Here is a 144,179-nt window from a genome sequence, read left to right as displayed (position 1 = left end):
TTAGATTATGGAAGGAGATAGAAAATGGGTCACAAAGATAAAAATAAAGAGATTGTGAATAGTAGTTTGGAATGAGTCATGAATATTGATATGTTGTGATTGTAAGTATTTATGAATGACATTTAGAACATGGGATAAGCATTATATGTGAGAGAACGCAATAGTGAACTATGACCATGATTATGGAAGAATTGAAGTGAAATTATGAGATGTGGATAATGTAGATGAATGATGATTGTTGCTTATAATATTGTGAATGTTGTTATGGATGTTTGGGAGTTGATATGTGATATGAGGAAAGTTGTATAAACAAAGGAAATGCTGCCCAATTTTCTCTAGCTTTAGTAAGCACGTTCTTATAATCGTTTAGCTAATGTTAATACGAACTCCCTTGAAGGTAAAGACGTGAGCATTGAAGGAGAACGATCAAGCGGTAGAATAGCTAAAGGAAAAAGTATATGAGGCTAGTCCTTTATTTCTAAGGCATGAATCTTATGGCTTGAATTTCCCTCCTTCTCCATGAATTTCCTACATTCCGGAAAACTAAGAGTCTATGTTCATAAATAGCCATATGAGTTAAAGATAAGAGATATTATGAACACGATGATGATGAGCTTAAGTCCAAAGATTCTAGAGTTCACGATATGATGTTTCCACAAAGCTAATGATGTTAACTACGATCTATTGATGTTGTTTATTGTATACACTCACCTTATATGCTAGTTCCTTCAAGGTGATGCAGAATGCTTATGAATGCTCTATAATGGAATCGGGGGTTCACGACCTTATGTCACCCCGTAAAGTATAGTTGGCTTTGAGTTCTATGCATGCATTATGATGAGTACATGATGATGAAATTACACCGCGCCTATATGGCCGGGCAGACACCGCTAAGGCGGGCAGCATATACACCATGTCTAGATGGCATGGGCAGACACCACTAGTGGGCGGCATGAGATGGTTACCCCGGACGCGGGAGGCCTGGATGCGGGCTAATGATTATCACACCGTACCTATATGGTTGGGAAGTTTATGCATATATGCATACATGATATGATGATGATTATGGAGTAAGCCAGCATGCATTATTTATTTTATAATTGATAGTCAGTTACAGGTTGCTTCTCATTTGATGCTTCCTTATTTCATTGATGTACTATTATTGTTGATGCCTTACATACTCAGTGCAATGTTCGTACTGACGTCCGTTTTCTTTGGACGCTGTGTTCATGCCCATAGGTAGACAGGGAGGTGATCCAGACTCGTATGAGCTATTAGCTGACTTGAGAGCACTCCATTGTACCTGAGGTGCCATTGATTTATTTTTTTGTGTATATATATGTTTTAGGGATGACGGGGTCCTGTCCCGTCCATATGTCTAGTACTCTAGTAGAGGCTCGAAGATGCGTATGTGTGGGTAGTATGGTCTCACGATGTCTTTATTGTATGTACATTATTTTGATAGCCGAAGGGATTATGTATATAAAGGTAACTATGTCTCGAAGTGAAAAATGGTTTTTCTAATGACTTGAGTATAAGATTAATGAATGAACGTTTGATAAGTACAATGGGTAATGGTATGAGCAGTGCTCGGTGTTTAGCCCCAGGTACCCGTCATGGTCCCTAGTCGGGTCGTGACAAAAGTTGTCACGACCCAACCTAGGGCCATGACGAGTGACCGAGCTTAACCTGCCCGATAACCCAACTTATATTACCTGTACTCAAACATGACATTCAATAGGGTTTATTTAACTAAGTCTGAAAGCTGTAAATAGAATACCAAAGTCGACCTGTAACTCAAAACCTCCCAAAACATATTTATATATACATAACATATGACAAGGCAAGCCAACGAGGCTACCGATACTTCTATACAACAAAAAAATGGCCGACAAGGCCAAACAGTAACCATGACACCCACGCTGTTCGCAGACTACTAGAAGAGTATGACCGTGCATAGGTGACGGGACAGGGCCCCGTCGTGCCCACAATATATACACAAAATTATACCAAAACAAGAACAGTCTCCGAAGCAAGTGGAGTTGTCTTACTCTCAGTACTGACTCCTCCTAGGTGGCTGGATTATCGAACCGCGTCCCTGAACCAGCGGGCATGAAACGCAGCCCCCCCCCCCCCCGAAGTAAGGGGGTCAGTACGGAATATGTATTGAATATGTAAAGCAGTGCTGAATCATAAACAAGGAAAACACAGCAGTAAACAAATTTAGGAATGAAACCGGGAGTAACCTGGAACAGCATTTTGAACCATGTCATGTGGTCCCTTACACAAATTCTAGCATACACAATATAAATATAGAATATCCTACTCATAGCCGCTTCCGGCTAATAACACAATAGTCCTTTCGGACGGCCGCTTCTGGCATAATAATGATGGCCCCTTCGGGCAGCCGCTTCCGGCTTAATAACGATGGCCCCTTCGGGTAGCCGCTTCCGGCTTAATATCACAACCATGTCAACACAACTTAATCCACAAATACCCATACAAAGAGATGATGCTATGGAATGTAAACATAAATCGTAAATGAAACGAAATAGTAAAATCTCGCACTCCCTTCGGAGTGGTTTTGAAAATCAAACTTTATGTTTCCTTTAGTATAAAACTAATTTCCTCGAAATCATTAGTAAAACCATATACACAACTCAACTGGCACCTCATGGGTGTTCCCTTCGGAACAGAATAGAAGCTTATATATATCGACTATTATCCATCGTATAGGAAACTGAAGAGGGAAGCTCAATCACTTGAGAGTTCTAACATCAAGAAGTGAATAAGAATCACGAATCACACTCAAGACTTATGAATAGGATTACCCCAAAGCTCATATCATTCATCACTTAAATCTAATACATGCCAAATGAAAGAAGGGACAGTTTTACATACCTGTTAGCGACTATTCGTGAATCCTTTTGCCTCGTCGCGCTTTTAACCTATCTAATATAAGAGTAACGTTATCGTTAGTAACAATATTTCCTAATTCAAAAATCTATCGCCCATTTCTTATAGAATCTATGTTCAGCTTGTATATTCTCGTTTAGGGTTTTCTATTAGCTAATGACTTAATGAAAATTAGGCAGCACTTCCCCTATATATTCGCCTATCCCGAATTTCCAATTGCTCCCCTGTTGACACAGAAATACCAACAACAGCATATGGACATAATCATATTTTCAATTCCTTCAATTCCATAAGGATAACAACATGTTCATATCAACACAACTTCAACCTTAACTTTCTAATTCTTTTCATTCCTTCACCATATAATCCATGACAACAACAACAACTATAATGCAACTTAAAATTACTTTACCATGTCTAATTAAATCAGCCCCCTACACGGCTAAATTTACATTTTAACATCATTATCTACTACTTCTCACATTCATCACAATTTACCAATTTATACAAGTTTAATCCCCTCCAAAACGTGCTAAAAAAAGATTAAATCATACCTTAACAAACTTGGCTCCTTAATATTGTTAATTAATTGGATGCTACAATAATTCCACACCTCCAATTCTCTTTTTTCTCTACCTCTCCCTCGGCTAAAAGCCTTCCATGGCCGAGCCTCACTTTCTCTTTTTTTTGTTCTTGATTGATTTTTTTTTTCAAATGAACACAATGACTTATGAGTCATTTTAGCCATATGTATATGGCTTGCCTAGGCCTTACACGTGCCTCCCCCATGTGTCATCCATTGGTGTCTTTTGTGGCCCACTAGCATAATTAACTTTAATTAATTTAATTAATTACTAATTCCCACTTAATAATCTAATCACAATTAATTAATTTCTAATCTCCAATAATAATATTTTTACACTAAATAAATTTATAAATAATTAGTTCTAATTTAGAAATTAAAAATTAAGGGTTTCTATTACGTGTCCGAGAAGGGTTCCGTCTTTAACTCGCGTCGATTCTTTTGCGAATAACTCGACGTATAAAAATACGGGGTATCACATCCTCCCCCCCTTTGGAACATTCGTCCTCGAATGTTGAATTGGTGCCGTAAGGTTCTATCAAAGGTAGTCTTCTATTCGTTTACCCTAGTTCGGATTTATAGCTATGGTCTTGCTATGCTATGGTCACTCCCCCCCCCCCCCCCCCCCCCCCTTTAAGGTTTCAACTAAGTGTTTCACGAAGTCTTTTGTCTCGATTTACCCTGTTAACCGCTATGCTCGTATTCTAACTTATGTTGTGATACATCATGTCATAGTGATAAGGGACAGTTCGTATATAGCTTAAATCCATCAATAAATTATAGGGTATACCTGATGGTGCATCCTGCGGTGTCTCTAGACCCTGTCTCCCACCTAGAGCGTAGATACGATGCGGCCCAGTACTAGAGCAAGATGCTCTACCTCCGCCCCTACCTCGGCCGGAAGAAGTCCGGAGTCCTATCTCTTGGGCTCTCACTGAGGGTGACGACGCTGCTACCGAATTCTCAGGAACAATATTACCCACTCCTTGTGGGAAATCTCTAGCATAGTGCCCCGGATCACCACAAGTATAGCATACACCCTGACGACATCGCCCTACATGACGTTTTCCGCAAGTCGCACATCGAGGAGGGGGCATCACCTCCTGCCCTGACCCCACTTGCTGCTGAGAACCCGATGCATAAGAAGAACTCTGTCTCTGCCTAAGGGAAGTCTCCCTACCCCGCTGAGATCCTCGAAACTGCAGAGGTGCACCATACTGAGGCTTGCTCTCGCTAGTGGAACCTCTATACTGACCCTCCGACCTAGCCCTCTTGGGCTGACTACTACTCTGCTCCGAAATAGCCTCTCGCTGGCGCCTACGATCCTCTGACCCTTGAGCATAAGCCTGAATACGAGTTATATCCATACCTGGCTGCATCGCTACTGCCATACAAGCCTCCTACAACCCTGGCTCTAATCCCATCACGTATCGGTGAACTCTATCTTCCATTTCCTGCACAATAGAAGGGGCATATCTGGCCAAAGAATCAAACTCCACACTATACTCTCTAACAGACATGCTACCCTGCTGCAGGTTAAGGAACCTGTCAACCCTTGCCCGCCTCAACTCGGGTGGCATATAATGGCGCAAGAAGGCATCTGAGAATTCCTGCCAAGTCGGCGGAAGAGCATCCCTACCCCTCGATAATCTCCATGAATGAAACTAATTAATTGCTATACCCTGCAATCTATAAGCAGCTAACTCAACAGATTCTGTAGTTGACGCCTTCATCACATTTAAGGTACGCTGCATACTATCTATGAACTCATGAGGATCAGCATTAGGGTCCGTGCCCTTAAACTCTGGGGGATCTAATGTAAGAAAATCTCGGGCCCTGGCACTAGCAGCCCGATCCGGATACTCATGACTCCTATCCTGTCGTCCAGCCTGGGTAGCAAGTATCTGAGTCAACAAACGTATAGCATCTCTCATCTCTCTTATCTCCTGACCCTGAGCATTCGGTTGAGGGACTGGAGGTACTGGTACTGGTGCTGGGGCTGGGGCTGGATCGGATGCCCCTCTAAGCTCCTCCAAAGGTGGGGAAGTAGGAGAACTCTGGGACTGAATGTGTATCCCAGTATAAGTCTGAGCCCTGGTAAACCTGGGGGCTTGGCTAACTGCCTCACCCTCAACTGATTTGCCCTTCTGGGCTGTTGTCGCTTTACTCTTCCTAGTCATCGCTGAAATCATACAAAATTATTAGATTAAGGACTTCACTTATGACACAGCTCTATTCGCACGATCTCCAACATGAAAGAAGGAATGACACCCTATTAATGTCTCGTAGCCTCCTGTTTATAGATGTGGTGCACAACACACCGATAAACAAGACTCTACTAGACACCGTCTGCGAACATGCCGAGGACTGAACTGCTTTGATACCACTTTTGTCATGACCAAACCTAGGGCCATGACGAGTGACCGAGCTTAACCTGCCCGATAACCCAACTTATGTTACCTGTACTCAAACATGGCATTCAATAGGGTTTATTTAACTAAGTCTGAAAGCTGTAAATAGAATACCAAAGTCGACCTGTAACTCAAAACATCCCAAAACATATTTATATATACATAACATATGACAAGGCAAGACAATGAGGCTACCAATACTTTTGTACAACAAAACAATGGCCGACAAGGCAAAACAGTAACCATGACACCCACGCTGTTCATAGACTACTAGTAGAGTATGACCGTGCATAGGTAACGGGACAGGGCCCCGTCGTGCCCGCAATATATACACAAAATTATACCAAAATAGGAACAGTCTCCGAAGCAAGTGGAGTTGTCTGACTCTCAGTGCTGAGTCCTCTTAGGTGGCTGGATTGTCGAACCGCGTCCCTGAACCTGCGGGCATGAAACGCAGCCCCCCCCCCCCTGAAGAAAGGGGGTCAGTACGGTATATGTACTGAATATGTAAAGCAGTGCTGAATCATAAACAAGGAAAACACATCAGTAAACAAGATTAGGAATCAAACCGGGAGTAACCTGGAACAGCATTTTGAACCATGTCATGTGGTCCCTTACACAAATTCTAGCATACACAATATAAATATAGAATATCCTACTCGTAGCCGCTTCCGGCTAATAACACAATAGTCCCATCGGATGGCCGCTTCCGGCATAATAATGATGGCCCCTTCGGGCAGCCGCTTCCGGCTTAATAACGATGGCCCCTTCGGGCAGCCGCTTCCGGCTTAATATCACAACCATGTCAACACAACTTAATCCACAAATACCCATACAAAGAGATGATGCTATGAAATGTAAACATAAATCGTAAATGAAACGAAATAGTAAAATCTCGCACTCCCTTCGGAGTGGTTTTGAAAATCAAACTTTATGTTTCCTTTAGTATAAAACTAATTTCCTTGAAATCATTAGTAAAACCATATACACAACTCAACTGGCACCTTATGGGTGTTCCCTTCGGAACAGAATAGAAGCTTATATATATCGACTATTATCCATTGTATAGGAAACTGAAGAGGGAAGCTCAATCACTTGAGAGTTCTAACATCAAGAAGTGAATAAGAATCACGAATCACACTCAAGACTTATGAATAGGATTACCCCAAAGCTCATATCATTCATCACTTAAATCTAAGACATGCCAAAAGAAAGAAGGGACAGCTTTACATACCAGTTAGCGACTATTCGTGAATCATTTTGCCTCGTCGTGCTTTTAGCCTATTTAATATAAGAGTAACATTATCGTTAGTAACAATATTTCCTAATTCACAAATCTATCACCCATTTCTTATAGAATCTATGTTCAGCTTATATATTCTCGTTTAGGGTTTTCTATTAGCTAATGACTTAATGAAAATCGGGCAGCACTTCCCCTATTTATTCGCCTATCCCGAATTTCCAATTGCTCCCCTGTTGACACAGAAATACCAACAACAGCATATGGACATAATCATATTTTCAATTCCATAAGGATAACAACATGTTCATATCAACACAACTTCAACCTTAACTTTCTAATTATTTTCATTCCTTCACCATATAATCCATGACGACAACAACAACTATAATGAAACTTAAAATTACTTTACCATGTCTAATTAAACCAGCCCTCTACACGTCTAAATTTACATTTTAACATCAACATCTACAACTTCTCACATTCATCACAATTTACCAATTTATACAAGTTTAATCACCTCCAAAACGTGCTAAAAAAAATATTAAATCATACCTTAACAAACTTGGCTCCTTAATATTGTTAATTACTTTGATGCTACAATAATTCCACACCTCCAAGTCTCTCTTTTCTCTACCTCTCCCTCGGCTAAAAGTCTTGCATGGCCGAGCCTCACTTTCTCTTTTTTTTTATTCTTGATTGATTTTTTTTTTCAAATGAACACAATGAATGATGAGTCATTTTATCCATATGTATATGGCTTGCCTAGGCCTTACACGTGCCTCCCCCATGTGTCATCCATTGGTGTCTTTTGTATTTTTTTTTAATTTAAAAATCGGGTGGGGCCCACTAGCATAATTAACTTTAATTAATACTAATTCCCACTTAATAATCTAATCACAATTAATTAATTTCTAATCTCCAATAATAATATTTTTACACTAAATAAATTTATAAACAATTAGTTCTAATTTAGAAATTAAAAATTAAGGGTTTCTATTACGTGTCCGAGAAGGGTTCCGTCTTTAACTCGCGTCGATTCTTTTGCGAATAACACGACGCATAAAAATACGGGGTATAACAAAAGTAGTATCAGAGCAGTTCAGTCCTAGGAAGTGTCTACGAGCCGTGTCTAGTAGAGTCTTGTTTATGGTGTACTGCGCGCCACACTAATAAACAGGAGGCTATAGGGCATTTTGGAAAAATGACCATCTTTCATCTTAAGAGATCGTGCGATAGAGCTGCGTTATAATATTATCTCCTCCCTAATAGTGTGCTATGATTTTAGAAATGCCGCAAAAGGGAAAAGCTACAGCCGCCCAGAAGAGCAAGATTATGATGAAAAAGCGGGTAGAAAGAGAGCCACCAATGAATGTAGAAGAGGGAAAATCACATAATGAGGCCCCATCTAATACTTCTCCTACTCCGCCTATTATAGAAGAACAAGAGGGAGCTTCAGCTCCAGCTCCTATGCCTCCAATTCCTCCATTGGCTACTTCGGGTCAACAAGTGACCGAGGATATTCATCTATTGACGCAGTTAATTGCCGCCCAGGCACAGCGGCAGAATGTGGGTCCAAGTGATTGGGCATCTAGTACCAAAGCCCGTGATTTCATGAGTTTGAATCCTCCGGAGTTTTTCGGGTCAAAGCCGGATGAAGATCCGCGAGGCTTTATTGATGAAATGTTGATGACATTGAAGATTATTCATGCCTCCAAAACTGAATCTGTAGAGTTGGCATCTTATAGACTCTGAGATGTGGCGGTATTATGGTACAATAATTGGATATCATGAAGAAAAGAGAACGTGCCTCCTTCCGTTTGGCAAGAATTTGTAGATGCCTTCATCCGCCATTATTTGCCACCCGAGGTCCGCCGAGCTAGAGAGGATAGGTTCTTAAACTTATAACAAGGAAATATGAGTACCCGGGAGTATAGCCTTCGGTTTAATTCATTGGCTAGATATGCCCCGACTATGGTGGCCGACATGGGAGATAGGGTACACAGGTTTGTGAGTGGCTTAGGGCCACATTTATTTAAGGATTGTTTGATGAATTCATTACAAGATGGGATGGATATTTCCCGCATTCAAGCCCATGCCTAGAATTTCGAAGGACAACAACATCCGCAGAAGGGTGATCATGATATTGATAGAGGGCAAAGCAAGAGGGCCAGATCTGTGGGGGCAGGTAGTGATTATAGAGGGGGATCAAGGCAGGCATATTCTAGACACTCAGGCCAGTCGGCAACTAGTACGCCTCCATGATTTGCAGGTAGGAGATTTGATCGCTCCTTTCCTTCAGGACAGGGTCAAAGTTCGAGAGCTTCAGGTTCTCGGTTTGGGGGAGATTATAGCCAGAGGAGACTCCCAGTACCGCGATGCAGCCAGTGCGGTAGATTATATTCCGGACAGTGTCGCCAAGGTTCAGATGCTTGCTATTCCTGTGGCCAGGTTGGGCACATGATGCGAGATTACCCGTCGATGAGTGGTAGAGTTGGGGTTCAGCCCACAGGATCAGCAGCTGGTTCCTCTTCAGCGTGCCCGGTAGGGCACACTCCCCAGATCCCAGAAGGTCGCGGTAGAGGCAGAAGGGGAGCATCTACTTCAGGTTCCACTCAGCACTGTATGTATGCTTTAGCCGGACGATAGGATCTTGAGTCCTCCCCAGATGTGGTTACAGGTATATTATCCATATTTTCCCATGATGTGTATGCATTGATAGATCCGAGTTCTACCCTATCTTATATTACTCCGTATGTTTCTGGTCGTATTGGGGTGAAACTCGAGCAAATTAAACCTTTGGAGGTATCTACTCCAGTTGGTGATCCCGTGATAGCTAGACAAGTGTATAAAATTGTGTAATTGTGATATGCGACCACCAGACTAAAGCTGATTTAGTGGAGCTGGAAATGCTAGATTTTATGTGATTATAGGTATGGATTGGTTGGCCTCATGTTATGCTAATGTTGATTGCAGAATGAAAGTAATTTGATTTCAATTTTCGGGAGAGCCCATGCTTGAATGGAAGGGTAACACAGCATCTCCCAGGGGTAGGTTTATTTCCTACCTTAAGGCAAGAAAGATGATAGCTAAGGGATATATTTATCACCTAGTCCGAGTTCATGATACCGAAGCAAAGTCGCCAACTTTCCAATCCGTTCCGGTAATGAATGAATTCCTGGATGTATTTCCAGATGAACTTCCAGGTCTTCCACCGGAAAGAGAGATTGATTTTTCCATTGATGTGTTGCCGGATACCAAGCCTATTTCTATTCCTCCTTACCGAATGGCTCCGGCAGAATTGAAAGAGCTAAAGGCACAGTTGAAAGATTTCCTTGAGAAGGCGTTTATTAGACCCAGTTCATCACCATGGGAAGCACCTGTCCTATTTTTAAGAAAGAAAGATGGATCCCTACGAATGTGTATCGATTATAAGCAGTTGAATAAGGTGACGATAAAGAACAAATATCCTTTTCCGAGAATTGATAATTTATTTGACCAATTACAGGGTGCCAAGTGGTTTTCCAAAATAGACTTGAGGTCAGGATATCATCAAGTAAGAGTTAAAGAAGAAGATATTCCCAAAACAGCTTTCAGAACGAGATATGGCCATTATGAATTTCGGGTGATGTCATTTGGGTTAACTAATGCTCCGGCAGTGTTCATGAATTTGATGAATAATGTATTCAGGCCTCTCTTGGATTTATTCGTAATAGTATTCATTGACGATATTCTGGTATACTTTCGCATAGAATCAGAACATGCAGACCATTTACGTACTGTTCTTGGAATTCTTCGAACTCGAGAATTGTATTAAAAATTTTCAAAGTGCGAGTTTTGGCTAAATTTGGTGATATTTTTGGGTCATGTTATTTCAGATGATGGCATTCGAGTTGATACTCAGAAAATTGAAGCTGTGAAGGCTTGGCCAAGGCCTACCATGCTTATAGAAGTCCATAGTTTTTTAGAATTAGTAGGTTACTATAGAAGGTTCGTAGAAGGATTTTCCTCTATTTCTACCCCATTGACGAAGCTAACCCAGAAGTCAGCTAAATTTCAGTGGAATGATGCTTCCGAGTGTAGCTTTCAGGAATTGAAAGATAGGTTGACTTCATCTCCAGTCTTAACACTCCCAGCAGGGCCAGATGGTTATGTTGTATATTGTGATGCTTCCGGTGTTGGGTTAGGATGTGTGTTAATGCAGCACGGTAAAGTTATCGCTTATGCTTCGAGACAGCTGCGGAAACATGAAAAGAACTACCTGACTCATGATCTCGAATTGGCTGCAGTTATTCATGCATTAAAGATGTGGAGACATTACTTGTATGGTGTGCATGTTGATATCTATACAGATCATAAGAGTCTTCAATATATTTTCAAACAGAAGGAGTTGAATCTGCGGCAGAGGCGGTGGTTAGAATTATTGAAAGATTATGATGTGAGTATTTTATACCACCCCAGAAAGGCAAATGTAGTAGCTGATGCGCTTAGCCGCCGATCAATGGGCAACCTATGTGAAGTTCCTCCAGAGAAGAAAGAATTAATTCATGAGCTCCACCAACTAGCTAATCTTAGAGTACGTCTAGTTAATTCAGGTAGTGCAGGAATTGGTATTAATAATCCCACAGTTTTGTCCTTGAATATGGAAGTGAAAGAGTGTCAATATGAATATCCTCAGTTGAGCCATTATAAAGACGCATTTCATGAAAAAGAGAAGTCTCCATTTGAAACTTCTATAGATGGGATTCTTAGATACCGAGGCAGTCTATGTGTTCTGAATGTCGCAGAATTACGTCGCCGAATTCTAGAAGAAGCTCATTATTCTCGGTATTCTATTCATCCAGGAACGACAAATATGCATCATGATCTCAAGTTAATTTATTGGTGGGATGGAATGAAGAAAGATATAGCAGAATTTGTAGCTCAATGTCCAAATTTCCAGCAAGTGAAAATCGAACATCAAAAGCCAGGAGGATTATTGCAAGCAATGGAAATCCCTACTTGAAAATGGGAAGTGATCAATATGGAATTTTATTGTGGGATTACCTCGTTCCCGAAGCAAGTATGATTCTATATGGGTGATTGTGGATAGATTGACGAAAGCAGCTCATTTTCTTCCAGCCAGAACCACATACTCAGCAGAAGATTATGCAAGGTTGTATCTCAAGGAGATTGTGCGACTCCATGGTATTCTGATGTCTATTATCACAGATAAAAGAGCACAATTTACAGCTAAGTTCTGGAAATCTTTCCAAGAAGGCTTAGGTGCTCAAGTAAAGCTCAGCACAGTATTCCATCCACAAACTGATGGGCAAGTCGAACGTACCATTCAGACCTTGGAGGATATGCTAAGGGCATGTGTTCTAGATTTTGGTGGTAGTTGGGATGACCACTTACCCCTGATTGAGTTTGCATAGAACAATAGCTATCATTCCAGTATCCAAATGGCTCCATATGAAGCTTTATATGGAAGGAAGTGTAGATCCCCAATTAGACGGTTTGAAATAGGAGAAGTACAGCTAATAGGCCCTGAGTTGATTCAACAAGCAGTAGAAAAAGTCAAGGTGATCCGAGATCGATTATGGACAGCCCAAAGTCGCAAAAAATCTTATGCGGACAGCCGCCGGCGAGACTTGGAATTTCAAGTTGATAACTGGGTATTCTTAAAGGTGTCACCAATGAAAGGAGTGATGAGATTTGGTAAGAAAGTAAAGTTAAGTCCTCGTACATTGGACCCTATAAGATTATCCGTAAGGTAGGTCAAGTAGCTTATGAATTGGACTTGCCTCCAGAACTTGAATTAGTCCATCCAGTCTTCCATGTCTCAATGATTCACAACTGTGTTGGAGATCCTACGAGGATTGTTCCAGTAGATGATATTCAAGTGACAAAAAGGCCAGTCTATGAAGAAGTGCCCATTGCCATATTAGACAAGCAAGTACGGAGACTTCGAAATAAGGAAGTAGCCTCAGTTAAAGTCTTATGGTGAAATAACAATTGAGAAGAAATTGTCACGACCCAACCCCGTGGGCCGTGACTGGTGCCCGAGCTGGGCACCCGTACTTACCTGTTTACCAATCAACATAGTCATATCTCATTCTTGTTTAACCTATAACGATTAACACAGATTTTTTTTTCTTTTTCCGAAACAGTCGCATATATCATACACATCAGACCAAAGCATAAGCTGTCGGAGCAAACCGCATACGTAACCGGACAACAAGGACCCACGACCCACATATATGTCTACAGGCCTCTAACAGACATAACATAATCATATGACGGGACAGGGCCCCGCCGTACCCCTGAATATACACATACATGTACATGGCAGAAAGGTATGTACCAAAAGATGGGCTCCGGGACAAGGGAGCACTCCGGAATAGCAGAACAGGTAACCTAGACCGCCAGATCTCTTACACGAGCGTCTGTACCTGCGGGCATGAAACGCAGCCCCCCGAAGAAAGGGGGTCAGTACGGAATATGTACTGAGTATGTAAGGCATAAAATACGGAAAATAGAACGTAACCGGAACAACGGTGCAAGAGAGTAAGTGCAATAGTCAGAATACCAAGATGCTTATCTTCCGAACGTACATCATACTTACCGGTGCCATATGTTGAAAAAGTACCAAAAATGAATAAATTATCTAGAATACCGAAATGATTACTTCCCAAACACAAACCTTATGTGCTGACGTCCTATGTCTCCATATACATATTCATACAACCAATCCGTATATATATACATATCATACACTGCCGTGGAACGTACGGCCCAATCCATATATACATACCATATTGCCGTGGAACGTACGGCCCGATCCATATATACATACCATATTGCCGTGGAACGTATGGCCCGATCCATAATATAGAATACTCTGCCGAGGAACGTTCGGCCCGATCCATAATATAACATTTACTGCCGTGGAACGTACGGCCCGATCCATAATATCATACACACTGCCGAGGAACGTTCGGCCCGATCCATAAATAATATAACATATTGCTGCGGAACGTGCAGCCTGATCCATACATATCATACATATACCGTCATATCATCTCATATCATATATTATCATATCATATCATATCATATCATATCTTCAAACGTGCTATCATACTTACAGACTTCTTTTAGAACATTTTCCATGAAGGTTAGGGACATTAAGACTTACCGAATTCTTTTAGAAACATAATTCTCTTACTTATCTCGTTACTTAATCATATCATAGGCTCGACCATGTCAGACATATTTGTATCAAATTACTTGTACCGGAATACCGGTGTCATTACTTAATCATGAAACGTTTACAAGGTTCGATGAAATGGTCGGACATACTATTACCTGGAAAGCGAGACATCGAAGGGTACAAAGGATACTCCCAACGGATTATCTGTATCCGGAGATTCAACTCAGAATATTCGTATCAGAGTTTCTAGATACTTGTTTCAGAGGGTGTATGCGAATCACAGCAACTTGGGATAATAGCCAAACGTTTTCCTTAATTATTGTATGGAAATGAGTCAATGGATTAGTTAAAATAACTGTTGTTTAGTAGTCGGGATGATAACCAAAAGTTTCCTTTAGTTATAGTGCGGGAATAAGTCAAATGGAACAATAGGAGAGAATTCGGGGGTAGCGGACCCACCTCGAGTCGACAGAGGTGGCGTACACAAATCACGTACATTAGACCCTACGGGGTCATCCATGAAAGTTTCAGAGTGATCAGACTACATTTGTGAAAGTTACGGATACTTAATCATTTTCCCAACAAAACGTACCTTTTGTAGTTCAATTGCATTGAATGAATAGTACCAAAAATCAAACTCGAATTCCTATGAACAGAATTGTCCCCGAGGCTCAAATCTCAACCTAGTATATCTAGGACATGCCAAAAGAAGGAAAAGTGAAGCCTTACATACCTTGCCCGCTTTCTAGGCTACGCTTATTTGCCCAAGCTTGCAAGTCTACATTTAGGAGGATTTACACAAACATTAGCCTCTTCATCGCACATTCATACCATATTTCAAATTATAATACTTTTATTTTCTGCCGAAAATCGGGCAGCACCTCTCCTGTTTATATGCCTAGCCCGAATTCTTAATTCAGCAACCAACAACAACAACAACAATACCAACATCAATTATAATATTTTCAGTCCCAAAATATCTCATAAAACAGCCCACATGCTATTTTCCAACTTTCATAACTAATTAACTCACTATAGAATTATTTAATCGCGTCTTCTTCATAAATAAACTGATATTAACACAAATAGGAAGAGATTCATACCTTTCTCCCTTTAATATTGCTTAATCTCCATTTTTCCATGCTAATTTTTTGCCACCACACGCCCGCTATATGATTCTGCAGCAAAAACTATACGCTATCCGGACTGAAATTCAGAAATTATACCTGGTTTGGGCAAAATTTTTGTTGGGGAGTTGGGGAGAACTCTCCAGATTTTTGGAGAGTATTTTGGGTGTTTTTTCGTGTGTGTTGATCTGAAAAATGGGGGATAACCCCCTTTTTATAAGCTTCTGGATTCTGCCCAGAACCGACATCAAATGCTTCTGCGCGATCGCGCCCACTTTTGGTGCGTTCGCGCAGAGTTAGATTTCCTGACTGTAAAGTGTTCAGCGCGTTCGCGCTGGACTTTTTCTGCCTGGACCTTCGTTCAGTAAAACGGTCATAACTCTTAATCCCGATATCGTATGAGGGCACACGACCTATGGTTGGAAAGCTAATTCAATTATCTACAACTCTTATTTCTGGGGGTTTTCCCAAATTCCAAACTTATAATGCCGTTGTTTCCCCTAGAAGTCAAATCATCCGAAAATATTTCCTTAAATTGTCCTTTTAGAGGGCTTATGCCCATTTTTGGCTTATGGGTCCTTCTTATGACTTGCTCAACTTTCCATGTGCTATGCGTATGTATCTTCATATGTCCTTTTTTAAAACTCCGACATGTGGGCCCCACTTAGCTTGCAGCCACGAGGGCTTTTCGTCAATTAACATATGAACTAATTTACACCATATGGTCTCCAAATGTCATATATATGCTATTATTACCTTCTTACAACACAAACTTCATTCCAAACTTGATTCTCGAATTTTTGTTCAGCGCGTTTGCGCTGTATTGGCCCCTTTGGCCCATAGTAAGCCGTCTACAGTTTTTGGTAACGCAAATTTTTTCCAGGGTGTAACAGAAATGACTTGAGAAGCAGAAGAGAGTGTGAAATCCAAATACCCGAACCTATTTCCGCCCCCAGAAGAGATCCACCATGAAACATCGGGATTATGAGGTATGTATGTTTTCTTTTTATGTATATGGGTCGTATGGCGCCAACTTATATTGCTATTGTGTAGTAACCCTATGAGGCAATGTTATTGTGGGCTGTTGTGACAGGATGGTAATGCCATATTACAAGGGAAACTGTGGCAAAATTTTTGTAGAATTCCTGAGTGCTTAACATTCGAGGACGAATGTTCCAAAAGGGGGGGGGGGGGGGGGGGGGGAGAATGTTACACCTCGAAAATTTCCCGTTAACGTACACTGAATAGACTAACTAAGGGAACGACGTATACGATGTTTTGATAAGTAAGAAATAGCATTTGATGATCCTAATCGAGATTTCAAAGACATTTGAGGTAAGGGAAGAAAGTTGTTAAGGAAAGCAAGGGATATGTTGTGTGTCGGGCAAGATTTACGAGTACCAAATTAATGATGGCTTAATGATGTTTTAGAGAAGAGTTATAATGTCCCTTAGATTGTTAATGAAGTGTTAAACAAGTGTCAAGAAGGTTCCATAAGGATTGGAGGTCAAACGAGTCGACGAGAACGAACTTCGGAAAGCTGGCATTATACGGCCCAACATACTGGCCGTATAAAACATACTGGCCGTATGTTGTGCCCAGAATGCAGCCTTCACTGGACCAAATCTATGGCCAGACATACGGCCAGTATAATTTATACGGACCGTATGTTGGTCCGTAGAATTTGGTCGGGACAGTTTCTAAATTAAATATAAAGGACCAACCCCATTTCATTTATTTCATCTCCTCACTTCACACCTCAAGAACCCTCTAGAGAACTCTCCACTCTCCACCCACAAGAACTCAAGAGAGATTGGTGATCAACTTCATCAAACCAAAAAAAATCAAGTATAAGAAACTTATTGAAGTTCATCTAAGCTAAGAAATCCCAATGGAAGTGAACTAGGGTTTTGGTGCAAGAAGAGTATTTCTACTCAAGGCTTATTCCTACACTATCTAAAGTAAGTTTTATGATCTCTTCATGTTTTTTAAGGTAATGAGAGGTTGAAAGACTTAGATTATTAAAGGAGATAGAAAATGGGTCACAAAGATAGAAATAAAGAGATTGTGAATAGTAGTTTAGAAATAATGCAGCTGATGATAGTTTTATGAATAAATTTTACTTACGAGTGACCAACACACTTGACAGGCTAACTACGCACAATCAGGCCTGGCACTCAAACAATGCTAATGTGGTACCTTATGGTAGTGTCATGATCCAGAATATGCTAAAGGAGAATCAAGATACCCAACAAACATTGGCTGAGCTTTTAACGAATATTTCCTTGCTAACCAAGAAGTTTGATGTGACCCAGATTAAGAAGGTAAATTTTTGTGAGGATGAGACAGTTATGCCGAAAGGGATGTACCAGAACCAAGAGGGTCCATTTCACTAGGGACCTCCTATGCAGATAAAAGATGCTAACTATGTGAATAATTTTCAAGGGGGTTATCAAAGACAGAACTACAAAGGTGGGTACAAGAATCAGAATCAATGGAGACCTCAGTAGGGTCAGGGTGCTTACAACAATAACAACTTTGGGTACTACAATAATAATTATGGTGGTACGAACCAAGGCGGCTACAACAACAGCGACAATTTTGAGAACAAGAGTTTCAATCCTTATATACCATCGAAGGGGCAATCAACAGAACAAGGTAGTTCGAGGGTTTAAGAAATGCTTGAGAAGGTTCTGGCAAATCAATCAAATTCTGAGAGGACTTTGTTTGGGCTAACAAAGATAGTGGGTTCCCATACAGCAGCTATTCAGAAGCTCGAGTCACAGATGCATGATATTTTTAGAGAGCAGTACTCTTATAAAAAGGGAGGACTTCCTAGTGACACTGTTCCAAATCCGAAGAATGGGGGAGGCAGTGTAGACCGGATGTTCGCTATCAGTACTAGGAGTGGTAAAATACTCCAAAGTACTGATAAGAAGGTTGTTGAGCTTGAAAATATAGATGAAGAAGAGGATGTGCAATCTGAAGCACCAATTATTGTTGATGAGAATCTGACTGGTGAGAAGGTTGCTGATATTCCACAGATTATGAAGGAGGCTGATGACACGACAAAAAAACTGTGAAAAGGGCTCTTCGCACTTTGACTCGGCTTTTCAAGTCTAAACCTCCTTTTCCTCACAGGTTGGTAAAGAAAAAGGAAGATGCTAAGTTCAAGAAATTTTATGATCAGCTGAAGCAGTTATCTCTGAATTTTCCCTTCTTGGAAACGGTCAAGGAGATGCCCGGTTTTGCTAAATATTTGAAGGACCAGTTGACCAAGAACAAAATGATGGAACATGAAATCGTGAGTTTGACTTACACTGTGAGTCTATCATTTCAACAACTACTATTCAGAAAAAAGGAGATCATGGGGCGTTCACCGTTCCTTGTTCTGTTGGGCACCATGACTTTGCTCGTGCTTTGTGTGATAATGGGGTGAATATTAATTTGATACCACTTTCTATATACGAACAATCACTTTGGGGATGCCAAGGCCAACTACTATGAGGTTACAGATGGTTGATAGGTCTATTAAGAGGCCTGTTGGAGTGGTTGATGCGGTTCTTGTGCGGGTTGGTGAATTTATGTTGCCCGCTGATTTTGTGATTCTAGACTGTGTTGTTGATCGGGACATCCCTATTATTCTGGGGAGACCCTTCCTTGCTATAGGGAGAGCTCTGATGGATTTGGAGAAAAATGAAATCAGGTTCTGAGTCAACGATGAGGAAGTTACTTTTCAGGCTAGCAAGAGGATGAAGTTACCAAGTGCTTACGAGAGCATTTCAGTAATTGATTATTTTGATATTATAGATGAAGCAGTAGAGTTCAAGATAGAAGAAAAAAGTTTGGGTGAAGCTCTAGCCGGTATTCTTTTGAACTTCGATGTTGAAGACATAGAGGGTTATGTGGAGACAATTAATTTGCTTGTTGGGTTGGGTTCATATTCTTACCACCCAAAGAAGCCAAATATTGATCTGAGAAATAGAACAACTCCTCCAGCAAAGCCTTCGATCATTAAGCCACCTAAGTTGGAGCTCAAGCAGCTCCCATCACATCTAAAGTATGAGTTCCTTGGTCCGAACAATACATTGCCAGCGATTGTTTCAACCCTACTGACTGAGGAGCAGATTATGCAGCTTTTGGAGATATTGCGTGATTATAGGCGTGCCATTGGTTGGACCATAGCAGACATTTGGGGAATTCCTTCTGGGATATGTGAACATAAAATCCAGTTGGAGGAGGATAGCAACCCGAGTGTGGATCATCAAAGGAGACTGAATGAGAATATGCAAGAAGTAGTCAGGAAAGAGATCATCAAATGGTTAATTATCGGGGTAGTGTATCCGATTGCAGACAGCAAGTGGGTGAGTCTTGTTTAATGTTTTCCCAAGAAAGGAGGTATCACTGTGGTGCCTAATGCAAAGAATGAGCTGATTTCCACTCATACAGTTACTGGATGGCATGTGTACATGGATTATAGGAAGCTCAATACTGCCACTTGTAAAGACCACTTTCCCATGTTGTTCATATATCAGGTGTTGGATAGGCTGGCTGGGAGGTCTTACTATTGCTTCTTAGATAGATACTCTGGCTACAATCAGATCAAAATTGCCTTAGAAGATCAAGAGAAGACGACTTTTACTTGTCCCCATGGGACGTTTGCGTTCAGCCGAATGCCCTTTGGGCTGTGTAATGCACCAACCCCTTTTCAGAGGTGTATGGTGTCGATCTTTTCTGACATGGTAGAAGACTTCTTGGAAGTGTTCATGGATGATTTCTCTATTGTGGGCGATTCATTTGATGATTGTCTTGGCCATCTGGGTCAAGTGCTGAAAAAATGTGAGGGGACAAATCTCGTGCTAAACTGGGAGAAGTTCCACTTTATGGTGAAGGAAGGGATCTTCCTCGGTCACAAAATCTCTAAAAAGGGAATTGAGGTTGATCAAGTGAAGATAGATGTGATTGCAAAACTTCCTTCACCTATCTCAGTCAAAGGTGTCTGAAGTTTCTTGGGACATGTTGGGTTCTACAAGCACTTCATCAACTATTTCTCCAAAATTTCTAACCCAATGTGAAAGCTTGTTGAAAAAGAGGCTAAGTTTGTGTTTGATAACAAGTGCCAAAAGGCGTTTGATGAATTGAAGGAGCGCCTCACTACTGCTTCTATTATTGTTACTCCTGATTGGTCCTTGCCCTTTGAATTGATGTATGATGCTAGTGGTTTCGCGATAGGTGTTGTGCTTGGATAGAGGCACAATAAAATTATGCACCCGATCTATTATGCAAGCAGAACACTGAATGTTTTCCAGATGAATTACACAGTGACAGAGCAAGAACTGCTTGCAATAGTTTTTGCTTTTGAGAAGTTCCGAGCCTATTTATTGGGGTCCAAGGTCGTGGTATACACTGATCATGCAGCATTAAGATACTTTATGGTAAAGAAGGAAGCAAATCCATGACTGATCCAATGGGTGTTATTGCTGCAAGAGTTTGACTTTGAGGTGAAAACTGTGAATCAGGTTGCTAACCATCTCTATCGGCTTGAAGAAGCTGGGAGACCTTCTGATAAGCTAGATATAGATGATGCATTTCCAGATGAGTGGGTGTTAGATGTGTCAATAGAGGTAGCACCGTGGTATGCTGACATTGCCAATTATTTAGTAACAGGCATAGTTCCAGAAGAGATCAAAGTTTACCAAAAGAAAAAGTTCTTGCGAGATTCTCGTCAATACTATTGGGATGAGCCTTATTTGTTCAAAACTTGCGCTGACAACATCATTCGGTGTTGTGTTCCCGAAAGTCAAGTGATGGTGATTCTAAAGGCATGCCATGACTCTTCTGTTGGGGGTCATCACAATGGTAACCAAACTGCTGCGAAGGTTCTTGAATGCGGTTATTACTGGCCGACTATCTTTCATGATGCAAATCTATTGGTACGGTCTTGTGATCAATATCAAAGGAAAGGGAATATAGGCCGAAGGCAAGAGATGCTTATGAATTTTGTGATGGAGAAAGAAGTGTTCGATGTCCGGGGTATTGACTTTATGGGACCTTTTGTGAGTTCTGGTAGCATGAAATATATCTTGGTTGTTGTTGACTATGTGTCGGAATGGGTAGAAGTGGTGGCTTTACCTAACAATGAGGCCAAGAGTGTGATGGGATTCCTCAAGGAGAACATATTTACTCGATTTGGTACTCCGAGGGCTATAATCAGCGATGGTGGTTCCCACTTTTGCAATAGATCTTTCACGGGATTGATGGAGAAATATGACGTAAAATTAGGGTGGCAACACCTTATCATCCTCAGAAAAGTGGGCAAGTTGAAGTATCCAATTGGGAGATCAAGAGTATTCTAGATAAAACGGTGAATGCAAATATGACTGATTGGGCCCGCAAGCTCGATGATGCTCTATGGGCAGACCGGACTGCTTTTAAGACTCCGATTGGGACTTCACCCTTCAAGCTTATTTTTGGAAAAGCTTGTCACTTGTCGGTTGGACTTGAACATAAGGCGATGTGGGCGTTGAAGAAATTAATTATGGATTGGGAAATGGCAACCAAGCTAAGGTTGTTTCAACTCAATGAGATGGATGAATTTCAGTACTAGGCATATGAGAGTGCAGTACTTTATAAAGAGAGGATGAAGCAGTATCATGACAAGAAAATCCTGAAGCGAGAATTCTACAAGGGTGATCTGGTCTTGCTGTTTAACTCTGGATTGAAGTTGCTACCGGACAAGCTAAAATCAAGGTGGTCTGGTCCATTTGAGGTGGTAGGTGTTTCACCCCATGGGGTGATTGAACTGAAGTCCGGAGATGGAATGATATTTGGCACAAATATCATGTTTTGTGTCGTATTACAACTTCTTCTCATGACTTTTATCGCTTAATTCATGAGGTAACCGTCGTATTTGAACTTATGTCGTTGCATTTCATGTCTATAGGTACGATGACAACAAACGATGGAAAATGTGCTTAAAATGATTGAAAGTCGTAGCAGATGTTGATCGACTGAGGTGACAAGTCGATTACCGCAAAGGATGAACTAACGGAAGAGTAATCATCTACAGAACCTCGCTTTCCTTCCGCATCGCGGAAGGATCGCGCGAAGCTTCAGAACTTCAGGCCATCAACCCGCATCGCGTGAAGAAAGCGGAACAACCAAACTCAGTCATCAGACTCCGCGATCGACTCGCATCGCGGGGAAAAAGTGAATAGCTGCAGAACCTTGCGCGCATTTGCAGTAAACTTTCTAATATCGCGTTACCCAGAACGCGAACCATTCGGAATAAAATACATTAAACTGTACATAGATGACTGTGTATATCTGTCTACGAGCCTCTAGACATAGTACATTTATACAGAGAAAGTGCCGAGTACTGTCGCGCCCGAAAATACATACACAAAATAGTACCGATAATATAAGGCTCCGGAACGACTGGAGCGCTGTACGATGCTGCAGATAGAGCCCTAGAAACCCAGTCCGTATACCTGCTGACCTGCGCGGCATGAACGCAGCGTCCACAAGAAGGGACATCAGTACGAATAATGTACCGAGTATGTCAGGCATGGAAAACAATGCAAGCAGTAACATAAAGTACGATCAATAATAATATCACGGAGCCATAGGGCGTATAACGAGGCAAGAACGTAACCTGTACATAGGAAGGCCCCTCTTTAGGCCGGCTGTCATGTAGGCTTGTCTTTTCATCTTTGAAACGTTTCTTTTCATAGGCATAGGAATCAACATTTTTATATTACTTATTCTCGTGTACAGAAAACAGTACATTTCAGTAACGGTATCTTTTGCTCACATTTACAGACGCCGAATACAATCGGCTCTCCCAACCCCCCTCGGTGTCCCTTATTCATGTATACAGAAAACAATACAATTCAGTAGACAGTATCTTTCATTTACACTTACAGACGCCGAATACAATCGGCTCTCCCAACCCCCTCCCCAACGATGACCCAACATATTACATCACATATGCATCACACATTATATATATATATATATATATATATATATATATATATATATATATATATATATATATATATATATATATATATATATATATACAGACGCCGCGTACGGCTCATCCCATATCCCGCATCCGGGCATCCCGCGTCCAGGATGGAATCCCGCTGAATCAGGTGGTGATATAACAGTGGCCCTTCCCTTTTTCCCCACATACACATACATATACATTTACTCATCTTTTATGCATATACATATCTTATATACAATTACTTTATCTTATATATATATACATATCCATACACGTATACCCGTTTTATATACATATATCATATAGGCACACAAGAGAGCCAAGGAAAATCATATATCCATCGGAGTGACATAAGGTCGGAGATCTCCGATTACTTTACGAAATGCTAGTGATAGCTTTGTCTCACCTTGAAGGAACAAGTATTTTAAGGTGAGACTATCAACGGAGAGTAATGTTACAGTAACCAAAAATGAAATCGTAGGCATTTTAGATGGCAGTCATAGGTTTTGGGAGTCTTAGAAAATAAAGTTATAACTAGGAAATATAAATACGATTTAGAAATTAGTTTATCAATTTCATATAACATTAGATCCTTAGCTTAGAGATTTCGGTCGTAGGATCATTCCGGTCGTACTTATCATAGCTACCTTCTCTTATCTGACATTGCCGTTATCACTATCGTCATAGAAACACTCTCGTTGGAGCAACCATAGTACTTATCACTTGGTGACGAAATCGGGATCAGAGGCCCCCTTTGGATTCACTTCAAGTACGTCAACCAAGGCTATAGAAAGATTCGAGAGTAACGGGCCCACCTCGGGCCGGATGAGGTAGCGTATACAATTTACCCATATTACGTGTCATAACGTTACTTGTATGAGTCTTAGGGTAATCGGGTCCCATTTAGGCAAGTTATAAGGGTCTAGAAGGTCTTTTTATCATTTTGCACACTTTCTACTTCAATTCAATTGAACGAAAAGTTGAAAACTTTAGGTGCAGGTTCCGGGGAACCAAGTTGTCCCCGAGGCTCGCGCCCGACTTATTACAACCAAGACATGCCATAGAAAGAAGGGTGAAGCCTTACATACCTCTTTCCGCTCCTTTAGCTACTCCAAATTCGAGTCACAATCTCGTCAAAATCTGCGATTTGGTCATTTTTACCAAAACTCTCATTAGCATACTTAGAGTTAACACCTTAAGGAAACAATTTTGCTACCGAAATTTCGGCAGCATTTCCTCTGTAAATATACCATCCTCGACATTCAATTTAGCCAAATTCTCATCAAACACAATCCGGGAATTCAAACCCGGCCAAACTATTATCATAGCTCAATAATCACACTAGTGATTCACACATTTAATTCAAGACACATGATATCAATTTTCTACTTTCCTCAAAACTTTCCAACTTCAATAAACACGATAGCAACCTTGTAATATATATTTCCTCAACATCATACTAATACCATTACTTACTATCCATGCAAGAACATTGTCCTCCAATATACATAATCTCCCACTTACCAATACTTCACCAAGGTCACCAACCTTTATTTGCGATATGAAATCTACGACACAACAACTACAACATTGAATATAACTTGCTCATTATTCTTCATTCTTCAACACATATACATTGCCATACATACAATATACACGGCCATGTACACATAATAAAATTAATATACCTCACGGCCATACACAACATCAATATTCTCCAACCCATTCAACTTTCATTTTCTACATATCATTTACAAACATAACAACCAAATACTAGTTAAAACAATTGAAGCATGGCTTCTACACATACATATAGGTACACGGCCACATATCATATTTCTCTCCTTCATGAATTTCATCCATTTTTTGCATACTACAACACATATAAACCATGTATAACACATAAAACAAGGTTAGAGTTTTACCTTTATTCTTCAACTTCTCACTTGCTTATCTCTTGGAAACTTATATGATTTTGAATCTTTCTTGCTCCAACAACAACTCTACCTTGATAAGCACCCTTTGCTTGGTAGGAAATTATTTTTGGAAAATTTTTATCAATTTTTCCTTGGAATTTCTACTATGGCCGAATGGCCTTGGGGTTTTTCCCTTCTTTCTTTTGTTCTTGCTTCTCCTTGAATTCTCTAGAAGTTAATAAGATAAAGATGACTAAGTCATCTTATTTATTGACCAAGTTGAATTCCTTATGGGCTTGGACCCTATATGGTCGGTTGGGCCCTTAATTTTTGTCCAAAAAGGACTTTCAAGCCCACTTATATTTTTGGCTAGTTTATGTAATTCATGAAATATTTTTCCAACTTCCAAATTTGCCCTTCGTCTCCCTCCATATTTCCATGAGTCATATTGCGAATTTCCTTTTATGCCCTTGACCTTTCTCATTATTTTCACTTCTAAATTTTTATAAACAACTTGTACACCAAACAAAATCAAAATTATAATCTTGCTCTTAATCTCCCGCAATTACCTTAAATTATCCGAATGCGAAAAAATGCGGGATATAACATATTCTCAGAGATGCAGAAAGCCAAACAATCAAGTAGTGATACTAACCATATAAGCAAGTCATTAGAATTCAAATCAGAGGTACAAAACAATTCAAGAAGGGACACAGCAGGCAAGTTTCCACTTTGAGCATTGCACTGATTCATTTAAGAGAAGAGCCTTGGAAGAGTTTTGTATCTTAAGGCATACATATAGACTTAATGGCTTAGCTCAAATTTCTGTTTAAAAATCCCAGCATATAAATATCATATTTACTAACTATAACCTATGCCAATCCGTACATAAATTGTTACACCTTGGAAAAAATTTCGTTGATGCACAGTGAATAGACTAACGAAGAGCACAAAGTATATGGTATTTCAATAAGTAAGGAATGACATTTGATGACCCTAATTAAGATTTCAAAGACATTCGAGGTAGGGGGAGAAAGTTTTCCAAGAGAAGGCAAGGCATACGATATGTATCGGAAAGGATTTACGAGTAACATGTTAATGATGATTTAATGATGCTTTGGAGAAGAGTTATAATGTCCCTTAGATCATTAATGAGGTGATAAAAAAGTGTCAAGAAGGTTCCATAAGGATTGGAGATCAAACGAGTCGACAAGAATGAGTTCGGAAGGACTAGGCATTATATGGCCCAACATACTGGCCGTATAAATTATACTGGTCGTATGTTTGGACGTATAATCAGCCCAGATTAGCACCCCTCACTGGACCAAAAGTACGACCAAACATACAGTCGGTAGAATTTATACGGACCGTATGCTGGTCCGTGAAATCCAAGCGGGACATATTTTGTATTATTAATAAGGGGTCCAAGTTTATTTCATTTCATTTCCCCTTCACTCCCCTTCTCTCTAGAACATTTCTCTAAACTTCTCCCATAATAATTCAAGGGATATTAGTGAACAAATTCATCAAACCAAGAGAATCAAGTGTAAGAAACCTATTAAAGTTCATCCAAGACAAGAAATCCAAGTGAAGGTGAAACTAGAGTTTTGCTCAAGTGAAGTGTTTCCACCCAAGGTTCATTCCTACACCATCTAAGGTAAGTTTTATGGTATTTCCATGTTGTTTAAGGTATTGAGAATTCGAAACACTTGGATTGTAGAAGGATATAGAAAATGGGTCATGAATGTGGGAATAGTGTCATTTTTTAGTAATAGCTTGGATTGAGTCATGATTCTTGATGTGTTGTGATTATGGTTATGTTATAAATGATGTTAAGAACATGGGATAGACATTGTATATGAATGAATGTAATCGTGTGCGATGACCATGGATATGGATGATTGGAAGTGAATTGAGAAGTAAGGATAATGTATGTGAATAAAGAGTATTGTTATGATATTGTGAATGTTATTATTGATGTTTGGGAGTTGATATATGATATGGAGGAAGTCGTATAAATAAAGGAGATGCTTTCCAATTTTTTCTAGCTTTAGTCATGTATGCTAAGCTATCGATTTTCTAATGATAGTATAACTCTAATGAAGGTAGAAACGTGAGCATTGAATGAGAACGTGCAAGTGATAGAATAATTAAACGGAAAGGTATGTAAAGCTAACCCTTTTTTCATAAGGCATGGTTCTTTGGCCAAATATCTAATCTTCTATGATCCTATGATATCCTCCAAATGATGCTATCTTTAAAATCTACTAAGCTCATGATTCTCGATATAGTAATGATGCTAAAGATGCTTATCAGCTTTTATGTATATGTGTCTATGTAAGACTATTATGAAACATCGAGCTTATATGGCCGGGTAGAATATATATCTATTGCGCGCGCGCCACTGCAGTTGGGTACGGATAACCATGAGCCTTGGATAAAATAGGATAAATTATTTGCTAATTAGACTTTTCCCTGACTTAACAATAAAAATAAATAATTATTCAAAACTCCTTTACTTTTGATTAATTCTACTAAAATATTCCATAAATGTCATAAAATATCAATTAATTTCTAAATAATTTATATTGTCATGAAAATATTATTTATTAATTTAAAAGAGTAAAACATTGACCTGAAGAATTTTATAAAAATCTATTTAGGCCCTTTAAGGTGCACAACTTATTTTATTTATTATCCAAGGACTCTGAGTAATTAAAATAAATTACGGGAGGTCAAAAATTAGGTGTCAACAAGCATCCCATCATATCGTATCAACCTGTCACGACTCGACTAGGGGCCGCGACGGGTACCCGGGGCTAACCACCGAGCACCGCTCGTTCTATTACTCGTCATACTCATTTACACTCTTTTATCAAATTTTATTCAAATTATAAGAAAATCATCTTTCATTTGAAACATACACTCTTTCGTATACATTGGCCTTTCGGCTATCAAAACAATATATATATACATATATCCATAATAGCAACTTCGTGAGACCATATAACCCACACTGCGTATCTACGAGCCTCTACTAGAGTACTAGACATATGGACGGGATAAGACCCCGTCGTGGCCAAAATACATATACATATATATACACAAAAGTATAAACCCGATTAGCACCTCCGGAATAATGGAGTGCTCCTGAAAATCTGCTGATAGCTCCTATAGGTCTGCGCCGTCTCCCTGTCTACCTGTGGGCATGAACACAGCGTCCAAAGAAAACGGACGTCAGTACGAATATTGTACTGAGTATTTAAGGCATGAATGAAATAACCATGATAGAGAATCATAAGTCATGAGGTGAAGGCAAAACCTGCGCGACCTTTAAGGATGAATGCATTTCATACATATATCACATATACATAATCGTCGTACATAAATCATCATAGCGGATACATTATCATGTCATATAATTCATCATCGTAATACCGTATCTGCTCATACACATAAAACGTTATCCGTATTCGGCCACGTAGAGCTCGACAATATCCGTATTCGGCCACGTAGTGGCTCGACAGTATCACATACACAATATCCGTATTCGGCCACGTAGCGGCTCGACAGTATCCGTATTCGGCCACGTAGTGGCTCGACCATATTACATACATCATAACATGGATCGGTATATCTCATCATCATCATTGTCATCACATACATCTCATAAACGTATTGTAATCTTTCATTAATGCACACATTTCAATTTAAAGACAATCTATGAAAATCACATCATATTCGTAGCACGAATTTCGTATAAGTATCGTATGATAGTCTTTATAATCTTTTCGGCTTAAGCTCATCATTACCATCATCGTTTCTATAGCATATCTCTCACCTTTATCTCATATGAAATCTTTTATGAACATAGACTCGTAATTTTTCGAAACATTGGTCATAGGACGTGCATTAAGGCTTATGGACAATCTATAACAATGTCGGGGTGACATGAGGTCGAGAACCCCCGAGTCCATTATGGAGCATTCATACGCATTATGCCTCACCTTGAAGGAATTAGCATATAAGGTGAGTGTAGTCAATGAACAATATCAATGGATCGTAATATGGATCATTAGCCTTGTAGAACCATGATATTATAGGCCTTAGTATCTTTAGGCTTAGACTCATCATCATCATTATCGCATTTGTAACATGCCTCTTATCTATCCTATATGGCTATTCATGAACATAGGCTCTTAGTTTTCCGGAAAGTAGGAAAGTCATGGAGAGGTAAGGAAAATACTATCATCGAAATCATATAAGGATCATTAGCTTCGTAGTAATATCATATCATAAGCTTTATGACCTCTAGACTTAGATTCATCATCGGTATTGTCATGTTCGTAACGTATCTCTTTTCTTTTTCTCGTATGCAGTTCTTTATACTCGTAGATTTATAGTTCGCAATACGTAGGAAAATCATTGAGAGATAGGAGGATTCATACCATAAGATTCATGCCTTAGAAAGAAAGGACTAGCCTTACATACCTTTGTCGTTTACTAATATGTCACTTGCTTGTTCTCCTTTAATGCCCACGTTTCTACCTTCAAGAGAAGTCGCATTAACATTAGTTAATCGGCTATAAGAACGTGTTACTATTTCTAGGGGAAATTGGGCAGCATTTCCTTTGTTTATATAACTTTTCCCATGTTCTATATCAACTTCCAAACGTTCATAACAACATTCACAATATCGCAAACAACAATCATCATTCATCTACATTTCCCACAACTCACCATTTTCCTTCAATTTCTTCACAATTATGATTATAGCTCACTATCGCGTTTTCTCATATATAATACTTACCCCTTGTTCCAAATGTCATTTATAACGTTTTTACAATCACAATTCATCAATGATCATGACTCGATCCAAACCTTTACTCAACAATGTTATTATTCACACTTTCACGACCCATTTCCTATATCTTTCTACACTCCAAGTGTTTCAACTTTTCCATACCTCAAATAGCATGTAAATACCATAAAACTTACCTTAGATGGTGTAGGAATAAGCCTTGAGTAGCAATACTCTTCTATGCCAAAAACCCTACTTCACTTCCTTTGCAATTTCTTGGTGTAGATGACCTTTGATGAGTTTCACACTCTTGATTTCATGGTTTTAGTGTTGTTGATCACTAATTTCCCTTAAATTCTTGTGGATGAAATGTTTGGGATGTTCTAGAGTTCTCTTGAGTTGTGTAGATGAGAAATGAAATAAAATTAGCTTAGGGTCCCTTTTTAATAACTCAAAATCTGATTTTTAATGAACAACAGTCGGGGTGTACAGTGGTCATAAACCCCACTTTACGGGCTGTATACTGGTTTACGGTCCGTCCTCCACGACTGTATTTAAGCATATCAGAAACAGAAAGGTTGGCTGAAGATCATGGCAGTTTACGACTCAGTTTACGGGCCGTATTTCAATTTACGGTCCGTATTCCAAGTCGTTTTTAACCATTTGAAGCATTTGACAGAAAGTTGAAATTTTTGGAACGTTGGAGGACGATGGCAGTATACGGTCCGTAAATCACTTTACGGGCCGTATTCTGTTTTACGACCACTGGCTGAATTGAAATTCTACAACTTTCTTATTTCCAAAAATTTATGAATCATCATTCCCTACTTAGTAAAACATCATACACTCATACTCTTCGTTGGTCTATTCATTGTACGTTCACGGAGAAATTTCCGAGGTGTAACACGACCGGCATCATCATCATCCTCAGCATTATCATCATATCATCATATGACCAGCTGATCAGGTGGTAATGCATATATAATGCTGTCACCTTCCCCATACCCCATACATATATATACATAATACATAATATACGCACATATAGCGCCTGAGGGGTCTCGGGACTGTATATGCATATGTGTGTGTGTGTGTGTATATATATATATATATATATAAGTGCAATGCATAAAACATGTTAGGAGTACAAGTGACTCTAAAGACCAATATGGATCTAAGAAATCTTTTCTGAAGGTAACACTATGTATTATGAATCAAATGGATCATTCCTAACTCTAAGAGTAGAGTCATTATGGATTAGCGTTACGTATACGTTCGATTCACAAAGATCATGCCAAAAGAAAGAAGGGGATAGCCTTACATACCTCGTCATCTCCTTACTACTACACTCCTATCCTCCTGAGTTTGCAAATCTACATTCAAGATGATTCACACAAAGTTTTAGTCGTTGAAACGCTTATAAGATCAAACTAGACTATTAGGAGAGGTAACGAAATTTGGGCAGCATTTCCCCTATATCACTTACTTCCACCAATTTCCAAAAAAATTCCCAAATTTCAATCAACAACTACAACACAATACTTTATAATCTCTCTTACATAACTATTTCCACACTTAAGACTTGCTAAGCCTTTATATCAACTCAAAATGAGGAATAAAGTAAAAATCATACCTTATAATTTGAAGAAGTTCACCTCACACAATTTACTCAAAAGCTTATCCACCCCAACTTTAACTAGAAGCAAAAAAAAGCTTCTTCCATGAACTAGTTAAGGATTTTAGGCTTGATATTCTCTTAATTCTTACTCTTTAATCCTTGATTTCACTTGGGGGTTAATTACATATGTTGGAGAGGGTTCTAGAAGTGTTTGGGGTCTGAGGAAATGAGGGAAATGTGATAAAAATAAAGGGGTACGAAATATATATAAAAATAAGGCTAGCACCGACTTAATTTTACAGTCCACTTTTACGGACCGTAAAAAATATACGGTCTGTATAATTGGACCATAAAATCCAATCAGTGGTTCACCCTGTTACACCTCTCGTTTTTGCCGCAAGCGGTCCTTGGCTTATGAGTGGTTTATACCCTTAGTATGGAGATTCGCACCTGAGTTTTTGAGGCATTAAGTGCTTTACCTCGCGGGTACCAAAGTATGAATATATATTCTTCGCAATACGATAGAATTAAAGCTAAACAAATTGAATCGTCGCACCGGAATGGACTCAGGGAACGGGCAGAAAACCAGTCCCTTTTGATGGATCGTCGACGTGTCGACGGTGGCGACAATACACGCCGCCGTCTCTGATTCTCTGATGGTTGATCGACGGCGCAAGTTGACGTCGACGAGCCATCGACCCACACGTCAAACCGCACCTCTGGAACTTTCTAGTTCCATCTATATATAGTTGACCCTCACGTTTTATTTTCATTATTTTAACTCCCAAATCAGAGAAGGGCCTAGAATATTTCTCTTAATATTTTCCATCATCATAGTAAAGATTTAGCAAGATCCGAGCCCCGTAAACCCGAGCTTGTGAAGAGAAAGTTGTTCCTAGGGTTTCTTTGAAGTTGATGAGCTTGGGAATTGGAGTTAAAGCTTGATTCTTGGTATCCTAGTTTCTTCAAGGTATGTATATGATTCTTATCCTTATGTTTGAGTTATTATCGAGAATTTTAGTGGTTTTAAGAAAAGGGAAGTATAGTTATGAAAATTGTAAGTTGAATAAGAGTAGAGTTGGACTTGAGGGCTATGTTGGAGGGGTGATTTGGAGTAGAATTGATTTTATTTTAATATGTAAGTATTGATATGGTTGTTGTTAGTATTATTGTCGATATTTAAGTTAAATTGGAATTGAGGGATCATTGAGTTATGAAGGAGATGTTGCCCGAACTTCGTTAAGTCCCTTTTTCACTTGAATTGGATAGTAAGTGTTATGAAGGGACTAATTGTGGTCTATGTTGTCTTGATTGTACACTTATGAGTTCAATAAGTAGACGTTGGATGATTAGATATGATTCAAGGTATGTTAAGGCTGTCCCTTTTGTTCTTTTGGCATGATCCGTATTATCTGAACGAACAAAGTAAGCGAGCGAGTTCCAAAGACTTTACTCTTAGATGATAAAGGATTCATCGTATCCTTGAATTCCTATGTTCCATGTTTATGGTCCCAGATATCTTATGTTACCCAGAGTAGTCCAGAGTGTAGTTTTACGGTCTTTCATGCATTGTTTATATATATATATACACTCAGCTATTTTCCTACACCGTGCCTACATGGACGGGCAGCATAACACCGTGCCTACATGGCCGGGCAGCAGCACTAGTGGGCGACGTGAGATGACTATCGTCCCGGATGCGGGATAGTGATGATGACGATGACACCGTACCAATATGGACGGGCGGTTTACTATATATATATGTATACACAGATGTACATGGCTCTTACAGAGTGCATGCATTTCATACACCGCAGAGGTATCTTCAGTAATACAGATGCATTCATATAGTCAGTTTTTTTATGAGTTTCGGATTCCTTTCATGATTTTTACATATATTTTATTCTTATGCCTTACATACTCAGTACATTGTCCGTACTGACTCCTCTGTTGCTCGGGAGGTTGCGTTCATGCCCGCAGGTTTAGATAGACAGATAGGCGGTCCAGCTCAGTAAGACTCCCATCCAGCGGTGGTTAGTGCGCTCCACTCGATCTGAAGTTGCGGTTTATTTTGTTATGTCATTCTTTTGAGATGTATATGCATATGGGTATGACAGGGCCCTGTTCCGTCATTTCTACAACTTTTATTCCATTAGAGGTCTGTAGACAGTTATATGTAGATGACTTGTGAGGTAGCCTCGTCGGCTCCCATTCTTTTGTGTACAGTCCATGTAGCAACCTAGTTGGCTTGCATTTTTATCTTTTGTGTATATATATGTATAGTTTCATAATGCACAGTTCCTGATATTATTCTTTCATGAGTCCGATTAATCCAGATTGAGTTGATTGTGGGCCCTTGTTATGTAGTGTTGTCCAGGTATGAATATAGGGGTGTTTGGTCACTAGAGATCAGGCATTCATCGCGGCCCATCGGGTTTGGGTCGTGACACACCCCTTCTGGAACCAATTGATGATGGGGTCAGCCAGATATACGGTCCGCATATCAAACCGTAAAACCCAACTTTTTCCTGAAACATACTCTCTTTTATTCGTTCAACCTTTAATCCTCTCAACTCATACTAAGCATGAACTTAAACCCTTGTTTGCTTAAGATGAACATGGCCAATTTCACATATCCTCTCAAATAACTCCACTTCTAAATCTATGGCAACCAACTCATGAAGGGACTTGACGTACGAAAATGCGGAATGTAACAATTGGGCAACGAACTCAGCTATGTTCTTCTTCATCCTTGTCGACCCTGGATGAATAGAATAGCGGGAATGATGAGCTTCTGCCATAATCTACTGGTGTAGCCCTGCAACATCTGGAACACACAACCTACCTCTATATCTTAGGACTCCGTCTCTCGTTACCTCAATGGGTGACTCCTCCGTCTGTGGGGCCTTATCTCTAAGCTGCAATAACATAAGATCCTCATACTGGCTTTCTTTTACCTCTGCTACCAATGATGATGCCGTCGTATCCTGAATGGTAACTTTGGTATCACTTTGTCCATTAGTCGGACTCCCAGGATAGCTAGCTGATGAAGTTCTTGAGCTAACATTCTTTTCTCAGCTCGTGAGTATGATAAGCTACCCATAGATCTGTGACTAAGGGCATATGCTACAACATTAGCCTTTCCTGGATGGTATAGAATGTTAACAATTTAGTTCTTCAGTACCTCTAACCATCGCCTCTGATGCAAGTTCAAATCCTTCTGCTTAAGATATACTGGAGGCTCTCGTGATTTGTATAAATATCAATATGAACGCTATACAAATAATTCCTCCAACTCTTAAGTGCATGCACTACTGCTGCCAACTCTAAATCGTGGGTCGGATAATTCTTCTCGTGCTTCCTTAGCTGCCTCAAAGCATAGGCAATCACCTTACCGTGTTGCATCAAAACACAACCTAACCCAAAGAGTCACAATAGACAGCACAGCCCTCTGACCCCTCTGGAAGTGTCAAAACTGGTGCTGATGTCAGTTTGTCTTTCAACTCTTGGAAACTCCGCTCAAAGCATCTGTCCACTTGAACTCAGCTGCCTTCTGTGTTAGCTTCATCAGTGGGGCTGAAAGAGGAGAAAACCCCTCTATGAATCTCCTGCAATATCTTGCCAACCCCAAGAAGCTACGAACCTCTGTCCGAGTTATGGGTTTAGGCCTAGTTTTCACGGCCTCTATCTTCTGAGTATCAACTCTAATGCCCTCGTCCGATATAATGTGGCCAGGAATGCCACGGAGTTTAATCAGAACTCGCACTTAGAAAACTTTGCATCACATACAATTTCTGATCTTGAAGAACTCTAAGTATTGCTCGCAAATGATCTGCATGCTCTGCTTCTGATCGAGAATAAACCAGAATATCATCGATAAATACAATTACAAACAGATCTAAATACCTGAATACACTATTCATTAGGTCCATAAATACCGCTTAAGAATTTTAACGGTTCCCATTTTGCGGGCGGGGTTAGCGCTCGGAAAGCTACTTCGAACTTGTTAGTGCTCTTTCGGACTTTATTTTAAAATAGTCACCACCTAATTTTTAGTAAATTAGGAAAACCAGTGGTGAATGTTTTATTCAAATACAGTGAAAAATCCTTCATAATCCAGAGTTGTAGGTAAGAGTTCTGGTGATCCCCTGGGGAAGGTGTTAGGCACCTCAGTATTAAGGATCCGTACTATACGGTTGACCTTCGAATTCCAATGTATGAGTATTTGCATGAACTGATTATTTAGTGTTTATTCCTATATTTAAAATCTGTCATTTGCATATCATTTGGTTTTGAAAAGAATTGAATATATCCCCTTTATATATAGGGTACTTATGTTCGAATTTATAATATCCAGATACAAATAGTTTTCCTTTATATATAAGGATAATATGTTGTTTTGTAAAAGATATAAGAGTTGTTTATTAGTAGGTAGGTGTAATTTTCTTCATGCTTAATCTCATATTTGGCTCGGGTCAGTCCATTTAATACGTTTGGAACGCCTTTCCTAATACCTTTGTAATTACGAATGGACTAGTGTCTTAACTCATATAAAAGCTTTTGCTATTTTATTATTGCACATATGTATGAAAATTTGATTTTACCCTTTGAATTTGGGCTTTAAAAACATGACCATTTATATATAAAAACACCTCCGGTTTGGGCTTGGCCCAAATCACTTTAGCACAATTCTTTGTTTGATCCAGAAAAACGTAGTCCAATTTACAAAGAATGCACCCTTTAGCTTTGAAACTAATTCGCTTTTTCTTTTAAAGAAGTTGTAGTGTTTGATCTTGAAATTCCTTTTATTCCTTTATTTTAACTCGTGTCAAAGTAATTTTACTAGTTGTCCATTTAATCTTAAAAAGACGTTATGCTAAATCCGGGTTTTGAAAATTATTTTGGGGGACTTAAAGTCAATCTAAACGGCATAGGCACTGTTATCCTAAGACGACTAGTTCACACAATAAGGATTCCACTATATGTATATGAATTTTACAAGGAATTTCAAATACAAAATACAATGAATTATACACATAGAAGAAGATGACAAGAAATAAAATAAAGCGAGAAAGGAAGGCTAGGGGCGTACCAAGCCCCTAGTTAGCCATTTTCACCCCTGGTTGGGCCTTCCACGCGTACGCATATTGCTTCGCATCTTCGCGGACTCAATGATTTTTGAAAGGAAGTTCCCTATTCCAATAGGTTAGCTGTGTCTCAGCCCAAGTGGCCATGCAGTGAGGAGGGGGAAAAGAGGGACCCGGTTAGTTTATATTTACTGAACTTATCACATATATAATTGGATATATATATATATATATATATATAACTCATTCACAAGTCATGCATTAAAGGATTCACATATATGTACTATTAGGCTCTACTGGTAGGGATATAGACAGTAAAAGAGGAGAAAATCGTCACCATTCGGATTCCCGATGCCGCACAAGATCCAAGGGGTTTCATGAACCCCAGGCATGGCAGGACACCGAGGAAAGGCTAAGATCAGGCCCCAAAATTACTTCATCCTTCCAACCAATATAGCCATAAGAGAATAGATGATACAGAGGGTCTCATGCTCATTCATAAGCATAGTATTAGATAGGAGCAATTTGATATATTCAAACATAACACAACCAGGAGTCCACTGAATAGATAGGACATGTTGCGCACAAAAATGAAATAAAACACATGACCATGGGAATGAGCAGAGCACAAATTGCAATATACAGACATAGGTAAGCAGAGGCAGAACCAAACACATAATCATGATATGACACATAATAGGTTGCAACACATAAAATAGAGGTGAACAGAAGCAAGAATCAGAGCATATGATCATGAGTGAACCAAAAGAAAATCAGACTGCAGCATGTAGATATGAGGTCAACAAGAAACAAAACCTAACATATATAGTCATAGGTGAACAAAGGCAACTGCAGCATCTAAGTATGAGGTAAACAAAAGCAAGAATCCAGACACATAGTCATGAGATAGACAAGAGCAACTACAGTTATAGATATAGCTTAGGCAGAGGCAAACTGCAAATACATGGTCATGAGGGTAATACAAGCAGACTGAGGTCATAGACATAGTATGGACAGGAACTAAAAGGAAAATTGATGGTCTGATATCCATGATAACACAGAATGAATCACACAATGATCACAATATAGATAAGGATGCATATAACATATACTTAGCCAGGGCAAACTCACACAAGTTGATCATGGCATTCCTCAATAGTTGGATAGCCAATATGTAGATCACAAATGGTGTGTAGCGAAATATCTTTTATGATTTTGGTGAATACAGCCTAAGCAGGACTACATAGTTAGCATCAAATCCTTCCAGTATGGCAATCACACACAGAGAAGGTAAGATACATAAGACAAATAATTAGGGCCCAACCATTGTAACAACTTTTAATGTGCAGAAACCGAATGCCAACTGTCACGACCCAGCCCCGTGGGCCGTGACTAGTGTCCTAATTGGACACCCAAACCCATTCGCTTACCAAATCGACATATCAAAGACTTATTCAGATTTAACATACGTTATTTTGCACAGATACTGAGAACAGACGTCATCTTAAGTGGTCACCTGTAACAGAAATATCATACAAAAGTCGGCAGGCTGGCGGAATACACATCGCCCGAATACACATACATATACAAACATATGGGCCGTTTCGGCCATAATAGCAAACGGAACCGCTTAAGGCATAAGTCACGGACATAATCGAACAAACACGACCCATGATCCATATATATGTCTACAGGCCTCTACAAACCATAACAGAAACATATGACGAGACAGGGCCCCGCCGTACCCCAAATAGTCATATATACAGAAACATGTATAACAAAAGATATGTACCAAAAATATGAGCTCCGGATCAAAGGAGTACTCCAAATAGCAGAATAAGGATCCTACACTGGCGGGTCACCAGAACGAACGGCTGTACCTGCGGGCATGAAACGCAGCCCCCCGAAGAAAAGGGGGTCAGTACAACATATGTACTGTGTATGTAAAGCATGAAATACAGTAATCCAAATCATAACTGAAATAAGGAGTATGGAAAATGGATACAGAGGTAGTATATCAAAACCTTTTCTGAAAACATAAATCATGCAAATAAAAATCATGCATAGGGCTCAGGAACGTGGTCGCCACTCCGACGCTGGCGCCACAACACATCATACTCCAGAAGGTTTCAAATCTCAATCCCCGAACATATCGTATCATCATAACATATCACAGCATCAGAACACATCGTATGCCATAACATATCATAACTCCGTATATAAGCGGTATCCGGCCCTATGGCGAGGGTCTCGGGAACCGTAACACATCATACTGCCGAATATAACATAGTGCGCACGAAGACAAAACCGGCCCGGGACCCGGCGTACGATGTAGTAATAGTATGCACGAGCGGAGTAGTGAGAAAACCATATGCATATAAGTAAATAGATTCCAAGACTCGATGAATAAATATATGTATACCGATATCAGAAAACTCAGAAACAAGTATCGAGTCAATCGGAATTAGTATACGAAAGTTACGAGCTTTTGAAGTACAGAACCTTCTAAAAACATTTCATAAGCCATATTTGGAAATTCAAGTATCATTCATATTAGGTAACTTTCGAATAACATTATGGATCAAATCAAATGGAGACTTTAGGACCATATTTACGTACCAAAATATTCATCAAAGACTTTAGTCATCTCGATTTTCTTTCGAACAACATTCGGAAACATAACAACTAGAATCTTCGAACATCATAAATACGTATCAAGCCATATGGAATAGCTTATGGAAGTCAAAGATATTAGCCATCCTAGTGGATCTAAGAATAGGATTTTCTTTAGAAGCATACATATACGTTATTTGTTCATTTCATAAAGGTCATGCCAAAAGAAGGAAAGGTAGGCTTTACATACCTCGCTCGCCTCCTAAGCTAATCGCAACTCAAGTCTCGGGCTCCCCACGATCTACAATAACGCCATTAATTACCAAACATTAGCTATAAGTACTTAGAAATTCAATTTTAACTAGTACTTGTCTACAGAAATTTCGGCAGCATCTCCCCTGTAAATTCAACATCCCCGAGAATTTAACTCGGCCAAATTTATCAACAACCATACCAACAATACCAACAATACCAACAACCATACTAACAACATCAACAATCAATTTAACTTGCATTCTAACATTAGTAACCTTCTTCTCTACGTAGCTTATCACATTCAAGCCAATATCAACGCTCACATATTCATTACTAATCCAAGATCATTCAAACACAATTCAAGAACATTTCAACCAATTTATACAATTTTCAAACAATTCCACCAACACACCATACTCCACCCGAAATCTATACAATTGCAACAAAACTACAACGTCGCATTTTCTACTTTCAAATTCACAAACTACAACAACAATGCACACTTTAGCAACTCCATTTCCACAATTACATAAAACCATATTACAATCGCATTAATTTCCTACAACAACCTACAACCAATTTCCATGCCAACTTGAACCATTAGTCTTTCATTTACATCATAAAGGCCACAACAACACAACTAACATGCTCAATAAAATTAATTCATCCTTCCTCCACCAATTAGCACCACACGGCCACACACACAACACACATATCATTTCTATGATTTTCGTTCAATTCTACTCACTACAACATATATAAACCTTCCATAACATGAAAAAGAATGGAAATTCTTACCTTCTTCCTCAATTTTCCACTTGAATAGAATTTTTGCACTTGTCACAAAAGTAGTTGTCTTGCTTTAATAATTATACCACGTTGAAGAGGGTCTTGAAATTAGTAAGAATTCAAGAAGAAATGAATTTTTGGACCAAGGATGGAAGGCTTCAATTTTTTTTTCTTCTTTTCTTTGTTGGCCGAATGGCCTATTCTTTTTGCTCTCAATCTCTTATTTTCTTGAATGTTCTTAAGAATGAATAATTGTGGCCCCTTTCCTCTTTTATACTTGGATTAAATTTTTCCACATGGGCCTTGGGTCATTTGCTCTATGGCCGGCCACCTTGTTGGTCCTTTTTTTTTTCCAAGCCCAACTTACTTATGTCTAATATTTATAATTCGTGAAACTATTTTCCAAAATTTCAATTTTGCCCTTAGCCTTCCTCAATATTTCCGCATCAATTTTTCCATGAACAACTTATATATTAAATAGAATCAAAATATTGTCTTATCTCTTACAAGTCACAATTTATTTCGATTTATCCAAATGTGCAAAATTACGGGATATAACACCAACAGACCTAAGCATGCAAGGGAAGTATAGGAAGAAAATGGACAAGCAAATAGATTCAATTCATGATTCAATGACTTTAAGACAGACATCAGAATCCCAGTTTCAAATATTTCATTGAATTTCCCTTCCCTTTGATCCAATGATGGAATTTTACAAGGTTATGGTGTTATGTAGCAAACCTACACTCCACAAGCCCACGGAAGTGCCATGGCACCCTTTATGTGGAGGCCAAGTATTGAGTACCAAGCAGTGCTTGGTCCTCCTTGACCCTCTCCCAAGTTGCCTTTTTAAATGACTCCTTTGTGTACTTGTGTGGTTCTCAGTATGCTTCACAAGTTCCCATACTTACATAAAATCATATCATTGGGTCATTCTCAGTTAAATACTTCAAACATGATGGGAGTAAGTAAATTTTCCAGCTAGCTTTTTGTTAATCTAAGGCCTTTGGGTCATTTCAATCTCACAAACTTATCTAGGATTGCTACAGGTTTTGACAAGGTCCTAATAGACTTCATGCTGATCATGCCATAACAGTGTCTACAAATGGAATTGCTAAGCATGACAGTCAAGCACACAAACATGACATCTTCAATGGTGCAATGGGTCAGACAGCTTAAACAGTGACATTAGATCATATGAACAAGTTATCAGAATCCAGACCACAGTTCAAGTTACTCATAACATAGTCATGGCAGACAGGCTAATCAATAGACAAAGGTTGTAAGATAAAGTTCATAAACTTTTATTAAGCAGGCATGCACAAAAGTGATTCACTATCAATGACAGTTTTACATGATCATAAACAAACAGGATAGGCATGTTTCAACACAGATGACTAGCAAGCACTAGTAGTTTCCTAGTTCAAACTAAGCTTCAAAATGCAGTGCCATGCCACAAGTCCATAGAGTGTATTTGAAATATATGCCATTGCTGAGAAACAAGAGTCAACCCCAAACACAGAGAATAAAGGAGACTTTTGCACATACTGGATACTTAAAACTTTGATAATCGATAATAGAACTTCAAAGCGTACATATAGCAGACCCATAATGTCATTTCCATATCCCTATACATATAGCAGACCCATAATGTCATTTCCAGATCCCTATTCATGCAATAATTTTATCACAAATTGACAAAGAGACAGGCATTACACAACAATCAATCATACAGACATTCTACATAGAAGTCAAGCATTTAATTTTAAAATCAAAAGGTAGTAGGAAACATTTAAGATGTGAAATCAGTCAAACTCAAATCAACTAGTTCAAGTAGGTGCAACATTTATCAAAATCAACTCACAAGTCAAAACAGGAGACCTTAGTAAAATCCAACTAGGCTAGAATGGACATTTAGAGTTATTAGTCATGATACTTTGATTAACAAGTCACATTTGAGTGTAAGATCATGCTTAAGAGACTCAGACACAGGCAAGGCTAATCAGTTCAAATTTCAAGCAGTTGAAAACAAAAGCTAGCTCATGTGTCCAATTCTATCATGGCAAACTCAGTTTTCAACTAGCATACTCATTTATCATTACTTATGGCCAGTTATCATGTATAAGCTGGGATATCCCAGCACTAATTTTTTGTACCATGTTCAGTAGAAGGTATAAATTTATCCTGGGATAAATTTATACCTTGTACCAAATAAAGTATAAAATGCATCCCATGGTATAAGCTGGGATATACCTTCTTATACTACTTATCCTGGGACTATTTTATACCATCTCCTAGATGGTATAAAATAGTCCTAAGATATGGGATAAAATAGTCCCGGTATTATAATCCCGGGATAATTTTGGCCATGTACCGAACGACCATTTAGAGTTATTAATCATGATACTTTGATTAACAAGTCACATTTGAGTGTAAGATCATGCTTAAGAGACTCAGACACAGGCAAGGCTAATCAGTTCAAATTTCAAGCAGATGAAAACAAAAGCTAGCTCATGTGTCTAATTCTATCATGGCAAACTCAGTTCTCAACTAGCATACTCATTTATCATTACTTATGGTCAGTTATCATGTCTAGGTGAATATTAGAATACATATCAAACTATTGTTAATCAACAAATTTCTAACCAAAACCACACATGGGTGCAAACATGCTCATGTTAGGCCACAGGAAAGAGATTTCAAACTGAAATAGCATACATAATTGCCCAACAGATATACCAAACTAAAGTCTTGATTGGAGAGTATTTAGACAAACATACATAAACTATGCTAAGCCTAGATGATGACAAGGTCTCAACCAAAGTGGCCCATGAACCCAATGACTCTAGAATGACACATGCCTAATGTTCAGAGGTGTTATCAAGCAAAATACAAGCTAATTGACACATAAGTTAGTTGAGACTAAGCATGTATAGCACAATTAAGCAGCTACAAACCTAAACTATCATATAATTGATCAATATCAACATGTATACCATACTTAGGTAATTACATGTAGCATAACAAATGATTAATCATACAAAGACAACATGAACCCCCATGGACTTAACTGATCATAGACAAAATCAATTATGAACAGGATTAGCAAACTACAGTTTTGAGGCTAGCATATAACTAATCAAATGAAACACCAATGATCAAATACAGATCTGTACTAATTTCACATAGCTGGGAATCACAAAAGCCAAGCTAAAGGCAAGATTAATCTAAATTAAACAATACTAAAAAGAGAACATGGTGAACCCAAACAAGCATAACATTAACAAAAACTGATCACATAAACAAGCACACACCAAACACTCAGAATATTACTAAAGCTTACTAAAATTTAATAACAAGAAAGTAATTTACCTTTTTTCTGTGCAACCCTGTCAAGAATCGAACTTGTAGCCACCCTTGCTTCCAAATCTCAAACCCGAGCCACAACGTATAAAAACACAAAAGGGAAAATAAGGCTTTGAAATTGGGAAAAAGTTTTAAACCCTTTAAAACTAAAATTATACTAGTTGAAGCCTAGGTTTTGAGTGAACTCAAAGTTAAAGCTTCTTAATGTCGTTTTTTTTTTCCCCACCTTTTCTCCTCTTTTTTTTTTTTTGAGATAGAACCCCAAAATGCTACAAAACGTCAACTCACCGATGTGGGACTTGTGCGTTTTCTCACAAGTTTCACTTAGATTCAACATTCAACGGACAGATCGAGAGGGGGGTGTAATCAATGACTCATTTTGAGCCTAATACACCTCAAATCACTTGCAAAACTAAAAAAAAAGTAAAGAAATGGCATGAATTGTACGTTTAGGGCGTGTTTGGAGAGATTTAGTGAGAAAAAATCGTGAAAAGGACGAGCAATAAATGCTTCGTCCTCTCCCTGCAATTACCACATCTTACACACCTACATCACCCTATAATTGGCGATGGGACAGAAGGAGAGAAGGAGAGGGGGTGGGGCAGCGCTAGGGTTATGAGAAACCCTAGCCGCTGAAAGGGTAATAACCCCTTCAAGGGTTTGTTTTAACTGAGGAGGGAGTATTATATTTTGGCATTTGGATCGGGTCTGGGCAATTGGGCCTGGGCTCGGCCAGATAAAAAGAAAAGGGAAGGGGCCCTTTATGTATACAATATACGTATACGTGCGTATATCAAGTGTATACGCATACATAGGGGTATGACTGGCATTTTATCAAAGTAGACAAATACTCAAAATGACTAATTATTGATCATCGTTAATCAAATCATGTCAAATTAGGACTTAATCAATTTAAAACACGACTATTAAATTCATTTTTGCAAACATGGCTGTCACGACCCGACTAGGGGCCGTGACGAGTACCCGTGGCTAACCACCGAGCACCACTCGTTCTATTACTCATCATACTCATATAATAAGAAAATCATTTTTCATTTGGAAACATAAATACTTTTAAATACATAAGCCTTTCGGCTATCAAAATGATAATATATATATATATATATATATATATATATATATATATATATATATATATATATATGTACAATAGCAACTTCGTGAGACCATATAACGCACAACTGCCCAGAATATACATATGTACACAAAAGAATAATCAAAGGCACCTCCAGAACAATGGAGTGCTCTCAAATCAGCTACTAGCTTCTACGAATCTGGATCAAGATCACCTCTCTGTCTACCTATGGGCATGAACAAAGCGTCCAAAGAAAACGGACGTCAGTACGAACATTGTACTGAGTATGAGAGGCATAAGTAATAATAATATGTCAATGAGATAAAGGAAGCACCAAATAAGGAGCAACTGTAACTGACTGTCAATTATAAAAGAAATAATGCATGCTGGCTTACTTCATAATCGTCGTCATATCATGTATGCATAAATGGATAAGCTGCCCGCCCATATAGTTACGGTGTGATAATTAATAACCTGCGTCCAAGCCTCCCGCGTCCGGGGTGTAAGCTGCCCACTGCAGTGGTGTGTCTGCCCGTGCCATATAGGCACGATGTAATATCATCAACATGTACTCATCATAATGCATGTATAAGAACTCAAAGATAGCTATACTTTATCGAGGTGACATAAGGTCGTGAACACCCCCCCCCCCCCCGGTTCCATTATGGAACATTTATAAGTATTCTGCCTCACCTTGAAGAAAATAGTAGATAAGGTGAGTGTATACAATAAACGACATCAATAACTTTATAGGAACATCATATCATGAACTCTAGAATCTTTAGACTCAAGCTCGTCATCATCATTATTGGGCTCGTAACATATCTCTTATCTCATATAGCTATTCATGAACATAGACTCTTAGTTTTCCGGGATATAGAGAATTCATGGAGAAGAAGGAAAAAACATATCATCGGATCCATGCCATAGAAATAAAGGAATAGTCTCACATACCTTTTACGTTTAACTAATCTATCGCTTGCTTGTTCTCCTTCAATGCCCACGTTTCTACCTTCAAGAGAAGTCGCATGAACATTAGCTAATCGATTACTTAAACGTGCTTACTAAAGCTAAAGATAATTGGGCAGCATTTCCTTTGTTTATACAACTTCTCCCATATTCTATATCAACTCCCAAACATTCATAACAACATTCACAATATAATAGGCAACAATCATCATTCATCTACATCATTCGCATTTCACAATTTCACTCCAATTTCTCCATAATCATGATCATAATTCATTATTGCATTTCCTCACACATAATACTTATTCCATGTTCTAAATGTCGTTCACAACATACCAATATTCATAGTTCACCCCAAACTACTACTCAACAATGACACTATTCATACATTCATGACCCATTTCCTATATCTTTCTACAATCCATCTGTTTTTAACTTTCAACACCTTAAACAACCAAGAATGATCATAAAACTCACCTTAGCTAATGGATGAATAAGCCTTGAGTGGAGATTCTCTTCTTGCACAAAACCCTAGCTCACTTCCTTTGGGATTTCTTGGCTTAGATGAACTTTAATAGGTTTCATACACTTGATTTTGTGGATTTGATGAAGTTGATCATGGATTTCCCTTGGTTTCTTATGGATGAAGAGTAGAGAGGGTTTTCTAGAGTGTTCTTGAAGTGAGAGGTGAAAATGAAATGAAATAATATGAACTTGGGTCCTCTCATATAAATCATGAAATCTGTCCCGACAAGGATATACGGACCAACATACAGTCCGTATCTTTTATACAGGCCGTATGCATGGCCGTATGTTTGGTCCAGTGAACTTTGCCCCTCTTGGCTAAATATACGGCCTAACATACTGCCAATATAATTTATACAGCCAGTATGTTGGGCCGTATAATGCCAAGTTGTTCCGATTTCGTTCTCGTCAACTCGTTTGATCTCCAATCCTTATGGAACCTTCTTAACACTTGTTTAACACTTCAATACCAATCTAAGAGACGTTATTACTCTTCTCCAAAGCTTCATTAAACCATCATTTACTCCTTACTCATAATTCTTTCCGATACACAACGCATGCTTTGCCTTCCTTGACAACTTTCTTCCCTCGCCTCCAATGTCTTTAAAATTTCGACTAGGATCGTCAAACGCTATTTCTTACTTATCAAAACATCGCATAAGTCGTACTCTTCGTCAGTCTATTCACTGGGCATGAACGAAAAATTTTCCGAGATGTAAAAATGGCCTTAATTGAGTTTAAAACTAAATGATTGTTGTAATTTTAACCTTTTATCTAGCTAATTGCAAAATATCCTTGACTAATCTTAACCCGATTAATTATTTCAAATATGGCCTTATTTTGTCCTAATTAACCAACTAAAGCTAATTTTGCCCTAATGTCCTCAATTGAGTTGTCAATGGATTTGGTCATCTCAATTAAAGCTACTAGGAGGCTAAATTTGCAAAAATGACCCCAATCGTCTTAAACCATGAATTGGTTAATTCGAATGTGGTCACATATGTAAATAATAAATAGTTCAGACCAATTTGCAATAATGACTCTCCAACTAACTTATTAACCAAATTAACAATTATTAGTTTCAAACAATTATGCAAACACATAAAACTAAAGATTGAGGGGTAAAATGGTCAATTTCTTTAATTATTCCAATACCTTGGATAAAGTAGAACAAATTGTTTGTTAATTAGACTTTTCCCTGATTTAACAATTAAGTAAATAATTATTCAAAATTGCTTTGCTTTTGATTAATTCTAATAAAATATTCCACAAATGTCATAAAATCAATAAATTTCTAAATAATTTATATTGTCATGAAAATCTTTTTTATCAATTTAAAGAGTAAAACATTGACCAGAACAATTTTATAAAAATCTATGTTAGACTATTTAAGATGCACAACTCATTTTATTTATTATCCAAGGACTCTGAGTAATTAAAATAAATTACGTGAGGTCAAAAATTAGGTGCTAACAAGCATGTGTCAACCCGAAGGACGTGACAAGGAACTCGAAATGATCATATCTGGTTCTGAAAGCTGTCTTTGGGATATCTTTCTCCTGAACTCTAACCTGATGATAGCCAGATCTCAAATCAATCTTCCAGAAGTATTTGGCACCCTGCAACGGTTCAAATAAATCATCGATCCTCGGGAGGGGATACTTGTTCTTTATCGTCACCTTCTTCAGCTGCCGATAATCAATACACATTCTCAAAGAGCCGTCTTTCTTTCTTACAAACAATACTAGCGCACACCACGGTGAAGTACTAGTCCTAATATAGCCTTTCTAAAGCAAGTCTTTCAGCTGCTCCTTCAGTTCCTTCAACTCGACAGGAGTCATTTTATAAAGAGGGATCGATATTAGTCGAGTATCCGGCAACACATCTATAGCAAAGTCAATCTCCCGCTCTAGTGGAATACCTGAAAGCTCATCTGGGGACTCATTAACCATTGAAACAGACTGAAGTGACGGTAGTCCTGCCTCGGCGTCTCGAACCCAGACGATATGGTAGATACAACCCTTCGTAATCATTTTCTTCGCCTTGAGATAGGAAATAAACCTACCTCTCGGCGTAGCCGTATTGCCCTTCCATTCTAGAAATGGTTCCTCTATAAAATGGAATGTGACAATCTTTGTCCAACACCCAACGTTAGCATAGCAAGACGCAAACAAATCCATACCTATAATAACATGGAAATCAACCATCTCTAACTCTATAAGATCTGCTAAGGTCTGAAAATTACAAATTACCACTGTACCTCGATATATTTTCTAGCAATAACAGGCTCACCAACTAGTGTAGATACAGAAAATAGCTCACCCAACGATTCAGGTATTATACCAAATTTTTCCACAACGAACGGACTTACGTATGACAAATTAGACCTTGGATCTAATAATGCATAGACATTATATGAACAGACTGTCAATGTACCTGTCACAATATCTGGTGAAGGCTCGAAATTCTGACGACCCGCCTAGGAATAGATGCAGTTCTGAGCACCGCCTGAATCGGAAGCTCCGCCTCTGCCTCGACCTATACCAGCTGACGACTATGACCGGTGCCCTGAGGGATGCACAGATGAGGATGACCCCGCTACAGAACCAGTAGGTTGTGCCATGCCACCCCGTCCTCTCTGTGGACACTCTCTCATCACATAACCCGGACGACCACAAGAGTAACAAGCATTAGAACCATACTGACACCGCCCCAAATGTGTCCTACCGCAGTTATCACAGTGCTGCAGCTGGGACTCATCTGTTGTTGGGACCCTGATGCTCGGGAATTCTTGCCTGCTCCTGACGGGTGATAACAATCGGATCTGTAGCCCTGGAACAGAGATTCTGCAGGGCTAGGTGGCCTACCAAAATATCGTGGCCTGAAGCCACCCTAAGAATCACCCTGATGACCAGCAGACCTCACTCTCCTCTGCTGCTGTCACGACCCAAACCGGAGATCCATGACCGACACTCGGTGCCTTACTCCACCGAGCGCCAACATACTTTACTATCCATTTATCATTAGAATTGTCATAGGCCATTAAGGATACATTAGTATGCATCCATAAAAGGGTAATGGAAGCTTAACTTATAAAACACAATCCAAAAGGATATATATACATACATGCGAGTCAAAAAGGTCATCATCATAGACTGACAAGTAATAAGGCCTACAAGGCCGACATAACCTCTACACACAGGACACCGTTTGCAAAGCTTCTAAGGAAACATGGTCGTCATACATAGGTCGGGACAGGGCCCCGACCTACCCATCATCTGTATATACACAAAGCTCTGGACTAGAATAACTCCGAATGACATGGAGCTTACCACACTGGCTGGTACTCGGCAACTCTACTAGGGGGTCTCTTCATCTGCCTATTTGAATCTCCGGGCATGAACAGAGTCCGGAACCATAATAGCCCTATAAAAATCATTTTGAACCAAAATACCCCAACAAAAAAAAAGTTACAAAACTACCTATAGCACAGTATTTTACTGCGCTATAGCAGTAACGGAGACGGAGCCGTTAACTGCTATAGCGCAGTAAATTACTGCGCTATAGTGTGCAAACAGAACTTATATAGCGCAGTAATTTACTGCGCTATAGTTCCTTTGTTTTTTTTTTCAACCCTTTTAGTTAACCTTTCTTCCATTGTCTTTATAACGTATTTTGACCATAGATTAATCATGCTTCGCGACCCCGAAACATCAATATTTTATATAGAACCCTACTTATTTTTGCGCGATTAATAAGGTAGGATCAATACATCAAGGATACGGAAAAGTTCGGATGACCATTTTAGTGGCTGAAAAGTGCTCGAACGCCATTTTCGTTTGAAGGTTCGGCGACATTATCTTGAAGTTCTTTGCGAATACTTAAATTTGTTCATCAATAATTAATCAAAAGTTTCTCAAAATGACAACATTCATACAAAAAAAAAAAACTTAATTAAATTGCACCATTCATTCATAACCTTGAGTAGATGAAAATACTTAACATACTAATATTCTTCAAAATAACAGCATAATCATACAATCATCAAAGTAAGAAAAAATATTTAAAAAAATTCATCAATTAATGCCCTTGATTTGATCTTCCCCCACCACCGCTAGACGTGCCACCACCACTAAGGGTACTTCCACCACGAAAGTTTCCTCCACTACAAGAGGTACTTCCACCGCGAGATGTAGTTTGACCACCATGTCGTAAGGGACACTTGCGCTTATAATGACCAACATAATTGCAAAATGAGAATTTTCGAGTGTATCTCCCCGGTGGAACATCCATTTCATTATGAATACGCGAGTATGCATTCTTTCTGAATTTACGGATAAATGCTTTATTTGCGACCATTGAAAATGGATCCGGTGGCCAAGAACTCTCACCGCCAAGTGGGTAGAACCTTCCAGCATACGTTCTTGTATAATTTTCAACTGTATATTCCTCAGCCATGTACGAGGAGGCGTTCTTTCCCATTATGATGAAACACTTGAAGTCATGAGAACATGGCATGTGATATGATTGCCACTTGCCGCATGTGCATGTTCTTGGAATCTCATAAATTGTATGGACGTTACCTCCTTTACCTTGGTGTACACTTGTTGTGAGTTCAAATATGCGCTCTGCAGGGTTGTACTCCATCCGGTCATGTTTCTGAGCCTTATATTTGTGGTGCTCGAACAGTGTTGACGGTTTTGGCAACCATCTTAGACCTTCTGTTGCATATGCTTTGGCCTCTTTTGATCGAGTGACGAACCGCTCCACAACCTGCTTAAATGTCATTCTCACCATTGCGGTGACAGGTAGTCCGCGTGCAGATTTTAACAAACCATTGAATGACTCAGAGCTATTTGTTGTCAGCATACCCCATCGCCTACCTTCATCCTGGTGTAATGTCCATTTGTCTTTATCAATTGCATTCAACCAGTGGAAGGCTTCCTCATTCGCCCGCCTAATAATGTCCATCTGCAGGTTAAACTTCTTCTCCTGATGCTCTGTTGCAGCCGCCCACATCCAATTGCAAAGTGCTGGGATTCGATATGCCTTTTGGAAGTTTGCCTTCAAATGCCTTAAACAATAACGATGGTAGGCAAAGGGTGGCCGCCATCCCTGCAAATTGAACATATTATGCAATATGCCAGCATTTCTGTCTGATATCACACAGATTCCCATGCGATCCTTAATAATGTGTTGCCTTAAGTAGTCCAAAAACATACACCACGTACTAATGCTCTCATTAGCTGCAATTGCAAAAGCTAGAGGGAATATAGCTCCATTTGCATCCATTCCAACTACTATTAGCAGCTTTATGTCATACTTCCCATACACATGTGTTCCATCTATTGATATTACAGGCCGACAATGAGCAAAACCATCAATGCATAGTTTGAATGCCCAAAACACAAAATCAAAAATATTACCGGGCACACCAGGTTTCGATTTGAGCTTCCATTCAACAACAGTACCATGATTGAAATGTTGTAGAGCCGCCATGTATCTCGGCAACTTCTTGAAAGAGCCCTCCCAATTGCCGTAGACTATCTCATGTGCACGCCTACGCCCAAGATACGCCTTCCTCCTAGTAATAGTTTTGTTATATACTTTCAGGACGGCTATAATACAATCTTTAATAGGGTACCTGAAAAAGTTGAAATATCAGCATGTAACAATGACGAACATTATATTAACACCAAAAATAAAATAAACTTAGGCGAAGGAGATACCTTGGGTTTTTTCCAATGTCGGCAACTAATACACGTGCAATCAAATTAGTATCTAGATTGCAATGATCATCTGGGAGGTCACCCATATCACAAGTGTGCTTTGTGTAGAACTTTGAAATAGTCCACATCTTTTTAGCAGTTTCCTTAACACGAAGCATCCATTCGCAACCTTGATATTTTCGCTTACAGACCAATCGCCAAACTTTTCGTGTGGAATCGTCAACTTTAAACTCCCTCATCCCCTGGATGCAATAAATCTTAACAGCCCTTTGCAATAATTTTTTTGAGCTGAAAATCATCCCTTTTTCAATATGAACCTTATGTTTTAAAAGATCCACTGGCTCTTTCCACAAACTTCGCCGAACATGATCATTATCCCTAGTAAAGACAAAGGCATCTGGGCGATCTTAAAGATGATCAAGATAGGGGATCTCATCGGAATGCCATTGAATCGGCGTCGACTCTTGCTGTTGAAATTGGCTTTGCGAGTGAACCGGAGTCGACTCTTGCTGTTCAAATGGTTGTTGTGAATTCAGTTCCTCCTCGTGTGCCGGACTGTCCATCATGTCTTGCAACAGTTCTAATTGATGTTGAGGATTAATTCCAACCTCAATCTCATCGTCACTTTGCTCATCGTCACTTTCCTCCGCATTAGGTATTTCCTCACTATCGCTGGGTGATGTCACTATATAATTCGGATAATCCGGACCATCCATAGCAGTCCTTTGCCTATAATTTGGTGCAACCACCACATTCTCCCTACATTAGAAATTAGGATGTTTTAACTACTACACATCAAATAACACTATTGATGTTAAAAAAATAGGCGTACCGATAGTAATCAACTGCACCGAAACTTGAGGAAGGTCCATCGCTTTGAGTTGTTGGATAGGCCGAGGATGTTCCAACCTGATTCCTCCATCCCGATTGAGGAGACCGTCCGATATGATCCATATCAGGTGTATAACCCCTAAATAATATAATCGACATCATTAGCAGCATTCAAGTGCCACTACACATAATAATAATAATAATAATAATAATGTAAAAAATGAATATTTACCACTGCCCGTCAAATTGCTGACTTAATCTATCCAGAGGCATTTGGCTAGTCAAGATGCCTTCATAGGTACTCATATCAGGGTAATTGTGTTGATAAGTAGGTTCCGCTTGAGTGACTTCGGCCTGAATTATAGACGGGGCTTCCCGACGAGGGCTATTTCGGGCTTCCTGAGGAGCCCTAGCCATGAATTCAAGTCGATTAATGGGCACCTTTTCGATATACATTTCAAGGACGTTTAAAGTTATGCATCGCCTATAATCATACGGCGCCTTCAAATAATCAGTCAAAGAATCATCGTCTTGAATGTACCACTGTCCACAACTAGTTACACCTTGCGGCATAAATGACACTGGATATTTTCCAATTATACTTAGATCAAAATCACTTCTACTAACTTGTAGTCTATTATACAAGGCTTGGAGTAGTTTTGAGAATTTTAAGTCAAGTGGAAACTTAACATGATATTTTGGGGGAGAATCGTAGCGCAAATTATTTTCCTCGAATAAAATTTGTCCTTCCCAGAATAAAGAAACTTTAATTCTTGGAACATCTGTCATATTTTGAATAACTGAGGAGGAATACAGAATGATAAAACTAGTTAAAACTCGGTATTAATAGGACTAACGCATGCATGCAATTATAGTGTTTTGCAGTGTTACGTCAAATCAAATAATGGCTGGAGAACCGAATAACGCATTAATTTACTGCGTTATAGCACTATAACGCAGTAAATTAATGCGTTATTGAGGTCTTGTGTCATAATAACGCAGTAAAATCATGCGTTATATAATATAACACATGATTTTACTGCGCTATGCGGCTGCCCCAACATCACCTCACCTGCCAAAATAGTTCGAATCAAACTTTATATAATGTAATTTGATGACTAACTGTTACAAACGCAACATTCCACACAAAATTGAGTTAAGATGTCATTTTTTGACCAATTTAGAGATATTAATCGTGTTATATCATTCACTCCAGCAAATATCTTTGAAGCAATGGGTAGGACATGGGAACTAAGTGATGATGATTTTCATTACTCAAATAACTCTAACGACAGATTCAATCGATAATACAATAATAAAATGAGAGAGGAGTGGGATTGGCGTGTTAGGGAAGCTGAAGCACTGGAGCACAAGTTAGCGTCAGTAGGGCTTAAACGCCAAAAAAAAACGTGTTATGTCAATGCCTCGCGAAACTCCAAAAGAGTTTAATTTGGCTCTTAATCATTTTCGCGAAGAGAACAATTGGATGCAAATACGTTACCATAGGGTAGAATATGGTATACATTGTAGCACAAGATTTAGATCCAAGTGGGATTCGGACTGTGAAATGTCCGATGAAGATTAATATTTTTCTTACAAGAAGGTAAGTAAGTAGGGTCATTAAGACCCTCCCCCCCCCCCCCCCCGGAGGGTTCTTGGGGGTTTGCAACTATATAAATAGCCCTTTCTTTTCTTAATAGACTACACCATATTATTCAATGTCAAGCAGTAGAAACTCACCTTGGTCTTTACTCCTTCCAAAAGAACCAAATAGCAGTGATGATGAAAGTTCAAATCATAGTAGTTTTTCGAGCGATACCAGTGATTTCAAACTAGATGAGTTAAATCCCCACCTTCTTATAGAGCGTAATGAAGATTTCTGCAGTGTGAAATATTCAGATCCGCGGGAATATTATTGCGGTTTACGTCGAGAATGGTCACATCGGCTTGCCGAATCAGAACGTCTTGTTCGTGACTTGGAAAATCTCAACGCTCCAATCCCAATAAGGTACTCCTTAACCATGCCTCAAGTAGGTCCAGAAAGTTGCGAGTTTGCCGTGCAAAGAATTAGAAAGGAAAACAACAGAATGCTGGCAAGACGTTGTAGATTTTACATGCTAAAGTTGGCCGAAGAACAAGCATCATCAACTGGTAGAGAACTAACTGCTACTGAAAAAAGATGTGTCTTAAGAAACCGCCAATATTTTTCTGAGGACGATATTGAGGACTTGTACTCTGATGATGATTAAGAATGTTGTGATTTTAGTTTTAAGTTTAATTTATGATTATGCTGTTATTTTGAAGAATATTAGTATGTTAAGTATTTTCATCTACTCAAGGTTATGAATGAATGGTGCAATTTAATTAAGTTTTTTTTTTTTGTATGAATGTTGTCATTTTGAGAAACTTTTGATTAATTATTGATGAACAAATTTAAGTATTCGCAAAGAACTTCAAGATAATGTCGCCGAACCTTCAAACGAAAATGGCGTTCGAGCTCTTTTCAGCCACTAAAACGGCCATCCGAACTTTTGCGTATCCTTGATGTATTGATCCTACCATATTAATCGCACAAAAATAAGTAGGGTTCTATATAAAATATTGATGTTTCGGGGTCGCGAAGCATGATTAATCTATGGTCAAAATACGTTAAAAAGACAATGGAATAAGGGTTAACTAAAAGGGTTAGAAAAAAAAAAAACAAAGGCACTATAGCGCAGTAAATTACTGCGCTATATAAGTTCTATTTGCACACTATAGCGCAGTAATTTACTGCGTTATAGCAGTTAACGGCTCCGTCTCCGTTACTGCTATAGCGCAGTAAAATACTGCGCAATAGGTAGTTTTGTAACTTTTTTTTGTTGGGGTATTTTGGTTCAAAATGATTTTTATAGGGCTATTATGGTTCCGGACCCGCATGAACACAGGGTCCCCAGACAAAGGGACGTCAGTACGAAATAATGTACCGAGTATGTAAAGCGACTGAAACTAATACTGAAATAAAGTATAAAATAACTGAACATAAACTAAAAAATCAATAAAGAATCCGGTTGTACTTACCTGCCTCTGTCATATAATAACTAATGACTCGACATCAAACTACTTAGCCTCGTATGAGGCATCTGGACATGCATGATTAGCCCTGAAGGCGGTCTGTATATATAATCATAGCCCCGAAGGCAAGCGCACGTCTTTATAGCCCCAAACCGAAGGCAAACATCATAGCCCCGAAGGCAACTATCATAGCCCCGAAGGCAAACATCATAGCCCCGAAGGCAAACATCATAGAGCCGAAGGCAAGTATACACTCCTATAAACTCTACAATCTCTCTTTCTATCTACTAACTACGTGAGCAACAATGCTAATGGAAAGTGAACTCCCAACAAGGGAAACTACTATACGAATATCACGAAAGAACATAGACATGGAATCTCTACGAGTGGCACCTCTTTGTGCACTTAGTTGGGACTCGTTCAATAAGGAATCATGCCAAATAATGAAGGAAAGATAGCCTTTACATACCTCGATCTCCTTGTCTCCTCAATACTTTCAAAGAAGCCCACAATACAACTCAATCTACATTCATACAATAAGGTCCATGATTAATTCCAAGAAGGAACTTAGTTTGAATCTTTAAGTTAGTAACTTGTCTATATAAATTTGGGCAGCACCTCCCCTATAATTTGACTTCCTCCAACTCCACACATCATCAACAATAACCAAAGAAACACAAAAAGAACAACATCAACAACAAGGTATAATATATCATTAACAAATAATCAACATATCACGAAGAGCGGCAATCTCGGATTGGAACCCATACAACCCTTGTCACCCCTTATTAATTTCTTACTTTAACTAAACAATATCTATAACATGATGAAAAATATATTTATCCAATTTTCCAGCCTTATATCTCACAAAATAGCAAGAAAACAGTCCATAAAGTTCAGCAACCTTAAAACTGATTTTTCAGATTACTAAAACACCTTTCCGACTTGTATTTTCTTTCAATTCGAGCAACACAACCAACAATACATAATTAAGCCCCTTATCGCACAAACCAGCCATAAAATCAACTTAAAAATAAGTTCACAAATCCCAAGCAAAGATGCAACAACAACAGCAACAATACTTATGATCAGCTTATCAAACAGTTCAATAAACACAACGAGTGGCAAGCTCGATTTATGATTAACGAACTATAGTTTTAACCCTTTCTCTTTCTTTATAAACATGTTAATAACAATAAAAACAATATAATCATGTTACTCCCTCAATTTCCAGCCCAAAGTATCAGAAGAATAACTTCCAAAATAGTTCAATATGCACGAGCACCTCAACAACAACCTCCAACCATTAATTTGCAAGTTTTTTCATCATACATGCTATTGAGGGCTTAAATTCGTCCAAGCCTAAGTAAGAGAGGATAAAACTTACCTTATAACACAATACTAGCCTTAAAATTTAGCTTACTTCACAGTGAAGAAACCTTTAAATCATCAACAACAAGGAAGGACTTGGTTCCATTAGTTCCGGAAGATTTCCGACGCTTGTTTTGTGTTGTTTCACTTTAGTTTTGCTCTAGAACCATGTGAGAGCTATAATATTACCTTAAACAACAAGAATCACTCAAAATCCGAAGTTACTTCAATTGGAAGAATCCTCCAAAACAGTCACAAGATGAAGAACTACGATCCAGCAAGCACCACGGGATTTCTAGCATTGGATTCACGTTTTTATCTTTGATTTTGGTCTAGGGTTGTGGCAGAATTATTAGAGAGACCTTAGGGGTGGTCTGGAAATGATGAAAAATGAAGTATACAACCTCAGCCACTGATTTATATACTTAAAAGAAAATAGCACCGCCTTAGTGTGTCCCAAAGGGAGCTGCTTGCGCAGTCTCGCAAAAATGCGGATATCTCTCTATTCCGATGCCGTATCGACGAACGGTTTAATGCGTTGGATTCTAGACTCGTAGACCTTCAATTTGGTAGGTGGATGACCCCGTAACTCCAAGTATATTGGGAGAAAAACGCAGTGATATCTGACCCAAATTTCAATGAACTTATGAACGTATCTTGCGACGACTTTTGTCGGCTTCCGTTTTACAACTCGCTTGACTTCAAAACATAACATACGAATATTATACAATTTAAATACCTCATAAAATTACTTTATTAGCATGTTAAAAGCTCCTAGTCTTACACCAAAAGTACGGGTTATAACATTCTCAAATTGCCATCTTTCGGCGAAACTTATTTTCTTCGACTCGTTTAACTTGTAACCTTCTTTGTACTTTTTTATCATGATATTAAGTCGTTGTAACCTCCAAGGTAACATGATTAACTCACTTTGTATAATTTTAAGGATGATCTCATTTCCGAGCTTACGTCAATTGACTTACGACATACTTGACGTATAAAAATACAGGATGTAACAGCTGCTCCCTCTCTATCCTCTCGCTAACCCGCTGTTTGCGTCTACGATCCTCTAGATTCTACACAAATGCCTGAATTCGGGAGATGTCCATATTATCATTTAGTGCGGCCATTGAGCAGGCCTTAATATAATCTGGCTGCAGTCCTGCTATAAATTTGTGAATACTGGCCCTCATCGTGTCAGCTAGAGATGGAGCATATCTGGCCAAAGAATCATAATGAAGTCAATACTCATGAACACTCGATTTCCCTGCTGAACGACTAAGAACTGATCAACCCGAACCTCTCATATCTATAGCGGCAGATAGTGATCTAAGAAGGCCTCTGAAAACTCTGGCCAATCTGCTAGAGGTGTCTCTGGTCCTCTGAAACTCTCCCATCCCTCGTACCACTGGACAACTATATCTCGTAAACTAAAAGCTGCTAACTTTACTGCCTCAGTCTCCAAAGCATGTATCATTTTGAAGATCCGGTGAAGGTGATCAATAAAATTCAAGGGGTCATGCCGCCGATTCCCCGTATGCTCTGGAGGGTCTAAGGCTAGAAACTCATGAACCCTCAAACTACCAGGCCACTCTGAAGGTTCTGCACTAGCCGATAATCTCGGATGCCTCTAGGTAGCCACTATTTGTGTCAACAACTGTAACATACTCCTGATGTCCTGATTAGATGGTACAAGAGGGCGGACTGGAGGTGTTTCCTCCCTAGGAAGCTCTTCAGGTGGTGAAGGAGTCGATGATGGCTAATAAAGTGTCTCGCCCTGGACCTCGGACTGAGCCCCATTAACTGGAGGTACTTTGTTAGTTTCCTTACCAGCTGCTACATTACCCCTCTGAATAGTCGTAGTCTTTATAATCACCTGTATCTCTATATACAAATACCAATTTGTAAGTTTAAATTAAACTTCCTATGACTCAGCTCTACAGTACGATTTGGATCTGAAAGAAGGTAATCAACTGCTAAATGCCCTATAGTTCCCTGTTTATATAATGTGGTGCATAACACAACTATAAACAAGAATCTATTAGACACAGCTTGTAGACTCCGTAGGACAGACCTGGCTTTGATACCACGTTTTTCACGCCCCAAGCCTGAGAAGGCGTGGCCGGCACTCGGTGCCATAGTTGACCCTGAGTGTACCACTCTGTAAATGTAAACCCTAGGGGTAACCCTCAGCTTAGGCCGGCAAGGCTTTCATGCAAACAGACAATACCAATCAAGGTCGACAAGGCCATATTCTGAATCATCTAAGAATAACAACTATCTCATTTGAAGGGTAAACACACTCAAAAGCATATATATATATATATATATATATATATATATATATATATATATATATATACGGAAAAAGAAGGTTCAACACACCCATTACTAAAACACGTTACGCCATTAATCATTCAAAGAACAGGTAGACGTTATATTAACAATTTGCTGCTACTGGACTAAACATAGGAAAAAGATCACTAAAATGACATAGTTGTGCAGGCCGACGAGGCCGCTATGAACGTCTACAAACAACAATACAAATATTAACATATACAAGGGCTGACAAGGCCGCTATACTCACATACAGCATACATGACTCGTCTACAAGCCTCTAGAGATAATAGAACTGCACTGTGGCCGGGACAGGGCCCTGGCCTACCCATCAAGTCTGTATATACCTAAAAGCCTCCCAAAATCTGGACCTGGTAACTCCAGATGAAATGGAGCTTACCAATCAACCTGATGTGTGGCTTTGTCTACTGGAGTGGTCTATCTGGTTGTTTATCAGAACTTGCAGAAATGAAATGCAGCTCCCCCGGCAAAGAGGACGTCAATACTGTAACACCTAGTAGCTTCGGGCGAAGGTTTGACTGGTAAGATGATAATATAATGGAACCAATATGAGGGTTAGAGCAAGTGTTTTGAAAACTAATAAAGTCATAAGAAACGTCTTTAGGCAAAGCAAAGTTGGAAGCCACTCTATGGGGCATGTTTACAAGTGAGTTTGTAGAAGGTCTTACTTTCAACGATCATAACCCCTTTATTCATTAGGAATTTGGGAAAACTTCCTAAATTAAAGTTGTATCCCGTTGAAATACCTTTCCAACGGTATATGATGGGGGTCAAGGGGACATCTGTACAAAAAGTTATGGCCATTTTACTGAAGGATTGCAGAGCAGTCCGCTCACTGGTCATGTTATACGAACCAGTTATACGGTCCATATAATTTTATACGGACCGTATAATTCGTCCATATTTCATGAAATTTCAACTCGATATTCTGTTTTGCGCCATGATAAAATGTGGTCATATTATACAGACCGTATAACTTATACGGACCGTATAAATGTCCATATAATTTTCCGCCTCACTTTTGTATAAATTCAAGCCTTCAGTAATTTTATTTCATTATTCATAATTCCAAGCCCTAGCAACAATCCAAAACATCAAGGTAAGTCAATCCAAACCCTTCCAAATCAATTCTAACATATACTCTTATAATCTAGGCAAGAAATCATTGTTCCTAATCTAAGGTTTCCAAGAAAATAACCCAAACTCAAGGCTCAAGGTATAAACCCTAGGGAATTGTTTCAAGTTTGGAACTTTGCCAAGGTATGTAGAACTTCTATCCACATGTGGGAATCTCTATGTTCTTCCCCATGCTCCGTTTCTTGATATCCATGAAGTTCAAATCCTAGGGCATTAAACCCAACATATTGGTAGCCCATATTTATGTATTTATGAACATGAAGTTTGTATCTATATTCGTTGTTGTATTCCTAATCTTCCATTACGGTTATTAGGAACCCTAGCTTAATCCATGAATCATGAATTATTCCTCATGTGTTCTCAGTATGTTTATATGAAGCTTCATGATTTTATCTAGCAAGTTACAAGCATGTTTTCAAGTTAATTATATATGTATTTATTATTATTATTATTGTTATTATTATTATTATTATTATTATTATTATTATTATTATTATTATTATTATTATTCATGAATCAAGAACATGTTTGTAATACTATGAAAAGTATCTCATGAAACCATGATCGCACAAGCTATCATGATAATTCACATGTTTTGGGATTTGCTTAGTTAACTGAGAAGGCTCAGTAAAGCCTGAAACTACGTAGCCACCGTAGGAAAAGGATTGTCAGCAAGGAGGCAATACCTTCATTATACAGTTTGGATCCTTACATGCTTATTATTATTTAAATCTCATATCCCTGGTAAGGAGTGAGTGTTCTGCTGGTAGGACGCAAGTACCAGATCATGTTGTCGGTTATACTATATCACTCCCCACGTTACAAGCAGTTATATATATATATATATATATATATTTCCATTGATTTACTGTTTTCAGACTTTACTCACGTTTCATGCTCATGTTTAGGTTATATTTAGTTTTAGTTCTTGTCCTCTATCTATATTGTGCCATGTTCTTCATTTCAGCAGGTTTTACATACTAATACTATTCACCATGTACTAACGTCCCTTTTTGCCCGGGGGCCTGCACTTCACGGTGCAGATACCGATTTTCAGGAGCATACACCTGCTGTTACACCTCGAAAAAATTTTCGTTGATGCACAGTGAATAGACTAACGAAGGGCACGAAGTATACGATGTTTCAATAAGTAAGAAATAACATTTGATGATCCTAATTGAGATTTCAAAGACATTCGAGGTAAGAGAAGAAAGTTTGCCAAGAAAGGCAAGGTATACGTTATGTATCGGAAAGGATTTACGAGTAACAAGTTAATGATGACTTAATGATGTCTTGGGAAAGAGTTATAACGTACCTTAGATTGTTAATGAGGTGTTAACAAGTGTTAAGAAGGTTCCATAAGGATTGGAGATCGAACGAGTCGACAAGAACGAGTTTCGGAAAAGCTGGGCATTATACAATCCAACATATTGGCCGTATAAAATATACTGGTTGTATGGTAGGCCGTATATTCTGCCCAGAATGGCAGCCTTTACTGGACCAAAGGTACGGCCATACATATGGTCCATATAAATTATACGGACCGTACGTTGGTCCGTGAAACCAAAGCGGGACAGATTGTGAGTTATTAAAAAGGGGACCCAAGTTCATTTCATTTCATTTTCACTCTCCTTCTCTCAAGAACTCTCTAGAATATTTCTCCACACCTTTTCCACAAGAATTCAAAGGAAATTGATGCTCAACTTCATCAAACCAAGAGAATCAAGTGCAAGAAACTCATTAAGGTTCATCCAAGATAAGAAATCCAAGTGGAAGTGGAACTAGGGTTTTGCTCAAGTGAAGTGTTTCCACCCAAAGTCCATTTCTACACCATATAAGGTAAGTTTTATGGTCATTACATGTTGTTTAAGGTATTGAGAGGTTGAAAGACTTGGATTGTAGAAGGAGATAGAAAATGGGTCATGAATGTGAGAATAGTGACATTTTTTAGTAGTAGTTTGGAATGAGTCATGATTCTTGATATGTTGTGATTATAATTATGTTATAAATGATATTAAGAACATGGGATAGATATTGTATATGAGTGAATGTAATAGTGTTACATCCGACATTTTTGTTTATTCGAAAAATTCAAGGTGGGTTGACTTGTGATGAATAAGGCCACAATTGGACCTTACTTTGTATGCATGTGTAGGTTATGAAATTAATGGTGTGGAATTACGAAAGGTGGCCAAGGGAATTTTGGAAATTTGCTCCATAAATTACCATCTTTAGACAACAATTTTGGGCTCAAAAATGATAGGAAAAAAATTAGGCCCAAATGGGATGGCCCAACCGGCCATACCATGATCCAAGCCCATGGATTAATTTTCCATGTGGCATTATATATCCATCATTATCCTTAGAACTTTCAAGAAAAAAAAAATACAAAGCAAGAAAGAAGGAACAAAAGGAGAGGGTTTCGGGTGAGAGGAGAAAGAAAAGGAAAAGAAAGAAAAATTTTTGGAGCCAATTCTTGGGTTTAAAAAGTTCCTCTCTTGAGAGATTATTACTAAGCACAAGATTATCTACAAGTTGATGTAAAGATTTTGGCAAGAAAACAACTTCAACCCCAAGTGAAGAACTTGAAGAAAGGTAAGGATTCCATGCTTTTGTTGTGTTAAAAATGATATAGGTATGTTGTAGTATGTGTGAATGAAGGAAAAACATGGAAATTTTGTATGTTGAAAAAAAAATATATGGGTGGTGGCCGAATGCATATATATGTATTGCATGATTGTAATGGTTTGAATTCTTGTGTAAGTTAGTTGTAGTATGGTGGAAATTGTATTAGAAAGGAAAGTGGGATGAATTAGTGAGAGTTGGAAAATATAGTATGTTGGCCGTATGGTACTATGTGTAATATGGGATGTGAATTTGATTTTGGTTGTATGTTAATTGTGTTATGGCTTTGTGAAGTAGATTGAAGGATAATGGTTAAGCCAAAACGAAGAATTGTTTGTTAAGTCGTTGTCGGAAAGTATGTTGCGTTAGCCTAATGTCTTGAAGTTGTGATTGACGATAACGAACTTGGAATATGAAAATGTGTTTATGAACTTGTATGTTGGAAGTTAGGAAAGATTGGAAAGGTAGTGATTTGATAGGAAGTTGAATGTTTGAGTAACTTATGAATGTTATGTGAATATGGTATGGATGCCTCCGATGTGTGTCGTAATGATTTTGATGGATAATGGATATGAAAATAATAAGTTTGGTTGGAAATGCAAGTTTAAAACGAAAAATAACTCGTTGTGTCGAAAGATGGCTAATAATGCCATAGTGTATGAATTAGTGTTTATTGATGTTTGTTGTTGTTTGGATGTTTTCTCTGGGCTGTTGTGTTGAGGAATTGAGCCGAGCTAAGTCTCGGGGATGTCGTATATACAGAGGAAATGCTGCCGAAATTTCGGTAGGCAATTATGTGTAAAGATAGAGTATTGAAAGAATGAAACTAACCCAATGGTAAACTTGACCATTTCCAGATTTTGGACGAAATTTGGATTGACGCCGAGCGAGCATAAGGCGCCATCGAGGTATGTGAAGCACTTCTATACGCTCCTAGGCATGTTCTGGATGTGGTAGGCTCGGCCGCGAGCCCTAGGTCCGACTCCGTTCCCCGGAATTCGAGACGGAAAACCGCTCCAATTCCTTCAATTCAATTGAAACTATTTTATTGCAAATTGCCCTTAAAGTGAGATTTTGTACAAAACTTCCCCAAACGGAGTCGGAACACTTCCGAATGAGTATGGGTGACCTCATAAGGTCAATCATCAGTAATTTACGTATGTAGCCTCGGGTTGGTCCGAGGTGGGCCCACAAGGCCCGATACTTCCGGTACGATTTTTAAAATACTTCTGTTTTGGTCCGATCTTCTCCAAAAACTTCTGAACTATTATTTTGTGAATATTATGGATATTTTTGTGTAATTTATACAATATTATTTCTGAACATCCGAGCATCCCATTCTGATAATCTGTCGTGCCTTCCTAATTAGGATATGAGCGCGTGCTATGCATACTATCTGGATATTCTGATTTTGGCTCGCCGTTTGGCACCCTTCCGATTGATCGAGTCTGTATGTTGAGTCTGTAGGTAGGTGGTTTCTCATTTATCGATTCGTGTCTGTCTCAATGCATTCTTTCACTGCGACCCGGGCCAGGTTCTGTTATCGTGCATATTTTCTCTGCATTGTTCACCGCGTCCCTCGGCGTACGGGCCGGGATCTGTATGTCTGTATGATCTGTGTATGGGGATGGCGGCCAGGATGGCATATGATCCGATTTGATTCTGTCTGTCCACCGCGTCCCGTACTAAGAGGGCCGGGTTCTGTTACCGCGCCCCCAGACAGGGCCAGGATCTGTATGAATATATGCGTGTGCCATCTGTATTTATAAAGCACACGCCTTTGTATGATTTTGTATGACTCTGTGCTACTCTGCATGCATAATTTTGTCCGTCATGCTACTGTCTGTCTGTCCGTCTGTGTTACGACTAATTCTGCATGTCCGTATGGCTTCTGCTTCGGTATGTCCGTATGGATTCAGATTCTGCTCGTCGGTCTGTATTATGATTCCGTCTGTCTGTCCGAACTATAATTCTGTCCATTTGTGTGTAACACGATTCTGTATGTCCGTCTGGATCATAACTCTGTCCGTCAGTTTGACTTATGATTTTGCCCGTTATATTACTGTGACTCTAGTTCGGACTATGTTTATATCTGTTACGTTGCTGCTTTACATACTCGGTACATTTTCCGTACTGACCCCCGTTCTTCGGGGGCTGCGCTACATGCCCGCAGGTACAGACGCACCAGGTGAGACGCCGCCAGCGTAGGTTTCCGACTCTGCTATCTGAAGAGCTTCTTTGACCCGGAGCATATCTTTGGTATATATTTTCTGTCGTCTGTGTATTCCGTATGTATGTATATTCCGGGTACGGCGGGGCCCTGTCCCGTCATATGATTCTGTATGTCTATAGAGGCCTGTAGATAGATGTGTGGGTTACGGGTTCCGTCTGTATGTTAGCCTTATCGGCTTATCTGTAAATGTCTGTGTGTTCAGGTATATGTATATATATGTATGTTACGCGCACGCCGTATTTGTATCGGCCTACTTCTGTACTTCTGTTTTAAAAAAAAAAAAAAAAAAAAAAATCTGTATGGTTCGAATTCGATCAGGTAGGTACGTATGGGTACCCAGTTAGGGTACTAGTCGCGGCCCACGGGGTTTGGGTCGTGACAAATAGTGTGCTATGACCGTGGATATGGATGATTTGAAGTGAATTGAGAAATATGGATAATGTAGGTGAATAAAGGTTATTGCTTATGATGTTGTGAGTGTTATTATAGATGTTTGGGAGTTGATATATGATATGGAGAAAGTTGTATAAACAAAGGAGATGCTGGCCAATTTTCTCTAGTTGTAGTCAAGTATGTTAAGCTATCGATTATCTAATGTTAGTATAAACTCTAATGAAGGTAGAAACGTGATCATTGAAGGAGAACGTTCAAGCGATAGAATAGCTAAACGAAAAGGTATGTAAGAATAACCCTTCTTTCAATAAGGCATGGTTCCTTGGCTATACATCTATCCTTTCATGAGTCTATAATGTCCTCCAAATGATTCTGTAACATCCCGTAAATCCGAGTTAGGTGTCAATGTGAAATAATTGGGGTTTGGATGTCATTTTAACCTTTTGGATCCCTTGGGATGGATAATGGTGTTAAATAATTTTTTTGGGGTCAAATGAGATAAGGAAGTTCCTTAGAAATCTTTAAATTCGTCAAGTTTGAGACAGTTTTCAGTTATGTCCAGTTTGCGGGTATTTGCGTTTGACATTTGGAAAAACTCAAAACATATAAGTTGTAGGGAATTAAAATACCTTTTCAAATATATATTATGCAGCCCAAACAGACATGTGAGTAAAAAGTTATGCATGTTTTACAGAATACATGGAAAATAGAAATCCCGATTCTTGTAGGATTAGGTTTTAAAGCCCAAGCCTTTATGATAACCTATAAATGCACCCCAAAAAGGTCCAAGGAGAGGGTTTGTCCACCAGAGCCATATATCATCTCTCTAAGGTGAGTTTTTACTCAAATCCCTCAATTATTTTTTTATATTTTTGTACCTTTTTTGGCTGGCATGGCACCAAAACAAATTAATAGCAAGTGAAAGCAGTAAAAATAGTTTTTATATTTTAATAAAAATTAATTTTTAAAAATTTATTTATATTTTATAATCTCACCCACCCCCACCCTCCCTTTCTTCCACATCTCAATTGTTAAAGCTACTAATTGCAATTTATTTTTCTCTTTCTTCTTATTTCTCCTCAACCACCCCCACCGCCGCCGCCACGTTGCTGTCGCCACCACACCGCCACCACCGACGACGCCATGATTGAACATAGCCCAGTTCGTGCAATTTCTACATTGTTGTTAAATTCCATTCCCCATGAATTTCCATGAAATTTAACAAATGGCAAGAGGAGCGGGTTGGACAATTTCCATGAAATTTAACAAACAACAACAATTTCCATTGTTGTTAAATTCCAATTCATGATTCAACATAGCCCAGAAAGGAAGAAATTGCATAGTTTGTCCTTCAAATGGCAATTTCTTCAAATGGTTGTCAATGACAATTTCTTCAAATAGGTGGGGCAAGAGGAGCGGGTTGGGGGGGGGGGGAGGGGCGGCAGCAGCAACAGTAGGAAAATGAAGAAGAAGGAGAATGGGGGGTGGGGGTGGGGGGGGGGGGGGGGGCTGAAATGAAGAAGAAGAAGAAGGGGGGTTTATGATGAAATTGAATGTGTGTGTTAATGGAGGAAGAAAATGGGTTGAATGTTTCTTGAAAATAAGCTCTTTATGATTGATGATTAAATTGAATGTGTGTGTTAATGGAGGAAGAAAATGGGTTGAATGTGTGTTGTTAATGGAGGAAGAAAATAGGTTGAATGTGTGTGTTAATGGACAAAAAAATGGGTTGATGGATTTCTTGAAATGAAGAAGAAGAAGAAGAAGGGTTTAGTGATGAAGAAGACAAAATTAATGGTTTAATGGTTAATTAGAGGTTAATTAGTGTAAATATAATTAATAAAAGAAAAATCAAATGAAAAAAGAAAGGAAAAGTGGCAGTGACGTGGCAGTGGCATGGCGGAGAGTGTGCAACACTCTCCACTGTGCAACTGGGCATCAATTTTTTTTTAGTGCCACGTCAGCCAAAAATTGTACAAAAATACATAAAAAATATGGCCAGGGGAGTAATAGGTCGCCCGCAAAGGTTGGGTACGTCATAATTAATCTGAATATACATTGGGGAGGGGGGGGGGTTTATGTATTTTCCCATTCATTTAAATTGCATCATATAGATTATGTTGTTTTGATGCCCATGTTGATAAGCAAGCCATGAGGTTCGCTCGGACACATGCAAGCAAGGCTCAAGTGTCGTGTTGCGCCCAGGCCATGGTTCGGGGTGTGACAAATACGAAATAATGTGTCAAGTATGTAAGGCACTGAATAACTGAAAGTTGAAACTAAACTGATAAACATAGCAAACTGAAAGTCAAGAGATACTCTGGCATATACTTACCTGCTCTGACTCATCATATAAGCATATAGTGCTAATATGACTAGACGGCTACATATAGGGCTCAGTGTATGAGGATACTCTCTCCAACTGTATAGGCTGGGCATAAGGATACTCTCTCTGACCGTATAAGCCGGGCGTAAGAATACTCTCTCCAACCGTATAGGCAGGGCATAAGGATACTCTCTCCGACCGTATAGGCCGGGCATAAGGATACTCTCTCCGGCTGTATAGGTCGGGCATAAGGATACTCTCTCCGACTGTATAGGTCGGGCATAAGGATACTTTCCCTAGCCATATAGGCTAGGCATCAATCTAAAATATATGTGTGTATAATCTTTGTATATCATGTATATTAGTAGAAACGTACAATAGTATATATATGATCCTCTATCTCACTATCAACATGGAGTAAACATAGAGTGGATAAGAACTCTCTCATCAAGACATGATAGAATATACGAGAGGTGTAACATCTACAGTTATAAGAACTCTACAATATACGCTTCTCTTAAACAATTCGTCTCTCTCTTATTAGGGATTCATGCCAATAAAAGAAAGGATAGCCTTTACATAGCTCTTGTCGTCTTTACGAACAGGACAACAATCTCAACTCGAATAGCACTTCAACTAATAACAATGACAATACGTCCATCAACTTAGAGAATTCTAGTATATGATGTATATCGAATGATAACTTGTTTCTATAAAGAATCGAGCAACATTTCCCCTACTTTTATCACTTCCCACAACTTAACATCAAGAACCACAACATCAACAACAACATACACAAGCTATATTCTAAGAATTCCAACCACAACAACTCAAGAACACACTCCAAATCTGTCCACAATACCATCAAGAGTTCTAACATGATTTCTAACTTTCCTTCCACAATTTCTTCATCAAACAAGTTGATTCAATCCTAAACAAACTCAATTACACGAAGAATAGATGAAGCCTTACCTCAAACAACAAGCACAACTTCAAACTTCAGATTTCTTCACCTTGAAGGAAACTCCAACTCCACCACAAGAAGATCAACTCAAGTTTAACAAGGTTCCCTAGCTTCAGTGGATTAATCACCTTGATTCACCTTAGATTTAGTCTAACTTAGGGAGAGGGTTAGGGAGAATATATGATATGTATTTGGGTGAAAATGATTTAACAAATGAAGTCATGAAATAAATACATCAAAAATACAACTCAACCGCCTCAATGTAAGGCCAATTGTACGGGCCGTACATACCATGTATGGTCCGTACAATGGACTGTATCTAGCATAGGAAATTCTCAAGGTTTTGCCTAAGACATAAGGTGGGGATCCCTAGAAGTACGATCTGTACTTCACTTGTACAGTCCGTACATCCTGTCCAACATTTCAACTCTCGACGAAATGTTTTCTCTTCGATTCGTTTAACCTCTAAACCTTCCAACACCTACTAAACATAGTCTTAAACTCTTGTATACTTAGGATTAACATGACTAATCTCTTATATCCTCAAGGATAATCTCACTCTCCAAGTCTACCTTGATTAACTCACGGTGAAACTCAACATACAACAGTACGAGGTGTAGCACATGTCTTCCATGTCAGCATGCTTAAGCCGTACCACGAAGTCAAGGATGATTCGAGTAGAGGTCAATCAAGTCGTGTGCTTATTACTATCACTGCCTTGCATGACTGGGAGATTGAGGATATAATTGACTACTAAGCTAGGCGAAAACTAAGACAAAAATCCACAACCATGTTTCTCATCCATTGGAAGGGGCAATCACCGAAGGAGGCCAAATGATAGTGATACGAAGAATTGTGTCCATTCAAAGACAAGATACTAGAGTTTATCCAGCAACAATACGCAGCGGTCTTTGCAACATCAGGTGGGGGAGAGTGTGATGACCCACAATGTCATCATGCCACTTAGATACCACTTAGCACAAATTATTTCCTAGTAGAAAGCTTACAAAAGAAGGGTGATAACTGATACGCTCAATTACACCTAACAAATAACGTAAATTAAAGTGGTCGCTGTCAAATATAATAACCCAATTAGGTTGGGATCAAATCCCACAGAGAATATGGTATGATACGGTTACTTTTGTAGTGTGTTACTTGACTTTAGTCATAATCCTATTCTAGTAAGTTGTAAAAGATTTTATGTTTCTAATTGCTATTTTGACTTGAAGATAACTTTAGTTGAAGAAAGAAATGGAGGTTGTGTCCCCTTTTGATAAAGTGTAATGTTATATGTGTTAATATGATATATTCCTAAGGGGTCATTGTATCTATGGTGTGCACTTAATCTCTAAATGTCTCTAATATTTCCCAATATATAGCTAGAAAGTATTTCCTGTTTATAATTTTTTCAAATGTAAAAGAGTTGAATTGAAGAACGATTAATTTATGCAAAGTAAACTCAATGATTACTTTATTCCAAGTAAACTCCTCTTATCCCTAAGTGAGTTTATTAAGCGAGGGTTAACGCTCTGAATCCTTGCTATTCATTTATACCAAACCCCGACTCACCTTCCCAAGTAAAGAAAGGGTTTATGACATGGGTTGATGTTTGCAACCACCAACCAACTTTAAAGAGTAAGAAATAAATAAAAACCAACAACCCATTATGCATATATTGAATAGTAAACACCCATTAACATAACACCCATCATTGGGTTCACAACCTTAGTATTAAAAACTTAGCTACTCGTAGTTTGTAGTAAAAAGTAAAGTATTAAAGAAAGCATTTAAAGCTTACAATGAATAAAGAAGAGAAAAGATGAAAGATTCTCCTCAAAAGCTTCTAAACAAGTGTATTCAATGCTATGGAATTTTAGGATAAGATTCTGGACCAAGATGACCGACAAAATCATACACAAACTATTTATAATGGTAAGAAAAATGCGGAATAAATTGTGACAAAAATACCTCCACAGTGCCATATACGGCCCGTAAGTTGGGCGTAAGTGGCACATGTTGTCTGTATGTTGAGATCTGACCTTCTTAAGTTGAAACTAGAGTTTCCAGGAGCTTGACCGTATGTTGACTTGCGGTCTGTACATGAGATCTACGTTCCGCATGTGGAGCTCGTATGTTGCTTCCTGAGATTCACCTTTTCCAACAAATCATTCTATGGCTGGACTTGCACCCATATGCGATATTTACGGCCCGCATATGGCACCGTATGTTCATTCCCAGATTTCAGCCATTTTTTGCATCTCTCTGAATCTTCATCTATGAAGCGACATACGGTCCACATCTAGGTTATGGCATGTATGTGGAGCCGTCTGTTGGTCCTTCAGTACTTCATTCTCAGATTCCATCTGTGGCATCACTTGCGATCCGCAAGTTACTTTTACGGGCCATATGTCACCAAATCCACGACACTTTGCACAATTTTTCTTGTTTTCGCCATTTTATCTCTGAATATCCTACAACACAACAATTAACATGAGAAACGACACGAAATCACTTAAAATAAGTAAAAATCTTCGTAAAAAGATATTAAATGTGCTGTAATTCCATGGCACATTAATAATATTTGTGGAAATATTATTGAGCCATGTGGACTTTCTTTGGAAATACTTTAGATTATTATGGAATATCTAGGCAGACTTTCTTGGAAGGCCTTAGAATATTCTAGGCATATAACAATTATTATTTACCCATTAGCTCCTAATGACTAGTATATATAGGAGGCCATTCATTTGTAACTAAGAAAGCAAACAATTCAAGTTCGCTCTAATACAAATCTTCCTTTGGCAATTCTCTTGTGTTCTTTCTATCATTCCCTTAGCGATTCCTAGTGTCTTAGGCTGACTTGACATAGTAAGATTGTGAGCAAGTTGTGCAAGAACGTGAGCGAGTTGTCAGGTGTCGCACATGCACTTAGTTGAAGACTAAGGACATGAAATTAGGGATTTAAAAAAAATAACTTACGCCCCGCGAGCGACACTTTACACTTCCTCACTGTGTGTGACTTATAATATACTCTATAACTCTTGCTACTTCGCTCATAGACTTTTAAAAAACAATTTATGCCCTATGGGCAACACTTTACACTACATCATTGTGTCTGTAGGCAAAACTTAGCTCAGGGATTTTGGACCCACGACTTATGTCCCATGGACAACACTTTATACTACTTCATTGTGTCTATAGGCAAAATTTAGCTCAGGGATTTTGGAACCACAACTTATGTCCCATGGACAACACTTTACACTATCTCATTGTGTTTGACTTATGAAATACTCTGTAACTCTTATCTTAAAGGCAAAACTTAGTTTAGACACTTTATGAAACAACTTATGCGTCATAGGCAACACTTTACTACCATTGTGTCTCACTTATGATATACTCTGTAGCTCTTGACTTAGAGGCAATACTTGGCTCAGAGATTTTAGAACCACAACTTATGCCCCATTAGCAACACTGTATGCTATGTCACTATGTCTGACTTACATAATATATAATTCTAGCCTTATAGGAAAAACTTAGTCTTTACTGAATTGCCTTGAACTCGTGACCGATAAACAACCCTAGGAATACAAGGGCAAAAGCGTCTATGTCTGTATATAAAAATAGAATGAAAGTTGTATTTGATAGTTATCGTTTCTTGTTAGATACCTAGCATAAATAATTTTTTGGTTTATACTCTGTTTGGATTGTCGTTACAAATGGTTTCATAATGTACAATATTGTATTGTATAGTAACGTGTTGCATTGTATTAAAAAATACAATGTTTAGATAGACTGTATCGTTTGTTGTGGTTTAATAACATTTTTATTGTTTGTGTGTTTGAATGTACGGTATTGTATAATAACATGTAAGTTTACTAAAACACCTTTAATCATTATTACAAACTATATATATTAAAACTAAGGTAAATGATAAATAGGAACTTTAAAATAAGTAGGTGGTGGATGTAGGGGTAGGTGATTGTGGGTGGGTGGTTGGGGTAGGTGGTGGTGAGGGGTAGTGGGTGGTGGTGGGGTGGTTGGTGGTAGGGCCAGGTTGGTGGTGGGGATGGGAGGGTTTGAGTGCGATGGAGGGGATGAGTGGGTTGGGGGTATAATGGGGAAATGAAATAAGTAACCACGCAAAAACCACCAAATACGTTGTTATAAAAATTGAGCTTTTTCATGGTTATATACAACGGAGTTACACCAGATTTACAACACCATATAATATATTCCATCCGGTTAAAAAAGAGTGTCCAATTAGCCTTTATTTTTTAGTTCAAAAAGAGTGTCCACTTATCAAATCAAGAAAAAATTTACTAAATTTTTTCAGATTTGTCCCTTTTAAGTGTTAAGTGACCAAATTCCAATACTTATTTAATTATGAATAATTTGATAAAATTACCTATTTTTATTTTAAAATTAATATTTTCTTAAGAGTTATGTAAATGAGTAAATAAACACTCTTTTTAAATGAAGGTACTAATATAATTTTATGAAGAATGAAAACTCAGTATCTAAGGAGAATAATACAATAATGAACCGTGAGAAACAACCATCCAAACACGGGGTAAGAGTGGGAGACTGGGAGGACTCCACAAAGTTAAACAAAGCTTCTATTTTTCCCGAGCATGGGCGTTTACTTTTTTAGGTGTTGTTGACCATCTTCTTCCTTCCCATCATTACAAACCCTACTCCTTACTCTTTGCTCCAATAGACCACAAATCTTCATCACTCTGTTTGAAGAATAAGAACAGTAGATCGAATTTTTATGGTATCGTCTTGGAATTAAATGAAAATGGATCATGCTTGAAATTGAAGAGGGAAATTCCTAAGGATTGAAACATGAATCAGAATCATACGGCGTCGTCTCCTAGACCATGGAGTGGCGATTTTGATTTTGACGGCAGTGATCGCAGATTCGCATATTCACGCCAAACTTCCTTTCAGCAATCGGCAGCTGAGCCACACACGCCCATATCAATAAAGCCTTTTCTCTCTCGAAGTGTTTCCAGCATTGATATACCTCCTAATATCTATCCACCACAAGATGCATTTGCCAAGTTCAATGGGGGAGTTTTTCGAGGTATTATGTCTGGGAATAATAAGCAGATGAGGAGATTGTTTATCTTGATTTCATTAAATGTTGCTTATTCTACTGCTGAGTTGTCTATTGGCCTTCTCTCTGGCCGAATTGGTATGCAACCTTTTACTCTCCCTCTCTTTCTCTTCCTTGTCTATTCATATCTCAACTTTATGTATATGTTGATAACTGAGTTCCAAAACTTAAGACACCAAAATGGTTGATTTTCACAACCACAAAATTCAATAAAAGGAAAAGAGATAGTAATAGGGAAGAAAAGAAGCGGTTCTGCTCCAGTAATCATCAACACAGCCTTAGATAACTGACACGTGCATCAACAGGTTAATGTTTTATGCGATGCAACAATAAAAGAGGATAACAACTAAGCATTTCTTTCTTTATCTGGTAATTCACTTCTTGCTTTGTTTCTCTTATCTAATTTAATTTGACTGTTGGTTAATATCAGGGTTGGTATCAGACGCATTTCATCTGACTTTTGGTTGTGGCCTTTTGACATTTTCGTTGTTTGCAATGGCCGCTTCTAGAGAAAAGCCTGACCGTGTTTACACATATGGGTGAGGTTTAAACTCTAATCTTCCTATCAAATTCTCCATTTTTTATGTTAATCCTTTTTACTTGTTCATGATTGAAGTCATTGACTTGTTAGTGCAGTTGTTAAATGGGTAGATACGAATGTGATGGGGAATTGTTTTAACGGGTAAATTTGTTGAAGGAGTTTCGGTGGTTATCTGATGCAAAGCAATTTAGGTTAAATCAGTGAAGAATTAGACAAAAGAAAAGGTAGAAAGGGCAAAAGATACCTCTCTGTTTTTGTCAGTTTGTGAATTCAATAGCTTCTGGAAAAAATTGGAAATGCAATCAGAATTTATAGGTTAAGCCAATTAAGAATATTTCTGTAGTTTGTCTAACTTTCACAATTAAGAAAATAGCTGACAGTTTTTTCTAGCTTTCCGACCCCTCATAACCAGTTTGTTCAATTGAACATTTATGGCTAATTAGTTCTATTTTGTTGTTGTTGTTGCTGTTATTGTTCTCAGGTATAAAAGGTTAGAGGTTTTGTCTGCTTTCACCAATGCTGTAAGTACATGAAACAATCACAATTTTTTTCTTATACATTTTACTTCCACTTCTTCCATTAAAAGTGTCTTTTGGCACCTTTTATATGCTAGCTGCAGTTTATATTTTTAGGATCGTAAATTGTATCGCTCTTGTATTGCTTAGCTCTTTACATGGGAAGGGACCCCAAAGAAGCTATTACTGTGAAAGACTTTATATTTATAAAATCGTGCAGATGACATGAATATTGGTTGTAACTATTGAGTTACACCCACTTTATTTGAGAGTGAGAAGTGCAAAAAAGCGACAAGGGTCCATTTCGCTTAAAGCGAGAAGTGAAGCGCTTGCTTCATTGATGTAAAGCAACATTTTTAAAAAGTACCAAATAAACCTTGCACAGAAGTAAAATAACTAAATAAAAAAGAACTCAACAAAAATAATAAATTTATATAAGCAAATTCTTTCAAGTTATAAGCTGATTTCTTATCATAAAACACAAGATTAATGGAGACGTCTTTTTTTTTTGGGGGGGGGCGGAACGAGAAAGAACAAAGAAAATAGCTTTAAAATGAGAAAAAGGGATCAAGAAACCCTAGCAGTTGGAGCGAACAAAATTGAGCAGAGAAGAAGGAGAAAAAAATCAGATTTTACAACAACTTAAAGGTCTGAACCAGAGTTACAGCTCAGAAACTGGCTGTGATGAGGCTGATTCTAGTAAAATCTCACTTACAAAGGAGTTACAAGAGATAGCTAAGGAAAAAGAGATATTATAAGAGACAAAAATTCAGGTTTTTGTTGATTAAACAAGGGACAAAACTTCCAGCTTCTTCCACAAGATAGCTAATACAAACATAAGGTATAACTTGATTGTTAAGTTGGACATAAATGATAGCATCGCTTATGATAAGAACAGGATCAGTGATCATATCTTTGACCTTTGTAAAGACCTCTTCTCTGAAAAGGAAAATTGGAACCCCTCCTGGTATGATCCCAACCCGGCAGCCATAAATGAAGAGGAGAGAGTGGATTCAGAGGCCATTTGAGGAAGAAGAAGTGACAAGGGTGTTTATAATGGTCGAGGGGGATAAGACACCTTGTCTGGTTCAGTTTAGTTTGAATTTCGTTAGGAAATGTTGGCATATTGTGAAGGGGAATGTAATGAAGACCTTTCAAGTTCTTTACAACGAGGTGATTCTGCTAAGAGTTCTAATGTAACTTTTAATGCTTTGATACCCTAGAAGAAAGGTGCTGCAGATATTAAGGATTTCCGGCCAATTAGTTTATTTGGAAGTGTTACAATATCGAGTTGGAGGAAGTCTTTCCTAATTTATACCGTGAAGATTTTTTGCAAGAAGAAAAGGCTTCTTGTATTTTTGAATAATTATACAACCCATAAGAATTGGTACTTATACATGAGTTCTAAGACTAAATAAGGAAAGACAATATTACACAATCAATTCCTAATCAATTACATTACAACAACAACAACAACAACCCAGTGAAATCCCACATCGTGGGGTCTGGGGAGGGTAGAGTGTACGCAGACCTGACTCCTACCAAGGTAGGACGGCTGTTTCCGAAAGACCCCCGACTCAATAAAAGCATAAAAAGAAGTCAGATAAGGTTAAGAGATTCGGATAAGAGATTTAAAGCGATATGGAAATGAAATAATGCAAGCGACACAAATAACACATGATAATCAGAGCACAGGAAATAACAGATAATAGCAGAAATCGGAGCAGATGACACAAGATAACCAAAGCACAGGAAATAACAGATAATAACAGATAATAGCAGAAATCGGAGCACAAGAAATTATATTGCAATAATGCGACTACTAATAAGAACGGATAACGAGACTATCTACTAGCCTTCTACCCTAATTTGGGTCCTCCAAACCCTCCTATCTAAGGTCATGTCCTCGGTAAGCTGTAATTGCGCCATGTCGTGTCTAATTACCTCTCCCCAATACTTCTTCGGCCTACCCCTACCTCGTCTGAAACCATCCATGGCCAACCTCTCACACCTCCGCACTGGGGCATCTGTATCTCTCCTCTTCACATGCCCAAACCATCTCAATCTCGCTTCTCGCATCTTGTCTTCCACCGAGGCCACCCCCACCTTATCCCGAATATCCTCATTCCTAATCCTGTCACTCCTGGTGTGGCCACACATCCATCTCAACATTCTCATCTCGGCAACTTTCATCTTTTGAACGTGAGAGATCTTAACTGGCCAACACTCCGCCCCATACAGCATAGACGGTCTAACCACCACTTTGTAGAACTTGTCCTTAAGTTTTGGTGGCACCTTCTTGTCACATAGCACTCCGGAAGCAAGCCTCCATTTCATCCACCCTGCCCCAATACGATGTGTGACATCATCGTCAATCTCCCCGCTGCCTTGCACAATAGACCCAAGGTACTTGAAACTACTTTTCTTCTGGATGGCCTGGGTACCAAGCCTTACTTCCAAGTCAGCCTCCTGAGGTGCTTCACTGAACTTACACTCCAAGTACTCTGTCTTGGTCCTACTCAGCGTAAACCCTTTAGACTCCAGAGTGTGTCTCCAACACTCCAGCTTAGCGTTAACTCCGCTACGAGTCTCGTCAATCAGGACTATGTCGTCCGCGAAAAGCATACACCATGGCACCTCACCTTGAATTTGCCGTGTCAATCCATCCATCACCAAGGCAAATAAAAACGGACTAAGAGCTGATCCTTGATGCAACCCCATCACAACTGGAAAGTGCTCTGAGTCTCCTCCTACTGTCCTCACCCTGGTTTTGGCTCCCTCATACATGTCCTTGATCACCCTAATGCACGCCACAGGTACACTTTTAGCCTCCAAGCATTTCCATAGGATCTGTCTTGGAACTTTGTCATAAGCCTTTTCTAGGTCGATGAATATCATGTGTAAGTCCCTCTTCCTCTCCCTATACTGCTCCACCAACCTTCTCATAAGATGGATGGCTTCTGTAGTTGAACGTCCCGGCATGAATCCGAACTGGTTTTCTGAAATAGACACACCTCTCCTCACCCTCATCTCCACCACCCTTTCCCACACTTTCATAGTATGGCTTAGCAGCTTGATACCTCTATAGTTGTTGCAACTCTGGATATCTCCCTTATTCTTGTATAGAGGGATCATTACACTCGCCCTCCATTCTTCGGGCATCAATGCCGTCTTAAAGATGACATTAAACAACCTAGTCAGCCACTCCAAACCTGCCGGGCTCGCGCTCTTCTAGAATTCCCCCGGAATCTCATCAGGTCCGGTCGCTTTTCCCTTGCGCATCCTACGAACATCACCCTTAACCTCGTCAACCTTAATACTCCTGCAATAGCCAAAGTCGCGACGCCTTCCTGTATGTTCTAAATCACCCAACACAATGTCTCTGTCCCCTTCTTCATTCAAGAGTTTGGAGAAGTATGACTGCCATCTCCGTCTAATGACAGTCTCCTCTAGCAATACTTTGCCATGCTCGTCCTTGATGCATTTTACTTGATCCACATCACGTGCCTTTCTCTCCCTCGCCTTGGCTAGCCTGAACAATTTCTGGTCCCCTCCTTTCTCTTCTAGTTCAGCATACATGCGTTCAAAAGCTGCCGTTTTTGCCGTTGAAACCGCCAACTTCGCCTTCTTCCTCGCCATCTTATAAAGTTCTGTATTCGTCCACTTCTCCACCTCATCCTTGCTTTCTATCAACTTCGCATACGCCACCTTTTTTGCTTCCACCTTCCCTTGAACTTCTCCATTCCACCACCGGTCCCCTCGATGCTGACCACGACTACCTGTCGAGACCCCCAACACTTCCCTTGCTACCACCCTAATGCAACTAGCCGTCTTATCCCACATACTGGTCGCATCCCCACTACTATCCCAGGCCCCCATATCCTTCAATTTCTCTCCCATCTCCGGGGCACTAATAGTGGTCAAACTCCCCCATCTGATCCTAGGTCGGTCCTCCACGACCCTCTTCTTCCTCGTCATCTTGATCGCTAAATCCATCACCAAGAGCTTATGTCGGGTTGTAAGATATTCGCTCGGAATGACCTTACAATCCTTGCACAGACCTTTATCATCCTTCCTAAGGAGTAAAAAGTCTATTTGAGTCTTAGCCACCGAACTACGGAAGGTTACCAAGTGTTCCTCCTTCTTTGGGAAACTCGAATTGGCTATCACCAACCCAAAAGCTCTTGCAAAATCCAAAAGTGAGACTCCTCCTCCATTCCTATCCCCGAAGCCAAAGCCTCCATGCACATCATCATAACCTCCCGAAATAGGTCCGATGTGTCCATTGAAATCACTTCCCACGACTAGCTTCTCAGTAGGCGGTATGCCTCCCACTAATTCGTCCAAATCCTCCCAAAAGCGCCTCTTCTCCTCGTCGCCTAAGCCCGCTTGCGGCGCATATACACTAATAATGTTCAAAGTGAGTCCTTCTGTCACGACCCAACCCCGTAGGCCGTGACTAGCGCCCTAGTTGGGCACCCTGACGTACTTATTCAATCGAATCACACACACAAATAGCATATACGGCCATAAATACTATATGCCGTCTAAAACCATATCAAACTGTTCAAACACATCTCAACGCAACCGTATGCGGATATATATATATATGTCAAAAAGCCGGCAAGGTTATCAAATGTATCAAAAGTCGACAAGGCTAACAGATGTATCAAAAGCCGACAAGGCTAACGGATGGCGCAACGGCCCAAAACATCTACAAAGTGCACGCTGACAAGGCTGCCATAACGAATAGGGTCACACGAACACATCTGTACAGAAGTAGGCACACACACCCACAAATACGTCTACAGACCTCTAAACAGACCAACAGAAACATATGGCGGGGCAGGGCCCCGCCGTACCCCTGAGCAAATATATACGTACATAACGAACAAAATATATATATACCAAAAGTGTATGCTCGGAAATGAGAAGAGCACTCCAAACGGCAGAAGAGGGTGTCCTAGACTGGTGGATCACCAAACTGTGCGTCTGTACCTGCGGGCATGAAACGCAGCCCCCGAAGAAAGGGGGTCAGTACGAAATATGTACTGAGTATGCAAAACAGAATATACAGAAGCAAACCTGAGACATAAACGAAATAGTAGTACAGAGAATAGGTACAAATCCATCGTATCAAAATGTTTACTTTAAAAATATGTAAGTCATGCAGAAGGTACAGAAGAATATGGTCGCCCGCCCGTCGATGGCGCCATAACACAGCATCACACCAGAAAGGTTTCAAATCTCCGAATCCCCGTCACATATCATAACCCAGCATAACGCCATACACACCATAACATCATATATAAGTGGAACCCGACCCTCTTTGGCGAGTAGCTCGGTGAACCGTAAGCACAGCATAACTCCGGAGTATATCAAAGTGCGCACGACAACAGAACCGGCCCGCGACTCGGCGAAGGGAATAACAGAATGCACGAGTAGAGTCGTGAGTAGTCATATGCATAAAATCATTATCATAACCTCAAACATAAGTAAAATGATCATACTTGCAAATCGAAGTAATAGTTATATCAAATTCTTTCAAAAGTTCTCCGAATTACATAAAAGAACGTCGCGGGACCCACAGACGGGTATTTATCCGAGTCGGGCCCGCCTATAGAAATCATACTCATCATACATCATGCAAACTCTTATGAAAATGTTGGGACAATCCGAGCCTTTATGCGAAAGATATGGCATTCAAAAATTACGAAATTCATTAAAGTGAAACCTTTTGTACAAAGTTTGGAAATCCCTTCTTTCAAAAACATAATGGTTCATTTTTCATCAAATCATACATATGAGTGCCAAGGAATATATAGATCATATCATGCTCGGATGTCGGATTTGGAATTTCCTTAAGGCTCTAATCTAGCCTATGTGAAACTAAGGCATGCCAAGAAAAGAAGGTTGCTTTACATACCTCGTACGCACTCCAAAATAGCCAATCTAAAGTAAATCCCAATCTACGCCTCGGGCTCCCCAAGGTCTACAAATACGCCAACGAATACCAAACATTAGCTAAGGGCACTTAAGCCATTCATTCCAACTATTTATTAAATTCTACAGAAAATTCGGCAGCATTTCCCCTGTAAATAGGCCATCCCGAGAATTTAACTCGCTCAAAATCAACAACAACAACCACAATAACCAACCTAGCAACATCGATAATCAATTCGAAAGGCAAAGTAATAATAGTAGCTCTCTTTTATATCATTTAACAACTTTCCAAATATTCAATTCAACGGCTTACATTCAAGCCACATTATTGCTCATACATTCAATTATCAACCCGAATCCTTACCCACAATATTAGAGGACTTCTAAACCATTCACATAATTTTTCCAACAATCCAAAAATTTTCTCCAAGCTGGCCGAAACCAGTCCCCTAGCCGAGAGCAGCCCTCTTTTCACTTTCCTCATTTTCAAGTCATGTTTTGTATTAACAATCCGCAATGTAGCGATATAATTTTCATAGACATACGAATTACATCAAACATACGATAAGCCTTAAAACAGCCCACACAATCTCAACATAATTCTTGAGTCATTAAACACTTTTTTTTAACTAGAATTCATATCGACGATAACTAAAGCGCTAAGCATTATAAATGCAATCTTCGGCATAATAATAAGATCCATATTCGTCTACACTACACATATACATATGTTGATGGTTCTCGTAAATAAGGATTGCATTAAATGCACAAAGTTCTCCAAATCAGTCCGCAACGCTTACTATATCAATTCGGGACATTTAACTCTCATTTCCAACATACAAGTCATCACAACAACCATTACGACGCTAAGCGATATTGATTCATTCTTTGCTACTATTTGGAGGCTATAAACACGGCTAGAACACCCATCACACAACCCACTTCTAATCATATTATATTTCATGATTTCCATCCCTATTAACATACCATAACATGAATAAAATGTTCACAACACATAAAACAAGAGCAAACTTACCTTTCACCTTCACTTCCACAAATGGCTAGGGTTTGCTATTTGACACAACGGATGGTTGGATGACCCAAACAATACTTCCACGTTATTTAGGGACCTCTAATTAGTAGGTTAACACTAAGGAAATAATTTTTGGGAAGCTAAAAATGGGGGTTGATTTTCCTTGCTCTTGGCCGAGAGCCTTGGGGCTTTGTTGCTCTCAACTTTCTTGATTTTTGTCTAAGTATACAATGCTAGAAAGATGACTTGAAATCCTCTTTTAAGTCCACAAATATCTCTACTAGTTTATGGCCCACACATGTGTTGGACCAATTAAAATTGGCCACACAATGTGTGGGACCATTTCAAGTCCACACGGCCACAATGGCATTTGGTGCAAGATTTTTAAATCCCAAATTTATGAATTGTGGTCCCGATTTTCCCTAAGTGTTCAATACCAACAATTTCATATATAACTTATGTCTCAAAATAAAATCAAAGGTCAAAAGTCCCGACTTCAAATCTCGGAATAGTCTTGGTCCTAAATTTATCATGGTTAATCCGGGTTGTCCCAATGTATAAAAATACGGGATGTAACACCTTCAACGACCACCTTAATCGACATCATCCTATCAGTGACTCTCCTAACCTCTACCACCTGATCCCTTAATTCACTATCTACTAAAATGCCCACCCCATTTCTATACTTCGACCTACCAGAGAACCACAGCTTATACCCGTCTACCTCCTTAGCTTTAGGACCTACCCATTTGGTCTCTTGGATACAAGCTATATTAATCTTCCTCTTCTGAAGAATCTTAACTAGCTCTATGGACTTCCCCGTTAACGTTCCAATGTTCCAAGATCCTACTCTCAACCTAGACGCTCCTTTAACCCACTTACCCCTCCTAACCCTCGCCCCCGTCCCTGAACGAGAACATGACCCTAGTCTACCATCACTAAGCAAAGCCACGAAAATGAGTATGAACTAATAAACTATTCAAAAGTCTAAAGTTAGCAAAAAATGTAACTACAAGTGTATGGACAAATAATGAATATGGCAACCGGAGGTACCAATTCCAGTTGAAATGAACCTGATCGCCGCAGGAAAACACTGTTCAACGTCCGAGTACTGTTCACTGTTCACTGCCGGAGTACTGTTCACTGTTCACTGTCGGAATTATTTTCACAGAGACCTGAAATAGGAGCAGAGAAGAGGGGGAACAAGAAAAGAAAAAGAAAAAAGAAAAAAGGAGAGAAAGAGAGGGCTGGCCGGAAAATGGTGTCGGAAAAAGTCTCCGGCGATGACGCAACTGTGTTCTGGCAGCGCCAGGAGCAGATAAAAAAGGGGAAAAGGAGAAGAGAAGGAAAAGAAGAAGAAAAGGAAAGAGAGAAAAAAAGTAGATCTGGCCGGAAAAGTGGCCGGCGTTACCTGATCGCCGGAGTTACCTGGTCGCCGGACGCGGTCTGATCGCCGGATGTGGTGGCAGGTGGGGTGGGGGGGGGGAAGATGTTACCGTTGATGGTGGAGGAGAGAGAAGAGAGAGAAGAGAGATGATTTCCCAAAGTAGACTAACCTAAGAGGAGTCAAATCTCCTAATCAATTACATTAATACAATATATTCCTAAAATTAAGCTATCAATCTTAATCATCAATATCAAATCAACATCTCAATCTTAATCATTAATACCAAATCAACACTCCCCCTCAAGTTGGTGCAAAGATGTCGCACATGCCCAACTTGCAAACCAGTGTATGAAAAGTCTGTTTGTTGAGGCCTTTGGTAAACACATCAGCTAGTTGTTTTTCCGATGACACATGGAACAAACTCAAGACACTACCCGTGACTTTTTCTTTGATGAAGAGTCTATCAATTTCAACATGCTTTGTTCAGTCATGCTGGACTGGATTTCGAGCTATACTGATTGCAGTCCTGTTGTCACAATATAAGGAAAGTTTCCTTTTTCCAGACAATCTCAATTCTTCTAGTATCTTTTGTAACCACAAAAGTTCACAAACACCTTGGGCCATAGCTCTATATTCTGCCTCCGCACTTGATCTAGCAACTACACTTTGCTTCTTGCTTCTCCAAGTGACCAAGTTTCCTTCTATGAGTGTACAGTAACCAGATGTAGACCTTCTGTCATCTAGAGATCCAGCCCAATCTGCATCTGTAAAGGCTTCTATTTGGAGGTGACCATGTCTGGAGTAAAGTAGACCTTTTCCTGGAGCAGACTTCAGATATTGCAAAATGTGAAAGACAACTTGCATATGAGGATCTCGAGGATCATGCATAAACTGACTCACCAGGCTGACTGAATAGGCTATGTCTGGTCTAGTGTGAGAGAGATAAATGAGTCTTCCAACCAGCTTCTGATATCTCTCTTTATCAACTGACTTTCTAACTCCGCTTTGTAGTTTGTGATTGCTTTCAATGGGTGATTTTGCTGGTTTGCAACCTGTCATACCTGTTTCTTTCAAGAGATTCAGAATATACTTTCTTTGAGAAATAAAGATTCCTCTTTTTGATCTAGCAACTTCAATTCCCAAGAAGTACTGCAATTTTCCTAGATCCTTGATCTCATATTCCTGTGCCAACAACTTCTTCAATCGGGTCATCTCTTCTTTGTCATCTCCTGTAATTACTATGTCATCAACATAAACTATGAGAAGAGTGAGTTTACCCTTTTGATGTCTTATAAAGAGGGTGTGATCCGCATTGCTTTGTTGGTAACCAAAGGAGATCATTGCTTTATAGAATCTGTCAAACCAAGCTTTAGGAGATTGCTTCAATCCGTACAAGGCTTTCTTCAGTCTGCATACCTTTCCTTGACTTTGTTCAGTACCAAAACCAGGAGGAATCTCCATGTACACCTCTTCTTCTAAGTTTCCATGAAGAAATGCATTCTTCACATCAAACTGTTGTAAGTTCCAGTCAAGATTAGCTGCACAAGACAGAAGAATTCTAATAGTGTTCATTTTTGCAACAGGAGCAAATGTCTCTTGATAATCCACTCCATAAGTTTGAGTGAATCCTTTAGCCACCAATCTTGCTTTGAACCTTTCAATGGAATCATTAGCTTTATGTTTTACGGTGAAGACCCATTTACAACCGACCAACTTCTTGTCTGGTGGTAATGCGACAAGTTCCCAAGTCTCATTCTTTGATAAGGCTTTCATTTCTTCCATGATAGCTTGCTTCCATTTAGAATCTGCAAAAGCTTCCCTCCAATTCTGGGGAATAGACACAGAAGAAATAGACAAGGCAAAGGCTCTATAGGAGGGCGACAAAGGATTATAGGAAACAAAGTTAGATAAAGGGTGTTTAGTGCAAGATTTGACTCCTTTCCTGTGAGCGATAGGCAAATCTAACTCATTAGGAAGTATAGATAACTTACCAGAAGAAGAAGGTTCGGCTTTGGCAGGTTGCATGATGGTTTTTTCTGCTCTATTTCTCCTTGAGTAAGTTGCCAAATCAGGCCTATCCAAACGCCCAAGAGTCTCCCTTTGAATTCTTTCTCCAATTTCACTTTCCCTTGTGGCAGTAGTTTCAATAATGGAACTAGGAAAAACCATCTCTTCTTCCTTATTATTCTCCCCCTGAAGGGGTGATGGTGTAATACTGAAATAGGGCTCAGATTCCCGAAATGTAACATCCATACTGACAAAGAATCTCCTAGAAGGAGGGTGATAACATTTGTACCCTTTATGTGTTGGAGAATACCCAATAAATACACATTTAAGAGCTCTAGGTTCAAGTTTCCCAGGGTTCCTAGCGTGAACAAAGCAAACACACCCAAATATCTTTGGAGGAACAGTATAGTCATTTTTACCCTTTAAAGCTTCTAAAGGACTCTGAAAATTAAGAGTTTTAAGTGGCATTCTATTGATGAGGTAGGCAGCTACTAGAATGGCATCCCCCCAGTAAAGCTTCGGCAGATTCATGGTAAACAAAAGGGATCTTGCTACTTCTAACAAATGCCTATTTTTTCTTTCAGCAACCCCATTTTGTGCACTAGTATAAGGACAACTAGTTTGATGGATTATCCCAAAAGACTCCAAGTAAGCTCCAAAAGTTTTATCCATGTATTCTGTGCCATTGTCAGTTCGAAATATCTTTATCTTAGCCTCAAACTGAGTACAAATCATATTATGAAATGACTGAAAACAGGAAAAAACTTCACTTTTGGCTTTTAACAGATATTTTTTTTGTTTTTTTTGAAAATGTAACATTGGTATGTATTGACTTGATCAGTGCATAGATTGCACTGGAACCATATTTACAGCAAAAGTGAGATAACTGATCCAAAACTCTGAAAATCTAACAAGAGCCTAGGATTTCAATTATGGATTCAGTCTCCTCAAGGTAAATCTGTTTGCACCAAAAACAAAAAAGTTTGACACAATTTAGCTTGATCTTTTGTACATCACTACTACTGTCTTCAAAGCACCGTGAATTTCTCTCTTTCCATATTGTCCACCAAATGCAAGCGGGGACAATCCTCCATCTATCTCTGTCTGAGGCTCCTATTCCTGCCTCCTCCCAAATATGGAGTAGATTAGTAATCCTATTTGGCATTACCCAGACAATGCCCCTGAGATTCACAAAGATCCTCCAAAGCTGTATTGTGATCCGACAATGTAAAAATAGATGGTTGACTGTCTCACCCTCTTCATCACACAAGTAACATCTGGAACAAAGAGAGAATTTTCTCTTTTTTAGGTTTTCTTGAGTCAGTACTGCTTCCCTTGCCAACAACCATGTGAAACATGCAACTTTGAATGGTACCTTCACTTTCCAAATGTGCTTCCAAGGCCAAAGTTGCACCTGCTGGTTACTCTGGTTCAAAAATTTGTATGCTGTGCTCACTTTGTAAATGCCTTTGCTGTCTTCTTTCCACCACAATTTATGTGCACCTTCTTGTGTGCCTTTAAACTCTTCTAGTAGCCTGAAAAACTCTGTCAATGTGTTGATTTCCCAGTCATTGAAGTTTCTCCTGAACTGAATGTTCCATCCATGATTGTCCCATATCTCAGCTACTTTCTTGTGTTGGTTTACTGCCAGCCCATGAATGACAGGAAATAATTCCTTTAGACTAGTGTTTCCCAACCATTTGTCCTCCCAAAAAGAAGTTTTGTGGCCATTACTCACCTTAATGGTGGAATGGTTCCACAGGAAAGGCCAAAGAGCTCTGATGGATCTCCACAGACCGACACCATAAGGAGTGTGCACCTCCATTCACTTGTTTTCTTCCCCATATTTTGCTTTGATCATTCTTCCCCAGTATGGTTGAGGTGTATGTGAGTACCTCCATAGCCATTTAAGTCTTAAAGCTTTGCTCTGCAGCCTTAAATTCCTGATACCTAGTCCTCCCTGCTTCTTCCCCAGTAGAACATTAGCCCACTTGACTAAATGGAAAACCTTTTTATCTTGATCACCCTTCCAGAGAAAGTCCTCCTGACCTTGTCTAGTCTTTCAATCACTCCAACAGGGATGGGAAAAACAGACATCATATAGGTAGGGAGTGCATCCAGAACTGAATTTATAAGTGTGACTCTGCCCCCTAGAGATATATATTGTGACTTCCACCTGGATAGCTTCTTCTCACATTTTTCAATCACAGGGTTCCAGATATTCAAGGACTTTGATTTGGCTCCTAAAGGCATGCCCAAGTAAGTAGTTGGCAGTTCCCCTACTTTTCCACCTAAAATCCTGGTCAATTCCTCCATATTATTCACACCATTAATTGGATATATGTGACTCTTTCTCCAATTAATGTGTAACCCAGAAATCCCTTCAAACAGTACCAGAATTACTCTCAAAATCTTCAGTTGCTCTTCATCAGCATCACAAAAGATCAGGGTGTCATCTGCATACTGTAGATGAGTGATTTCCAAGTTGGCATTTACATTTGCACTTGTGGCAACCTCAAAACCTTTGATCCAGTCATTTGTTCTTGCCACTTTGATCATGTTATTCAAGCCCTCCATGACCAGTATAAACAAAAAAGGAGACAAAGGATCCCCCTGTCTCAACCCTCTATGTGCGGGGAAAAAACCTTCAGGAGAGCCATTGATAAGAACTGAGAATCTGACAGTTGAAATGCAGAATCTAATCCACTTGATCCATTTTTCTCCAAAACCCATACATGAGAGCACCTTCAGCAAAAATTCCCAGTTGACATGATCATATGCCTTTTCAATGTCTAATTTGCATAAGATTCCTGGCTTGCCTTGTTTGATTCTTGAGTCCACTGCTTCATTGGCAATTAGAATTGCATCCATTTTTTTTTTTTTTTGGTAAAGTAATAAAATTCATTAGTAAAACATCAAGAAGATGCAAGGTTACAGATGGGAAAAGCTGGCAGGCTTGGCAAAACCTGTAGAACAATCTAAAGATATCCTATCTCTACTGAACTAGAGAAAAAGAGCTGATAAAATCTAGAAAGTTACCCACATTGTTTACAGGGGCAAAAAAATGCCAACTAAAAAGACTAACTAAACACCTAGACTTTAGAGAGAAAATAGGAGTTGAGATTCCTTCAAAGCATCTGTTGTTTCTCTCCTTCCATAGGGTCCAAATAATTACTGCTGGGATCATTCTCCAAATTCTTTTAATGGATTTGTCAACTCTCCAGAGTATCCAGCTAGCATATGCATCTTTGATGTTGAAGGGCATTACCCATTGTAGACCAAGCATAGAGTAGAAGAAAAACCAGAGGCTAGCTGCTGCAGGGCAGTGCAAAAATAGATGGTTGACACTTTCATTGGTCTGCTTGCACATGGTACACATGTTAACAACTATTACACCTCTCCTTCTAAGATTGTCTTGTGTTAGGCATGCTTCCTTCAGTGCAGTCCAAGTGAAGCAAGTAACTTAGAATTGCATCCATTATTTGTCTATCTTTAATGAATGCCATCTGTTGAACATCCACCAGCTTGCCTATAACTCTTTTCAATCTTTCTGTTAACACCTTAGAAATTAGTTTATAGACACTACCTATAAGACTGATAGGTCTGAAATCTCTCAGCTACTTGGCACCTGTTTTCTTTGGAATTAGGGCTATGTAAGTTGCATTGTAGCTTTTCTCAAAAACTCCCTGAGAGTGAAAGTTGTTAAAAGTGGCCATGATATCTGGCTTTAGAATTTCCCAACATTTGATCAAAAAGCCATTGTGTACCCATCAGGGCCAGGAGCTTTGTCCATGGCACACATTTTCAGACATGAAAACACCTCTTGTTCATCAAATTCTCCCTGTAAAACAACTTTTTCTTCCTCATTGATCACTGGACAGTTGAAAGGATTGTATGAAGGTCTCCAACCAATTGATTCAGTGTACAACCTCTCATAGAAATCAATAATTTCCCCTTTAATTCTTTCTGGATCCTCCACAGTTTCTTCTTGAATCATCAATTAATCAATGTTGTTACTTCTCTTATGTGCATTGGCCACCTTATGAAAGAAGCTGGTGTTCCTATCCCCTTCTTTGAGCCAAAGAGCCCTTGATCTTTGCCTCCAAGCTATTTCCTCATTTTTTAAATACTCCTCATAATCCATCAACAGCGATGCTTTCAGTATTGATTCATCTTCTGTCAACACTCTATTCTCCAGGACAGCATCTAGAGTTGCTAGTTGACTCAAAATATGTGTTTTTTGTGATCCCAAGTTTCCCTGGCTTGTTCTACTCCATTCTTTCAGCTTGGCTTTTAAAGCTTTGAACTTGCAAGCCATAATGTAATCAGGTTTGCCTTCGAAGACAAAAGAATTCCACCAATCCCTGATTCTTTCCACAAACCCTTCAGTGTTCAACCACTAGTTTTCAAATTTGAAGTAAGACTTGTTGTATTCCCACACTCCATACTGAAGTGAGACTGGAAAGTGATCAGAGTCTTTGCAACAGTGACTGCTTGATATTTCTGAACTTGTCATCCCATTCTTTAGAAATTAACACCCTATCAATTCTGGATGCTATTCTACAATTGTCACCCTTGTACCATGTGTAACACCCTCCTTCTAGCTGGGGATCTAACAATTCCATATCTTCTATAAAATCTGAGAATTCTTCCATGGCAGGGGTTCTTCTTCTGCAATTCATTTTTTCAGAAGGAAATCTTGTAACATTAAAATCACCACAAACAACCCAAGGCCCCTCCATTAGACCCCGAACTGCCCCAATTTCATCCCACACATGTTCCCTCTCTGCTCTACTGTTTGGCGCGTATACTCCAGTTATATAACATTCAAAATCTTGAAGGAGTGCCACAAACTTGCAAGATAAAGTATATGCACCAATCTCCACAGTCTCCCCTTTCCACACTCTACTGTCCCATAACATCAAAATTCCCCCTCTAGTGCCACTAGCCTCTGGACAAGCAAATTTTACCCATCTACCTCCCCAAAGATCTTTGATAATCTCTTTAACCTCCCCTTCCAGTTTAGATTCTTGTAAACATATGATATCAGCATACCAGTCTTGTATAAGGCTCTTCACAAATCTTCTCTTATCCCTATTGTTCAGCCCCCTTACATTCCATGACACTAGTTTTAACTTCATTTAGATCGGCTTCCTCCTTCCCCCTTACCTCTCTTCCCATCACTCTTGTACTTTACATCAAAAGAAATAAGTCCCTTGAGCTCCTGAGTCCCCTTGAATCTAGTCCTCTTTGACACAGACACTGCCTCCAATTTTCTGGCCTGTCTACTGTTGTCTATTTGCATCAGTAGTTCCACTGCTTCCTCCTCATGCCCCTTGAAATCAACCCCAAAAATTTCCCCCAGTTTAATCATGTTTTGCTTCACCCATGTAGTATTCATCTCCTCCTTATGCAACATTAAACTCATGTCTTGTTGAATAGGTTCTGCATCTTCTAATACCCATTCTTCAATTTCTGAATTACCTTGCCTGATCACTGTGGCAAGTTGCTCTTTTGGTGCTTGCTTCTCTATCTCAGAATTATCTGTAATAAGGTTCACCACCATATTCTCAATAGTTTTCTTCATCTGCAAGTCTTCTACGCCTATGTCTGAGTCTTTTCCCCCATAGCTTACTGTTTCTTCATGAATTGAAATAGCTTTAAGTGTCGGTGCTACTGGTTCTGAAGAAATCGACTGGGAAATTGTAGTTTCTATAGATAAAGGATCGAACTTGTTTTCAGTCTGCAGCACATTAATGTCATTAAAAATAACATGTGCTGCACCATCAAGCCCAGACCACTTATTATTTTTGGGCCTAGTTCTGTGGTGGCCCAAATAATAATAAGGAGATTGTGAAGGAAAGGCCATCTCCCTGTCATGTGGCCCCAGACCTTTATTTAAAAATATTCTAGCTGTATCTGCATACCCTATGTGATCCCACTGTGTATCAGCAGTGATAGGCCTGCTCTTCTGTCCTTTTTCTGAATTGGACTTTGCTTTTAACTGCTGGTCCGAGTCCTCCTTCAGACCACTGGTTTCTTCGATGGGCTTGTCAGATTCCAGCAACCTCTTTCCATTCGCCGGCGAAGCAATTTCAAATCGAACACTCTGCTCCACCCATATTGGAATATAGAATTTGATGCTATCTCTTTCTATAGTAACTTCACTAGGACAATTCCGACCGTCACCTGAAATTTGAATTCTCGCCCACTTCATATGATTTTTCAGATTAGTCTCTTCTTCAGTAGAAACCCATCCACCGCAGTTATTCCCAATTTCAGTGAAAACCCTTTGGGACCATAGATGGAGAGGTACCCCAAGTGCTCTGATCCATGTGGTTTTTGGGACTCGATTCGATGGTGCGCATCCAACTGTTGAGTTCCACCACTGGAGCTTCAATTTAGTCTCCTTCCACCTCCATTCTTTCTGAATGACTTGTTCAGCCATGTTCCTGTTGGGGAACTCAAATAGGAACATATTGTTGGCCATCTCGTGGATATTTATCCCAAAAACCACTTTCCATGTAACCATAACCCACCTCCTGATGTCCGATAGAGTGGGAACCTCTGTTTCTCCTTCAGAAAAAGATCCGACAATGCATCTCTTCAAGATTCCGGTGTCCCTAACCCCAGGAGACTGTGAGATACATATTTCTCCTTTGTTGGAAGTGACTGTTGATTCTCTAAGAGTATTAGAATGCCATTTACTCTCCCTTACTGCTCTGACATAAGGGTATTCTTTGGCTTTTAACAGATATACCCATGTCATTCTAGTGCAACAATCGATAAAAGTAACAAACCATCGACTACCGGACAAAGAAAGTGTTTGAGTAGGACCCCAGACATCAGAATGAATAGTCGAAAAGGGAATTGTGCTTTTATTGTCACTTAGAGGATAAGAGTTTTTAGTGTGCTTGGCATATTCACATGCATCACAAGACAAAGATTCGAACTCAGTTCTAGAAAATAAACTAGGGTATAACTTTTTTAAAGCAAAAAAAGATGGGTGCCCCAACCGTCCATGCCATTGTATTATTTCTTGGTTGACATCCTTATTTCCTACAAAAAGGCCTGACTAGAGTCTTGAGTTCTATCGATCAAATATAAGCCATCATGTAATCTACCACTGCTAATCTTCTTCCCTATATGAAGGTTTTGAAAAACACAATAATCAGAAAAGAATCTGACACTACAGTTTAGTTCTTTGGTGATAGCGCTAACATATAATAGGTTAATAGGAAAATCAGGCACATGAAGAATGGATGATAAGGTAATATCAGGAGTACAAACGATTGAACCTGTTCCAGAGACAGGGGTTAGGGAGCCATTGGCTATTATGACATAATCCCCTTTGGGATTAGGAGAGTGATTTTGAAGGCCTTTAGAAGAGCCTATCACGTGTCTATTCGCACCAGAATCAATAATCCAACAATTAAACTAAGCATTAAAAGCAATACCTGACTGCACATAATTGGGGCTAGCAATACTAGAAGAGTCAAGTTTGTTCAGAAGACGGCGAAGATGTTGAACTTCATCCTGAGACAAAGTCTCTCCAGAAATAGTGTCACCCATATTATCTACCATTTTTGTGTCACCCATAATTTTAATAGATAATAACCTAAACAGAATTTAGAATATGAAAAGAGCAACTTTAGAACCTGGATGGGAAGGGTCAGAATAGGCCTACGACCCGAGATCTGAAAAAAAAAATTCCAGAAAAAATTGCCGAAAAGTTGGCTGCCACGCCAGAATCCTAATTCCGGTGATCGGAAAAAATAAAAACTGGTAGGGATAGGCTCAGAATGTTCCAGCGACCCCAACAGAGAAAAATAATCCAGAAACGAACTGAACGAGAGGAGTTTTTTTGTGCGAACAGCCACAAAGAGAGAAAAACTCGACCTCTTTTATAAAACACGGAACCCTAGTACTGCGAGGGAGAAAACTCACCTCAAAAAGACAGCAATGACTCTGATACCATGAAGATTTTTAGCAAGAAGAAAAGACTTCTTATATTTTTGAATAATTATACAACCCATAAGAATGGGTACTTATACATGAGGTCTAAGACTAAATTAGAAAAGACAATATTACACAATCAATTCCTAATTAATTACATTAATAGAATAAAGGGCAGCCCGGGGAAGGGTCGGACCACAAGAGTCTATTGTACGCAGCCTTACCTTGCATTTATGCAAGAGGTTGTTTTCACGGCTCGAACCCATGACCTCCTGGTCACATGGCAACAACTTTACCAGTTATGCCAAGGCTCCCCTTCAATTACATTAATAGAATATATTCCTAAAATTAAGCTATCAATTTTAATCATCAATATCAAATCAACATCTCAATCTTAATCATTAATACCAAATCAACATATCGCGTTTCTTGGTAGAGTGAGATGACAGTGCAACAAATTTGTAGGGCTTACGCGGGGGTTATTCACTGGGATTTAAGATTCAGAAGGAACCTTCATGATTGGGAAATGGAAGAGTTTCACAATTTGATAGAGCTTTTGTATGGGCTAGACAAGCCAAATAACTTATCGGATGTTTGGAGGTGGCGGGAGAGTGGTGACGGCTTATTCACTGTTAGCTCTTTTTATAAGAGGTTGCTAGTGAGGGAGGAACAGACTTTCCCCCATGACTTCATTTGGATCCCTAGAGCACCAAGGAAGGTTTGTTTCTTTATTTGGTTGACAGCAAAGGGTGTGATCTTAATAGCTAAGAATCTGAGAAAGAAGAGAATCACTTATGTCAGTTGGTGTTTCATGTGTAAAAGTGCGGGCGAAAGTGTAGATCATCTTCTGTTGCATTGTGAGATGGCTAGCCGGTTATGAAGGGTGGTCCTCAATTTGTTTAGGATACAAAATGGGTTATGCCGGGTACAGTGAAGGAGGTCTTGCAAAGTTGGACTCATAGAAGGGGGAAAAAAAGCCTAAGAGCATGGTGTGTTTCCCCCTTAGCAATCATGTGGGTCATTTGGAAAGAGATATCAAGCACGGGCCTCACGTAACTAGTATACTGATACACACACACTCTGTCACAATTACATATGAGTGTGTGTATCTTTTAGGAATCTATCTCATAGTTTAATCTATTTGTCTACTTGTAAAACCTTATATAGACAATATACCATTTTGATATTTGTCATATTGTCACACCCACCCACCCATAAGGTGAGACACATAAGCATAATTTCATTTTTCATGTCCGAAATGTACTGTTTCTTCTTTAGATGGTTTGGTTTGGTGCTGATTGTGTGCTCTCTCACTCAATTGCATTTATCTGGGTTAATATGGCATGCTATTCATGTATTGCTTATGTAGGCAGCTGTTTCTATTGTTCATGTCATTCTCCTTGGCTGTGGAAGCACTTCATGCCTTTATACAAGATGAATCTGAGCACAAGTAAGTGTCCAAAAAGTTTTGGTTAAAAATTTGTAGTTGTTGGTTCCGAGATGTAAGTGATGTTATCATCTTTTGTTAGACCATGATCCTTGTGTAAATGTTTGTCAACTTATTAAACAAAAATAAGTAGCAGCCCTTTGATGCAAAATCATGACACTTGTCAGACAGTTAGGTTCTATTTTTGTTTGATTGAGGATGATGGTTTAACTTTTATCAATTACTGATCTATTAGACTATAAGGCATAGGCCTCTTACTTGATTCATCAGGCTTGTGATTATCTGAATCTTTATTAATTACAAAAGCGATCTATCTCTGAGGTGGTCACCCTTTTTGTACATTAAATTCTACTATGATATATTCTTGAATGAGCCTTAAAAGAGAGAAGATATTTTCTGAATAAGAAAAGTTTTACAGTTGAAGTAGTTCTTTAATATCCTCTCTTGAACTCAAGTCATTCTCTTAGTGATTATGCGCAACATACAGAATTTCAATGTTAACCTTTAGTTTATAAGTTCAAACGGCCAAATGATATCCCTGCAACAGTAATTATTATCACCTTGCACTTCATGGCAGAGTTTTGGTTGCTTTCTGACGGTTTCTGTAAATTTCTGTGAATTTTATTGTACCATGCCTGATGGAAGTCTGCATGTAGGCATTACTTGATCGTCTCTGCTGTCACAAACTTGCTGGTGAATCTCATCGGTGTTTGGTTCTTCAGGAACTATGCACGTATTAATCTTGGTAAGCCTCTTGATTGCAGTCAAAATTAATTCTTTTGCTCCCTCCTCGTGAGAGAGAGAGAGAGAGACAGAGAGAGAGGAAAGTCGAAGCGTTGACACCATCATTCTATTTTACTTAAGTGCCCATCCATTTGCTGTGCTTTTGGCAGCTGTGATTCGATTATGAAACACATCTTTATTGGCTTAATAGGTTAGGTTAGAGACATGACCGACCTGGGTTCGACACTAGTCATGCTACCCTCTAACCTTTTGCTATCCCCCATGCTAATGTGTCTCAGAGAAGTTCTGTATAAAGTATGGGTACCTTCAACTTTTTAACGTCTTTTGTTATATTTTGAAACATGCACGTAAGCATGCCCATGTGATACCCTTTCGGACACACATACACCAATCAAAGTATCAAACAAAGAGCTCATGTAACATAAGGTTTCCTTTGCTTTTAGAAGTTAAGCATGGTCGTTGCAAATTGCAAGGAGTAGATAAGGTAAGAACTAGTTTTGCTTCGCTTTGGCCACACCACAAGATCCTTTGACCAAGCTTCAGAGATACCTAAAGGATATAGGTAGCACTGGATTCAATTTAAAATTTTATCTTTATAACATACAGTATATAGGTTGTCTGGCAGAATAAGATCAAGGACGCAAAATTTTTAGTAGTCCTTGAAGAATCTAATGGAATCTGCGTAAATAAAAACCCAGGGAGCACTTTTTAATGATGGTATTCTATGAGGAAAGACAAAATAGTTGAATGGAGTACAGCATAAAATAAAGTTTCAATTTTTTTTTTTTTGACTGAAGATTTCTAAATCATATAAAATTGTACTTATCATAAAAGAAAACCAGCAGCAGAATGAAAGACTACAGAAAGCCAGATACTCCTTTTATCAATTCAACCAAATATTGTTCAAATGCCTACTAAGTAGTTCATGGGCCAATTATCTCATTATATTTCCCCCAAAGAAATGCCTACGAAGTAGTTCTTGTAGATTCCAAAATAAACAGAGTGATATTTTAGTCAAATAGCCTAGCTTAAGATTCCTGGTAACCTATTTTTGTGATCAGGTTGGGGTTTCCCCACTTTTCCTTATACAAATTTCCAGAAGCTTCACCAGGCGAGCTCAAGGTAAAGGATGAAAAATCATTTACTGATCAAAATAAAGAAAGAAAAAGGTGAATGGTAAATCCTCAGTCCTTACTGCCTGGTGTAGTTAATGGCCCATTACATGGATTTAGGAAAGTCCATGTGGCAATATTCAGGAGAGATATAAGAAATCATTATTGAAGCCTTCATTACCTAATTTTAGGTTTGTTAATTTGGAGGAAGAAAATAGGCGTATAACACCTCTTTTTTATTTGATTTTTTCTAGGTCTTAACTTAAGGTGGATTTTTTTTTTTTTTTTTTTTACAACAGTTGTGCACTTCATTATTATTTGAAGTGTCTTAATTGTAAAATTCCAAAAATGATAGTAGCAGTGTGTGATTCACACTACTGTGATATCCGTTGAGTGAGCATAATGGGGAGAAATTTCAAGATGTACTCGTTTCAATTTGCCCTTGTTTCTTTTTGACAACGGTGGTGGTCGTACTTGCATGCACTTTGACTAATCCACAAGGATACCTGCTACCTCTCACCAACACAAGTACTGGGTAGCTCTGCCATTGGTAGACGAGAAGAATCGCCTAGTGGCTCAAGGTTGGGCAGAATATACTATGATTCAATACGAAATGGGTTTGAATCTTTCATGTTCGGCAACGTGTCTGCTGATATCGCTTGATTTAAGAAGCCTTTGCTAGTTGAGCTTCTTGAACTGTCTTGACTTTGTTGGGGTTTGTGAAGATTCCTGATATGCTGTCTTGTCTGCAGTCTATAGGAAAGCTGAAGATATGAATTATCACTCTGTTTGCTTGCATGTTCTAGCTGATTCCATTCGCAGGTAAGTGATTACCTTGGTTTAGCTCGTTACATGAACTGGATCCTTGATTCAGATTCTATCTTATCAGCTATTTTGCTTCTGACTAGTTAATTGTTTCTCCTGGGTTCTTAGATCTTACACTGTTCTACCTTTTTGTTTATCAGTGCAGGTCTCATCCTGGCTTCCTGGTTGTTGACACTTGGGTAAAAATTTTCTTTGCTTTATGACAATTCATGTTTTTATTGACATTCATGGCCTGGCCCCGATAAAGAAGCAAAGTTGTTTACTGGCTGACCTCTTAGTGTTTTTTATTTTATTTTTGGGCTTCAGAGTGAAGAATGCTGAAGTCTTATGTTTGGGACTAGTTTCTGCCACAGTCTTTTTCCTCGTCATGCCACTTTTTAGAACTACTGGTGGCATCTTGCTCCAAATGGCACCACCAAGGATCCCATCTTCAGCCTTGAGCAAATGCTGGAGGCAGGTAATTTATGTAGTATCATTGATTTTTTTTTTTTTTTTTTTTGTAAATTATTAATGTTGTTGTTGATGCACAAACCATTTCAATTCGATATGAAAATTGAGCCAAACCCTGTAAGCTCCCCATTAAGGTTGGGGTCATTCATTGTATAGAACCAGGCAGGTCGTAATCATCTGATGTTTGAGGTGACGGGTTATAGATGGTGGTAAAGCTCAGTGTTCTCAAAGCACAGAAGGTTAATACGCTAAAGTACATTGGGGCTTTAAGCAAAAAACACAAATCAAGCGCGGGCTTTAATGGGATAGAAACAAATAAAGAAAAAGATAAAGACATATGTACTTCAAAAAGAGTAACTATAAACCCAAATAATATATAGACAACAGGATTGAAAAAATTAACAATTAGGTACTATATTTATTGGTTAATGCTGCTCTTTTCAAGATAAAGCTGGGTGATAAGCGCACACCTAAGCGCCTTGGTGCATTTGCTAAGGGGCTAAAGTGTGGTTCAAGTGAGGCTTTGACAACATTGGTGAAGATGGACACCATGCTGTTTTTTCCCCGACTTATACTTCTTTGTGATAGTAGCTAACAATGTTGGAGATAGAGTATTGCTTGTAAGGTTTTCGTGCAGTTGCTATTAAGCGTGGGAAGGAAAGGAAATTTTCCAAATATAATCAGAAAATTGACATTGTGGGGCAATATTGTCTCGCGAATGAATCTTATTGGATGTGCTAGCTCTTTGGAAAAAAAAAACAAACATTTTGGGTTTTGGTGGGGAGTGGGGTTAGCAGTAACAATGGTATAATGGGGATTGGGAATAAGTGGCTGAAATGGGAATGTTCTGCATCAGTTTTGTCAGGTTTGCAGTGTTGATAAATGGTTCACCTTAAGGATTCTTTCCTTCACGGAGAGGACTAAGGTAGGCAGATCCCCTCTCCCCTTTCTTGTTTATACTAGCAATGGAAGGATCCAATGGCATGATTAAGAAGGCAAAGGCAAACGCATGGATTAGGGGTTTTTAGGCATCCAACAGAGCTGGATGTGGGATGGATGTTTTTCATCTGCCATATGCATGACTCTCTTGTTTTGTGTGATGCTGAAGTTGAGCAACTGAGACATATCAGACTGATTATCATTGTTTTTGAAGCAGTGTCAGGTGTTCATGTTAATTGGAGAAAAAGCAAATTCTGTTCTATCACTGTGGTGCCTCAACTGTATAGGTTGGCATGTGCAATTGGTAATCTACCGACCGCTTATCTTGACCTAGCTTTGGAGCTATTTGATAGGGTGATCGAAAGATGTGTTAAGAGATTGTCTAAATGAAAGACTACCTTTCAGTTGGAGGCTGAGTGGTCTTAGTAAAGAGTGTGTTGGATTCTCTTCCAACTTATGTGATGTCCCTATTTTTTTTTTTTTTTTGTTTGGGATGAAGTAAGAAGTTTCCATTAAGAAAGGCAACTGGAAGGTGCTATTTTACAAAAGCAACAGCTTGGGAGCTTTTGGAGCAAAAACAAAAGCTAGTAAGCTTTTGGAGAGGAAACTAAGTTAGACTATGCAAGAACCATGGAGCTAACAAAGTCCAGGTAATTGTCAATGCTATTAACAGGGGAGTGAAAGCTCCAACTGAACAAAACTACTAAACATCTAGCTTTTAGAGTATGAATAGGAGTTGCAATCCCATCAAAACACCTGCGGTTTCTCTCATTCCAAGTAACCCAAAAAATGACGGCAGGAGCCATCTTCCAGACCTTTCTGATGGCTTTGTCAACTCCCCAAAAATTCCAACTGATATATGCTTCCTTTATGGACTGCGGCATGGTCCATACTAACCCAAAAATAGCAAAAAAGAAGCTCCAGATCTCAGTGACTGGACAATGTAGCAGTAGGTGGTTGACAGTCTCCAAGCTTTTGTGGCAAAAAAAGCATCTATTAACTAGAGTTATTTTCCTTCTGTTGAGGTTATCCTGTGTAAGAATAGCTTCCCTGAGGGCACACCATGTGAAGCATGAGACTTTGAGAGGCATCTTGGTCTTCCAAAGATGTTTCCATGGCCATTCCTCTAACAGACCATTCTGAGAGCACAAAAGATTATAGCTTTCTTTGACGGTGTGTTTGATCATCCATAGTAAATTCCCCAAGTGATGCTAGAAGAGAAATCACATTGTTTATCTCCCAGTCATTGAGATTCCTTCTAAGTGTAGGCCTCCAGTTATTATTCTCTCTGTATTCTGCAATAGTAGCCTTCCGATTGATAGCAATTCGGTACAAACCAGGATAGCAATCCTTTAAAGCTTCATTTCCAATCCACCTGTCCTCCCAGAACTTCACATGAAGCCCATTACCAACTTTGTAGGATATATTCTGGAAGAGAACCTGATGGAAGCTGCTGACGTGTTTCCATGGCCCAACACCGTGTGGACATGTGCTCTTCTTTGGACTCCAATGATTTAGGGCTCCATATTTGGCAATGATGATCTTTTTCCAGTAACCCGCTTCAGGTTGTCCATACCTCCACAACCATTTCATCAATAGACTCTGGTTATGCAGCATGAGGTTCCTGATTCCTAGACCTCCAGCAGATTTTGGCTGAGTCACTATTGGCCACTTGACTAGTGAGAACTTGTGGGTTTCACTGCTACCCTCTCAAAGAAATTTCCTTCTAATCCTCTCAAACTGCTTTAGGATAGAGCTTGGCATAGGAAATAAAGACATGATGTAGGTCGGGATGTTGTCTAGAACACTGTTAATCAAAGTCAGTCTGCCTCCCATTGAAAGGTATTGCATCTGCTAGGTAGCAAGCCTTTTTTCTGTTCTTTCTAACACCCCATTCTAGATTTCAATGGATTTGAATTTGGCCTCCCAGAGGTAAACCTAGGTAGGTAGTCGGGAGTGAGCCAATTTTGCAGTAAAGAACATCTGCTAACTCTTCCAAATTTTGAACCTCGTTAACAAGATAGATGATGCCTTTTATCATGTTGATATGAAGACCTGACAATGCCTCGAACAACAGAAGTAAGAGGTTGAGGTTGATACAAAAGAAGCCTACAGGACTCCTGTCAACTAGCACAGAGTATCTCACAGTTGAGATACAAAATTTTATCCACCTAAGCCACCCGTTACCAAAGTTCATTTTTTTGAGAATGTCAATGAGGTATTTCCAGCTCAGTTGATCAAAAGCTTTTTTAATAACTAATTTGCACAATAGTCCTGCTTCACCAATTTTAAGCCTCCAGTCTAGAACCTCATTAACAATTAAAGAAGCATCTGTTATCTGTCTGCCCTTTAGGAATGCACTTTGCTGCTCTGAAATCAGCTTCCCTATGACCTTCTTCAATCTTTCGGCCATGATCTTTGCAACAATCTTGTACACACTACCAATTAGGCTAATGGGTCTGTAGTCCCTTAGCTCTATTGCCCCTTTCTTTTTAGGGATGAGGGCTATGAAAGATGCATTACAAGATCTCTCCATGTAGCAATTGAGATGAAAATGATTGAGCGCCTCCATTAGATCTGCCTTGATGAAGCTCCATGCCTTTTGAAAAAATGCCATAGTGGAACCATCCGGGCTTGGTGCTTTGTCTGGGGCACATGAATTTAAAGTAGCCAGAACTTCTACTTCCTCAAAAGGTGCTTCCAAACTCTCACTTTGAATTATTGATAAAGAGGCCACACCTTCAAAATCTGCAGTGGGTCTCCAATATTCCCTTTCTTTGTAAAGCTTCTAGTAGTATTCCAGAATTTCCAGCTTGATATGGACCTTGTCCTCCACGATGTTTTGCCCCACTAAGAGTCTATCATTGCAATTGTATCTTCTTTGAGAGTTGGCAATTTTCTGGAAAAACTTTGTGTTTTTATCACCCGCCTTAAGCCATGTGCATCTGGATTTTTGCTTCCAAGAAATCTCTTCCGCTAAGGCAATCTGATGCAGTTCCATTTTTAAGGTCAAAGCTTTTGCCTTTTCATCTGCTGACTGAGCTCTTTGATCAGCAACTTGATCAAGGTGCTGCAAATCATCTAATGCTTTCCTCCTTCTGGTTTCTAGCTTGCCATACACTTCTCTGTTCCCAACATATATGTCCTTCTTTAGGCACCTGAGCTTCTGTAAAAGAATAAAATCAGGGGAACCAGTGATAAAGTAAGATTGCCACCATTCTTTTATCATGTCCATGAAACCATCTGCCTTTAGCCACATATTTTCAAATTTGAAATAGGAGGGTGAAGGTTCCCAATCTCCACACTCCAGGATGATAGGTTTGTGATCTGAAATCACCCTTGGCAAAGCTAGCTGCTTCACATCTTTAAATGCATCACTCCATTTGTTAGAAAATAAAAATCGATCTATTCTTGATGCTTGAGAATGATTTTCTCCTCTTGACCAAGTATATTGTGCTCCTTCTAGAGGGGGGTCAATTAATTTCAACTCCAAAATTAAGTTGGAAAAATTACACATTGCCCTGGACCTTGTGGAGCAGTTGGACTCTTTCACTTTCGTATCTACATACATTGAAATCCCCTCCAGTTATCCACTGATCCGACCATAGTCCTCTGACTGCTGATAACTCATGTCAAAACTCTTTCCTTTCTGGATTAGAATGAGGACCATATACCCCTGTGAAGGCCCATTTAAAGTCTTCAGTTAGACTCTCAAATCTGCAGGTTAGTGAGTATTCCCCACATTGAGTAGCAACACATTGCTACTGTCTTTTGTCCCATAAAATTAACATTCCCCCTTTGCTCCCAATAGCCTTATGTTCAGCCCAAGATATCCATTTGCAGCCTCAAATCTCTCTAACTAGAGAGTTGGTCCAATTTTCAATTTTAGTCTCCTGAAGGCAGACAATATCAACTCTCCATTTACGAATCAATGACTCGAAAGTCCTCCTTTTATTTCTGTCATTTAGCCCCTGCATATTCCAACTCAAGATTTTTATTCTCATCTAGGTTGAGAATTGTGGAACCTGCCCCTGCCTTGCTTCTCACAACTGTCTTGAAGACCCCATTCCAGCTCTGCTTCCCCTCTATTTCTCCCTTTTTTAGGACTGGCAACTCCCTGTGCCTCCTGTTGTTGTTGAGCCAATAATTGTGCCTTGCGCCTCTCCTCCATCCTTAGAATAATATCAAAGAGGTCATGTTCTAAACCTGTGGCGTTTAATTCGAATAATTTGCAAGCTTTAACCATCGTAATTTTAGTCTACCGTGATGTTTCTGTCACGACCCGGCTAGGGGGCCGCGACGAGCACCCGGTGCTACCCCACCTGAGCACCCCCGTATCGTACATAACATAACATCTAGGTGAACCATAAGTCAATTCGTGCTTTTCTTATCGTTAATCATATTGATCCTATTAGACGATCATTATCATTTAACATATCATAGGCATCTATGCCACATCATATTATGGCCTCTCTCACATCTTGGCCCGAAACATTCGGTGGAGGAGTTGGAGCTGGGGCTGAGGCTCCCACGTGCTCCTCGGTAATAGGCACTGTCTGGGAGGACTGAGATTGAGCCGCACTCTGGGACTCATCTTCCTCTACTACCGGTGGCGGTGCTCTTTCAGCCCGCTTTTCTGCCACCGTCTTGCCCTTTTGGGCTGCTGTAGCCTTTTTCTTTTTAGGCATCTCTGAAATACACAACACACGATTTAGGAACAAGAATTTCTTACATCATAGCTCTATCGCACGATTCTTATGAAGAAAGAAGGTCATATATTCCTAAAATGTCCGCAACACACCCATAACCAAGACTCTACTAGACACGGCTCGTAGACACATCCTAGGACTGAACTGCTCTGATACCACTTTTTGTCACGACCCGGCTAGGGGGCCGCGACGAGCACCCGGTGCTACCCCACCCGAGCACCCCCGTATCGTACATAACATAACATCTAGGTGAACCATAAGTCAATTCGTGCTTTTCTTATCGTTAATCATATTGATCCCATTAGACGATCATCATCATTTAACATATCATAGGCATCTATGCCACATCATAAGTACAAGGCCGACGACACCAACAAAAGATATACAAAACATGGGCCGACATGGCCGAACATCTCTACTCACATACACATGACTACGAGCCTCTAAGAGTATGACATATCGTATGAGCGGGACAGGACCCCGCTATGCCCATAATTATATACGAATAAGCAGCTATGGATCAAGTCTGTCTCCCTGTGCACCTGCGGGCATGACGCAGCGTCCACAAACAAAAGGACGTCAGTACGAAGAATGTACTGAGTATGTAAAGCATGATCAACATCAATATAGAAGCATAATATATATCATATGAAATAGCATAGGAGGGGAGACAGTAATATCATCATCATCATGTCGCTTACTTGCATACATCGTCGTTCGTATCCCATAATAATACTCGTACCATACTTGTGCTCATATTCGTATACATGTCCTTATTCGTATTCTTATACATAGTCTTATCACATTCATATTCATATTATATACATAGTCATTTCATATACATAGCATTTACATAGCATACCCGACCTTATAGGATCGGTGTTTTATATATATACTTGGCAACCAAGGCTCAAGATCATGCATACCTGGCCCTACCAAGGCATCAGGGTTATCCGTACCTTCTGCAGAAGTGCGCGCGCGTTACGTAATCATATACATACTTTATACATAGTTATATACATATAGTCTTACCCGACATCATAAGCTCGGGGTCTTATCATAGCCCTTCATAGGCATACATATACATATATCATAGCTCGTAAGCATCTCTAGTCTCATTTTACTCTCATCATCATTACAATCCTCATCATTATCGTTACATTTACATTATAGACTTACTCGTCATACGAGGAACATAGTATAATCATAGTACATATCAAGGGTCGTGAGCTTATGAGCTCGGAATGTCAACCATGTGAAGACAACATACTCATATAGAGGAATTAGGAATTTGGCCAAGAACCATGCCTTATGAAAGAAGGGTTAGCCTTACATACCTTTCCGTCAAACTATTCTACACTTGCACGTTCCCTTCCAATGCTAGCGTTTATACCTTCATTAATATCATAACAATGGCCATTAGTCATTCACATTATCCACATTATCTAGATTCCTCAATTTGCCTCTAATTCACCCACACTCATGGTCATAACACCCAACTTCGTCCATTCGTCTAAAGTGTTTAGTTCATGATCTTAATACCATTTATAACACATTCATATCACAACACAACAACATTCATAACTCAATTCAAACTATTTCTCAAAATGTCACTATTCATCATTCATGACCTAGTTGACCACATTTTCTACAATCCATGTATTTTAACTCTCCAATACCTGAAACATCTTGTAAAAATCATGAATCTTACCTTAGAAGTTGTAGGAACAAGCTTTGGTTGATAATACTCCTCTTTGAGCAAAACCCTAGTTTTTCTCCATTTGGATTTCTTGACTTGGATGATCCTTGATGATTCCCTTGCCCTTGATTTACTTGTCTTAATGTTATTGATGGCTCATGGCTCATAATCCTTGAAAACTCATATAATAAATGTAGAGAGAAGTTTTAGAGAGAAGTGGTGTAATGTTGTAATGAAATAGAATAAGTCTTGATCATCATATTTAATGAATTGGAAAATTTGTGCTGGGTGAACAGTGATCGTCCATGGAGGTTTACGGTCCGTATTCCACTTTACGGACCGTCCCTCGTGGTCGTCTTTAAGCTTAAGCAGGACCAGAGACTTTGGCCTGCATGCATGGTGATTTACGACCATGGTTTACGGGCCGTAAATCACTTTACGGTCCGTCCACCAGGTCGTATTATACCTTTTCCTCAGCTGGCAGAAAGTTGAAGTTTGGCATGCCAGTTTACGACCTGGTAGTTTACGGACCGTATACCAGTTTACGGTCCGTATTTGCACTTTACGACCACTGGCAGAAAGCTGAAGCCTTTGCATGGCAGTTTACGTCTGCCAGTTTACGGACCGTATTGCACTTTACGGTCCGTATTTTGCAATATACGACCACTGGGCAGTTTTGCCAACTTTCAAATTTTCTCATTTCTCGACTTTTCATTCTAATCATCCACATCCCTTTACATACTTTTCCCATGAAACATTATACACTCGCACTCCTCGTACACATCATTAGTTCATTTACTTGCGTACCAACGGAAAATTTTCCGAGGTGTAACATTCGACCCCCCTTAGGAACATTCGTCCTCGAATGTTAAAGGCTTGGGGAATTCTATAAAAATTTCACCAGAGTTTCCTCTGTAATGTAGCACTACCACCCTGTCACAACAACCCACAATAACAATGCCTCACAGGGCAATAATACAACAGCACTAGAAATTTGGCCACACACGACTTGAATGTATAAAAGGGAAAACATGCATACCTTATGATTTTGACGTCTCATCTTGGACTTCTTCCAAGGGTTGAAATAAATGTGGGTATTTGGATCGCATAGTCTCTTCTGCTTCCCATGTCATTTCCTCTCGATTGTCATTTCTCCACAGAACTTTAATTGAGGCCACTTTGTTTCTAAGCCTCCGTACTTGCCTATCTAATATGGCAATGGATATTTCATCATAAGTTAACTTTTCTGTCACTTGAATATCATTCACTGGGACGATCCTCGTAGGATCTCCAACACACTTCCGAAGCATCGAGATATGAAATACTGGATGGACTGACTCCAAACTTGGAGGTAGATTTAGCTCATAGGCCACTTTGCCTATTTTGCGCACAATTTCGTATGGCCCAATATACCGGGGACTGAGCTTCCCCTTCTTGCCAAATCTCATCACGCCCTTCATCGGCGACACTTTCAAGAATACCTAATCTTTCACTTCGAACTCTAAGTCTCTTCGACGATTATCCGCATAGGACTTCTGACGACTTTGAGCCGCTAGCAACCGATCTTGTATGAGCTTAACTTTCTCTATTGCTTGCTGGACCAAGTCTGGCCCTATCAACTTAGCTTCTCCGGTTTCAAACCACCTAACTGGGGATCTACACTTTCGCCCATATAGAGCCTCATACGGTGCCATTTGAATGCTAGAATGATAACTGTTATTGTAAGCAAACTCAATGAGTGGCAAATGGTCATCCCAATTTCCTCCAAAATCTATCATACATGCCCGTAACATATCTTCGAGAGTCTGAATAGTACGTTCAGCTTGCCCATCAGTCTGGGGGTGAAATGCCGTGCTAAGGCGCACTTGGGTCCCTAGACCCTCTTGGAACGATCTCCAAAACTTGGCTATAAACTGAGTTCCTCTATCGGAGATAATAGATACTGGAACACCGTGGAGTCTCACTATCTCTTTAAGATAAAGCTTGGCATAATCTTTTGCCACATAGGTCGTCCTGACCGGTAAGAAATGAGCTGACTTTGTGAGTCTATCCACAATCACCCATATGGAATCATACTTACGTGGAGAACGGGGTAGCCCTGTAATGAAATCCATATTAATCACTTCCCACTTCCAAGTTGGGATTTCTATAGCTTGCAATAAGCCACCCGGCTTTTGGTGTTCTATCTTCACTTGTTGGCAATTAGGACACTGAGCTACGAATTCCGCTACGTCTTTCTTCATCCCATTCCACCAATAAATAGTCTTAAGATCATGATACATTTTCGTCGCTCCGGGGTGAACGGAGTAACGGGAACAATGAGCTTCTCTCAAAATCTGATGGCGTAGACCTGCCACATCGGGAACACATAACCTGCCTTGACATCGGAGAACTCCGTCTTCCGAAATGTCAAATGATGACTCCTCCTTCTGAGGGAGTGTATCTCTGTACTGCATTAGGATGGGATCCTCATATTGTCGCTCTTTTACTTCCGCTACTAACGATGAAACTGCTGAATTCTGAATAGTAGCTCCGCTGCTACCTGAGTCCACCACTCGGACTCCTAGGCTAGCTAGCTGCTGAAGATCACGGGCCATCTCTTTCTTTCCTGGTCGTACATCACTTAGACTTCCCATCGACCTACGGCTAAGAGCATCAACCACAACATTTGCCTTTCCGGGGTAGTACAGGATTTCAACGTCATAGTCTTTTAGCAACTCTAGCCATCGTCGTTGCCGCAAATTCAACTCTTTCTGCTTGAAGATGTACTGGAGACTCTTATGATCTGTATAAATATCCACGTGGACACCATATAAGTAATGTCTCCATATCTTTAAAGCATGGACCACCGCGGCCAATTCTAAGTCATGGGTAGGATAATTCTGCTCATGTTTCCGTAATTGTCTAGAAGCATACGCAATCACCTTACCAGTTTGCATCAATACACAGCCTAGCCCGACGCCTGAAGCATCACAATAAATAACATATCCTTCCAATCCCTCTGGAAGTGTCAAGACTGGGGCTGAAGTCAATCGGTCTTTCAACTCTTAGAAACTACGCTCGCAAGCATCTGTCCATTGAAACTTAGCTGACTTCTGAGTCAACTTGGTGAGCGGTGCAGAAATAGAAGAGAAACCCTCAACAAATCTTCTGTAATAACCGGCTAAGCCCAAAAAGCTACGAACCTCCGTAGGGGTCGTGGGCCTTGGCCAAGTCTTTACTGCCTCAATCTTTTGGCTATCCACTCGAATACCGTCAGCTGCAACAATGTGGCCCAGAAATGCCACTGAGTTCAACCAAAACTCGCATTTGGAAAACTTCGCGAATAACTCTCGAGCTCGAAGAACTCCAAGGACAATTCGCAAATGATCCACATGCTCTGCCTTGGATCTAGAATACACTAGGATGTCATCGATGAATACAATCACGAATCGATCCAGAAAAGGCCTGAATACATTGTTCATTAAGTCCAAAAACACTGCCGGTGCATTAGTTAGCCCAAACGACATTACTCGGAACTCGAAATGGCCATATCTTGTTCTGAAAGCTGTCTTAGGGATATCTTTCTCCCTAACTCTTACTTGGTGATACCCGGACCTCAAATCAATCTTTGAAAACCATTTGGCACCTTGCAATTGATCAAATAAATCATCAATCCTCGGGAGGGGATACTTGTTCTTAATTGTCACTTTATTCAATTGTCGATAATCAATGCACATTCTCAAGGGGCTATTCTTCTTCTGGACGAACAATACGGGTGCTCCCCACGGGGATGAACTAGGCCTAATGAAGCCTTTTTCAAGCAAGTCTTTTAATTGCTCCTTCAACTCTTTCAACTCTGCGGGTGCCATCATATAGGGAGGAATAGATATGGGATTAGTGTCTGGCAACACATCAATCGCAAAATCGATCTCTCGCTCGGGAGGGAGGCCTGGAAGCTCTTCCGGGAACACATCCGGAAATTCGTTCACTACCGGAACTGACTGAAGAGTCGGCGACTCAGCTTCTACATCTTGAACTCGTACTAGGTGATAAATGCACCCTTTCGTGATCATTTTCCTTGCCTTTAGATAGGAAATAAACCTACCTTTTGGTGATGCCGCATTCCCTTTCCATTCTAAGACTGGTTCTCCCGGAAACTGGAAACGAACCATCTTCATTCGGCAATCAACATTGGCGTAACAAGAAGCCAACCAATCCATGCCCATAATAACGTCAAAATCTACCATTTCTAGCTCATGCAAATCAATCATGGTACGACGATCACAAATCACAATCACACAATTCCTATATATTCGGCTAGCTATTACCGATTCACCCACGGGTGTAGACACCTCGAAAGGTTTGATAGACTCCGGCTCAATTATAAATCGACCCGCAATATATGGAGTAACATATGATAATGTGGAGCCCGGATCAATCAAAGCATATACATCATGAGAGAATACCGATAATATACCTGTGACCACATCAGGAGAAGACTCAAGATCTTGGCGTCCAGCCAAAGCATAAATACGGTGCTGAGGACCGCTAGTATTGGGAACTCTGCCTCTACCTCTACCATGGCCGACTGGCGCATGTGAACCTGGCCCCGTAGGGCGTACAGATGCTGATGATCCGGCTGCCGACCCTGCTGGCTGGGTCCTACCTCTACCCTGTACTGAGGGGCAATCACGCATGATATGGCATGGTTGACCACATGAATAGAAACCATCCGAGCCCAATCGGCATCGACCCCAATGCAACTTCCCACACTGGGAACATCGTGGTACAGGTGGCCTTGACTGGCCTGAATCACCTCTAAACTGAGACCCCGAATAACCCTGACTCGGCTCGGAACGAGTAGATCTGTCAAATCTCTGCCCCGTGAACTGTGGAGGTGTACTGGTTATAGAATAGCCTGAATGGCTGGGAAACTGTTGTCTGTGTCCGCCCCTGGACTCGCTCCTCGAACCCGAAGGTCTGGCCCTCTTGTTATGGCCCCTATCCTGCTCACGTTCATTTCTCCGCTGCTGTAGGTGTTCCTCTAATTCCTGAGCATGTGCCTGAATGCGTGCAATATCCATGCCATCCTGAAGGGACGCAGTTAAGCATTTATCCATTAAGTGTGGCCCTAGGCCTTTCACAAATTGGTGCACCCGATCGCCCATATCTGCTACCATGGCCGAAGCATACCTAGCCAAGGAATTGAAACGGAGACTATACTCTTTGGCGCTCATACTGCCTTGCCTCAAATTTAAGAATTTATCGGCCCTAACTCGCCGAACCTCTGGGGGCATATAATGACGGAGAAAAGCGTCAACAAACTCTTGCCATACCGGTGGAGGTGCATTGGCTCCCCGCGAAGCCCTCAAAACCGTAGACCACTGGATTGAGACATCCCTTAATCTATATGACGCTAGCTCCACCGATTCGGTGTCTGAAGCATGTATCAACCGGAGCGTCCTTAGCATACCATCAATAAAGTCCTGGGAATCCTCCTCCAGTTTCGCCCCATAGAATTCCGAGGGTTTCAAAGCAATGAAGTCACGGGCCCTTGCACTAACAGCCCTGTCACCATGCCCTGAACTCTGCCTCTGAGTTTGGGCCGCAACCAACTGAGTCAACAAATTTATGGCCTCTCTCACATCTTGGCCCGAAGCATTCGGTGGAGGAGTTGGAGCTGGGGCTGAGGCTCCCACGTGCTCCTCGGTAATAGGCACTGTCTGGGAGGACTGAGATTGAGCCGCACTCTGGGACTCATCTTCCTCTACTACCGGTGGCGGTGCTCTTTCAGCCCGCTTTTCTGCCACCGTCTTGCCCTTTTGGGCTGCTGTAGCCTTTTTCTTTTTAGGCATCTCTGAAATACACAACACACGATTTAGGAATAAGAATTTCTTACATCATAGCTCTATCGCACGATTCTTATGAAGAAAGAAGGTCATATATTCCTAAAATGTCCGCAGCTTCTCGTTTATAAGTGTGGCGCGCAACACACCCATAACCAAGACTCTACTAGACACGGCTCGTAGACACATCCTAGGACTGAACTGCTCTGATACCACTTTTTGTCACGACCCGGCTAGGGGGCCGCGACGAGCACCCGGTGCTACCCCACCCGAGCACCCCCGTATCGTACATAACATAACATCTAGGTGAACCATAAGTCAATTCGTGCTTTTCTTATCGTTAATCATATTGATCCCATTAGACGATCATCATCATTTAACATATCATAGGCATCTATGCCACATCATAAGTACAAGGCCGACGAGGCCAACAAAAGATATACAAAACATGGGCCGACATGGCCGAACATCTCTACCCACATACACATGACTACGAGCCTCTAAGAGTATGACATATCGTATGAGCGGGACAGGACCCCGCTATGCCCATAATTATATACGAATAAGCAGCTATGGATCAAGTCTGTCTCCCTGTGCACCTGCGGGCATGACGCAGCGTCCACAAACAAAAGGACGTCAGTACGAAGAATGTACTGAGTATGTAAAGCATGATCAACATCAATATAGAAGCATAATATATATCATATGAAATAGCATAGGAGGGGAGACAGTAATATCATCATCATCATGTCGCTTACTTGCATACATCGTCGTTCGTATCCCATAATAATACTCGTACCATACTTGTGCTCATATTCGTATACATGTCCTTATTCGTATTCTTATACATAGTCTTATCACATTCATATTCATATTATATACATAGTCATTTCATATACATAGCATTTACATAGCATACCCGACCTTATAGGATCGGTGTTTTATATATATACTTGGCAACCAAGGCTCAAGATCATGCATACCTGGCCCTACCAAGGCATCAGGGTTATCCGTACCTTCTGCAGAAGTGCGCGCACGTTACGTAATCATATACATACTTTATACATAGTTATATACATATAGTCTTACCCGGCATCATAAGCTCGGGGTCTTATCATAGCCCTTCATAGGCATACATATACATATATCATAGCTCGTAAGCATCTCTAGTCTCATTTTACTCTCATCATCATTACTATCCTCATCATTATCGTTACATTTACATTATAGACTTACTCGTCATACGAGGAACATAGTATAATCATAGTACATATCAAGGGTCGTGAGCTTATGAGCTCGGAATGTCAACCATGTGAAGACAACATACTCATATAGAGGAATTAGGAATTTGGCCAAGAGCCATGCCTTATGAAAGAAGGGTTAGCCTTACATACCTTTCCGTCGAACTATTCTACACTTGCACGTTCCCTTCCAATGCTAGCGTTTATACCTTCATTAATATCATAACAATGGCCATTAGTCATTCACATTATCCACATTATCTAGCTTCCTCAATTTGCCTCTAATTCACCCACACTCATGGTTATAATACCCAACTTCGTCCATTCGTCTAAAGTGTTTAGTTCATGATCTTAATACCATTTATAACACATTCATATCACAACACAACAACATTCATAACTCAATTCAAACTATTTCTCAAAATGTCACTATTCATCATTCATGACCTAGTTGACCACATTTTCTACAATCCATGTATTTTAACTCTCCAATACCTTAAACATCTTGTAAAAATCATGAATCTTACCTTAGAAGTTGTAGGAACAAGCTTTGGTTGATAATACTCCTCTTTGAGCAAAACCCTAGTTTTTCTCCATTTGGATTTCTTGACTTGGATGATCCTTGATGATTCCCTTACCCTTGATTTACTTGTCTTAATGTTATTGATGGCTCATGGCTCATAATCCTTGAAAACTCATATAATAAATGTAGAGAGAAGTTTTAGAGAGAAGTGGTGTAATGTTGTAATGAAATAGAATAAGTCTTGATCCTCATATTTAATGAATTGGAAAATCTGTGCTGGGTGAACAGTGGTCGTCCATGGAGGTTTACGGTCCGTATTCCACTTTACGGACCGTCCCTCGTGGTCGTCTTTAAGCTTAAGCAGGACCAGAGACTTTGGCCTGCATGCATGGTGATTTACGACCATGGTTTACGGGCCGTAAATCACTTTACGGTCCGTCCACCAGGTCGTATTATACCTTTTCCTCAGCTGGCAGAAAGTTGAAGTTTGGCATGCCAGTTTATGACCTGGCAGTTTACGGACCGTATACCAGTTTACGGTCCGTATTTGCACTTTACGACCACTGGCAGAAAGCTGAAGCCTTTGCATGGCAGTTTACGTCTGCCAGTTTACGGACCGTATTGCACTTTACGGTCCGTATTTTGCAATATACGACCACTGGGCAGTTTTGCCAACTTTCAATTTTTCTCATTTCTCGACTTTTCATTCTAATCATCCACATCCCTTTACATACTTTTCCCATGAAACATTATACACTCGCACTCCTCGCACACATCATTAGTTCATTTACTTGCGTACCAACGGGAAATTTTCCGAGGTGTAACAGTTTCCACCACTGTTGGCTTGTCCACCACTTGCATGCAAACATCTTCTCGATCATGCCAGGGAAGAGGGAGAAATTCACTAAAGGAACGTAGTGAAAAATCTAAATCCAAGTCCTTCTCAGAGGGATGAGAAGGTGGCTCCGATTTGTCATCTGCATCGAGTTGGGAATAGGATGGCTCCCCCCTTTCTTCCTTGCCCTGAATAGATGATGCTAGAATTTCTTCTGAGAGAAGATCGAAAGAATTATGATGCTCTATGGAATAATCCCTTACCAGGCAGGGATCGTATTTATTAATGACAGAGTTTGCCTTCCAGCTTGGATAATAGTTGGGCCTTTTCCTTTGCTTTCTTTGTTTTGGGCCTTTTGAGTAGTAACCACTTTGATGGCCCAATAAACCTTTTCCCTTAAAACCTTGGTCTTTAGGCTGCTGCTTAAGAATAGGTTTTGTAGGGCCGAATGAATTTAAAATTGGGCCCCTTATGTGCTTTTTCACTGGAATTGGGTCCCACAAAGACCTGTCCCTATCAGCTTTCACGCTACCCAATATTCCTGAGTTTATCTCTGCTGCATCTGTTGACAAGTGATACTGGCATGGACCAGTGGGTAATGGAGTTGCCCGGATCTCCGTTATTACCACAATTTCAAATTCCTTCCCCCCCCCCCCCCCCCCCCCCTCCCCCCCGATTAATCTGACCTTCGCCGGAACTTGGTCGCCAGTATTTTTAACACATAAACGAGCCCAAATAAGGTGATTTCTCTTTCTCGTGTCTTCATCTTCCCCGATGTAGCCACCACACTAGTCCCCAATACTTCGGAAGGTTTTTGTTGTCCATGCACTAAGGGGAATGCCAAAAACTTTGACTCAAAGAAACTCCGGATGGCTGGATTTTGATTTAGTACCAAACTCCGGCGACTACCATTGCAAATCCAGATGTCTGCCATTCCAGAACCAGTTCCCAGCCTTAATTCTCATCGCCTCTTGTCTCAAAGGGAGTTCGAAAAGAAAGGTATTGTGATCCATTGGGGTAACTTTAAGGCCAGCTGTAATTTACCATCGACCCAGGAACCACTTTGAATGGTTTCTGTGTTAGGGCTAATGTTGAAAGCATCATTGAAGATACCTATCAAACATCTGGAGAGTGGGTGTTCTGGGTCTTTGAAATTAGAAGTAGATTGTGAAGACAGATCTGGCCAGCTCTCAATATTAGCCGCTTCAAAAAACGTCTTCAAAAGTGGGGATGTTGGACGAAAAGGACCAGTGATGTTGGAGTGCCCTAGAAAACGAAGAATTTTTCCTACAAAATCCACCCAACCGCTGTTATAATTCACCTCTGGAATGATCACCGCCGACTTCCTTTCACCTTGCCATACCTCAATTCTAAGAAATCTGCCGTAGATATTGAAATTTTGATACACTCGGTAGAGATATTGCTGCTATTTTCTACCCCATCTTCTGTAGAGATCCCCTGCCCCCTGTGATGCTTGCCTCATAGCATCACATATCCACTGAAGATTGTTCTCATCAATGTTGATTCTGCTGGTGAATCGTTTGCTCCTTTTGATGAGGGAGAACCATTTATTCTCTGTGTCCCCGATGCTGACTAGTTCAAAAGATTTTTCCCCTGAAGTGAAAAATGCTTGCTTGCCCATGGTAAGAACCAGAAGAAGGTCTTCCCGTATAAGTTTTAGAAGGAGAGAGAAAAGGTGCACACATCTCCCAAGTCAGAGAGAAGTTTTTGAATCTACCGTCAAACTACTTATATGTCCCTATTTCCTCTACCAGCTAAGGTGGAAAAAAGGTTGGATACCCTCAGTAGAAACTTTATTTGGCAAAAACAAAAATACAAAAGCTCTTCACTTGCTAAATTAGAAGACAATCGTCTCAAGCAAAGCGCATGGGGATTACCGGATTAGGCATCAGAAATTTGAGACAACATAACAGAAGTCTGTTATTTGAAGTGTCTATGGAGATACAATATTGAACAACAGGCTCTATGGAGGAAGGTAATTGCTGCTATGTATGGACAAGGATCCCGTGGTGTACAAAGAAGGTGAAATCTTCATATGAGGTAAGCGTTGTAGGTCAATCATTGCATTATGAGTCAAGGTAGGAAATGGTGGGAGGACTGCCTTTTGGGATGATAAATGGATAGGACATGGGCCACTAAAAGACCAATATACTGGTGTATATTTGCTGGCAACAAATCCCCGTGCGACAGTGGAAGATATAAAAGGACATCAAGGTTGGAATTTGAATTTCAAAAGATGGTTAAATGATTGGGAAGTGGGCAGAGTTGCTGAATTGACAAACCAACTGGAGCAGCTGCAAGTCCCCAAAAATTGTGGAGATTCTCTGGTATAGAAATGATCAATCCCCAGTTTTTTTCAGTAAAATCCATCTAAATATTATGATTGGAAATTGCTAAGATAATGGGGGATGACCCTGAAACACATTGGAAAACAAATGCACCTTCTAAGGTGCTTTGCTTTGTATAGTTAGTGGCCAGACAAGCTTGTCTGACTCAAGAGAATCTACAGAGGGGTTATCAGCTAGTTCTAGATGTTATCTATGTGATGGGAAGCTGAAGAAAACCCTCATCTGTTTCTACATTGTGTTACATACTTGCATCTTAATTATGGCATATGCTCCTGAGCATGGTTAAAATGAATTGGTCTATGCCAGATAAGACAATAGACCTCTTGAGCTGTTGGAGTGGAGTAGTTGGTGGTGTTAATCAGAAGAATTGGTGGCTCACCATCCCAACATGCATTTGGTTGACAGTCTAGAAGGAAAGGAACTCTAGGTGTTTTGAGTAGAAAGAACTCTAAAGAGACTAAACCTGAATTGTATATTCCTTCTTGTCTTATCTTTTTTGGGGTATTAGATATCCTGTAAATGATAGTGAATCCATAATTGAAGTCATATAATCCCTGTAAGTTTTTGTTGATTATGGGGATTTTTATATTTTGTTCTTCTGGAGGTTTTATTATGTTTTTCTTTTATCAACACAAACTTTGTGCTGATGTTTTTAATGAAAAAACAATGGTGTAATGGCTTTAGGGTCCCAGCTGAGGAGGATACAATGCTTCCATTATTCTATACGTTCTGCATCATTTTCAAACTGTGCATCTCTGATATTTTAGTTTCATGTGTGCTCAGGTTTCATCTCGTGATGATGTTTCAGAAGTTGCTCAAGCTCGTTTTTGGGAACTGGTGCCTGGTCATGTTATTGGATCAATTTCATTGCAGGTGATCACCTGACTTTATTGTGTGCCACATCCAACCTGCAGTCCTATTATGAGTAATAAAATCTATAAGACACACATTGCTTGCCTGCTTTGTGTAATTTCTTAGATACACATTGCTTCTCTACTTTATGCCTTCCCAATGCTCACTCTCTTTTACGGTTAATCATTGAACAGGTAAAGGAGGGAGTGGATGAACGGCCTATTTTGCAATATGTGCATGGCATATACCATGAATTAGGAATACAGGACGTGACCGTACAAATTGATTATACATGATCAACATATTGGTTACTTTTTCATCTTTATTTAATTGAAAGATGTGATTTAGTGTTGGTCTTTTTTTATAGTATCAAATAGTTGATTCATTCATTGTCAGCTTGAGAGAACTTTTACCTCTTAGCTGCAAGTGCAGTAAAATGCAAGTATTCTTGTTCTAGCGTACTTCTATTTACAGTAGAATATGACAAATACATCTTTCGCTTAGGTGCTCAGTTTCACGACAAAACTTTCTGAGATCTGACATCCTTCCCCTCTCTGAAGTAACTATAATAAAATAGAATTTCTTCGATCTGAGTGGTGATCGCAACTCAATTCCAGTATGACTAACACTCGAGTCCGAACCTCGCGGAGCTACCTAAGAATCTGCAGTCGAAGCCTATGAATGTCAGACTCTGGCTGTAATTGATGTAAGTTGGCCAAGGAGGATAAAATTACTTATAGTTTCATCAAATGAAAGCTTCAGGCTGCTTAGAAAGTTATTGATGATAGCAATTTGCACGATTGTCCTTATTAGGGGATGGTATCTAATTTTTGTCCTTTGCCTAAAGTACTCTTAGGTTCTGAGTTCGAATCTTGGCTCAGTAAAAAAAAAAAAATGCAAGATATAGTTTCGTTGCAAAATTAGGCGTATTCGGGCTTGAGGCTTAACTTTTGTAGCATTATGGCAGAGTTTTTTTTTTTTTTTTTTTTTAAGGCAGAAGTTTGCCTTTGCCTTGAGGCAAATTCTGCGTTAAGCCAAGCCTCTATCTTAAAGCAAATTCTGACTTATAAGGCAAGACTTTATGAATTTTTATTTTTTTTGACAGAGCGGGGGTTCGAACTCAGAACCTCGGGATATTTTCAATCACTTTTTTAAGCCAAGGGCAAAAATTAAAGACTAGCAATTTGAGGGACAAAAATTAAAGACCAGCCTTTGAAGGGCAATCCGTGCAAAAAAAAAAAGTGATGTAATACCCTTAACCTGAGGATACGTTAAGGGGCCCTCTGGTATGAAGTTAAGCATTTTACTACCTGTATAAACATTTTTTTTCCACGAATTGCCCTTCAAAGCAGCGTCTTTAATTTTTGCCCTTTGCTTAAAAGTGATCGAAAACACCCCGAGGTTCTAGATTCGAACCCTCGCTTAGTAAAAAAAAAAAAAAAAATTCGCAAGGCAAGACTTCGCGAAAAGTCTGTCTTATAATGTAGAATTTGCCTTAAAATTCTGCCTTAAAGGCAATTTTTCTTTTTCTTTTGCCTCAAGGCAGAGGCTTGCCGGTGCCTTAAAGGCACTATATATATATATATATATTTACTCCTGAAATTTTACAAAAGTTAGGCCTGCCCGAATAGGACTAATCTTGCAATGAAACTTTGCCTTGCCAATTTTATTTTTTGTGACTGAGCCGGAGTTCGAACCTAGAACCTCGGTATATTTTAGGTGAAAGATAAAAATTAAAGACCAGCAATTTGAGGGGCAAAAATTAAAGACAACTCCACGCCCTTCCCATCCCCCCCCCCCCCCCCCCCCCCCCCCCCGGGAATAAGGGCAATCGTGCAAATTGCCTCTGCATAAAATTTTATTTTGACTAATACGTTGTTTATTTCCAACTTGCCCAAAATCCGAGATTGCTTATCCCTTTCTTTGGTTCTCTTTTTTCTTGTCAGCGTAAATAATACATGCATAATTTGTGTAGATATCTACGTTTATGTGGGACACAAGGTGAGATAAGAATACAAGGATCAGTAATATGTGAATTATGATACTAAAATGACCAAACTGGCCCCTAAGTGGAAGAATTTTTTTTGTTTTGTTTGTACACAAATATTTTAAATTATATGTCCTATATTAATATGTAATATATCAATCTGTATATTCTAACCGGAAACAATTACTACATTACTAATTCTTGAGTAATGTGAACTTTGAAGATGATAATCGAAGTAACTAGCATCACATACGTTATCGAAAGTGATTGCCCGTGCATAGCACGAGTCCAACACCAAAATTTGTGTGTGCTCTGAGAAATATCACATACCTCTATCGGCATCATCACCAATACAAATAATTGTGTGAAAAATGAACCAGCGAAGTATTTCGTTTGGAATATGAAGGAGGAAAGAGAGTCTCTTGAAGGCAGACATGTCAATCAAGAATAGAGGTAAATTTTGTCACTTACAAAGAAAATTGACAAACTACCTAAGATTATCGACTATTTTTACCAACATTGAATTACTCTCCTAGGACTTTTTCATATTATCCATTCTTCAACTCATTGATACATGCTTACAGGAAGAACAGTTCTTAGTCATCGTTTTACAGCATGCAGTTTTATGCTTTACTTTGGAATAATCTTGAATAAATTTTCATCCACCAAAGACAATACTTGAACCCTCAGCTTAAAAACTTTTACACTTCACCAGCAACTCATTACCACGTTAAATCCCTCTTGGCACCATATAGCACAACAAATTCAACATTTATTTAAAAATAAAAAGAATTTTCATCAAAAGAATTAGGATCTCCCAGCGATACAAATGAAGAAGTTCTAATGAACGTCAAAAGTGGCGCATTGCTAAATAGAATCTACCGGGACCACCAAAATATTTATTATGGCTTATGTGAATATCATATGACTAAACAAAAAATAAAGGGAGAGGAATCTTCAGCAATAGAAACACAAAGTTAAGCAAGAGTAATTGATAATAATAGGTGGCAGACACCGAACAAGGGCAAAATCAAATAAGCTATCAAGTGGTTTGGTCAATACTTGCAAATAATAAGGTACTTATTCCATTACGAAGCAAACTTAATGCACAAATTTCAATCAATATAGAAACTTTGAGACAGTAAGATCAACCACCCCTCAAAGATGAAAAATGTCTAGCATAAAGTTAGAAAAATTCTGGTACAAAAATAAAAGGACAACCTAATTTATCCAAGTCATCAGCAGCACAATGAGCACAAATTAATCAAATGAACAGCTTCATTTCACGTACTATTCGTGTTTGTTGGCTACTGTTGTTAGCAAAATAATCTAAGACCTCTTTGTTTAAAGAACATTTGGTTGTTTCCTTTGATTGTGGATGAGCTTGAAACATGTTTTCAGTATTACCTTTGTGACTAAGCGACACACTAGAATTGTCATTCTGCATCTATTGTTTATAATATGGATCTTATTCCATCTTTTAGTATGGTGTTCTAGACATCTCATCAGTATTGTTTGAAGTATTCAGTCATTCAATTCCAATGGCCTTGACCAAATGCTGCTAACTATCTACTTCATAAAAATGCCGACTGCATCGCACTTTTCTAATCCTAAACAAAAATATGCTAAAGCTAACGAGTCCAAGTTCAATTAAGGTGTAGGATAAATTGTTATTAGCAGATTAAATATAGGCAATACAGATATTGCTAGTGATATAGATACTATCTAAGAGAAAATAAAGAAAACCCAAATATGAAAATCTTTTTTTTTATTTTTTATTTTTATTGATTCCTTCTGTAGAATCCCCCAATCCCAACCATCTCTCTTTTTCTTTCTTTTATCTTCCCTAGCAAATTATCAAACCTTTTCCTCCCTCACCTATTTTAAATATTAAATAACCACATTCCTTTTTCTCCACATTTCCATTCATGATTTTTTTTTCTCTGCATGTTCTTCTAGCTTCTTTCTTCTATATGAAGTGTAGTTTCTGCTTATATAAGGTGGGTTAAAAATAAGTGATATCAACTATGTAGAAGATGTAATCAGTAACTCCTGATGACGTAGTTTTGAAGGTTTACTGAATGTGGGTTGTTTCGGAATTGAATCATTGGCCAAAGTTCATCATTGGTGGGCACTTCTTATACTGATTGGGACTGTTGGATAACCCATTGTCAATGTTAATGTCACGATCCAAGTTACCGATCGTGCGGGCACCTGCCTTATTATCACTAGTAGGCGAACCCTTACCCGTTAACCCATTAATCACTAGCCAATTTTAACTTCTTTAATCATTTATACTTAAGCAATCAATGCTCATGTGAATGAATGAATAAATAAAACAAGTCATAATTAATAGATAATATAAGTGCGGAAGTCTTAACTATTACACCCCCAAGATCTGAAAGTCATCGTACAAGGATTCTAACCAACAATGTCTAAAGAATGAAGTATATCTCAAATATAATAACAAATAATGTCTGGAATGAAAGTAGACATCTGGAAAGAGAGATCTTCAGGTGGTATGGCATGGATAGAAGCTCACCCTCGGATCTGATCAAGCTAATTAGCTTCAAGCTAGAGATGTAGTCCGGATGAAATCTCTGAAACACAATCTACACTAAAAAAGGATGCAGCAAGGTAGTATCAGTACAAACACTGTGTACCCGTAAGCATCATAGGCCGACTAAGATTAGTTCACGTATATAAGCATAAATCAACAAGATAAACAGATAGACACTTAATACTCAAATCCAAGTCACAGAATATCCCATAACAGAGTCACAACCTAAGATGAAGCTTCTAAACCACAAGCGCGTCAAGTTTCAATAATCTCACCTGATAATCACAAGTCCAAGTTCCGTCCCTAGGTAGAATCACCAATCCACAATTTAACTCAATCAATGGTCATATTTATATCCCAAAAGCCATTCAACAAACCATAGAAAAATCAGAACTAAACGAGCATATAATAATGCAGAATAAAACGTAATGATGTGCAATGCAAAATATGATGAAGTGCATGCCATGCACTGGCCAAATACACACTGTACACACATGCTAACTGACGTCATTGCTCAGTAGTCATGACCTGCAGGGGACCCATGGTGTCCATGTACCACTCGTTCTGGATACTCATCGGACCCGAGCCATAAATCCTCCGCTCCGGAAAGAACCTCGGACGTGGATCCACATCATGTAACACTTGTTTTCGGAACGAACCCCGGACCACGAGCTCACAACTAGGACACATCCTCACGCCCGGTCAAATGTGCCTTTTCATATATATATATATATATATATATATATATATATAGTAACACTGTCACATCACTCTCAATGATCAATTGATCACGTGTCATGTATCAAATATTATCACAAGTTCAACAAGAAGATTATATTAACTTCTTCACTAATTTCACATGACTTTCCATCCATGTATAAATGTATGAATGCATAAATGAGTGTAACATGGTAAAACAATGCAATCAAAATAACAATGAAGGTACAAGTCACAAGCCACCAGTCATATCAAGACTTAGATAAATCAGCTCAACCATGAAATGAATCATACCAACCATCTCAACCAACATAAGGGTCTATGTCCCTATTTACTTCCCAACATAGCACGTACACCTCCCAACTAAGCCTTGTATCACCAAGGTGCTCTATTTTCTCACGTGTCATCATCAACACCAAGTCATAATCCAATATTAATATGCGTATGAATGAGAATGTATGCCATGCACGATATCATTATCAACAGTAAATCAAAACCAAGATTTCATCTGAGTACTATCATAAGTATATATCACAATCCAAGTCTAAACTCATTATCCTTCCTTTCTTCGATGATATGTTTCACAATAAAAGAGAATTGAGTGCAACGCGTATTACAACACAACAATTAGGTGACAAGTCAAATCATAATAATAGGGCAACGAGCTACCATCAACAACAATCAACCTAATAGAAATCCATCCCGAATCGCCACAATATGAATACAACTACACCTCATATTTCAGTATATAAAGTAATGGCGACGAGCCCATAAAATTAGAAGTCATACCAACCTAGCTAATAGCCAACCAAAACACCATGTCCGAAGACCTAATCATGCTTTCTCCCGTCAATTCTACACAAGACATACGTTTCGCTAATCAAAGTCTAACTAAAGTAAGCCGTAACTACTTCGAATGCAGAACAGGAGCCACGAACTACTCCACATGAGTAATCTATTTTCGAAGCACCTCATAACGGTCAAAGTCTAACAATATGATGCTAAGTAAGCAACAAACCATGTATTTAAATAAGAACAACAATTTGGGGAAGAAGACTCACTTACTTCTACCCTTTTCAATGGATGAAACCATCCTTTAATAGTGAATTTATCATAACTTCTATCTCTACAATCATTGACCTTCAATTCATGGGTTTCTAATCAATTTACCCTTTCAAACAGATTTTAGGACAAAAATTTCATTTTTATTAGAATCCTAAGTCTCAACATGCAATTTTAACCATAAGAAATCAAATTCCTTTCCTAGAAAGTGATATTCTATACTCCTAGATGATTAATCAACAACAAAATTAACAACCCACCAATTATTTAAGGGTTTACTAATTCTAGGGTTCTAGGATTTCCACCCACCATTAATGGATCTTAAAATAATCATGGAACTTGAAGAAGAAAGGAAAAGGAACAAATAAAAGGTGGGGACTTACCCTCCAAGATGCTTTCACCAAATAATGGAATGAAGTTTACCTCTTTCTCTCTTGAAAACTGACTTTGGGGTCTTGTGGGTAATGGTTCGGAGTTGAGGAATAAAAATAGGGCTTTCTGCCCCCCGTTGGTCGCTACGGCGGTCAGTGGGTCGCTGCAGCGGACCTGCTGGAACAACCCGAATGAAAAAGGGCCTAACTCCCTCATACGGAGGCGAAACCCGACCATTATTATTGCAACAACTTTGTAATTGTGATACGGATCTAATGGTTTAAACCTCACACAAAAAAAAGGCCGTTTGATCAATTTGGACCCATTTCAATCCAAAGACCTATGGCGAAAACATCGAATACTAGGGCGGCAAAACCCAAACCCATTTGAAACTCTTCGGAACTTCACCAAAACTTGTGGACAAGTTCAAAATCATCATACTAACTCACTGGAACTTTCAAAACATTGACACGGGTTCATCTTAACCTGGAATTGACCGTGGTCAACTCTAACTCGTTAACTTAACTAGCTTCTCCATCAATGCCTCAATTTACACTCGAACCTTGCGGGAACCAACCCTGTGACTTCACTAAGTCATATATCGTACTCATGGGACTCTGGGGAAAGGTCAACAAGGTTAAATGGGTCAAAACACTATAACAACCAAACGGGTCATTACAGTTAAAGCCTTGTTTTTAATCGTGACCTTGTTCAGCTGCCAATAGTTAATGCATGTTCTTAACGATCCATCTTTCTTTCGGACAAAAAAATCAGTGCGCCCCAAGGTGAGACACTTGGTGTCACGACCCAACCCCGTGGGCCGCGACTAGTGTCCGTGCTAGACACCCGTACGTACCCAATAACCCAAACTAGCATATAAACAGAATATACAGATATAAACGTCGAAAGGCATTACTAATTATCGCAGATAAACAGATATAGCGCGTGGAAGCCGATAAGGCTATCATAAGACATAGCAACCCAAAACATATACACAACCCACATGTATGTCTACAGACCTCTACGAATAACAACAGAAACATAAGACGGGACAGGGCCCCGTCATACCCCTGAATAACATATACATATGTACAACAGAAAAGTATGTACCAAAATGTAAGCTCCGGATAAAGGAGCACTCCAAGATAGCAGAATAAGATCCTAAGCGGGCGGATCAGCAAATCGAGCGCCTGTACCTGCGCGGCATGAAACGCAGCCCCCGAAGAAAGGGGGTCAGTACGGAAAATGTACTGAATATGTAAAGCATGGAATATGGTAAATAAAGTCGTAACAGGAACAGAAAGTACAGAAAATAAGTGTAACGTCCAGAATATCAGAATGCATATTTATAAAACGTAACCAATGCATGCAAAACATATGCCATATCCGGCCCCGTTAGGGGATTCGGTGAACAGAACGTGGTCGCCACCCCGACACTGGCGCCACAACACATCATACTCCAGAGTAGGAAATAGCTCCGTAACATATCATATCATATCATATCTGATGGCCATATCATATCGTATCATATCATATCAGAATATGTGTACATGGCACAACATACTCCACAACCCATGTACATGTATACCTGCCCCCTCACATCGAGGCACGACGAACAATGCAGTGGAATACGCTTGACAACATATCCTGGCCCGGGCTCAGTGAAGGAAACATTGAGACATCCACGAGTGGAGTAGTGAGAAACTAAATGCAATGTAAAACAAAATACATTTACAAAGACTCAATGGAATATCTCGACAACAAATCTTAATAATGAAATCGCACGATAATCATAGTGCGTGTATTTCGGATATCACAATAGGTTACATAAAAATAATCTTTCTAGGGTCGTTTCCATGTTCCAAAATAGTTTATAAGACTCAACGGAATATTTACAACAATTGTCATTTAGTAGTTAGAAGAGTAGTTAAAACGTTCCCTTTGAATCGCTCGAAAATAAGTCAATACATAATAGGAGAGGAATCGAGAATAGTGGGCCCACCTCGGGTCAATTGAGGTGCTGGGCTCAAATTATGTACATTAAGCTTATAGAGTCATCTATGAAGGTTTTAGAGCAAATCTATAACCTTTTTGGCAAATTATAGAAGCTTACACAATTTCTTCAACAAAACATGAAATGTAGGATTCAATTCTATTGAATGACAAAGGGCATTTTCAAACTCGGATTCCTAGGAGTAGAGTCGTCCCCGAGGCTCGTATCCAAGCCTATCACATCTAAGACATGCCAAGAGAAGGAAAGGTAAAGCTTTACATACCTTATTCGCTTCTTACGCCTCTCCAAACTCAATTCCCGTTTCCTCCAAAATCTACAATTGGTCACAATTACCAAATATCAATTACAAGCCTTTGTGAATTCAATCTTAACTCATACTTGTCTACAGAAATTTGGGCAGCATCTCCCCTATACATGCAACATCCCCGAGATTTAACTCGGCCCCAAATGTCAACAACAACAACCACAACAACACCAACAACACCAACAATCAAAGTAAAACACATATTAACATAAATAGTCTTCTTTCCTATATAATGCGACAACTTCCAATCTAACTTCGCATTTCCAACCAATATCAATGTTTTCACATTCATTACTAATCAAGATCATTCCAATTCACTTCGGGAGCATTTCATATCATTCTACACAATATTTACAAAATATACCAAAATTCCACCAAAACCATAATTCATCCGAAACTTCTAATCTTTGACATAAATATTCATAACACATTTTCATCTTCCAATTTCCTCAAGAATAATCATAATTTGCACCTTAACAATTCATTTTCATAATTATATAAATTTTCCATAAATCCACAAATCTTCCTACAACACTTAACAACTACTTTTCTTACAAATTTTTGGCTAATATTCTTCCATTTACTCCACAAGGCCATTACAACACAATTAACATAACAAATAGGATTTTAATCTTCCCCCTCCATTAACCCCATTTTCGGCCACATGCACACATGCACACCCACTATGCAAACTTCCATATTTCCATAAATTCTACTCATTTCTACATACTACAACATAAACAAACCTTCATAACATAATAAAAAGGAATTAATTCTTACCTTTTCCTCCTAACTTCTTCACTTGACCAAGTTGCTATATCGATGAAACAAGCGTCCTATCTTCCGAAATAACTACATCACGTTGTAGAGGACCCTTGAATTAGTAGGAATACCACAAGAAAATAATTTTTGAAACAAGATTTTAAGGGGGCAAAAATTATTGAACATGGCCGAATGGCCTTATGTTCTTGCTCTTCATCTTTTTGTTTTTCTCCTTCTCTCTTTGTCTTGAAACTTCTAAGGATAAGACCCCTTATATTTAATTTAGCACATGGAAAATTAATTAATTTTATGGGCTTGGCCATGTAGTGGCCGGCCACCCTCACTGTTGGGCCTTATTTAATTCTTTTTTTTTTGAATTTTTCTAGCCCAATTAATTGTGGCCCATTTTGTAGTTCCCGAAATTAATTTCCGAAATTCCCGATTCTTGCCCCTCGCCTTTCTCTCTATTTCCACATTAATGGTTCATGAACAACACATACATATTGAATAAAATAAAACATGACCTTATTTCTTTCAAGCCCAAATTATTTCGAATTTTCCGAATATGCAAAAAAGAATACGGGGTATAACACTTGGCCTAATAAATCCCTTGCCAAGAAAAATCTATTAGTTGAGCTTTTAACTCCTTCAACTCTACTGGAGCCATTCTGCATGGTGGAATAGAGGTCGGCTTGGTGCCGGGACGTAAGTCAATTCCAAAGTCAATCTCCCTATCAGAGGAACTCCGAGAAGATCTTCTGGGAATCCTTCTAATAGGTACAAACTAGAGGGTTAGAGTCTGGGTAGCTGTATCCCTAACTAGAACTAAGTGATAAGTATACCCCTTGGAGATCATTTTTCTGGCTTTAAGATAGGAAATAAACCTACCCCAGGATACTACTGCATCACCCTTTCCATTCTATAACTGGTTCATTAGGAAACTCAAAACTTACAATTTTGGTTCTACAACCTACTGTGGCATAGTATGACGCCAACCAATCCATGCCCATGATTACATCGAAGTCTACCATTTCCAAATCTACCAGGTCGGCTATGGTATTGCGGTGATAGACTCTAACCGGATAGCCCCTATACATACGTCTAGCTATAATTGTCTCTCCAACTGAGTGGACACCACAAAGGGTTCATGCAAATTTTCTGGCTCTATCCCTAATTTCTTAGCGTCAAACGGGGTTACATAAGATAAGGCGGATCCTGGATTCATAAAGGCATAAACATCAAAGGTGAAAACTACTAATATACCTGTAACAACATCTGCACGTGCCTCTGCATCCTGATGACCAGATAATGCATACAAGCAGTTCTGACCTCCGCCTGCATTACCAGACTGTTATACCCCGCATTTTCAGAGCATGACCATGACACATGCTTCCTCAAAAAAAAAAAATTGATTGACAATTATGTTGTTGCTACATAATTTAAACTCATGTTGATAGTGTTGTATCCCGTATTTTAGTACGTCAGATTATTTGTAAGCTGAGGTGGGGCCCACACGTCGAGATTTTTTTGGACATGTGACAAATTATATGAAGCACATATGCGAAGTTAAACACAACTCAAGAAGGAACCTTGAGCCAAATCAAAGTGGAAGTCCTCCAAACAAATATTTTTAAGTAACGTTTTCGGGTGATATGACTTCGAGGGGAAAAAACGGTATTATAAGTTTGGAATTCGGAAAAATACCAAGTAATAGAAGTTGTAGATAATTGAATTATCTTTCCAACCATAGGTCGTGGGTCCACAGGTGACGTCGGGACAAGGAGATATGGACGTTTTAAGGCAGAAAAGTCAGTGGGCTAGGCCCAATCCGAGCCCAACCGGGTTAGGCCCATGACCCATGTTTATTTATGTGAAACTTCATCCCTTTTCTCCTCAATTTTCATACCAAAACACCAGAAAATTCTGGAAAAAGAGAAAGAGGAGCCTTGGAGAGAAGAAAAACCAATTTTGACCAAAATCTGAGCCCCGAATCCCGAAGCCCATGAAGGGAAAAGTGTTGTACACTGCGTTGTCTTCAATATGAGCTAAAAATCAATCAAGAAAAAGAGGATGGACGTGATGGCTGCACACTTGGGGTAAGATTACGATCCCTTTTCATTGTTAACAAGTTTATTTAAAGTTTTAACGGATTAGAACGGAGAAAATAGCGATATAAATTCGTTTGTTGATGTTGTTGAATTATGGTTTGAGTTTGAGGAGAACTTTGAATAATATATATATATATATATATATATATATATATATATATATATATATATATATATATATATATATATATATATATATATATTTCTTGTAGGATGTTGTTATTAATGTTATTGGTATTGATTTCAGCTTCTCTACGGAAATAAAATTACTAAATAGTTATACCGCAAATTGGTTGGTTGAGAAATTTAGAAAACAGTGTGTGGGCTGTTCTATGGCATATGTTGGTATTGGAAATGATGTTAATACTATTGGTATTGTTGTTGATAATTTGGCCGAGTTGAATTCTCGGATTGTTATTGATAATTTGGCCGAGTTGGATTCTCGGGGTTGGTTGTATTTACAGGGGAAATGCTACCGAAATTTCTGTAGATAAAGTGTTAGTTTAGAATTGGATTCTTAAGTAGCGGTAGCTAATGTTTGGTATTCACTAATATTGTTGTAGATTTTGGAAAAGCCGAGACTAAAGTTCGGATTAGCTTAGGAAGCGGACAAGGTATGTAATGCTTACCCTTTCTTTCTCTTTGGCATGTCCTAGAGCCAAATAAGGTATGATATGCACCTCAGAGTTACTCTATTCTTGGATTCCGAGTCTGTTTATGATTCTTATGTACTATTTGATATATTTTTAAAAGAGTTTTATAAGCTATTTCATATGGTTTCGATGCGTATCTATGATGTCCGAAGTTCTATTTGATATGTTTCTGAATGGCATTCGAGAGAATATTGGAGATGACTAATGTCTTGATTTTCAAAGGATAACACGTTTGATTATTCCGTTGAGTCTTTGATATATTTGATACGTACATATGGTTCCAAAAGCTCTGTTTGATTTGATCCATAACGATATTCGAAAGGTACCTAACGTGATTGTTGCTTTGATTTTCCAAAAATGGCTTCTGAAACGTTCGTCGAAGGTTCTGTACTAAAACGTCCATAACTTTTTCATACTAACTAGGATTGACTTGAAACGTGTTTATGATCCTTCAAATGTCGGTAAGTGTACGTATCCATCGAGTCTTGATTTATGTGCATATGGTTTCGCACTACTCTGTTCGCGCAAGCCTCAGTATGTCTTTCACTGCATCCCGGGCCAGGTTCTGTTATCGTGTGCCTCCTCTGCATTGTTCAACGCGTCCCTCATGGGAGAGCCGGGATCTGTTATATGTATATTTGTATATGATGATATGATGATATGGGGATGGCGGCCAGGATGGCATGTGATGATACTATTCATCGCGTCTCTCCCTAAAGGGCCGGGATCTGTTATGTGCATATATGATATATGATGCCGGCATATATGATGACCCCATTCACCGCGTCCCTCACTAAAGGGCCGGGATCTGTTATATGTGTATATGATATATGATGTCAGTATACATGATGACTCCATCCACCGCGTCCCTCACTAGAGGGCCGGGATCTGTTATATGTATATGTATATGATGACATATGATGTCGGCACGCATGATCTGTGTTTGGAAAGTAAGTATTTTGGTACTCTGGATGATTTACTCATTTTCTGTACTTCTTCTGACATATGACATCGGTATGCATGATTTACGTTCGGAAAATAAGCACCTTGGTATTCTGGCTAATGTACTTACTTTTGTACCGTTGTTCCGGTTATGTTTCTGTTTTCTGTATTCCATGACTTACATGCTCAGTACATATTCCGTACTGACCCCCTTTCTTCGGGGGCTGCGTTTCATGCCGCGCAGGTACACCCAGATGAATAGAAGCTATTATAGAAGATGTTCCTGCGAAGTTGGCAAGCTCCATTTGCCCTGGAGTGTTGCCGGGTCAGAGTATTATGCTATGATGTCTTGTTTGAAGTTAGAGACTTTGCAGACAGAGTCGTGGGTATAGAATGTCGGTATTGTAAGCGGCTCCACCAACCGATGTGTCATTCTGTGTTATGTGATAAATTCCATATGTTTACAGATTTTGTTTGATTTGAGAACAACGAAAAAGAAAGATTCTGAAAGCTTTACTATGTATTTCATTCTATTTGATTTAAGAGTCCAAAGAGATTATGTATGTAATAAGAGTCAGCTCGTTCGCTCGGCACCGAATATGGGGTCGGGTGCCCATCACACCCTAGTAAGGTTAGGGTGTGACACAGACTTAGCTACACCATGCCCTGATTGGGGTTGAGAATTACGAGGAGCTACTGAATTTGTGGACTGAGCCACATTGCCCTTGGTACTCTGTCTCGCTATGGGAAATCCCCCAGATAGTGACCTCGCTGACCACACCCAAAACAACCATCCGTGCCCGAAGGGCACACCCCTTGGTGGTTCTTAACACACTTGTTGCATGTAGGATTCTGTAACCCTCTGTGGCCCACACTGGCCTGTGGCTGTGAGCCTGCTGCCTTGAAATTCTGGCTTTTCTGGTCATACTTGGATCTCTGCATAGGAAGCGGGTTTTACGATTCGCTTTTACGCGGGTTAAGGCATAAAAGTTACTACGAGGTTGTTGGTGTTCTAATCAGATTTTAGTATTTTAGAGTTTCCATCTAATTTATTTAAGGAAAACTAGGAAAATCGGGTTTAAAGATTGTTTCAAGCGAGAGAAAAAGTCTTATTGGACCAAAGTTCGAGGTAAGGGTTCTGGTGATCCCCTAGGGAAGGTTTTATGCACCCTAGCATTAAAGATCCGTAGTAAACGGTTGACCTACGAGCTTCAATGTGTGATTAACTGTATTTATTTGCTTAAAAATGGCTTAAGTTTTCGCAAAGTGTCATTTCATTCATATCATAATTTCAAGAAAAGATTCGGCAAAAAGTCCCCTTATAAAAAGGGGTTTTGGTTTAGAAAAATCCGCGCAAGTGTTCAATTCACTTTGTTGCCGGACTAGGACACACTCGGGATTTTTCCCGAGTAGAGCCGCTACTGTTCTAGTCCTAACAATATGGGCTTAGTACCTACGGGTTTTATTACACTACATATATATAAAAATATGAAGTATATCTCCGTTTTATACATATATATATATATATATATATATAAAACAATATAAGTTCATTAAATTAGGTCCATTTAAATCATTGAAGCCCATAAGTCAATAATATTTCCAGATTCAAATTCATTTCAGCGACATAACCCAATCCAAATAAATTTCTGTCCAATTGCGGTCCAAAACAGTTTCATTTTTAGTCCAAGTTCCAAGTTCAATGTGGGCTTCCAGGCCCAAATAAGTCCTTGGTCCAACTTTCCAAAATTTATCCAAGTGGAAAAATCTGCTTTCCATCTCACAAAATTTGCCCAAGTCTTCCATTTAAAAATTTATTTCAAGCCCAAAAAATAGTTCCATTGGTATATGCCAATTTTTGAAGTCAAACTTATTTTCCAGCTTTGTTTCCATTTTTAAAATGAACCCGTCAAAAATTTCATCATTTTCATCTCGGGTTTAAAGCCCCAAAACTCGTTACTTAACACTTTGAAAATCCTTTTTGCATTGATCCAGTTCTAGACTTAATCAAAACTTCTTTGTTTTATCACATACTTAGCCATAGCATTATACTGATTTTTAACTACAAATCAAACCGAGTTTTTATTTTCACAAAAAAAAAGTTGATCATTATTCGAATTTTGAAAATAGTTTGACGACTTCCCAAAATACTATGTGTTTTTCCTAGTTCTACACGCATAAGGGTTTCAATATTTTGCATGAGTATTTACATATACATATACATACGTGATATATAAATTGAAATTGAAAAGAAATAAAATTAAGCTGGTGGGCCTATCAAACCCACCAGCTTCCATTTTCACCCATGGATGGGCCTTCGTCATATTTGCTTCCCTTATTTATGCTGACTCAATCAATAAATAGGAGTAGTTCAGGTTTCTAGATGCAGAGAGGTGGCCCAAATGGCCCATGGGGGTATCACATGGAAACATAAAGGAAGTGGTGGGATTAGACAAATGTTTGGGAATTAATAATTTATTTACTACAAACAGATTATAATGGCAAACATGTTCACAGATTCATAACTAATGCAAGAAGCCCAAACCAAAGTCATATAAATAAAGGAGGATTCAGAGGAATCAACATGTCCAGATCAAGAAAACAATGGCTTAAAATTGTGGCCCAAATAAAGACTAAATGATAATGAAAGAAATCGAGGCCCAAAACACAGAAGATGAGGCCTAAAGCTGAGACAAGGCACTAAAAACAAAGCCAACATTTTATGGCTTACATAAGTGATATAGCTACCATATACTAAATATAACAAGTTCTATACATTTGCATGTATGCAGAACTAGATATACTTTGTATATCTGGGCATATCCCATTGTATACCATGGAGAAAATCAATCAATCCCAGGGAAAACAGTAAGAAAAAAGCAGATTGGGACCTTTAATATCTTTGGAGTTTTATTTAGACAAAGGAAGCCAAAATCAAAGAAAAAGGAGGTAACACACAAAAAATGAAACCAAATAGTGTACATAGTGTGCCCAGATCCAAGATCAACAGTTTTGGAGTATACTATTTAAAGGTGAAATGCGGCACACCAATTTAATTAAAAAAAGGGACTCAGATTGTAAGTACACACATTTCCACTTGTTTTTAACATTTTGAGGGTCCCACAGAATATGAACTCCTATGGGAGAACCCTAGCAACCTAGAATAGAGAGGCTGGGCTGAGGTAGCAAGAAACTCCAAGCCTTATCCCCTTTTTCTTTGGTCCTACGTAACTCAGACTAATATTTATTCATATACTAAGTCCCAGCCTCCTTTTAACTTAACCTTTCAATACTTACGTTCATTTACTAACCTCAAACTACATGTCACGACCCGACTCGGGGCCGCGACGAGCACCCGGTGCTAACCCACCCGAGCACCCTCTTAGCTTACTCTTATACTTACATCTAGGTGATCCACATAATCATACATGCATTTCCATTCATTCGTCAACTAGTCCCATATGGACAACCGCACATTTATATCATCATAGGCATTCATGCCACATCAATATACATGGGCCAACGTGGCCGACAAAAGGATATACAAAACATAGGCCGACAAGGCCAAACACCTCTACCCACACACACACCTGTCTACGAGCCTCTAAGAGTATAACATATCACATTAGCAGGATAGGGCCCCGCTATGCCCATAATTATATACACAAAAGAATGAGTACCCAAAAGATATGGCTCCGAAGGAGATGGAGCTCTCTATGAAATCTCTGAATAGGCAGCTAAGGATCAAATCTGCCTCCCTGCGCACCTGCGGGCATGACGCAGCGTCCACAAACAAAAGGACGTCAGTACGAAGAATGTACTGAGTATGTAAAGCATGATCAACATCAATATAGAAGCATAATAGATATCATATGAAGATAGCATAGGAGGGGAGACAGTAATATCATCATCATGTCGCTTACTTGCATACATCGTCGTTCGTATCCCATAGTAATACTCGTACCATACTTGTGCTCATATTCGTATACATGTCCTTATCCGTATTCCTATACATAGTCTTTTCACATTCATATTCATATTATATACATAGTCATTTCATATACATAGCATTTACATAGCATACCCGACCTCATGGGATCGGTGTCTTATACATACTTGGCCAACCAAGGCTCAAGGTCATACATACCTGGCCCTACCAGGGCATCAGGGTTATCCGTACCCTCTGCAGAGGTGTGCGCGCGTTTCGTAATCGTATACATACTTTATACATAGTCACATACATATAGTCTTACCCGGCATCATAAGCTCGGGGTCTTATTATAGCCCTTCATAGGCACACATACACATATATCGTAGCTCGTAAGCATCTCTAGTCTCATTTTACTCTCATCATCATTTCTATCCTCATCATTATCGTTACATTTACATTATAGACTTACTCGTCATACGAGGAACGTAGTATAAGCATAGTACATATCAAGGGTCGTGAGCTTATGAGCTCGGAATGTCAACCATGTGAAGACAACATACTCATATAGAGGAATTTAGGAATTTGGCCAAGAACCATGCCTTATGAAAGAAGGTTTAGCCTGACATACCTCTCGGACGAACTATTCTATGCTTGCACGTTCCCTTCCAATGCTAGCGTTTATACCTTCATTAATATCATATCAATGGCCATTAGTCATTCACATTATCCACATTATCTAGAATTCCTCAATTTGCCTCTAATTCACCCACATTCATGATTATAACACCCATATTCGTCCATTCGTCTAAAGTGTTTAGTTCATGATCTTAATACCATTTATAACACATTCATATCACAACACAACAACATTCATAACTCAATTCAAACTATTTCTCAAAATGTCACTATTCATCATTCATGACCTAGTTGACCACATTTTCTACAATCCATGTATTTTAATTCTCCAATACCCCAAACATCTTGTAAAAATCATGAATCTTACCTTAGAAGTTGTAGGAACAAGCTTTGGTTGATAATACTCTTCTTTGAGCAAAACCCTAGTTTTTCTCCATTTGGATTTCTTGACTTGGATGATCCTTGATGATTCCCTTATCCTTGATGTACTTGTCTTAATGTTATGGATGACTTATAATCCTTGAAAACTCATAAAATAAATGTAGAGGGAAGTTCTAGAGAGAAGTGGTGTAATGTTGTAAATGAAATAAGACAAGTCTTGATCCTCATATTTAATGAATTGAAAAATCTGTGCTGGGTGAACAGTGGTCGTCCATGGAGGTTTACGGTCCGTATTTCAGTTTACGGACCGTCCCTCGTGGTCGTTTTTAAGCTTAAGCAGAACCAGAAACTTTGGCCTGCATGCATGGTGATTTACGACCATGGTTTACGGGCCGTAAATCACTTTACGGTCCGTCCACCAGGTCGTATTATACCTCTTCCTCAGCTGGCAGAAAGTTGAAGTTTGGTATGCCAGTTTACGACCTGGCAGTTTACGGACCGTATACCAGTTTACGGTCCGTATTTGCACTTTACGACCACTGGCAGAAAGCTGAAGCTTTTGCATGGCAGTTTACGACTGCCAGTTGACGGACCGTATTGCACTTTACGGTCCGTATTTTGCAATATACGACCACTGGGCAGTTTTGCCAACTTTCAATTTTTCTCATCTCTCGACTTTTCGTTCTAATCATCCACATCCCTTTACATACATTTCCCATGAAACATTATACACTAGCACTCCTCGCACACCTCATTAGTTCATTTACTTGCGTACCAACGGGAAATTTTCCGAGGTGTAACATTCTACCCCCCTTAGGAACATTCTTCCTCGAATGTTAAAGGCTTGGGGAATTCTATAAAAATTTCGCCAGAGTTTTCTCTGTAATGTGGCACTACCACCCTGTCACAACAACCCACAATAACAATGCCTCACAGGGCAATAATACAACAGCACTAGAAATTTGGCCATACACGACCTGAATGTATAAAAGGAAAACATGCACACCTTATGATTTTGACGTCTCATCTTGGACTTCTTCCAAGGGCTGAAATAAATGTGGGTATTTGGATCGCATATTCTCTTCTGCTTCCCATGTCATTTCCTCTCGATTGTTATTTCTCCACAGAACTTTAATTGAGGCCACTTCTTTGTTTCTAAGCCTCCGTACTTGCCTATCTAATATGGCAATGGGTATTTCATCATAATTTAACTTTTCTGTCACTTGAATATCATTCACTGGGACGATCCTCGTAGGATCTCCAACACACTTTCGAAGCATTGAGACATGAAATACTGGATGGACTGACTCCAAATCTGGAGGTAGATCTAGTTCATAGGCCACTTTGCCTATTTTGCGCACAATTTCGTATGGCCCAATATACCGGGGACTGACCTTCCCCTTTTTGCCAAATCTCATCACGCCCTTCATTAGCGACACTTTCAAGAATACCCAATCTTTCACTTCGAACTCTAAGTTTCTTCGACGATTATCCGCATAGGACTTCTGACGACTTTGAGCCGCTAGCAACCGATCTTGTATGAGCTTAACTTTCTCTAATGCTTGCTGGACCAAGTCTGGCCCTGTCAACTTAGCTTCTCCGGTTTCAAACCACCCAATTGGGGACCTATACTTTCGCCCATATAGAGCTTCATACGGTGCCATTTGAATGCTAGAATGGTAACTGTTATTGTAAGCAAACTCAATGAGTGGCAAATGGTCATCCCAATTTCCTCCAAAATCTATCATACATGCCCGTAACATATCTTCAAGAGTCTGAATAGTACGTTCAGCTTGCCCATCGGTCTGTGGGTGAAATGCCGTGCTTAGGCGTACTTGGGTCCCTAAACCTTCTTGGAAAGACCCCCAAAACTTGGCTATAAACTGAGTCCCTCTATCGGAGATGATAGATACCGGAACGCCATGGAGTCTCACTATCTCTTTAAGATAAAGCTTGGCATAATCTTCTGCCATATAGGTCGTTCTGACCGGTAAGAAATGCGCTGACTTTGTGAGCCTATCCACGATCACCCATATAGAATCATATTTACGTCGAGAACGGGGTAACCCTATAATGAAATCCATATTAATCACTTCCCACTTCCAAGTTGGGATTTCTATAGCTTGCAATAAGCCACCCGGCTTTTGGTGTTCTATCTTCACTTGTTGGCAATTAGGACACTGAGCTACGAATTCCGCTACGTCTTTCTTCATCCCATTCCACCAATATATAGTCTTAAGATCACGATACATTTTCGTCGCTCCAGGGTGAACGGAGTAACGGGAACAATGAGCTTCTCTCAAAATCTGATGGTGTAGACCTGCCACACCGGGAACACATAACCTGCCTCGACATAGGAGAACTCCGTCTTCCGAAATGTCAAATGATGACTCCTTCTTCTGAGGGAGTGTATCTCTATACTGCATTAGCATGGGATCCTCATATTGTCGCTCTTCTACTTCCGCTACTAACGATGAAACTGCTGAATTCTGAATAATAGCTCCGCTGCTACCTGAGTCCACCACTCGGACTCCTAGGCTAGCTAACTGCTGAAGATCACGGGCCATCTCTTTCTTTTTTGGTCGTACCTCACTTAGACTTCCCATCGACCTACGGCTAAGAACATCAGCCACAACATTTGCCTTTCCGGGGTGGTATAGGATTTCAACATCATAGTCTTTTAGTAACTCTAGCCATCGTCGTTGCCGTAAATTCAACTCTTTCTGCTTTAAGATGTACTGGAGACTCTTATGATCTGTATAAATATCCACGTGGATACCATATAAGTAATGTCTCCATATCTTTAAAACATGGACCACCGCGGCCAATTCCAAGTCATGGGTAGGATAATTCTGCTCATGTTTCCGTAATTGTCTAGAAGCATACGCAATCACCTTGCCATTTTGCATCAATACACAGCCTAGCCCGACGCCTGAAGCATCACAATAAATAACATATCCTTCCAATCCCTCTAGAAGTGTCAAGACTGGGGCTGAAGTCAGTCGGTATTTCAACTCTTGGAAACTACGCTCGCAAGCATCTGTCCATTGAAACTTAGTTGATTTCTGAGTCAACTTGGTGAGCGGTGCAGAAATAGAAGAGAAACCCTCAACAAATCTTCTGTAATAACCGGCTAAGCCCAAAAAGCTACGAACCTCCGTAGGGGTCGTGGGTCTTGGCCAGGTCTTCACGGCCTCAATCTTTTGGCTATCCACTCGAATACCGTCAGCTGCAATAATGTGGCCCAGAAATGCCACTGAGTTCAACCAAAACTCGCATTTGGAAAACTTCGCGAATAACTCTCGAGTTCGAAGAACTCCAAGGACAACACGCAAGTGATCCGCATGTTCTGCCTCGGATCTTGAATACACTAGGATATCATCGATGAATACAATCATGAATAAATCCAGAAAAGGCCTGAATACATTGTTCATTAAGTCCATAAACACTGCCGGTGCATTAGTTCGCCCAAACGACATTACTCGGAACTCGAAATGGCCATATCTTGTTCTGAAAGCTGTCTTAGGGATATCTTTCTCCCTAACTCTTACTTGGTGATACCCGGACCTCAAATCAATCTTTGAAAACCATTTGGCACCTTGCAATTGATCAAATAAATCATCAATCCTCGGGAGGGGATATTTGTTCTTAATTGTCACTTTATTCAATTGCTGATAATCAATGCACATTCTCAAATAGCCATCCTTCTTCCGGACGAAAAATACGGGTGCTCCCCACGGGGATGAACTAGGCCTAATGAAGCCTTTTTCAAGCAAGTCTTTTAATTGCTCCTTCAACTCTTTCAACTCTGCGGGTGCCATCCTATAGGGAGGAATAGATATAGGTTTAGTGTCTGGCAACACATCAATCGCAAAATCTATCTCTCGCTCGGGAGGAAGGCCTGGAAGCTCTTTCGGGAACACATCCGGAAATTCGTTCACTACCGGAACTGACTGAAGATTCGGTGACTGTTATGTCCCGTGTTTTCGTATAATTGGAAATCGAGAAATAATTACGACTTATGTGTTATAAGGAAATATTTTGATTTTGGTGAATATGACTATGTTGGTTATGGAATCTTAAATGTTAAGACATCGGGGAAGGACGAGGGTAAATTTGGAATTTCAGAAATTAGTTTCGGGAATTACAAAACGGAACTTTTCATGAATTGGGCCAAGAACAATATGACACAAAGTTGAGGCCCAAAACTTGTGAAGTGGCCGGCCATATCCATGGCCCAAGCCTCTTCCTTAATGATCATGTGCTATGCACATGATCAATTATTGGATATATATTATCCTCATTTAGTAATTATCAAGATCAACTAACAAATTCAAGAACACCACAAAAAGGGGCATTCGGCCGAGACTAAGAAAAGAGGAGAAAATATTTCCCAAGCTTTGTTTTTTATCCAAAAATCTCGTTCTTTCCATAATTGTAGTGTACTCAAGACGCTCTTCAACGTGACACAATTTATTTGGCGGAAGAATCACGTTTGCGGAAAGTCGGAATTTCAAGTAAAGGTAAGAATTTTGCCCTTTTAATGTTATGGAATTGATATGTATATGATAAGGATTGAGAATAGACGAGAATGTCGTAGTTTTGATGTGTGTATGAAGCCGTGGGTGTGTGTGTATATTGCATGTTGGCCGTGAGCCCTAGGAAGAAGAAAGTGGTGTGAATTGATCTTGTTTAGCTTGTATAATGTGTTGTTGTGATCTTTATGTCGTAAATGATTGATTGATGAATTGGATTGGTGTTGGAAAATGATTTCGGAACGTTATCGGTAAGTATATACCTTTTGTATATTCGCGTATATCATTGTATATCTTTGATGCAAAAGACTTTAAATGTGACATATAGTTGATGTTAATGAATTCGGAATGAAATGACGCAAGTTAGAATGTCCGTCGTGACTTTTGATGTTTTGAATGAAATATGGAGAATAATGAATTTCGGGAACTTTCGTATATGGTTTGGAATATATTTGGGATGTGATTGACTAATCTTGAATAAGTAAATGAATATAATGATGTGGATATAGATTTGGAGTTTTGGAAGTTTGAATGAAAAGTTGCCAACTTGGGTACTAAAGTAGAACTTTGAAGCTAGAGTGATTTGTATTGTTTGATGATGTGTGGGCTGTTGTTGTTGATGTATTTTGAGCCGAGTTAGGTCTCGGGGGTGTTAGATTTATAGGGGAAATGCTGCCGAAATTTCGGTAGGCAAGAATGAAGTTAAAGGCATTTTTAAGCCTAAGAGTCTAAATTGGTAACTTTGACCATTTGCAGATTTCGGGCGAAACGGGACTTGACTTTTGGGAGAGCGTGAGACGTCCGTAAGGTATGTAAAGCTTCCCACTCCTTCGTTTGGCATATCTTAGTATGATAGGCGAATATGAGAACTTCCGGAGCATTCCTGCTCCTCGAAACCCGATCCACAGAAAAGTTACTATTCATTCAATTCAATTGAAGCCTAAGGGCTCTATTTTGGCTAGAATGCCACCACTCGTCCGAAACCTATCGAAATGTGGTCGGGTAACTTAGAAATGATTATGTATGACCCTTTGGCCTATAAATGTTCAGAAAATATGTTCGCCACCTCAATTTGACTCGAGGTGGGCCCGCTAACCCCGATACACCCTATTTGCCTTATTGGGCTATCTTTGTGAATAAAGTTTGATATGATACTTTCGATTTTGGAACTCCCTCCTATGAGATATATTTGGAATATTATGATATGACAAGTTACGTTTTGAGCCATACGTACCACTTTGGAAACTTTTGTGAAACGGATCTTTGTATCGACTAAGTATTCGCTTATCTTGTGCTATGGAACGATTTGTAAAACTATTATGTTTTGAAAGACTATTTTGAAGTATGATTTGCATTTGCTTGCTCACGACTCCGCTCGTGCCTTATTATGACTTCGTTCACCGGTTCCCGGGCCGGTTATGATTCGTGCGCCCTATGATAATTCGGCCGTATGCTGTGTTACGGTTCCCGAGGCTTCGCCATAGGGCCGGGTTCCGTTTGGAGTTATGCTGTGATATGGCTCGTGATGCGATACGCTCACCTATGATTATGTTTGTGTTCGGGGATGTACGGAGATTTGAAACCTTCTGGTGTTATGCTGTGTGTGGCGCCAGCGTCGGAGTGGCGACCACGTTCCTAAACGTTTGCATGATTTCGTTTGCATTATATATACGTATATGATTTTGATACGGATTATGATATACCGATTTGTATTCCACTTTGTTATCTGATTTGCTTTCAGTTTTGATCCATATTTCTGTACTCCGTGCTTTACCTACTCAGTACATATTTCGTACTGACCCCCTTTCTTCGGGGGCTGCGTTTTATGCCCGCAGGTACAGACATTGGTGATCCTCCACAGTAGGCTTCCCTCTTTGCTATTCCGGAGTACTCCTCTTTGATCCGGAGTCCACTTTTGGTACAAACTCATTTTGCTTTGTGTATATTCTGTACATTTGACTATTTGGGTACGGCGGGGCCCTGTCTCGCCATATGTCTTTGTTTTGAATTCGTAGAGGCCTGTAGTCATATATGTGGGGTGAGGGTCCTGTATATGTGGGTTTGATTTCGTTTTCTGGTCTTAAAGCGGTCTGCTTGTTATGATGGCCCCAAATGGCCCTTATGCTTATGTTTGCACTTTTGACCGGCGATGTCTATTCCGCCGCTCAGTTTGTATTTGATTTGTGCGACCGCTTAAGGCATATTTCGATAAGTTATGTTTGATATGATTTTTATGAAATTCTGAAATAAGTTTGGATTTGGCAATGAATACGTAAATTGGTCTGGGTACCCAAGTAGGGTGCCAGTCGCGGCCCACAGGGCTGGGTCGTGACAAAAGTGGTATCAGAGCCAGGTTTGTCCTCGGAATGTCTACAGGCCGTGTCTCGTAGAGTCTTGTTTATCGATGTGTTGTGCACCACATCTATAAACAGGAAGCTACAGGGCATTTAGGATGTTACTTTCTTTGGAATCTTAGATCGTGCGATAGAGCTGTGCTGTTAGGGTGATTTTGATCTGACTCGCTATTGTGTTTGCTGTGATGCCTCCGAAGAAGGCAACGGCGGCCCAGAAGGGCAAAGCGAGGACGGGAGAGACTAGTCAGGCACAGCGATCTACCCGAGCTCGTGTCTATGATTTGCCTGAGGTTGTGCCTCATTCTGAGGGGTCTGCTACACCCCCACTAGTACAGCCTGGAGCAGGACCTTCAGCAGCTCCAGAGGCCCGAGTACCCGCTCCTGAGACTCCAGCTCCTCAGCCAGGGGCGGAGGACAGGACCCTGAGAGAGGCGGTACAGTTGCTGACTACACTGGTAGCAGGACAGGCTCGCAGACGCGGGAGGAGGGACGATGATGACGATGATAGGCGGGAAAGCCTGAGAGTTCGGGAGTTTTTGTTATGTGGCCCTCCAGAGTTTTTCGGGTCTAAGCCCGACGAGGACCCCCACGACTTTATTCGGGGGATGCGGCGCTCACTGGACTTGGTCAGGGCTTCAGAGACCGAGTCGGTCGAGCTGGCTTCGCACAGGCTTCGAGATGTTGCCGCTCACTGGTATGAGACTTGGGAGTTATCCAGGGGTGAGGGTGCTCCCCCAGCTACGTGGGACCAGTTTGTGACTGCTTTCACCCGCCACTTTCTACCCCCAGAGTTGCGGCGGGCACGGGCCGACCGATTCTTACATTTGTAGCAGAGGGGTCGGAGTGTGCGTGAGTATAATCTTGAGTTTGATTCTCTGGCCCGATATGCACCGGCCGTGGTAGCAGACATGTCCGATCGGATGCACAGATATGTTATGGGATTGGATCGGTATTTGATCGACGGCTATATGGCAGTGTCATTGCAGACAGATATGGACATTGCCCGACTTCAGGCCTATGCGATGGGTATGGAGGATCGTCATAGGTCTGATCATTCTGGTAGAGACCGGGACAGGAGGCCGCCCAAGAGGGCTAGGTCCGCAGGTTATTCCGGGGATCCTCGAGGCGGACAGCCTCAGCAGCAGCAGTCAGGCAGACAGCTACCTCCGTCCGGCCGGAGTACTCAGTCAGGCAGCCGGATATTTGACAGTGCAGGACCGTCTGGGGCCGGTCAGAGCTCCAGAG

General features: G+C 39.6%; 1 protein-coding gene across 3 annotated transcripts; it reads left to right on the top strand.

The window, feature by feature from the left end:
- Positions 1 to 74,072: 74,072 nt before the first annotated feature.
- LOC132637108 (metal tolerance protein C2) lies at positions 74,073 to 118,119 on the top strand. 3 transcript variants are annotated; one of them, XM_060354257.1, is made up of 10 exons: positions 74,073 to 74,739; positions 75,092 to 75,200; positions 75,684 to 75,723; positions 95,417 to 95,493; positions 96,147 to 96,235; positions 98,099 to 98,168; positions 98,312 to 98,350; positions 98,478 to 98,624; positions 117,548 to 117,637; positions 117,811 to 118,119. In XM_060354257.1, exons 1-10 carry the CDS (start codon positions 74,388 to 74,390, stop codon positions 117,812 to 117,814), a joined length of 1,017 nt encoding a protein of 338 aa, XP_060210240.1. In that variant the 5' UTR covers positions 74,073 to 74,387; the 3' UTR covers positions 117,815 to 118,119. The 3 variants fall into 3 exon arrangements, with proteins under 3 accessions (XP_060210240.1, XP_060210245.1, XP_060210238.1); XM_060354255.1 differs by having other exon boundaries at positions 74,075 to 74,739; positions 98,478 to 98,628; XM_060354262.1 differs by lacking the exons at positions 117,548 to 117,637; positions 117,811 to 118,119 and adding an exon at positions 100,060 to 100,173 and having other exon boundaries at positions 74,074 to 74,739; positions 98,478 to 98,628.
- Positions 118,120 to 144,179: the final 26,060 nt, after the last annotated feature.

Source organism: Lycium barbarum, chromosome 1 (assembly GCF_019175385.1).
Source record: "Lycium barbarum isolate Lr01 chromosome 1, ASM1917538v2, whole genome shotgun sequence".
Lineage (NCBI taxonomy): Eukaryota > Viridiplantae > Streptophyta > Magnoliopsida > Solanales > Solanaceae > Lycium > Lycium barbarum.
The sequence above is the reverse complement of the archived record's forward strand: the minus strand, read 5'-3'. Positions and strand labels throughout refer to the sequence as shown.

Coding starts and splice junctions, on each gene's coding strand:
- LOC132637108 (XM_060354255.1), top strand. CDS start 74,388: ATGAATCAGAATCATACGGCGTCGTCTCCTAGACCATGGAGTGGCGAT. Junction 96,236..98,098: donor CTATGCACGTATTAATCTTG/GTAAGCCTCTTG, acceptor TCTTGTCTGCAG/TCTATAGGAAAGCTGAAGAT. Junction 117,638..117,810: donor TTGGATCAATTTCATTGCAG/GTGATCACCTGA, acceptor ATCATTGAACAG/GTAAAGGAGGGAGTGGATGA.